A 132,325-nucleotide genomic window follows, 5' to 3' on the forward strand; every position below is an offset into this window, starting at 1 on the left:
GGGGGGGGTTCTACCACCATCCCCACTAAGGCTGGGATTCACTTGACGGCCTATTGTCACACCATCTCGTAAAGTACCTCGGTACTGGCCGAATCCAGACAGGTCGTGACAGTATCTTCTGCCAGCTACCTGCTATTGTACTTTGGAATCACAGACTTGAGGGCGCGAGTAGCACTCGGATGCCCCCCTGCTTTCTTCAGACCTTTGACGTCTTCTGACAAAGGGCCTGGAATAGGTGCTTACAAATCTTGATTAAGGACGAAATTTTCAGGAAATCAGACGTCTTCAGTGCACCTCTGCTTAGTAGAAGCTTGAACATGGCGAAGCAGGGTTTTGCGTGGCATACTGCGTCAAGAAGTGTTTTGCCTGTGCCCGTCTTGGCGTCAATGTCTGCTCCGGCCTTCAGCAATGCCTCAGTGACTTCCAGGGCTCCAATCTGCACAGACATATATAGAGGCGTGCCAATTCTTGACAAAGGTTGATTCAAGTCTGCGCCGTTCAGAACTAGTGTCTCGATCAGAATGCTTAGCGAACTGTCATACTCCGGGCTCGAAACGAATCTGAATGCATATGGGTATGGAGCGAATGTGTATCGAGCCATACAAGCGTGCAAAAACGGGCTTGTCTTGGGAACGTCGACTCCTGTTTCAATGAGTTGTACAGCAATATCATACCAACCAAGCACGCAAGCGCTTTCAAGAAGGGACATCCGGTCCTTCCCAGTCATCTCCTTGTAATCCTCGTGCGACTGAACTCGAACTTTAATATCAGCACCTTTCTTGAGAAGAAACCAGAAGCAAGCCCATTTTCTGCCGAAGAAAGCGTACACCAATGCCGTGTGACCCAATCTGTCTTGCTGGTTGACATCGAATCCAGGGAATTGATTAAGGATGGTCTTCAAAACACTGAGTAGCCCATATTGGGCCGCAAGATGCAAAGGTGGCTTCCCCGTGATCCCTCCATCCGCGGACGGATTGAGCGAAGCGCCTCGGAGTAGAAGCAAGTTTGCTGTAGACTCTCTGCCTAGGTGTAGTGCTGTCTGTAATGGCGAGGTCAAGCAATTGTTTGCCGCCCAGCTGATACTCCATGCTCCATCGTCCGGATGACAGTCGCAGTATGCATTGCAAATAGCGTCAATTTGGGCACCATGCCTTATAAGAAGATCAACAAGGTCGTGCGATCCATTCATAGAAGCAAGGTGTAACGGAGTCCACGTAAAAAGGCCGTAGGGGGCGAATGAAAGTCCGCTTAAGCCGCAGCGCCATACATCCAGGTGGGCCCGTGCAAACCGATCTTCGAGGCTGCTGTCGGGCTGGCTTGGAAATAGCAATTCGTTGCGATACAAATTGGACCAGCTGTGGATCGTGAAATTCGGATGTACTTGCATCGAGAGGACTCTCTGAGCCACAGAGATATTCCCGGACGTAACGGCCCAGCAAAGAAGTCGTTGCAGGTCTTCTCCTCTTAGTTGATCCCATAGTAGCCCTCCGAAAAAAACGTTGAAGCTACGGCAGACAGCTGCCAGCCTTGCCCAGTCACCACACTTGTCAAGACAGTTGGCGATCTCGAGAACCAGTTCGGTGGGTAGGTGCGTGAAATTCGCCATGGTGCTGGTCGGTGGATGTGTTGTTTCGCAAAGTGATGAAATGGGTGACTGTATGGGATGGAACAGGTGACTGAATGGGATGAAATGGGTGATAGAATGGGATGAATCAGGTGACCGAAGTCGCAAAGTTTGCTTGTCAATGAACACCAAGTCCAGGTTGAGCTGTTGGCTTGCCAGAAGTGACAGTCAGGCGGATGTGTGATCAGCCTGGTGGGTGTGAAGAAATGGGAAGAAAGAAGAAAATCAAACTGTCGCCGACCGCAGCGTGATTTCATAGAGTGCGTTCTTCTGAGACGAGGTGAATTTTGTAAGGACCAGAACAATCAAGCGAGTAAGTGCTGCACGTAGTGAATGCAATTTGGCCCATTGTTTTTAGTGAATTCGCAAGCTGAATCTGGTTGTCCAGGGTGAACAGTGGTTTAGTTGGTTGATTTTCTTCGTCGATTGTTCACCCAGTGACGACAAAGCTGATCTTAAACTTGTCGTCATTTTTGTAGAGTGGTATACAATCAACCTCAGAATTTTTAAGTGCAACCCCCCGATTTTGAACGAGGCAATACTGCAGACCTCGCGATGAGTGGCGTCGAGCGTTAGTATTGCACATAACGAAACGACCTTATGCAAGCTTGGTTGACTGACGGACACTGATACTCCCAATAACACGGTGATCTTTTGCCAAGTGTATACTATACGATACTATCTTCATATCTCATTCTTAACATATTGGCAGCGTGTTAAACAAGTGACTTTGATTTAGGGGATTCAGTAGCTTTGAGATACATAATAGCTTAATATAACAGTGTTGTATAGGTATCCAACAAAAGCATTAGAAACTCAACGAGGCGTTCAAAATTAATATGGGAACCCGGTCCCTAACATGCTTACATGTTTTTGTTCTTCGCATCCTAAAGAATCAAATGAAGATACTGCTCCTTCGGGGCTTCTTTAACTGAGCTGCAAATGATGTTCTAGATACTTTCAAGCTGAACATCGACGCACACAACTGAGGATGAAGAGATGGAGCACTTGTTTCAAAACTGAGAAACACGTTACGATCCATTGTTATACAAAAAGTGCCTTGCTAGCAATAATAATAACAGGTTTCCTACGCGGTAGACATGGCTTGCGGTCATATAATGGCCCATCTTTTCCCAAACCATGACAGTCAAACTGGAATGAAAAAGAAACAAACAAACACCTTAGGCAGATTTCACCACATCAAACCGATCCGTAGAGACAGTGTGATTGTCGCTACAAACTGTTCGTTGGTGCAGACGCTTCCCATTGCAAACATGAATTTCTGCCTGCGAAACATGACCTACAATGGCAGCATCACAACCAAGGGTATCCAGCAAAATATCTTGGGAACAAGGCGGTAGGGTATCATAATGTCAAAGGTGGTATTGAGTGCCTATGCCAATATCCGAACACAAAAGTACAAATGCCGCCTACACTAGCTTGCTTGCATTGACCAAACCTTCCGGGGGTGGGGGGAGACCACCCGCTCCTACGAGCATCCCACCCATTGAACACTGAACATTGCCGTGCGAACAATCATCTCCTCAACCAGTGACCGGGATGATCGTGTGCAGCCCCGGACCAAAACGTCCTGGCAGTATATTCCCGCATCAGGACATGAGGATCGCCATCCGTCTAAACACCATTCCTGTTCTAATCCCTTTGCCGCGCTGAAGCCGCTGATGGAGGCTGTGCAAGAAAGAAAAACGAACCCCGATAACCAACTCCGTCCATGACAAAATATAAAAATAGGGGACGACGCTGCTTCTTTTGACCTCGAGACGCCGTGATGATGCATCAATGCTTATGGATGTTCGTGTATTCCCGCACGTTGCGGGTATCATTAGGGGCGTCAGAAAAATTTCGACATGGCAGTGCTCAAGTCGATGAAATCAACGGGCTTGGTGACATAGTCACTGAAACCTGCTTGTACACATTTCTCCTGAACGTCTGACATGACGTTCGCCGATAAGGCTATGATCGGCAGTGGCCGGTAGTGATTCGCTTCCTCCCATTCTCGGATTTCCCGACATGCTTGGTAACCATCCTTGCGAGGCATGTGAAGATCACACTGTCTTTTGATTAGCATTATATGTATCGTCAAGGGCAGTGAATGAAGCTACGTACCAGGATAAGTGAGTAAAAGCCAGGTGGGTGCGAGAAGACCGCCTCAGTGCACTCCACACCGTCTGCGGCGATCTCTGCAACAATGCCGACCTTCTTCAGGTATCTGATCAGGACTTTCTGGTTAACTGGGTTATCCTCAACCAGCAGGACCTTATAGCCCTTATTGCCAATTCGCTTCTCAACATCAATGTAGTTCTGCTTTTGAGACTCTACCATCATTGCAGCGCTGGATCGATTTTGGTCTATACTCAAATCTCCAGACTTCGCAGGATCGAATACAGCAGCAAACCGCGAAGGCTTCACTGGCTTGTAGATGAACGTGACTCTGTTCTCAGAGAGCAGCTTTTGGTGTTCGCTATCTGAGGCGAGCTTGAGGACAGATTGGCGCTGGACTGAGTCGGAAAGAACGAGAACAGAAGTCTTCAGGCCCGAGGATGACATGACTTGGTCGATCATGTCAATGATTTCCTCGGCTGAGCCTAGATTGAGAACGACATGGGTAAAAGTGACGGATTCATCACCCCCTATCAGCTTTTGTGCTTCTTGAACCGTTGCCAGCGCAGTAATCTGATGAGGAACATCCTTGGGCAGTGTTATCTCGATGTGTTTCGTCGTGGCCTCCCTGCTGAAAGTTTGGGGACATATGATGAGGATCGAATACATTGGAGGTCTGAATTGGTGGAGATCTCCAGCAAATTTCGTAGCACCTGGCGTTGGAATGTCCCTTGTTGAAAGGCCCGCAGGCGGCATTTCAAGTCTGATCTGCGAAAGGTCTTGCCCACTTGCCTTTGCAGCTTCGCTGAAGTGGACGAGACCAACGTTTACAGACGAAACCGAAGATCGAGCCGTATTCTGTGACCGAACCGAGCGAACTGATGGATCAGAGCTCGCTGACGAAGTTAGGGTTGGTGATATCACGCCGACGTCTGAAGCGGGGCTGCCACTCTGGTTAGGCAACTCGGAGACCTTTTGCGAAAAGTCCGGACGGAGAGTCGATGTCGAGGTCTCTCCCGAAGATGATGGCCTCAGAGGAGCTGTTGCTGGAGTGCCAGGAATCTTAGGACGATCGTTTGCAGTGGGTAATCCAAATCTGGCGGTGAAAGTAAATGTCGAGCCCTTCCCAGGCACGGCAGTGCCGTCCATCTTCCCACCGTGAAGTTCAACTAGTTGCCTCGATATCACAAGACCCAACCCACTACCGCCGTGTTGTCGAGTACTACTTCCATCAATTTGGCTGAAGGGTTTGAAGATGAGATCCGCCTCCTCCTTCGTAAACCCCCGTCCAGTATCGATAATAGAGAATTCTAGCATAATCCCTGGCTGGTCTTGACCTCTGCTTCGGTCGCCAACAACCTTGCAACGGCTGAATACTTCACCTTGAGCAGTGAACTTAATGGCGTTGCCTATAACATTGAGCAGCACCTGGCGGATGCGGACCTTGTCGCCTTTAACCCAGGAAGGCACATCTTCCTCCACAACATAGTTGAGCTCCAGGCGTTTGGCAATGGCCATTGTCGAGACCAATTCGTTGACATCCTCGATGAGTGATCGTGTATGGAACCATTCAAAATTTAACTTCATCATCCCAGCGTCGACCTTCGAGAGGTCGAGGATGTCATTGATGATCATAAGTAAACTGTTCGCGCTTGTCTGAATGGTATTGGTGTAATCCCTTTGTTCTTCATTGAGAGTTGTGTCCTGCAGAAAGCTGACCATGCCGGATATTCCGATCAGTGGCGTCCGAATCTCGTGCGACATATTACTCAGGAACCTCGACTTGGATTCCATGGCTTCCTTAAGCTTGGTTTCTAGTAATTTGTGGTCGTTGATATCGGTAGCGGATCCAAAGTAGGAACTTTCGCCAGTTCCAAAATTGATGTTGTTGATCTCAACGCATCTGATTAGATGCCAACGATATTCACCGCTTTTGGACCTCAGCCGAAGTTCCGTGGTGTAGGAGAGGCGCCCTGTGCTGTCAGTCGCCACTTTGATGATGCCTTGCTTGGCTAATTCGCCCAGATCTGCAGTGGGTATATCGTAGTTTGAGCTACCGCTTGAACTGGGGTGTCGAGATAGTGGGCCTCTCGGGGTGTTCAGGGATGTGCTGCCGACTTTGGACGAGGTCGTTGTGGAAGCGTTCTTAGAGTCAACATTTGCCGTCGTCGTCTCGGAGGAGTTTCGCGTTGATCTGTCCAATGGTATCCTACACTTCGCCAGATCATCGGGGTGAACAAAGCCCATGAACCCAACGCCGAGAGAGTCTTCGAAACTTTGCCCCGTGTAGGAGAGCCACTGCTCGTTGGCGAATGTTATACCATCTTCTTCAGTAGCAGCGAAAATGATCTGAGGGATAAGGTTGGCCAGTAAGCGGTGCTTCGCCTCGGACGCTTCCACCTCCTCTTGGCGAGCTGCTACCAGCTCGGCAATCTTCTGGTCGTGAATGTCCATATAGGAGCCAATAAACTGGACAATCACGCCCCGCTTGTCCTTCGAAGCGATTGCACGTGCCTGGTGCCAACGGTAGGCGCCATCAAAACGCCGCAATCGGACTGAGTACGCAAACTGTTCACCCGTACGGAGTGAATGCGTCCATTTTTGGATGTAGCTCTCGCGGTCCTCGGGGTGCACACTGCCCCAGGGATCTACAATGAGGTCTGCGACGGTCTGACCCCTGTAGGATAGGTATCTACTGTTAACCCATACTATTTCGCCTGTACTAGGCAGAGCAACGAAAACATGAGCCGGCAGGGAATCTAACATCAGGCCCTTTAGCCTGTCAGACGGAGGCAACATGCTGACTTTGTCGTCACGCCCCGGTAGACCTGATGACTGATTCACATATGTCCCAGAAGGTAGTGACTGAAAGGTAGTTGCAAAATCGGCACCATACGAATGAAGCATGGTATGCTTATGGCCATCATGGTGGGCTGTACTAGGCCTGGTGACCATCTTGCGCGGCTCCTCAGGAGGTCGGTGGGACCTTGCATCAGGTGCTTTGTCTTGCATAATGGCTTCTTTGGCGACGACTCGCTTTCGGGAGGATGAAGTGGGGGGTCTGTCATCATGAGAAGGCTCAGCCTCCCCTGGCGTGAAGCTCAGCGCATCCTCGAAATTCGCCGAGGACACGCCCGTCCTGAAGGCCTGTCCGCTAACGGACCGCCTGTGAGCCCGCTCGATGGTGTTAGCAACTTCCTTTGGGCCCTGGGTCGGTCGATGACCAGGAGTCCGCGGTGCTACGTCTGTAGCTCCACCAAGTGGCTTTGCCGTGGACGCGAAGTAGCCATCGCCACCCATCTGGCCAGGACTTGTGCCCGTCGTACGCCTCTCTACCACTAGGCCAAAGGAACCAGGGTCCCAACCAGCAGCATCGCCAGGCGAACCGGCATTACTCCTCGATGGGCCTGAATAATCGCTAGGGCTCGTGATACTCCCAGAAATCGAGTTATGTGAGGGGTCATTGGATGCTGCGTAATTCAGTTGAGAAAATAATACGGGGTCAGCAAGTGGTCTTCCATCTGGACCCAGAGCGCCGAAACCCGCTGTCGAGGGCCGTTTGCGGTGGAGACCGGCGACCTCAGTTTCCAAGTTGGTGTAATGCCTGCAAAGGGAAAATGACGTCGCCAAGTGAGGAGCCAAATGCTCCAGGGAGTGACGTAAGTTGGAAGGGTACGGTATGATAGGGCTCAAGATCGACAGAATCGCAATCGGACTTTGGTGACTGTCTCTATACGAGTCTGAAGACGAGGGACGCTCAGCTGCGTTGAGTCCTGACTTGGTATCCATACGTCCTCTAGCAGTCCGTTGCTCTAAAGCAGACGAATTCAGCTTGAAAGATGCGGCCGACTTCGATAGTAGAATATGCTTCAAGGGGATGTGCAGTACTGTCCAAGAATTATCCACTCCTATGGTCTCAGGTGGCTGGATATTGGTGTAGTCGTGGGGGCTCGGTCCTGGATTAAAAGAGTCCTCATCGACCATGGCATCTGTGAAAAACGGGTTTTCTGATGGATCTGCCCGGACAGCAGGAGAGGGAGCTGGTGACTGAGACCAGGGAGAGGGCGGGGCTTGTTCGTACTCCTCATATCGCGGTGTCGGAGGACGGGGTTCCTCATCGTCGAGTACAGAAAGGAGGTCTGCTATGTTGGACCTATCCCCGGTGAGGTGCTTCATGCCCCTACCCGAGGGCTTCTGCCCGGTGACATTGCCAAGTAGAGATGAGAGTTTGGCACCTGGTTCTGTTCTCACAGGTTTCTTTGACTTCTTCTTTGACTTCTCTTCAACGCCTTGGTCTAGGTAAGGGTAGTTGCGAGTCAGAGCGATAACCTTACTTCGCTCAATGACACGCTTGACACCATTGTGGTCGATGAGAGGGTCTGCCTCAAGGTCTAACCCTTGCAAGACGGGAAGAACTCGACCCCTAACCTCAGCCCTTGGCGGAAGAGGAGCCTCCCAACTTGGAATTGGCTGTTGCTCTTCCACGGCATCGTGCTTCTCCAGCGCCTGCTTGTTCAGCGCATGACGCGGCGAGCTTGGCAAACGTTTTTCAGTTGCGGGAAAGTAGCTTTTGCTACGCGGCATAGCCGCAGGTCTCTTAGGCGTTGAGTTGGGGCTGTCCTGGAACTGATCCATCCTGTTATCCTTTTTGTCTTCGTAGGATGTGAAAGAATGTCGGTTTGGAATTGCTGGTCGCGGAGGCCGTTCGCTGGGCTGAGAGCCCTCGATGGTAAATGCCATCTCAGACAGTTCGTCGGCGCTGCTTGGAATCACGCTGCTTCTTCCCATGTAACCCATACTGTACTCATCCTCTTCCATCGAGTTGTAGGTTGCCTTCTGACCCCAGGGGACGTTTTCAAGATCCGTAGCGTCTGCCGGTACGGACAGCGTTACTCTTTCGGCCCTGTAGTGTAGTCTCATTATCTGAACCACGGCATTCCACCACGCATCGAGACCTGGCTCTGCGCTCAGCATCAAGGCCAGCTCGTAGAGATTAGGAGTGGGGAAGTCGAGGTTCTCGATCATGGGCGTGGCCCCAGGAGGCTGGAAAGTCATTGTCGAGGCGGGCGTAGAGGGATCCGAGCGCAGCTGATCGTGGAGTACAGTATTGCCAAATTGACCACCCGTTGCGTTCAGAATACCGCTCTGTAGCTGATTGTTGAAAGCCCTCTGGAAGGACATCGGCCCGTAGCTAGGCGTCGCCATGCGTGGAAACGGGTACGAGGGTGTCCTAGCTGCCATACCAGGTGTGAAGGCTGGTGTCGTGCCACCACGAACAGTTCTATTCGATTCGGTCGATGCCGTGAGGAGTTCGGAACTAGATACAGATCCGGAGGTCGGTGACAACGACAGCTCTTCGAGCACCGGGGAGGAATACTTCCTCTCCTGGTCTGATTGTGGACTTCGAACTGCCGCCTCCCGGCGCGCCAGGTCTCGCGCTAGTCGTTCCTTGTACTGCTTGATGACAGATTGAGGATCTATCACGTCGGGCGACCCCTGTGCAATGCTCACGGCCTTCCCCTTCTTCTTGTTGTCGCCCGGAGGCGGATTCGATTCGGCCCTCATGAGCTCCTGAATCCGGGGGGTCCTTTCTACGGGGAACTTGTCAGCGCTTCCTGATGCCCCATCGAAGCCACCCGAGCCTCCTCCCCCGCGGAGCGACAGCGGTTGCTCGTCGTGGTACGGCGTGTCGCCATGGCACGACGATGAAGATGGCCTTGACGGATGCCGCATGCCTTCTAACGAGTCATGGCAGCCGCAGTCGGTGTCTTGTTCGGTGTCAACATGGGCGTGTACGCGCGGGCACGGGTCGGATCGCGCATCGACGCCAGGGTCAGGATTGTCTGGTGCTGTCGGGGTCAATCTTGGAAGATCGGGAGTTGCGGAGGTTTGCTGCGGCATTCCTCATCGATGCATCCCCCCCTAGCAGAACAGGGGACCAAGTCGACGGGTGAGGGTGCAGTGTTTCGGCGTTCGCTTAAGAGGAAGAGGACGGGTTTCGGGGGGTGGGTGTGTTTCCGGCCCTGCGGCTGCGTGGTTGACTGCGAGCTGGACGCGGACTACGCGCACCGGTCGGGATGATGTACCAGTCGGTCGGGGTCCTGGGACCGGAGGACGCTGTTGTTGATGTGGTGCTGCCGTTATTCCCAGCGCTTGGGTCTGGGTCCGAGACTGGGTTGGCTGGAGTTGAGGAAATAAGCTGGTAAGTTACGGCGGATCGAGATTTGGTGGCACAGGCACGGTCTGGGATTAATGACGTAACAGGCGACAGCCCCCCGAAATAGACACGGACACGCCTGCGGCTGTCAGGTCAGGGTCTAGGGGTCGGCGAGCCGGGATGGAATTGAGGCACGAGCAGACGGCGGGCGAGCGACGACAGATGCGAATTCATCAGGTCACGAAGGCAAAACAGAGCATCCCGTGATGTTGGGTTGGAGGACCTAGTCTGCCGAATACCTAGCCTCGTTTCCAGGCTTTGAACATGGCGAGAGGGCCCCCCGATGGCAAGCCAAAACTTGGTGTTGCCATGGTCAGGCGTATCCACCGGCCTCATGCTGGCCTGGCAATCCTGGCACCAGGGCCTCCACTTTCCATCCCCTACGCCCACTATGCCTTGAATGTTGACAGGTATTCATCTACATAACAGTAGTATGGCCCATTTCGGCCGGCTTGATCACGGACAGAGCGGCAGCCAAGGCAGGCCCATTAATAATCGAACCGCGACCCGCACTATGTACAACGCCATCACCATGGCTAGTTGCTACCGACGAGTTGGGTTCTGATGAGGCGGCATGGCGGCATTGCGGCATGGGCGCCTCGCAGGCCCCCCAGGCCTAGGTATACCGCGACGGGGATGTGCCTGTCCCCAGCCTGTGCGGTGAGCTTGTTACCGCGACGATGTGAGAAGGGCCACTCCCATGATTCCGGCCGTCGTCTTTATTCAATGAAGATATCTGGGGCACCCGCTCTTGGGACAACCTAGTGCGCAGAGAGCCTTACCGGCTGTATGGCACGTGTAGGATGCCCTCTTTCCGCAGCTGGCCCATTCGCCGCATCGTCAGCCTCATCAGCGTCCATCGTTTCTGTGTCGCGCGGCTTTTACGTCATCCGTCTCTAGACATGGGACTTTGCCATGATTTCGTACGAGTCAGTGCAATATGCGTCCCATCTGCCCACCTTTCGTGTACTACCCTACTCAGTTGACCTGATTTGCTCGATAATTGAAGGACTGTCCTGCAGTGATATTCAATGCGTGCGCCGCCTCGGTCCTCCACCAGCTTCCCGTTTATGTTTCTTACAGCCCGGCGAGACTGGGCTTTGGCGCGGTCTACCCATCCCACATAAACCAAACCTTGGATCCATCCACACTACTCTTCACCACTACCCACATTTGGCAAAGCCGGAGGATTCTGGATTCGAACATTGCTCGTTTTTACTATGGGCATATCTGGGTTCTTACATTGCATTATCTGCTCATCGTCCCTACGATGCCTATGTCCATGACTTGAAAGCCGCTGCATTACAAAGGCACTTGTAATTACCCTCCTCCTGCCGCATTGCAGAAAGTCTCATCCTCCTCAACCCCCTCGCGGATATAACTTTACGTCACCACGTGGCTGTATGAGTCCAGACGGAATCAAATGGCCTAGTGTCCAGCCACGCTTTCGGTCTGGATCCGGGGACACCGCTCTAACCGCACACGCTTCAGCGAGCTAGAGGGCTCCAGACCATCTCGAGCTCTAGGGACTGACTAGTGGGCGAATCAAGCAGGTTCAAGTTGTCTTCAGCCCATCCAGAGTTTCAATGCCGACTGTTTACAGGAACAAGAATCGACCAAAGGGGAAATAGTCGGGCTTGGGAGCATTGTGAGCTCCAGGCTTGAGCGTGATTCTAGATCTCGAGAGCGGTGACTGGATCCTGCAAGGCATAGGCCCGATCTGGTAGTTTTTTGGCTTTACCCCCCCTCCTCCTTTTGTGCCACTCCATTCAGCCTGCGTTGTTAAGTCCTCATGGCCTCTATGCACTTTGAACCTTCCCGAGCCTGACTTACTGTCTACTAGGAGGCTCACTGTGACTTGATAGAGAGCCTTGAAATACCATACACAACAAGTTCACCAGGTCGGAGAGATCATCACAGCGCGAGGCCTGCTCTCATGCTGGATATGCCATTTTCGAGCCTTTTGTTCTGTCCTGGATCGCCGATTCAATTCCACGCTGAGCACAACAGTTGAAGCTGTGGAGTAGCACTGTTACAAATCTAGACCCAAAGGCGTGGCTTGCCAGTTACTACTTAGTGCCAAATATGCGCCCTTTGTCTCCGCGGAGCTATCAGCTAGGGTGCTTTGATCTCTAATTAAGGATTATTGATCGATGGCGGCTAGATCCCCGTCAGCCCTTGCTGCAATGCGATAGTTGGACCTCGACACGGCGGGAGCTAGATAAGCCAACTCCTTTGGAATAGATCTGTGGTGGGAAATTAGTACAGGAGCTGGGGAACAAGACGACCATCGTCCGGTCCTGGCATTCCTATCTGTAACACACCGGCCCATGATGCCGTGAAGACTGGGGCAAGGCTGCTTGAGCAAGAGACCTCAGCTCATGGCTGACAGGGCACGAGCAGAGAGGTTGCATTGCTGCATCTACTAGTTGAACTTGTTTCGTGTACGAATAATAGGATTGTCCGCGTAAATTTATAAGGGCTTCAAACCTCCTCACACTTAACAGAGCTGGAGGCTTCAGAAATAGCACGGCGCATAGAAGTGGCCAAAAGTCAACAATGTCAAAATATAGAGGCTCCAAGAGGCCTTGCAAGGTTCACGTCGAATCAACACGAAGATTCAATACGTGTTTATAGCGGGATACCGACGATTCTAAATTCTTATAGGAACATGAACAGTGGGGAGATAATGAACGGCACGGTACTGATTGGCTTTTCGGAGCGCTCCGGCTACCGTGGTAAAGATGGGCTAGAGGCTGAAGGTTAGTGCGAGTGGCTTCAGTCGGCGAACGGTGATCGGAGATCCGTCTCCGTCTATGTCACCGCGGCAGAGGATCTCCGCGTCCGTGTTGATTTGCATCGTAATGGCTGAAACTCATGATAACCAGGAAATTTTACCATCATTAGGTCAAGGTCCAGTTAGATCATCTAACCACTACATATTGAACCGAGCAAAAGGCATGTTGCGGTCCACTATTTGCGAGCGAAATCAGACAATTGGACAAGTTCTAGAAAACCATCCACCAGCATGACCACACTCGCTGATAAGTTCTCTACTGAGCCCCTGTCTCATAGCCAGACATTGGCTCCAGTGCTACTAACGGCCCAAGACGTCCGGCTGGCCGCCCGTGCCCAAACGTTCACATCCCCAACCTCGGGCTTGGCGCCGGGCTATCTACAGGCGAATCTGATAATCCTGCCGTCCCGGTACGCCTCCGACTTCCGGCTCCTCTGTGCCCGGAATCCGGTCCCGTGCCCACTCATCGCGGAATCCGCCTCTACGGGCTGCTTTAATGCTGTCAAGTCGTATATTCCTGGCTCGCCTGTGGCTTCGAACCTTGACATTCGGTGCGATGCGCCGCGGTATATGGTCTATCGTGATTCACAGCTCGTCAAGGCCGGGTGTCTGGACATTATAAATGAATGGAGCGACGACCACGTAGCGTTCTTGATTGGATGCTCGTTCGGCTTCGAGTCTGCGCTGGCAGCGGCCGGCCTGCCCCCGCGGCATACGGTCATGGGAAAGAACGTGCCTATGTACCGGACCAATGTGCCCATGTGTCCGGCGGGTGTCTTCAGTGGAAGCACGTACGTTGTGTCGATGCGGCCGTACAAGGCGTGTGATATCGAGAAGGTGAGGCGGATCACGCGAGGATACAATGCCACGCATGGTGAGCCGATCGCTTGGGGCTGGGATGCGGTAGCAAAGCTAGGCATTGGGAGCATCGACCAGGTCCAATGGGGTGATGCTCCCGTTACCTTGGATGGGAGGCCGTTGGGAGAGATGTCAGGTTCGGAGGAGGAATTGCCCGTCTTCTGGGGCTGTGGGGTGACTCCTCAAGAAGCTGTCATGCGAGCGAATCTCGAAGGGATAGTCATGGGTCATGCGCCAGGATACATGCTGGTCATTGATAGTCAAGATGATGATATAGTGAAGGCGACTTACACGTAGGGGAAATTTGGAAGTGTGCCCATTGAATGTATGGCGAACAGTTATTTTCCTTTTCCTTTTCTTGGGCGTTATGTATTCATCAATGTACTCTCACAAACGTGTTACAGGATTTACTTCACGTTGGTCACCTGATCCGCATAGGTCGGAGTCGTATAGAATAGTACCAAGGTGGCAGTTGTGGATATATTAGTCATTATGACGAGGAAACCACAGAAAAATTTAGCATGGATATGAGAATACAACATAGGCTCACATTCGATTCTAGCAAAAACTGTTGTTTCACAAATTGTCATTGAAGCCCCCCGGCTGGGCCAGACATATTGTCCCAAGACATTTGCTCAGGCATGAAGTCAGTATCCAGTAGAAACCCCAAGTCAGCATCGGAAATCTGAAGGTCCATGCTGCCCCCTACCAAGTCCGAACTATTCGCAGCGCCGAAATCAGCCAAGAATCCAAAATCTAGCACAGGATCTCGGCCTTGTTGGTCTTGATGATCCGCAGGTTTCAGCTCCATCGCGCGCATGACGCTCTGGCGAATTTCAATAATACATGGCCATGTATACTTGATCTGGTCCATGGCATCGAGGACAACATCAATAGACTTCAAAGTTGCTGTGTCATCTTTCGGGGCGTTTTCGAGTACTCTCTTCATCAAGATTGTTCCAGCAGTAACTGACAGGGTGTGCACAAAATCTAGAGGAAGCGCCGAGAATTTGTAAAATCTTGCATAGGTCTTCAAGAGGCGCAACATAGCCTGCAAGGACTCGTAGCATATCTCCACATCCTCACTTTGAGCAACCTCTGGCTTGTCAAATAGGTGGCGCGGAGGTCGGTGCAGTACTATCATTGCCGTATGGAAGAGCATACTAATTTCATGTAAGCAAAGGCCGGCAAAATCAGGGACAGAGGAGGCACTCACTGCAAATGGAGTACGAATTGCTGCACCGGACCGCTGCTCCACTGGTTCCAGTAGAGTTTACCTGGTAGTGTTGCCAGCCACTTGTGTAGGGAAACATGAATACGCTGAGCATTGGTGGCTAGCACAGCGCTGTCAGCGTTGTGCCTTCGGTTCTCGAAAAGGTCCGTGATCATTATATGAATGATCTTATAAAGCTCAGTCCGGTAGATGAAGCTGCCAGACAAGGCAATACCATCCTCATATGCGGTGGCAGATACATCCTTGGCAATATAGGTTTCGAGGAGGCCCTGCCAGTCATCTGGATAGGGAATACGGATCGTGTTCCGCACATCTGATTCATGAGGATAGAGCGCCGGTGGGCGGCCAAAATACAAGCTGATCTGCTTATCGGCGTTGAACGCAGCCCAGTACACCCTCCGCAGGATCTCCCGGTCACGGTCGATTTGAGATTCAGAGGAACCTTGCCAGTTGTTTGGATCGAGATGGAGACCCATCTCATGTGCCAATCGAAAAGCCATGCCACAGAATAACCACCCTTTTGATGCTTTACCGTGTCCAATGAATCGATACCCTAAAAGGATCAGAGCTTGGAGAATTGTCAAGTCTGGCTTGTCTAGTGATGCATATATCAAGAACTCAGCCTGGCCGGCGAAGACCTCGGAGACAGACAGCATAGAAGGGTCGGCGGAGGCCAATGCACCCATAGCACAGATGGCGTATAATAGAACATCCGAATAATAACGACCGGCGCCTGTGTCGTAGTCTCGCAAGAAAAACTCTCGGTATACGCACATGCTGTAAGGGTATTGCTCTTTGAAAAAGGTTGCCATCAAGCTCTGACATGTATCATCGTGAGGAGAATACGGGAACTGCCCCCCACCCTCTGAAAGCAACGAAGGGGAGCTATCGCTTTCGCATCTCACGAATGGTGCTTCCACCTCGTTTGGAGTCGAAGAAGACGGTGAATCATCGGCAACGTGTAGTTGGAAAAGACTTGTGCTTCCGAAAAACTGTGAGGCGTTACCAGCTCTCAATTTTCTTAGCTGCCCAGCTCGAGCTCTTGCAAATGCTAACTCAAGGTCAGTAGACATATCCGTTTTGGTTTCTGGGGTGAGTCCATCCTCGGAGCTAGCGGGCTTGCGAGCATAACCTGCGAGCATCTCGTCTCGCTTGGCATTATCTGCGGCGGCCAGTTGTTGGATGAACAGCTCCAACGATGCGACGTTGCGTTCCAGAGCCAGGACGTAGCTCTTCGGGACAGGTCTTCTGGTCTATGAGCTGGAATTCTGTACGGATCGAAGACAACTGACCTTTGCTTCTCCCCTAAGCCTGATATTACGCACGTAGTGCCTGCTTTCTTGCACCCTACACACGGCTGCTGACGGTCACATTTGATCTGAACATTCGGTTAATATCTGTGAATATCACTCAGAGCCATAATAACGCTTGCTTTTCTCCTGCGACATCTCTCGCATCTGAGATGAGTTTCATCAGTTAATATATATACTCTCTGACCTTACTAGTAGAGAGGCACCCACGAAGTAGTTGCGATATCGCCAATCGCGGTGGTCGGAAGGGAAGCCATGAGCAGCGCAATCAGTCTCGAGTCTATCGAAATCGAACTATGTCCCCATAGCTGTCAAGTTCAAGGTCCCAAGTTGGCCAAGGCTGATTCACGTCGTTTAAATGGTTACCACGATGGGGGGAGCCTGATCAGCCGCACGCCCACTATCAGCTTCAGTGCATCGGACTTCGACCCACAACTTTATCGTTGGAGCATGGACAGTATCTAGAGAACATGCACAGTGATAATCACTGTGGCCGTATTTATTCCTCCCTCTGCCGCAACAGTCTCTGGTAAACGAAGCCTTAAGACTATCGCCGAATCCACATATCTATTGACTCGGTGATTTCCACAGATCTGGTATTAGTCTATTGAATTCTGAGATCTTTGGTCCCATCTGTTGTTGATAGAGCCTGCAAGCAATGAGCTCAGGACATCTAAACATGCACACCCCCGATCGAGGCGTTTCATACTAGTCAGTATACATACGTAGGCAATTTCATCAATAGGTCTAACGGCTCATGCCACTTCAAATGACCGCCGCCATTGGTGTATACGTGAGGTAGTTGGAACTGTCAATTGAATGGGCTAAACCGGTTCAAACATGTACAGGGATGCTGGCACTTTTCCCCGCTTGGAGGAGCTTCGTTCAGCTGTTGATCAAGGCCCGGGTAACTAAAGCACCCCGGACTTGCCCCTGTTGCCTAGTGCCCGCGTGCCAGATTCAAGCGGAACCCCGTCATAACGTCCTGTCAACAACACACCATTGACAGAAGACGCATCATCCGGGTCAATTCAACAACATCCAAGCTGTTGACATCCGATCCATCAGTGGTATCTCTTAACAATTAACCAAGGGCTTGTCTTCATCGCTATGGCAGACGGCACTCAGAATCGAGGCGATGAGCGGACGCCGCTCTTAGGCTCTGGCGCCGGCGGTAGAGATCCTGGGACGGAAGACAACACAGGAGGAGAGGCCGAAGACTTTGCCGACCTTAACCGGCAGGTTAAAAGCTGGAAGCGACGCCGATGGATCTCATTCGTCGCTAGCCTTTTCCTAATCGTGGGTTTCGTGGTCATCCTGGTTCTGTCTGGGGGTAAGATCATTCCATTGCCTGATTATCAAAGCCCCTTTGCGAAACTTGATGGGAGCCGTCACTGCATAGGGGGGTGCATTTGGGAACAGCCCCCGGGAAAGAAGTCCATAGACAGGATAAGCCCTGTTGGATTCTTCCCACATCTTACTGTCCGACTCGATACAATTCAAAAGAAGGCACGACCTGGCAACCCGGCATTGCGTCATCTATACTGGCAGTCGATTGAAGTCAATCATTATCGGGAGCTCGATTAATTTGCACTTGCGATGCTGCATTCATCCAGCTCTCCCCGATTGGTCTATGGGAAAGACTGGACCTACCACCACCTTTGCACAGTTATTCTAAAATCAAATTTGCGGAGCCATATGCTTCAACAACATGTTCTCTAGGCTGACATAGCATAGTACTTTCACGCTCGAAAGGCAAACTACACATGGGTTCGTCAGTGTGCCTCACGTCGGCCTGCGTGCATGCAGCATCCGAGATATTGTGTAGGTCACCGACTCCTCCTTTTGGATCAGTGGCTCATCCTCACCAGATGATCTCTCACCTGATTACCAGAGCATCGATCCATGCACGAACTTCGATCAACTTGTCTGCCAAGGCTGGCAAGCCCGTCACGATATTCCAGAAGACCGGAGCTCTTCTTCGACCTTGTCTTTGATGGCTGAGGAAGGTCAAACCACTATTAGGCACATCCTGGAGGGCTCTTATCCTGGCCAATCCAAGGTATGTTGCAAACTCATCGACCTACCACCTTACTTTGTCATCCCATCACATCCAGCGACATGAGTCAGGCGCTATCGCTATCTGCGATGACTATAGTTCTCCCATGATCAGAGGCTAACTTTGAGAAGCACTCCTCATTTTCACCTATGAGACTCGCCTCTGTAGTTGCCTCCACCGACGAAGAGAACTTCAATGTCATGAAGGTTGCTTATAATGCCTGCATAAACGAGACTGCAATCAAGCAGGTCGGGGTTCAACCACTGGTTGATCTAATTCGAGAGGTTGCGGAAGTTTTCCCGGTCGTTGACGGCTCTGACACTGCCAATGAGGTTCTTGGGAAGGATGACTATGCCAGACTTAGTGATACCATCCTTCTCCTGGAGAAATGGGGTGTGAGCACGTTCGAGGAACTGGGAACTGGTGCAGATGACAAAGACCCGGTATATCTCAATGCAATCTCTTACAGCACACCATCTAATGTCTGGCCTAGGAACTCGTCATTATCCAAGCCTCCCCTGGAGGAATTTCTCTTCCGTCGCCAGAGTATTATGATGACAAGGACACCATTCACAAATACGAGGAGACTCTAAGCGCTGTATTCGGTAAACTGCTACCCAATAAGAAGGCTCAGGCCCAGGCGGATAAATTGGCAAAATCAGTTGTCGAGCTTGAGAAGAAGATAGCAGCAGTAACTCCGCCCCCGGAGGATCAGCAAGACGTTACTGTGAGTGAAGCTTGATAATATCCTGACACACAACACTAAACTTACCATTTGAAGAAATACTACAACATCGCGAAGGTATCTGATGCTGGTAAAATTGGGCCAGCCTTGCGATATGACCTGGTTCTTAAGAGTCTTGGTAAGTGATATGAGATTTTTCCATACATTTCGCACCAGAACTATACAAACCTTCTGGAAACTGTCCTAATCCACATTGTACTCCCAAGGGCCAGAAACTAACAACCAAATTTAGTGCCGTCCAGCTATACTACAGATACAATGCTGCTTGCCTTCCCCGAATTCCTGGCAAACGTCTCACAGATATTGACTGAGACTAGCAAATCAACAATCCAAGCTTACCTGATTTGGAATGTCATTACAGCTCATCACAATCACGTCGAAAGCTCGGAAGTCGAACCTGTGTCCCGCTTCTTCAACGTTCTAGCAGGGAAAGAGCCTGATACCAAGTCCGAGCGCTGGAAGACTTGTAGTGGTGTCGTTGGCAACCAAGTCGGCTGGATCCTGAGTCGATTTTTCATCGAAAAGGCTTTTTCAGAGGACGCCAAGAAATTTGGAGACCAAATCATTATGGAAATCAAGCAGCAGTTCATCTCGACGCTCAATGGTCTCAGCTGGATGGACGACAGCGTCAAGACATCTGCGATACGAAAGGTCAACTTGATTGATCAAAAGATTGGTTATCCGACCGAGTCTCCTGATATTATGAGCCCAGAAGCTTTGCGGGACTACTACCAAGGCCTGGTGATATCCGAGTCCTTTTTCAACAACTCGATTTCCAGCAACCTCCTGAGCGTTAATAAAACGTGGTCGGCACTGGGAAAACCGGTTGATCATGGAAAATGGGAAATGCTATCGACCACGGTCAATGCCTACTACTCGGTATGGTTCCTTCCTGCTCTATCCTGTTCCCTTCGGTATCATGAAGCTGCGGGGCTTCACGAAGTGATTCCCTGAGGAGTCTCACGCCATGAAGATGGTATCAAGCCATCACTCACTCCTGGCGAAGACAATTGATAAGAAACTTACTGACTTGTGATATCGTAAGCCTGTCGGCGCCGAGATCGTCTTCCCTGCCGCCATCATGCAATTCCCAGTCTTCCAAGTTGACCTCCCATCGTACATCAGTTACGGAGCCTTTGCTGCTGTCGCAGGGCACGAATTGTCGCATGGTTTCGACTCGTCTGGTCGCTATTATGACGAGCACGGCAAATACACAGACTGGTGGACCAACCACACAGTCGAGGAGTTCACGAAACGAGCCGATTGTTTCGTCGACCAGTATTCAAACTTCACAGTCGACGTGCCTAATGGAAAACCGCTACATGTGAATGGACGACTTACCCTGGGTGAGAATATTGCCGACGCGGGAGGCTTAGCAGCCGCTTTCAGGGCTTGGAAACAACGCCAGCAATCAAGCCCTGACGAGGATCTGCCCGGTCTAGACCACTTCAGTCACGAACAGCTTTTCTTTATTTTCTATGCCAACTGTAAGCCAACTTTATCAACTATCTCCATGACATTATTAATGATTCGCGTTCTCAGGCTGGTGCGGAAAGATTCGGCCCCAACAAGCCGTACAGTACATATACACCGACCCTCATTCACCAACCTTCGCCCGTATCTTGGGCACAACAGCGAACTCCAGGGCCTTCCGGGAGGCATTCTCCTGTCCCGTCAAAGAGCCAACGTGCGAATTGTGGTAAAGAAGGGGTTACTAATGGAAAGGATCCTAGGATTCTGAGACTGGAACTGTCGTCTTTGCCATGCGTATTGATTGGGTACTTTTCTTCAATGTAGGAATCTTAGTAGGGTTGGTTCACAAAATTCGCATATTAAACGATGAAAAAAACAATAAATAGTTTGTGCAACGTCGAATCAACGCAAGTACTGATTGATACTGTGACCAAGTCCACTTTCACACAAAATGCCTTTGTCTATATCAATGAATATTTCTACTTTGCCTCCCACAAGATTGATTCAAGAGACAAACCCCTTCGAGTTGTCTGGTTTCGTGCCTGTGAAACAATTGGCGGTCTGCTGGAGCCCCCAGATGCTTATTTCGACAAGGCATTCCCATTTCAATTTAGTTACCTAACCCTACAAAGACTACAAGAACGGCGGCGTAAGCGGCGGTCCCTGACATGACCTCCTTGGGCTTTTCCAAAAACCACGCCATGACGATACCAAATGCTACGACAAATGCTGTGGTTGACACCAAGCCCGTGTACTGCGTATTATGCAGTACCATCAGCCACATAGGTCCAATCAGGAAGAAGCCGGCCACTGCCGCTATGACAAGTCTTTCCTTGAACCCATTCTTCCAAGATTTTGCAACGTCATCGTTTCGCGTACCCCTGATGGGCTGGCTGCCTTGTTCCCATGGCCCAGCAACAGATATCGGGTTGCCAAACGAGCCTCTCTCGAAATCGCTCAGGACATCGCCCATGAGCGAGTGCATCACAAAAGAGTCAATTTTGCGCTCTCCAGAAACAAGAAAAGGATCTCGCGGAAGTTGGCTGCAGTTGATCATGTAGTCGTAATCCTGGACGGCCTTGACTGCCAAGAATGTCAGAAAGAACTGGACTCGATGTCGGCCTCAGTGCGGTGCTAAAAGACTTACTATAAGCCTCCAGGTCTTCCTCCCAGTCTTTGGGCTCCCCACCCGTTTTCTTCATGTGCGCTACATGCTTCACTAGTTTACACTGGAGCTTTCGTAGACGCATACGCTGGAGCTCCGCAAGATTGATTCTGAAATCTTTGTCCTCGTAAGGTCGCTTCCACTTGTCTTGTGCCTCTTCTGGGCTTCTGATTCTTCGCCGACCTTTCCACCAGTTCAGCAAGCCCAAGGACAGACCGCGGTTCTTCTTTATGCTATCAATAAGGCCGTTTGCGTGATGACTGACTACCCACGCGCCAGGATCATTGGCGGCTCTACTTAGGTCCGTATTGACGACCCTAGTGTTCCAAGTACCTTTGCGTTCTGGCATTGAGTCTTGTCGTTCCGGGATTTGCTTTACAGGCTGCTCAATGAACGATCCTGCGCGCTCTCCGCGTTGCATGGACGATTCGATGCTGGATCGAGTAGCTTGAAGACCCCCGCGGAATTCAATGTCTCCTTTAATAGACGATATACTCTGTGGGCGCCAGGAAGCAGAGTTGTTTCTGTCAGTACTGTTGACTGATGCTGCATACGCTCCGCCTCCGGAAGTTGTGGACTTGCCAGATGAGCGTCTGGAGACACCTGCGCCGAGGCTATCACCAGCCGGTTGGGCAGCCTGACGCTCATCGACTACCAGTGATTCAGTCCCCGGGATTTGGAAGGCATCAGGGAGGAACCCACCATGGTCTATTCGGTCTGTAACCTTGCTATCGGCATTATCCACCGCCCCGTTTCCGATGACATCTCCTGTCTTCTCATGGCGAACATTGTCGCTTTGCTCTCTATCCATCACAAATAGTGAACAAAGATATCACCGTTGGAATCAAGGTTGCGATGTTGCAGCCTTGCTCACCACAGTTTCGGTCTTTCTTACCTGGTGCAATGCAATATAGAAGTTGGTAGTATGGTGTTTCGGTGGGCATGCATGTGTGGTCTCATCAGCTACTGTTAACAGGCAAGCCTTCAAATGACGATCTAACTCACCGAAATTATTCGGACACACTACCGAGAAAGATAGACAAGCAGGCGACGATTTGGCAGGTGTCCGAACAAGGTTGGGGGCCAGATTGAATGAAAGAAATTCTTGCATTAACAACTCTGCCGGGTTGGACGAACGAGCTCAAGCGAGCCAATAGGACCATTTCGAGTGTATGCGCTGTCAGCGGAGCTGAAATAAGAATCGGCAATACCGCACACATGCTCGGTCTTCCCCCTTCAGGTCGTACTAGGCGTCTTCTATATCAAGGGTGGCCACAGCCTGCCGTCTGCTGCACCAAGACCTGCGGTTAGGTCAGAGCTGATGGAATCGAATTGCTACTTAACTCGCTAGAGATCCCACCAGTTGGCACTAAATAGAACTGCCATTGTGGTCAGGACTCGTTCCGTTCCAGGCATTACTGGCATCTAGGCAATCATATCCACTGTGATATATGGGCTGATGCTGTCAGCAACTTCTTAGATGTTCAAAAATTTCTCGTGTCGTTTGGTGCCCCCAAAACCCAAGACGCGGCTGACACTTTAATCATCTTATTCAATCCCGACATTCCCAACAAGCAGCAAGCGAGCAACGGATACACTAGACGAAATAAGGAAGAAAGGAATACTTCAAGTCAGGCAATATGAGCTCCGCTGGAGAAGCATATCTGGAAGTGTCTATCCACTTCGACCCGCGGAGGATCTCCGTAGGATTTCGAACGGAGGGCCAAGCCATTCTCTACTATGGATTGATACAACAACGATCTTTCACAAGAGACATGGCGCTGGACCCTAACGTATCCGGCCGCTGGGTGTCTGTGCGGCTGCCATCCAGGGTGACGGACGTGGTAGCGAGCACAAGCTGCAACGGATTCTACCTGTGCTTCAGCAGCACGGAAACGGCGAGTGGGTGGCACAGGGCGCTGCTGATATGGAAGTTCTCGGCGGGAAGCACGTCCAAGTTGTACGTGGAGAGGGACATGCCGAACCGGCGACTGAATGAGATTTTGGGCATTTCTGAACCTCCGCGAGCTAAGGGCGTGTCAGCTGCACACACTAGTGCAGTACGGAAGCTATAAATGTGGTAGATATCCCCTTGGCGCCCTTTGACAATGGTCTGGCATCGCACTCGAATTGCGTGTTGTATGCTCACACTTTTCATACTCCGTCTCGTGATGATGCTAAGCTGGGAGGCAGAAGCTTTCTTGAAACCGTTACTTGACGTGGTGAGAGTGTGTTATAGATTGATCGTATCTTTCATAACTCGCAGTATTCCAATGTGACTATCAATATATATCAGTGAGTCACTGACAGCTAGCACCTACGTAGAAGCCACCCATGTAAAAAAACTGGGTTTGAGTTTGCTGTTGTTATGCACCGTAAATCATGAAGGACCAGAGAAGATTATGTTTCAACAGGTCCTCAACGAGGCCGTCGGCGTTGGATTACAAACATTACGTAAAAATACTATACGATAGCTATTTCATTTGGTGACCCTCATTCTATCATACGCCGGCGCCGTTCCCCAGGTTGGTCTTTCGAGGTATGCCAGGCCGCTCCGGTGAGACACCAATGAAGCTGCGAAACTAGCATCAGGGCCAGATATCTGGTTTGAAAGTCCAGGGGTCGATTGAGCGCAGAAAAGGGTATATTGCAAGATTTCATTCAAATGCAAGGTGTAAACCACGCCTTCCCCCAACGCAAAACGTTTTGTGGAGAACAAGTGACATAGGAAAGGTGATGGACCGTAGACGCGGCCCTTGCGATGTGATCAGGGTGGAAGGGCCAAGGCTGCGACAGCGGCGGCTCTGTGCCAGCTGCTAGAGCTGACTATGCGGCTTGAACATGGGCTCGAATATTTCTTCTTATTTTGGAGAAAAGCGTACCGAGCTCCCTGCCCTGCATGCCGTGCCAGCGAAGCAAGCCCTTGCTAGGTGGTCCTTGAGCGCTGCGCAAAGGAGTGAAGACGGACCGCCTAGGCTTTCTTCATCTTACTGTGATGTTGCTTGTACTCGGCGCGAACCACCTTCATGAGCAAGTCGTCATCCTTGACCGGGACGAACGAAGTGAGCGCCTTCATTGCATTCTCAAATTCGGAATCAACAATGTGTTCGCTGAGAGCAAGGACAATTGCTGTGCTCGTTGCGTGGAGGATCTCGAGGCCTTTGGACGAGTATGGCTGCGCAGTCGACTTGCCACCGGTGACCTCCTGACTCGGTGGATCAGGGGGCGAGTCACCCAATAACATGAAGATGTCCCACACCCGAAGTTGGGAAGAAAATGGTATCGATAGGTGGAAGACTGTCAAGTACCACCTTGTACCGTAGGCTGTGGGGTCGATGCAAAGCTCTTTAAGACTCTTTGCAACGTCCTTTTCCGCCAGCCAGTACTTCTCAAAATCGCGCAAGGCATCCATTAGCTCTGTAAAGTTGGGCGAATACAGGCGATTCAGGCCCCTCAACTCCCAAAGCCGAACAAGCATGACGAAGCACCTTTCCTCATCGTAGTAGCTAAGGAGTGTAGCCGCTAAGGAGGCCATCCCTTGCACATAGCCAGTCTGGGGGAAGTACAGGGACAAGGCATGCAGCACTCTGAACAAGAGCCGCTGTCCGCCTCGGTATCTTCTCCGAAACATGATGTGTTGGCTGATTGTCCTGGGTACGTCAAGATCAATTTGCACATCATCTGACGATGGCTGCTCTTGCAATCGGTGGAATGCCGCGAATAGCTCGGCTTCAGAGGCGGTAGATTTCTTGCTACTGCGTGCGCTCGAGGCGAGGAAGGAGTACCAAGCTGCAGCGCGCCACCTGTCAGGGATGCCCTTCCATGTCCGCTCGACGAGCTTTGGGTGCTTCGGATCAAACTCAAAGACCATACCCTCTCCGTCCTTGCCATGCTTGATGACTTTCGCCATCCTGCGCCATTTCTCGGTACGTTGCCACTCCTTCTGCTTGTACTCGTCGGCTAGTTGCCCAGCTGTGGTGTCTTCGCCAATACTGACAAAGCCGTGTTGTTCTGCAAGCATCTCCCCGGCCTCGTCCATCCACCTCCTGTCCCTGTTATGGGGGAGGAGATTTGCGGCTTGTCGGAACGCAGAACGAGTCGAGCGCCGCGAGGCCGTAGACATCTTTGAAGTTGTTGTATGTAACGAGCGCGTAGACATTTTCTTACTAGGCCCACGCCTCAGCCCCAGATGCTTGGAATAATGTCCCTCGTCTTTGCGCATTGACAGATTCCGATGCTTGCGCGGCGAGTCTTGGCCGGGACTACCAAGGCCGGGCGGAGGCGCACTCGAGGGTGTCATGGGCCTCCTGGGTGCAATGAATCCGTAACGATCGACGTCCTCTACTTCCACATCCTCCCAGTCCTCGATCCCGCCGGCAAGTTCATACTTGCGTTGTAGTTGTTCACCTTGTGGCGACGCAGTAGGCGCCGATGACTCTGGAATCCCAGATGCTGCTGGTGTAGGGGTTCCAGGACGATCCTCGGGACTTTGATGAGGTTGACCTGGGTCTTGGCTCTGGCTTTTGATTGACCTATAGGAGGCAAGATTGTCAGCATTATCAAGGAAAGCGCGGGTCCGGAAAGTCAAGGAAACCATACGCATGCTCATCCACGTCTGACGGGACCTCGATTGTGGGCTCGAGACGCTCACCGAAGGATGAGAGCCTGGCCCCGTCTTCCCATTTGAGTCCTTCCCCGGGTTCATAGAGCGATCTCACCTTTTGAGATTCCCTTTCCACATCTACTGATATAAGCCGGATGCTGGGAGGGTGTTGCGGCGAATTGGGGCTTGTCGGCGATGAAGTCGCATTGTGTGTGGTCGTGGAGGGTCGTGGAGGCGTCCTCCTGGAGCTGTGAGAAGACCGTGGCTCCTCGGATTCGACGATGATGGAGGGCGCAATCGAGGGTGCGACACCATGGGCCTGAGATCGCGGCATAGGAGATGGCGCCAGGGGGAATGCGCGCGGTTCGCGACGCTCTTGCTCGTGCTCGCCCATTGCGGTAGCCTCTTTCGACGGGCGTTTCCCACCGAGCATGATGCTCCCACGCTTGGAAAAGGAGATGGACTCGACGAACTCGGAGAAGTCGTCGGCTGCGCCAGGCGCAGGTGCAGTCGTCAACGCTGGCGACTCCTCCACAGGAGAAGGGGCACTGAAATCATGATGATGCAGTGGGGCGCCGTTAGGCTCAGCTAGGGGAGGGTAATTAGCCTTAGAGGCGATTGCCGGCGGTGTCTTGGCCCGATTGGGAGACTCGGCAGGGGTCCCATCCCTTGGGTCCTCCACCATGGCCGGGGGCTGGTATCGCTTCTTGAGCCGTCTTGTCGAGGATCTCATCGATGAACTCGCGGCACGGAGGCTGAAGGGGCGTGAAAAGATTGATGACGAGAATGTCTTCTCGGGGAGCTTGTCAGGAAAGGAGGGAGGTGGGGTAGTTGGAGATGTTGGCGACACGGTGTTGACTTCCGACAGGCCGGGCGAGGGCAGAGGAATGCTGGATTGGCTGCTGTTGTCGTTGGTGCCGCCCAGACTGCCCCCCTGTCCGTTCTCCGAGTATATCGAAGTTGGAGACGACGGTCGGATCCTCAACGGCGGGACGACAAACTCTGGGATCACCAATCTTCTGGTGATGGGGAATTTTTCGTACTGAAAGGGATCCTCGTCCTCGCTCTCCTCGTAGAAGGTGCCCGACCTCGAGGATGCAGTTGGTGCGAGGCCAGAGTCGCGTTTAGGGTCGTCCGGTTTGGTGCGTGGTGCCGTTGATTGCAGCACTGTCCGCAATGCAGGGTGCTGCTCTGCAGGTGGAGCAGGACGAGGAGGGGCGATCACTACCGGGGCGGTGGTGGAAGAAGAAATATACGAGACAGGCCGCGTCGATGCGTGGCGGCTCAGGGCGCGCAATGGCGACCGTGGAGGGATGGGAATGGGCGGCTCTGCTTGGGTCGTCTGGTCGTATCGCAGGCCGACCAGGCTAGAGTCGTCTCTGAACGGTATGAGCGTTCCCGGCCGGCTCTTGTAGCGCACACTGGCGTGCCTCTGTGGTAGCATTGTTGGGTATAGCGCCAAGCAACAATGTTTTCTTCTTTTCCTTTTCTCCCTTCCTCTGCTTCTCCTCTTTTGCCGATCGTCGCGATGGAGGGTACTGCTATGCAACGTAATCCCGAGGTGCCTGACCCGGGGTTGTGAAATCGAGCTTTCTCAATGGATTGGCTGGGCTGCCTGTCTCTCTCCGTCTGCAGTCAACCAAATATGTGGTGAGCGGGTGCAGTGTGCCGCTAACACCCCAACCTGAGACTAACGTGTGACGATGAGATACCGCGAATTTCAGGTGACTCAAAGAGGATGCCTGCCTGAAGTCAACGTGAGCCAACCCACAGGCAGACAGGCGGCTGCAAGATTCGTCGGGGTTAAATGTATTCGCACCCCGCGATCGAGGCAATGTGTTGGGTGTAAGTGAGGGGCCGATCCGGGGCGAGATAACTTAGAGTTTTGGCAAGGCCTGTACTGACTCAAAAAGTGGGATAACTATTGACTCGAGCTGCACTTATACAACTGAGCTCTGATTCATGACCCGACAACATTAAGCGGGACAGGACCCGTGTAGCACAGGCTCGCAGGGAAACAGACGAGACCCGGGAATGGGGGAGGCAGTGATATATTTGTCGTGAGGGTGCAACCGGCACGGGCTCGTTTGATCTGTGGAATGCGCCCTGGGTGGGAAAACACATCATGGGGAAGGGTATGCTCCTTCCGGCATACACATGCATACCAACTGGGTTAGCATGGCTCATTGACAGGTGGTGATTCCCGTTTGGGTCTCTATGCGGGAACGCCTGATTTTGCTTTTCTCCCTACTCGACCTGCTCAGAGTTCTAAACAAACCCACATGCCACATCGAACGCCCGACGTCCCCCAGTGGAGTATGCATGTTGACCTCCACAGGCTCTAGCCGGGGGTTGCTGGCTACGTCCATAGTGACACACCATTCCATAGGGCCGCGGCCACATCTGAGAGGAAGCTCCCTCCCGTCAGTGACAGCCATGCCCATGCACATTCACCATTACCCTTCCCAATTGGCGGGGCACGATCTGCACATAGGCCCGTTGCCGTTCTAGGTAGGGTCCTCAGCGGGACGAGGACGGGGATTGGCTCGAACCGGGCCCTCAGCTCTCTGTACCATAGTATGAGTTGTCTTCAATAGCCCCGCGAATAGTTCTCGCCAGGGCGCTGTGTTGTCGCACATGTTCACCGGACGGCGTTCATGACTAGTTACACTTCGACTACAGTCGCAAAGCTCGATCGATAGCCAATCTCTACTTGACTCAGTTCTAACTACGCCTCGCCCGCCCCGGGCTTGACAAGCGCGCGGCCTGCAAACTCTATTTCATTCTCGCCTCTTATGCTTAAGCAAACTGTTGTGACTTTGTTGCCCCACGATGACGCTTGGGATTCCGACTGGATGAACGGGGCAGGACGGGGCAGTTCGCATGCTAGGCGGTCTCCATACTGGCAGGGCTAGTTGTCCGTCACGCTCTTCCTGCATTCAACTACCGGGAGAAACGTCCTGAAATCCCACCAAGCACTATATCCTGACTGTGATGCCGCCGTGGCTGCCCTCCCACCTCCACGCATTTGCGGTCCTAAACCCCTACGCTTCCGTCAGACCATCCCGGTAGTCGTCGTTTCTCCTCTTGAGGGAAGGGAGGTTGTTCAAGGTGTCGATTGGAGGTAAAAACACTTTTGAAGTGGGGCCTATGCAGCGCCCTCTTCCCCATTTCTCTCTTAGATACCCTCCTTTAGAGATGAACCACCGGGATAACCAACTTCGGGACGGAGATGAAGATGTAGGTATCCAGATTTTGTCTAGCATAGGTACATGCGGCGAATAAGAAATAACGCCTCTCATTGTGCGCGCCCACTGTTGTTAACGGACGCCCGGCCACGAGCCAAGACCATGAAACCAAGAGATGGAAACGTCGATTTCTTATTGCGACAAGCTACTAATGCGATCCAGGCCAACCAAGTGCTGGCTTAGTTCGATCCTGCGCGGGGTGGACAGGCAATGGGCACATCACGCGTCGCCGTCTTGCCCACCAGACGGAACATGATGCCCCGGTCGTCCGGGGATAGCATCAATCTCAACCTGGCCCTTTACCCAGCCATCCAGGTAGCTCGTTCGGGCATTAGGAACAGCAGTGATCATGGGAGCAGAACGGCAGTGCCAACGCTGCTATTTTGGGGCACGGGACGGTGCTTGGCAAAATGTTTCGGACCTTTTACAAAACCGCAAGAAAGTCACGTTTTTCTGATAAACCTCACCACCTTGTCAATTCTTATTTGACTTATAGCTGACCGCTTTCTCAAGGCCAGCTTCAATGGGCCCGCGACAGCTATGCAGCACTGAGGTGCTTTATCAGGTAGCCCACGTCGCCCACGTCGCCCGAAATGTCGGTGATATTCATTTTGGTTGGGCTGCTACAATTCCACGTGGTTAGAGTGGAGCATTGGTGATGGGCCGACTAGTGTATTTACAACGCATCAGCATCCAGAGTAGGTGAGCAGTAAATTTATTCATCCCATTGAGCAAGCCCTCACAGGAGGCAGACAAGCCGTAGCTCCAGAATGCAATCTGCCACCCAACGCCTCCCACGTTGATGCCATATACCTAGATATGCCCCTTACACCGACAGCTTCGCCCTTGCAGAATGCAGAATGCACTGTACATATCTACAGCCGAAGGCGGTCTAGTTGCCAATAGCTATCATGAATAGCGTTCTCTACCCTTGCGAACTAATAGTGTCGTGCTGACGTGGTGGCGCGTGTCGATGCCTTCGCAGTTGCAGGTTGGTATTGTTCTTTGGAGTTTATTTCTGTGGTAATGTATGTTTGGCCATTCATACTTCTTCATTCTCCCAGTCTTTTTCGCCAAACATGCGCTTCTCCTGGCCACTTAATTCCAGCTTCTCCAAAAACTCAGGAGGTACGGTCGGGATGTACTTCCTCTCGCGCTCCTTGTTAAGCCCACCAAAACCAGCACCGTAGGTGACCAGCATGTCTGTTACAGACGGCAGAGAAAACGGTAACATGAGGGAGGGATCAAGGTTGAGGCCCTCTGGCATATCATCATCTTCATCGGCATCAGGATTTGGAGTACCTTGTGCACTGCCCAAGCCACCTCCCTCGTGGCCGTTTGTGCTTCTGATTGGTGTAGAAGGACTGCTGCCAGGTAAAGGTGAGGCTGTCCTCCGCCGATCTCGTTTGATAGCTGCCTCCTTTTGGATGGCCTCGAGGTACTTCATTGCACTCTTGGGCAAGCCCTTCTCTCCAACTTCCGGCCGGTAATATTTCGCCGTGTATATGAGTTGCTGTGGGCTCAACCGAGGGAGTTGTTGGAGCGTGCCTACTAACGCCTCCAAGTCATCTGGGTCGAGGGAAGAAAAACACTGAAGCCATTGAAGTAATTGAATGACCGGAGCTAGATGTCGCCGTGCAGCATCGACAGTGGTCTCACCCGAAGCAGTCGTCTCCCCGTGTTCGTAATGCTCCGGCTTCCGATTGTTTGAGCGTGCCCAGTCCTCCAAGACTGAGACGTTCATTCGGATCTGCATAGCTTTGGTTCGCGCAAGATACTTCCTATTGTTCATGATGCGATTGAAGAGCTCTGCACCGAGCCAATACAGTAGCTGCGAGGTAATCTGAGACGTTATGACAGAATGGATATCGTAGAGGTCGAGCACAAATAGGGTCGACGATAAGAGGGACGTAACATTTCGCGGAGCAGGCTTTGCTCGCTGTTTGGGCGAAGGCGGGCGCATTCGCTTTTCGAGCGGCTCGGCCTTCACCTCCTTTTTCCTCTTGAACAGCTTCCACTCGTGCTGGAACGTGACATCTTCGAAGCCGGGAATGGTCTCGTGTTCCAGCATGGCTATGTCTAGGACCTTGTCAAGGCGCCTTTCGGCATCTCTGACAATAAGAATGAATATCTCGTTGACCAGTTCAGCCAGTTGGGCTTGGAACTCGGTTGTAGCCTCAACAAGCCCCGCATCCTTCTTTAAGTAGTGAAGCAGAAGAGTGGCATTTGACATCCAGAATGCAAGGATGGTCATGTCCCACTGATGCTTCTCGACGACATCATTAATTTTGTCTTGAGCACGAATTAGGAGCTCTGCTAGTAGTTCGCGACTTGAATGATAGTGCGCATAGCGTGCGCTCAAGAAGATCATGTTCGCCGGAACGGGTTTCTGAGATGGCGATCTCTGCGGGCTCATGTTTGTAATGATAATGTCCAGTATTCTGTCCAGTTGGTTTTCTTGGAAGACGAACATCTGGTCATGAAGACAGCGACTCCAGTCGAACTCTTGTGCTTCTTCGTCAAACTCATCAACGGCCTGCGAATGTTAGAGATGTGTTCTTCGATGGGCTCGGGTAGCATGGCACTCACTTCTGGTTGATCGTCCATACCCACGTTGCCGAGATCAACCTCGAGATCGCGAGCACTGTCCATCATCATTCGCCGCCGCAGTTCGCTTTCGGCGAGTTCTTCCTCGAACCGGTCCTGCGAGAAGCCTGGCTGGTAGAAATCGTCTGTGACACCTGCAGTACCAATGTTGTAGCCATTGTCGCTTAGGTAGAAGGACATTTCGCTATCCGGTGCGACAAAATCGAATGCTGTTCTGCCAGAAGAGGTTTTCGCCTCGGCCGATGCTCCGCTGTCCAGCAAGATCTTGGCTATTCCCTTGTGGCGGTTGGTCATTGCCCACATCAAGGCACTCCACTGGTTACGATCTTGCTTGTCGACATCCACTCCGGCATCAACCAAGGCTTGCACTACACTCTCATGGCCCTGGATGAGTCAGCGAACGAACACTCCGACATTCCAGCACTGTGTAAGGCGATCGATTCCACATACGAAACAACTTGCGTAGACGAGCGGCGGCGTCCCGTCTTCATCAGGCGCATTTACGTCCACGAAGGCCTTTGCCTTCCCACCAAGGATCTTGTTGACCTGGCCTAGGTCTCCGTTGCTCGCAGCCATGGCCAGGGACTTCTGTAGGATCTTGTTCTTCTCCTCGTCCGACGTCTTCTCGTCTCCGGCAATGGCGTCGGCGTCCACGAGGCCGTCGCCGCCATGATGCTGGGCTTGGGCGGCCAGCATCTCCATCAGTCGGGTATCGCTGTCGGCGATGCCCTTGGTGACATCTTGATCGTAGTTTGGGTCGTCGAGGGTCAGCTCGCTGAACTGCAGGGGCTTTGCCAGCATGGGGCTGGTCAAGAACTGCGATTGTCCTGATAAGGCGTCGGTTAGCAATGCGACTCTCAGGGGTGCAGCTACCAGTCAAGCAGCTAAGCCCACGAACCTTGCCAGCCGTCGTAGAACTCGGTCTCGCGGACCAGCTCGGTGGTAACATGTCTGCGATCGTCTAGCGACTTGGGCAGGTCGGATGGCAGCTCTCTGGGCTTCTTGGGTTGTTCGTCGCCGAACCCCCCACCATCAGGATCCCCGAAATCCATTGTGAGAGCAGGGTGTCGCCCGCATAGGAGGGATATTCATCAGTCGGCCGAGTGGAGCTTTCAGTCCTGCGCCATATTCTCAACTTGTTGGCACAATCAGGTTAATGTTGTAGCTCGAATGTTGGCTCCGTGGCTGCTCGTTTGGTCGGTCGTGGTGGCGGTCGTCGGGCGTTGCGAGCCAAGGACTCATCAGCGTAATCCGTAGTCGACAGATTGATAGTAACTGCAGGAGGGTTACCGGTTACCAGTTGAGCAAGGATTAACTCAGGTAGCCCTGGTAGGCGGGCTGGCGGGCAGTGGCCTCACTATGCCCACTGGTCTGTGCGCCGCTGCGATCATGCTCGTTGGCTGGGTCTGTAGGTTAGTTTGGCATTTGACACATAAATCACCAATGAATGGGTCAGGTCCAAACATAGGGCGTTGTTTATGCGTGAAGATGATGTGTCCACTCCGTTTTGTAGAGTTATGTTCCTGAAGTCTATATTCAAGATCCCTAGGTAGCTACTTTGGCGTCTTCCTGGTCGGCTAGAACAGTTAAGATGCCGAACTTGCCCATGACCACCTCAACTCCTACGGATCTCTTAGCGAGGACCCGGAGGCTTTTCACTCCACCAAGTCCACTGCCGTCTGCTTCTCTGTGTCATGATTGGGTTTGTGGAGCAAGTTCGTAGCTAGCCGTCCTCACACTCCCTGCCTCGCAACTTGATGGCCATCTACAACTTCCTCTTTTGACCATCATAACTCACAAAGCCCTCTTCGCCAGCACGCGCAGGCGCTTCACGCCACCATCAGGAATCTGCATATCAAGAGTCAGTAATCTTCTACTTAGGCCCGCTTACAGGGTACATAGCTCCTGGGACACTCTCTAGAGCCATGTCTCAAGAGCTACATGCTTGCAAGGAAGGATAGAAATGGCTCCTGGCTGTACTTACGATGGTAAGCTTGACGTGGGTGAATGGTCTGTCCTTGACTGAGCAGGCAAATGTATGCTCCTTGTCTGGACCACACTTGCTTGGCTCCACCACTTCAGTCCATCCTGCTGCATCTGCCCCGGGTTCACCGTTACCCTGCCATTCGATGGCATCCAGCTTGGCTTTTTGAGGGAAGTTGCCTCTGAAGTAAGCCGTATCGACAATGAAGCTTTGGATGAGGGCGGGTGCTCCCAGCCGAATGATGGCCCAATCTACATGGCCCTTAGTCCTCGACCGTGCCGTCTCCCAGCCGTCTCCCATGTCTTTGCCGCGTCCAGGAAGAATCAGATTGTCCTTGGTGCCAAAGTGCTGGTCGCTACAGGCCACGGCCACAGCACCGTTCTGAGCTGCGCCCAGGTCGAAAATGGCCTCGACGTCTTCTGGGAAGACAGGAACCGCATGGCCGAACAGTCGGAAGCGAGCAATTCCGCCATCGGGGTACATGTTAAGTCTGACGTGGGTGTACTGCTTTGAAGTCGGCTTCTGCAGCTTCCACCCAAACCTTTGCGATGGACCACATTCTCTAATGTCGAGAAGCGACTCCCACTTTCCTTTGCCGCCCTTCCACGACAGGACCTCATCGTCGTCCTGGCTGAAGCAACCCTCAACTGAAATCGCCGGGGCGTGGTTCCCAGAGAAGAAGGCCGTGTCCACCTCGAAGCCTTCTATGGTTCCCGACGCAACCCCAAGACGAAGGACAACCCAATCGAAAGGCTCCGAATTGTGCCGTCTCGTCTCCCACCCGTCGTACCAAGCTCCTGTGTAAACCATCTTCCCGGGCTGCCGGATAGGGGCAGTTGGGGTGATGAGATTCAGAGCATCTGCGAACCACTCATCCGAAAAACCAAGCACTTTACCGCCCAGCGTCCCAGACACCAGATCTTTGGGTGTTTAATTAGATACTTAAGAATTCAAGGAAGTAGGCGTTGCTGCTGTCCACTCACCAATGCAGCTGGAACGAAACGTCTTGTCGATCTCGTCCGCGGCAACGGATGACGCCTGAACCGGCTCAAGTTTGTACTCAATATCTCCAATCATCTTGACTAACCTCGGAGCTGATAAACAATATAATCAATGGTAAACTATGCCAATGCCGTGTCTTCAGCGGTCTTTCAGCAATACTAGTCACAACACAGCGATGAGAAGGTCGTACGAGATATGGATTTCACTGGACTGAGTGTCTGTTGAAACATACTTTGCCTACTTATTCACCCCGCCATAAATGTCGCGGCGGGGCTCGTGGGCCGTCCGCGAACGGCGCCGACCCAGAATTATTATCGGCCGGAGCCGAGCTACGAAGAGGCTAGCCGAAACCTCTAATGTTCCCGTCAGGCTCTCCTTGCCAAAATGCCAAAGATCTATGTATACATCCGAGGAAGGTGACAGAGTCGTGGGAGGAACCACAGCTGGTACCAGACCAGGGCCTTACTATATCTGTCCGGCTTCAACGAGGGAATGGCCCCGATGGCGAGTATAGCGAGCGAGTCGACTAGTTATATTTTGGTAGGCCGGCTTCCTTTGGATGTGTCTAACGAAAATCGGCGTTACGTGGGTCTCTCCCTTCAATAATATCTCAGTTAGAGTTGTACAGAAACAGCCATCGCACAGGCATTATTAACGCCACCGAATTTTACTCCCTTATCTGCGCATTGAACACCATATGCCGAATCACGTAAGCCACAGTCAAGCAGTGAGAGAGTGAAACGTCCAATTCTGGCAGTACCAATCGCTCGCCTACCACGGGGAAACCAGGTGGTCGGGGTGTCGGGGGCTGATGAATCGCGGCACTCCGATTCGTCAAAGCTCTTGGACTCACCCCCCACCACAGCTTGGATCCTGGACGGGTGCATGACGGAGCGTTCATCATCGATGGCGCCTTCACGGTTGCCTCGAGGTAGGACAGTTCAAGTCATCATGAAACAGTGACGGGAAATTCCTGATCACTTCACCGTGTACCAACTGCCGCACAACATTAGATCCCCAAAGACCCGTCTTATATCCAAGACCGCCTCCACATTCTTTCAACGCAGTCTCCCAGGTCATTGGGAAAGCATCAGGCTTACGATCACTCAAAATGGCGAGCGCAACGGGCATCCCCAACGACCCCGTCGACCGTGAGACTACGGGAACAGACGAACTGGAGCCCCTTCTTGGTCGCCCAGGGGACGCGTCGCAAAAGGACAGAGAACCAATCCTGAAGAATCTAATTCTCGGTAGGAGCCTTTCTTTCTCTCAATATCATCACCCATTTCCTTGACATACAGGCTGACTGCGGCCTCCGTCCTCCGACCGAGAGCCACGGGCCTGAATTCCCCACACACCGAGTCTTCCGTGTCCTTTTCATTCTTTTTGTGTCAGCTTCTCAGCAACCCAAGCGAGTTGCGTGTCCTCTTCACCTCACCCCAAGAAAAGGGCATACCCAGCGCTCGTGAACCATGCCGAAGCTCATCTACTCCTCAGGGACCGGCATCATCGCCGAGGGCGCCGCCCTCCTCCTCGTCGCCTCGACATGGGCCGCCGTGTTCCTCCACCCGCTGATCGTCCCGTTCTCGATCCACCCTCTCGCGCAGTCCCTCGCCGTGCTGGTGCTGGTGCAGTCGATCCTGATCCTGCAGCCGACGCACACGGGCCAGCAGAAGCAGGTCGGCCAGAAGATCCACGCCGGCCTCAACCTCCTCGCCTTCGCCCTCTTCCTCACCGGCTTCGTCAGCATCGAGTACAATAAGTTTGCCAGCGGCGGCGCGCACTTCAAGTCGGTCCACGCGTACCTGGGCGTCATCGTGTCCATATGGCTGCTACTTCAATACCTCATCGGGTTCACCATGTTCGCGACACCGAAGCTATACGGTGGTGAGGCTAAGGCGAAGAAGATCTGGAAGTATCATCGTACCAGCGGCTACGTCCTCTTCCTCTTCCTGCAAGCCACGGTTATCAGTGCGACCAAGACGGACTACAATGTCGGCGTTCTCGGACTGAAGCTGTGGGCCTTCATCCTCATCAGCGTGCTGTTGATTGTTGGTATCTACCCGAGAATCAAGAAGCAGAAGCTGGGTTTGTAAGGGAGGAGGAGAGTTTTGGTCACATGATGAGCAGCCAGAGTCCGGCTGTAGACTTCGCTTTGTGGCATTGCATACACCAGCTGAAGATGGACAAAGCAAGGAGCACTCAGTGGCATTTCTACTGCGAGAATACTAGGTCTAGTATTACGGCTTATGCGATTGAGTAAGAATAACTGACCTCAAGATCGTCTCAGGAAAGATACCGGGTGGCACACGAAAGTAACGTAGCTTGATCGTGGTATGCATGTTGTCTGTCTGTCTCTACTGGATGGGAAAAATTAGAGTCAAGATTTACTACGTATGCAATTTCTCATAATCCTCTGTCAAAATGACCTCTCTCTATTACATAGCACGCCTTTCCCATCTTACGCCCTTAGCAACCATCGTTTCCTTATCACAAAAAGACTGCCTGAATCACGAACATTTCATGGTGCACTTTCAATGTGCTTTTACCTAAAATTCATTCCCCGATGAAGCAGAAATTGCACACAGAACAGACGAAAATAAACAAAAAACGGCAAATGTACTGCACAGTCATTGAACTGCCAGGGGTAACTCATAGTTTGACAATACCATTGGTGCTAGAAGCCAATATGCCAGTCGTGAGCCCGCACGCAGTTCTGTATATATGTCAACTAGCCACACGGCTCATCGAGGCCGGCGCAAACCCACATTCTAGGGATGGTGTCTTATGGGAAGGAATCGCTTCTCTCTTTCTGGTCTATCCAAAAGACTGGACAGATCTCCTCGATTTAATTCGGAGCAAGTAATGGATAACTGCCAAATCCTACATGGAGTGGGTACGGAATGTAGACGTTAGTCACGGCACTGCACCTACCATCGACGAATGGGTGTTGAACAGTATTGGCAGCCGAGTCGTCCACAGAGATGACTTGAACAGAATCCTACATGCTCGTTTTGGAGATCGGGGATTTCGGATTATCGTAGACTTTGATTGTTATACAGTGGAAATACCTATGTTGATGGTCGATATGGAAGAGCTATCAGCCATCACGACGGCGGGGGTCTGTTAAAGATGACAACCATGGAGACCGATCTTCTATATAGAATCTCCTCGCCTACAATATCAAAGAGATGCTGCTTACACCGTAAATGTTAATTGTTATCACGAAGAAACTGTTCGTAGGCCGTCCCAGTTGCGCTAGTAGCTTCCCGCCGGGTTTGCGCGCTTTGGAAAGCTACAATCGCGCTGTCCTCAGGACTCCATGAAACTTGAAAAGAGAAATATACATATCGTGGTAAATACCAAGTTAAGTCGTTCAAATCCCACGAAATTCGCAAGTGACGGCACCCAGGCAGATTACCGGACGTGTCGAGGATGGTGTTGCTATCCACTAGAGAATCTTCAAGTTCACGCTGGGGAAACCTCCTCTTGGGCAAATAGGCGCTTGACTAAGCGAGGAAGATGCCGGAGTCAGAGTCAGAGTCAGAGTGTTTTATCCATATTGTCAGTATCTCCGCCGTATTTTACCGCTTGTTCTCTCATGATCTTGGCCATGACAGCATGCTGGAAGAGGTCTGTCCGTGTCGGCGAGCACGAGCAGGTTGCATAACATTATTCCTGCTAACTTATGCAGTCCAGCCCAGCCAAAGCAGGTGGTACTCAATTATGCACAGTTATCGCCTATGCATAAACTGGTGTGCTCAGCCCGGCGCCACAGATCCACCCAGGATTCAGCGTGACCAAGGCCTGCCAGGCAGCCACATCCTATCCGTCCAATTCGGACACGTTGGTTGCGTCTGGCCATAACAAAAGCCGGTTTGTCGCGGTCTTGGCAATCGCGATCGTGGCACAATCCATCCGCTCCTGTGGCTGCGCTGGACTGCCCACTCGCTTAACAATTTTACGATGCCGACTGGAGCTGCAGCCTAGCAGCCTATTCCTTGGGGGGGCGCTAAACCAAAGCAGCCCAGGAGACTCGATCGAGTGTGTGCCGGAACCTGGCAAGTCTGACAGCAGAGGTAACGTGATCTGGCGCTCAAGTCGCGGCCGGCGCCCCACAAAGGCCGCACAAAGGGCGTGGCTGCTCTTTTTAACAGGGTGTTTGCCCCCCCGCCGCCCCCGTCCTTGTCGCGTCTCAGCCTACTCAACCTACCCTCAAACCCTCTCCCACCGCCTCCGTGTCTTGACCTGTCCTGCCTGTTCTTCTTTTGCCGCCCCGTCGTCCTGCGTCTCAGCATCGTCGCGAAAATATATCATTTTCACCACGCGCCGTCTTGCGACTCGGAGAACACCCGACTTTGTCGAGGATCCGGCATCGAGAGTCATTCTATCGCATGCGGGCTGGTGACGTCGAGCACCCCTGGCATTGCTACGCTACGTACCTGCACCCAAACTCAACCTTGCGCTATTGACCCGGGCGCGTCACCGCATTCCCCAATGCCCGATCCCAGGGCGCTCTTTTACCAGTGAGTCGCTTTGCTTTTTCTGCGCGACACCTCGTCTTCTCCAGTTTTATTGCGTCTGCTTCCCAACACCCTTGCTGACCCTCTTGTCTTTCACAGTCGCAAGCAACACGCGCGCGCCCATGACTACCTGGTCCAGCACAACGCTGCCATGTCCACCGCCACAATGACCCTAACGGCGTCCGACGAGGATGGGAAGAAGAAGCACACCAAGAAGCCCTTGCAGCGCAGAGACTGCATCGTGCCCGAGCGAGGCTCGTTATGGGATACTATGCGCGACCACCAAGGCACTTCGCTGTTTGTCTTGCCCATCTGCTGGACCGACCTGCACACGCGACTGCTGGGATGCCGCTTCGTCCCGCGCCCAACCCCCGCTACTTCGACACAACCTCCAACATCGTCGCCCAGGAGATCGCCGCCGCGCGCTTCTTCGACAGTTGTAGGCATCGGACGGGACCTCGAGACGCTGCTGGCAGACCAGACCCCGCGTAACGTCGTGACCAAGACCCGGGCGCTGCGGAATATCGTCTCAACACTGTTCCCCACACACATGTGCAAGCCCAAGTCCAACGCCGAGTTGAGCATCAGGTTTGGAAGTCGCGTATACGCAAAGGCGACACGCGCTCAGGTAATATGGAAGCACCCCGATGCTTCCATGTCCTTTGACTCTGCAACCACCTGGACCTCGAGCCGAACACCAAGCCAGCTCCTGGAATCCATGAACGTAAGAGTCGCGAGCGACGCGCCCGTGCTGGCCTATGTCAGCCGCAGCAATCTCAACCACATCAGACACAACTGCTTCAGGGTAGTCCCAGGTCCCCGAATGAGCTACAACGGCCCTGTCCATCGTCTACAGACTCTGCGATCCAAGAATCTGATCCCGAGCAATCTCGACGAAGATCCTCACTTTGTCGCCACCATCATCGCCCTCGCGCAGCAGATGGTTTACGCTGATGGCCTCAAGGGCAAGACCATTGCCCCCCGAGATGTGACCGTCCGCCTCTTCACGACATCGGAAGACGACAAGTCTTTCATCATCTATACTGCAACTGTCCCAGCTGCGTTTCTCATGATGTTCCACGAGCCGGAGAAGGCACCAAAGGGTGATCCCGCACTCAATATTGAGTATACCCACGTCCCAGTTTGGCCGGTTCTGGGTCTCAAGGAACGACTCGGAGAGGTGCTCGGCAAGGAGGTCGTGGGCGACTTTGACCCGCTCAACATTGAGACTTTCCCGGATGAGGAAGAGGAAATCATGAGCGTGGCCGCCATCACGTCGCCAAAGCGCCGGCGAGAGGTTCTCTCAGAGGTTCTTAACGTGAGCTTCTCCGAGGACCGGGAGCCAAATACCTCGGACGGGATCAACATCATGGGCAAGAGAAGATGTCTTGAAGAAGGTAGGGTTGGAGTCGTCCGGTAGCAACGAGATTGAGGGTTGAGCGGGTTACTGAAGCGGTGATAGGTGTGGCGGTAGTGGAAGTGCACTCCAACGCTGGGCAGTGCCCAGAGACGTTGCAACAAAGAGGCTCGGCCAAATGGCGTCAGTTTGCGACAAGAGCCTCGATCGAGGACGATCAGGAAAACCGAGGCAACGAAAACTAATATGGTTGGGTCTGGTATTTGCAAGTTCTGAGCAGCATGGGATTCGAAGCTGGTGTTCAAAGAACGGGTCGACAGCAATCCTCTTTTTTCGGGGGGCCACGGTCATGGCTTGGCATGGAATGATGGTTTGAAGAAATGGTTTTACAATTCGGCGGCAGGCGTTGATGCATGATACTGCATACGGAGTACGCAAAGACGGTTGCTTCATTGGCATAAAGGACGGACGATGCTTTGATGATAAAGAATGATTTTGCTTGGGATGGGACAAGAAACTTCTTGATACGATGACGATGACGCAACGAGCGGGTTTCCCCCGTCTCTAGAGGCCACAGATACCCCTGAGTTCTGCCAATTGGCTATATTGGCGACGATTACTTCTTTCCGGCCCGCAGGAGCCGAATAAACATGTTGTCTGGCATAAATATATAAATGTTTCATTCGCAGCCACACTTTGAAGGTCAATTGTGATGACTTGAGATTTTGCAGTGTATTAGATTCTGTTCAAAGTCGAATAAAGGTCTGACGTCCGAACTACATGGATCTTGTATTCCCTATTTCCAGCACTGCAGCGAGATTGTGTCCTCAAAAAGTGCAATTAATAATTAGCTTCACAGCTCTTACACTCTGGATAGGTAACGTGGCAATGCTATTCACAGAACTATCTAAACGACTATGAAACCAAGGCAAATTGAGGGATATCACTCTGAACGCCCGTTTGCCCTTCGTCGTGATTGAAACAACAGCGGAAAGGCAAAGCCCTTGAACGCCAGTGGATGCAGGCTAACACAGGGCCTCTTTCTGAAGAGAAGTATAGAAAAAGAAAAGAAGAAAGAAAAACATGGCGGTGAGAGTACACGTAATACAGACAAAAGAAAAGTGCAGGACTATGAGTCTACCCTCCTGAGCATCCTGCCTATCATGGGGTTGCTGTCATGTCGTCTTTCTATAGATGGGGTTGGTGGGCTCGCCAGTCAAGCCATCAAGCCCCTTTCAGTTCTCGCGCTTCTTGCCGTTGACCTGGGCGACGTTCTTGTCGACGCCGTGGCCCAGCTCGCCGGCGAGGCGGCCGAACTGCCACTCGGGCAGCGTGATGCCCGTCTGCTCGTTGATGGTCGTCATGAGCGGCGGCAGCATCTGGTAGACGTTGCGCATGGTGGCCGCGCTGTCCTGGCTACCGCCCTCGCCGCCGGCGCCGGCCGCGCCCGTGTTCCAGACGCTGATCTTGGGGTTCAGGCCGCGGATGGCCTCGGCGTTGGCCTTGGCCAGCTCGACGTACGTGCCGCGCTCGATCATCATGTACTGCAGCAGGCCGGCGGGCCCGCCGAACGCCTGGCCCAGCCGGCCGTACGCCTCGGCCATGGCCGCCATACCCTCGGCCTCCTTGAGCTTCTCCTGCAGCCGCGCCTCGGCGTTCTTGATGGCCGCCTGGCTGTACGCCTCGGCGTCGACCTTGGTCTTGTAGGCCGCCGCGTCGGTGCTCTTGGTCGTCTTCTCGTAGTTGGCCGTCGCGTCGGCCGTGATCTCGTACGCCTTGGCGTCGGCGGCCTGCTGCTGCGACTCGCGCTTGATCTGGGCCTTGACGAGGTCCGTGGCGCGCAGGCGCTCGAGCTCGGCGGCGGCGCGCTTCACCTCGACCGCCTTCTTGAGGTCCTCGTCCTGGGCCTGGGTGGAGCGCGCGGCCTCGATGCGCGCCAGCTCCACGTCACGGTTCAAGGCCGTCTCCTGGGTCTTGAGTGCGGCTTCTGCGCGGGCGCGCTCGGCGTCGCGCTCCGTCTTCTTGACGGCTGTGTCGGCGTTGATCTTGGCGATCTCCTGCTCTTGTTTACCGTGGCGCTCCGCCTCTCCGACGGTACCCTTGAGCCGGGCGTCGGCGACATCGATACGAGCCTGGTTGGTGGCGCCTTCGTGGGCCTTCTGAGAGAGCGACTGGAAGTATACCGAGCCCTCAGCATCCTTGAGTTCCTTGACGTTGGCATTGTAGATCTTGAGTCCGAATTGGTCAAGCTCGCCCTGGATATTTCGGAAGATGCGGCGCTTGAACTCTTCTCTCTCGGTGAAGATCTCCTCCATGGTCATGCTGGAGACCAGCACTCGCGTTTCACCTTCGATGATACCCTTGACAATCTGTTCGAGGCCATGCTTGGAGATCTTGGAGTTGTCATTCTCGGCGAGCAGCATGGCAAACTTCATCAAGGCGTCGCCGCGGTCCTCGTCATTGACGTGGTCCGCCTGGCTGCTAGAACCAGCATGTGCAGCTTGTTTAGCCCCCTTTGCATTGGCGCCGCGGGCGTTGACATCTGGACCAATAGTGAAGACGACGGGCAGAAGGAACTGGAGCTTCTCCTTTGTCATGGCCTGCAGGTTCATAGCATAGTCATGGGGTTGTACACTGGGATCTATTCAGCACTGCATCTCGTTATGGGGAAGTACTTAGGGCCTCGACTCACCTAAAGCGGCTACATCTCTGGAATGGCCATACCCAGGCTGTCTTTGTGATATGGACATTTTTTATGCCCATACCAGTGATGGCCAGGTACTCATCGGGGGCAGCGATTCTGTACGACATTTTGACGGTGTTGAGTAGCTTTCAGTTCCAAGTGAGGGTTCTGGCGGTGATGTCGATGAAGCTCTGACGTCTGGACAGCAGGGGTTTGATTATGACAAAGGAGGAGGATGTTGGGTGAGACAAGGGGAGTGGCGTTTATATAGATGTATATGTCAAACAACGTTTGACACACCTCGCTTGTATCGCCGCAAGGTCTGTTGTCTACCGCAGCCTGGAAGTCTTTGCAACAGAAATTGGGTGGTCCTGATGGGGTATGAGCGAGTTTGTGAAGAGAATGGCTTCCGGAGGGGCCGTCGAAGTATGCCCAAGCTTATGGTCGATGGCTTGTCAATACAAGCAAGGCTGAGAATATCTGCAGGCTGTTCCTCTTGAAGTAGGAGTCGAGGTGGATTGGCAAATAGAATAATTCAAGACCTACAAGCAGGGCAAGGCCGAACTTCCTGCCGGTCTTATCTTTTTTTGCGTCCTGAGGATCGGTGCCCAATGCGGCACCGGCGACCCCTCGCGCTGTGTGCAACATTCCTCGCGTAGCGAATCATGCTGGCGGTGTAGGCTTCCCCCTCAGCCTTGCTGCTGCTATGCCGATGAAGCTCTGGCAAACGGAACTGTATGTGTGCCTTGTGTGGCTTGGAGGCATCACGAGACAGCCTAAGCAACTGCGGCGGACTTTAGGCCCTGCAGAAGCGCATCCCTGTAACCCACCTTACCCACTCAGTTGACTTCTAGCGTGCTTCGATGGCTTCCAAGCGACGATAATCCAGGGTACTAACTATGTAAGTTAGTGAGTGGGCACCAATTAGCTCAGGGCATCTGGACACCCTCTGTCCGGGGACGAGCATGGCATGAATTAACTGCTGCGGAACCAGCTTTGGATGCATTCGTCCATAAACTGATAGCTTATACGCCGTCAGTGATGCAGAAGCTTGAGCGAATTCCATGCAAGCATGTACATTTCTTGATTGTTTTCCCTCCACGTGTCTGTCGTGAAGGAAGCTGCTTGGATAAGTCATCCGACCCACCTGGACTAGCTGGTATACAACACCGAGCTGCTGCCAGTCTAGCAGCTCACGCCAACTCCTTGACTCTAATCAAAGCTCAGGTAATAAAGTGTCGACCGTTTTCAGTCACCGACGCATCAATAGAAGTGCAAATGTGAGGAGTCGACTTGGCAGACACTCTTGCTTTGCTCGGACCCGCCCCTGCACCTGCAGAGCTTTGCCACTGCACCCTCAGTGGCCTGATTCGAGCATCGTCTCAGACGCGCATCCTTCTCAGGGCTCAGGAGTGCGCTTCAAACCCCGTGATCGGGCCCTCCCATGCCGAAAAGTGGTCAGAACCAGATCTCTGGCGCAATTTGCAGTCAAGCATAAGCATCCGCGCCGAGGTTTTGCAGCCCTACGCCTGCCTAGTTAGGATTCTCAAGAGTCATATCGGTCCCAGCTCCCCACCTGGCAGACCTCAGCCGCAGACTACCAAGCTCTTGACAGCTTGGCCTCCTGTGCCGTGCAAGCCGTGATCGTCTCGTCTACCGTGGACGACCTTCGGCGGACACATTCCTGGGCCCATCGCCGCGCTCCGAGCGGTTCCACCGTCGGTGTCGGCTTACGGCACGGTCAAACGCTAGCGGCCATATGAGCAGGTACACAGCCATCGCACCGACCACCACAACGTGCACTTTCGCATCCCCTTCAAGCCTTGGAGTCAAGCCACTCGCTGCTTATTCCTTGCCACATCTGGAGTTTAAGCACGGCTAATTTGCACCAAGGCGACTATTACCTACTAGGTGGCGTGGGCTGAATGAAAGGCAGATTTTCCAGGGGACGACATCATCTGACTTACACGGGATTCATGGTCGACAGGGTTGGCGTCTTGTTCTAGTTGACAGCGTCAGGATAGACTCGAGTAGAGGAGTGTGGAAAACGTGTTTTGGGAGAACCTTATCTTCAAGAACTTCTGTTTGTGATCGACTTCATTCTCGGGGACACTCCCCGCCATCGCCAGCTTAGCTGCGCTCTGGAAGACATAACAAACCCTCAAGTTTGAAGAGACGACCGCCAAAGAACGCTATTCCGCAGGAAATCCACTTGATAACAACCCAGGAATATTACGGGTTCGTTCACATTGATATTGGCTCCGAAGGGCCTTGATTGATAGCGTACGCCATGGATACCAAGAACGGTTTGGAAATACCAGACGATGCGGCACCACCTCCATACTCGATGAACCCACCCCCGCGGCAAAGTTCATCCTCGCCCTTGCAATTCAACCCTCAGTCTCTCACTTCTCACCTGCACTCACACCTTTTGTCTATCCCTGACCGCATAAGGCAAACTCAACAAGCACACAATGCCCAGCAAATCGAGACCGACATATGGATCCTGGACCACTTATCCCCTGTTATCGAGTCGTTCTTAGCAGATTTGGGCGCACGACGGACGGCTCCACCTTTAGCAACACTTACCCTTATTCCAAACGGTGCGGTGCCTCCAGATGCTGTGCTCAGTGGGATTGATGACATGCTCCGACGGAACGAGATCGGGCGAGTATTCAGGGTCGATTTTCGACACATTGGAGGCGAGAAAGACTCTGGAAATAAATATGGAGACAGCAAATCTTCCAGCAGAACGGAATCGAATGTGAACCAAGAGTTTACTGACTGGGGCCGGTGGGAGGAGCCTGGCTCATCATCATCCGCGAACTTGGAACTTCTTTGGTGGAACGACGAAGACCAAGCCCGAAGATTAGCATCCTTTCTTCAGCCACAGACCAGGCCCAAGATCAAGCCCAATACCATAAGCCAGAGTGCAGTTCAGACTGTAGTTGAGCAGCGCATACCATCGGAGAAAAAGAAGAAAGGTTGGGGTTGGGGAAGGCGACGGAGTGACCAGATTCCGGCATCTGAGGCACAGACAACGATCTCCCTGCCGTCGGTATCATCATCTGAGCCGAGGGACGGGAGAGGGACTGTTGCTGGAGGTGACGTGGCAGGAGTCCCAGAAGACCAACAATTAGACAACGGAAAGCGGGCGGAGATGAGTGTTACAGCAGAAGAGGTGGCATTCCGTCGCGAGAACGACTTTGGCATCTGGGAGAGTATGAGTGGCTGGGCTGTTGTAGTTGCTATTAAAGTCTACTCATAGTGCAAGAGACTACATCTGATCTTGATTCATCTAATCGAATTTACTTAGGTCATATCAAGAGGTCCTGTAACAAGGGAGTTTGCTCAAGTAATCATTATTTCTACTGTATAGCGAGCGACTGTTATCTAATTTTTCCTATGAGTTTCAAATTTACCAGCCCACCACATCCAAGGCTAGGACCTATGTACTAAATATACCAGGGTAGGCGGCAGTTTACTCGTATATACGTGATCTCTCCTCTGGTTATTTATGTCAATCAATAGTCGTTTGGGAGCCAACGAGAAGAAGGACAAAACCGAGGCGATGTCCCACAAACATGGGTATTAACCACACCCAAATTGTCTCACTCCAGAAGAAAATAACCAAAACAAAAGAAAGCCGGTCAGATGCCTCAGTATACCCTATAGTTATTTATTTCCCACGTCGACAGTTTCGGGCTGGGATAGAAACGCATTATCCCGACTCGCTCGAACTTTGAAGAATCATCCTCTCGAGCCTTGAGTATCAAACACCATACACAAGTGTCATACAGAGGCCGGTAACCCCGATCTTCGTAAGCCAACTGAATCAATGTGAGCTTCGGCTGGTTCAGCTGACACCCGTGGTGGCAATCTAGATCAGCCTTAGCAGACATATCATCTGATGTGAACAATGTCCAATATTGGGAGATAGTATTGGATATGTCGAAGCAAATCGATCCGATTTTGCATTGGCAAATCTCTGCACATCTGCCTGATATATCCATGAAGCACCCATTTTTGACACGCCCGTAGACATCATCGGTGAGGAGGTCGAGGTGGACCTTAAGTATCTGGAGTTCAGGTATCGGCATAAGCTTTTCAAAAGCCTCATCGGGATACAAACGTAGGTCCAGCGATGTGTTGGTCTGCGACTTTAAAGACGCCCAACTCCATGTTGGGGCCACGTAAACTTTCGGTCGACACAAACCCGGGCCGTGTATTTTCCAGAGCAGATGCAAGCATGAGCGGTCGAGCCAAAGCCCAGCCGAATATGATTGTCCTTCAACACCTTTGAATTCTCGTGCCAATGCGGATAATGCGGGCAATCGATCTTTGTCGTATGTGATAGATCGCCGAGCCAAGTTACGAATGATTATGTGCCACTTCAGGTTGAGATTCAGTTCGCAGACTGTGGATGGATCGGTATATGATCGGAACTCTTCGGAGTCTTGACGTGGCTCATCACTTTGACACTCTGCCGCGAAAATAGTGCGGCATCGCCACATCATCTGGTGGGACAAGCATCTCAAGATTCTCCGGGGCAATAAGGTCTCTTGCATAGCCCACGCGCGATGAAAAAGATGAGATTCAGCATCCTTCTCATTATCCCAGGTTCCGTAAAGGTAGACACGGCCGTGGGCCTGGCCACCCGTAGCTGTTGCCTTGAAATACCACGGTGGCGGCCTAACTGCTTCACGGGTCGGCTGTGAACTAGCAAATATACCCGCATGGCTATCGATAGCAGAGTCGGCCGAGATAGTGAGTGTTGAGTTCTTGTATACGTGATGCATGGTAGCTGACTCCGATAACCAGTCAGCTTCAGAGTCTTGAATTATGCAGAGTGAATCAATCCACAGATATGGCACATTCAGCTTTCTTGCAATTATGACCGCATCTCGAAAGCTTGGTGGCAGGTCTGCCAGGGCTAATGACGTCTTATGCTTTTCCAAATTTTGTGAGGTTGTCCTCAATGGGAGGGCGCCAGTACCCCAGCAATGACTCAATGCAATCCATCGTCCTCTGCGTCCTTGTGTTTCCACAAGGCGAACGTATCTTGACTGCGAGCCGACATCTAACACTCGCGTAGGAAGCTTGAAATCTTGCCCGCGCGTGCATAAAGGGTGACCTGACATGCATTGTTCCATCCAGGTGCGAATCCGGGGGAATGGTGCGTCAATGGCGAGATCTTGTGAAGGAACTCGCAGCACGAAGTAAGGCGAAATGGGATCATCTTCAGTCATTAGATCTGGTCGTTTAGGTTAGATATAGCACGCACCTTCAGTAGTCCCAACACTGAAACAGCAAAGGAACTCTTCCAGGGAGGCTGTGCGAGCATACCACCAGACCATTCCAAATCTTGCAAAATGGAAATACACTGACGAGTAGCTTTCCTTAAACTGTTCATAATCTCTTTGAAGCCTGTGTCTGGCAATCACAGAGCATGATGTCCATACAGTTTGGCACAGCGGACAACCCTGTTGGACCGAGTCTAGGAAACTCGAGAAAGAACCATGGTGTACAACATGGTACCCCACGAGGCTGGCAATGAGATCCAAGTCGAGCACAATTCGACTACATGGCTGACACAGTTCCACAACTTTGGAAGGAGGCAGCACCCCGAGGTATACCAGTATCGACTTCTGAATCACCGAATCCAGTCATTCATGGTCACAGCCTGACGGGTGAAGGTTGTAGGTCATAGTTCTGCGATGAAGCAGGGTTGGGACATATCATCCGGGCGGTTACATAGAAAAACAGGTGGCTCAAGGCTGGAGAAGGTATGCACCCCATCGGGCCAATTATCTGCATTCTGGTGGCAGCAACAGCCTCCACAATTAGGTTCAAGCACACCTCCGTGTCTAGCTGACTGTTGTCGTCAAAGCTATGGTATACCTATTGCTTCCAGGACCAACATAGGCCGCTCGGTGTTTCTTCAAGATGAGGCATTCAATCAGACTTGACAATCTTTGATAATCGAACTCGTGGTTAAAAAAATATGTTATCTAGCGTACTTCAGGCAGACATTCGATTATCTCCCAGGTATTTTCATATCCACTGCGCCAAGGTCATTTTACAATCCCGCAAGTTGCTTGAATATACCCATGTGGTCTGACTTGACTTGTAGCGGCAGGCGTAATTAGCACGCCGCCCAGGTTCAGTGTGGACACTGCATGTTTACTCATCAGATATATGCAGGGCGAGCATCTGTTATGTCTTGACAATTCAGCTTGTTTTGATTCACTCATCTTGTTTGCAAGTCTCACAACACGCACGCGGCTGGCCATGCATTTGCGGGGGCATAGAGGGGCCAATGCTTGGCTATACAAATCGGGACTCACCTTGCTTATTTATACTTGGGGGAAAGCCGCGGTGTTATATTTTTTTTTTTAACCTGCGTCGACCAATGTCTCAGCCCGCGGCACTGAGGACCAAGCCTTCGTCGCCAAGGCCAGCCCGTGAGCGCAACGGCCGCGTCAATTTGGTCTCTTTCTGCGTGTCTCAGGGAGAGAAAGACCGCATTGCCCGGCAGCCAACAATCAACAAAAACAAACAAGCGCATCATCATATTTCGGCAGCATCAGCAGATGCATGTCTGCCGGCAGAGTGAACATCGTGTCCTAGACCTGCGCCCAGACAGTTTGAGGAGATTCGGGCGAGACGCCGTATCCGTCATCGCAACCGGAAGCGAGCGACAAACAAACAAACAAAATAGCAGAGGTACTCCCTGCGCATTATTACTGGTCTTATGGAAGCGTGGCTCGTTGATTATGGGATGGTCTCTCGGGGACGGGGCGACAGGCGGGTAAGGGGGGCGTTGAGAATAAGGGACCCGCTCCCTTTTTTGCCATGCTTTGTGCGCCTCAGCTGAGACGACAGCTGCAAGATCTGACACCCCGATTTGGGTCTCAGCCGCTTCGTTGGAAATTACCTTATCCCCATATTTTAAGCATGGGGCCACTGATACTTGGTGTGCCACGAAAAGTGCCCAGGTGGAATGAGGTTCCCGTTTTGGGCAACTCGGAGGCAACGCCACTGACTCACATGATGCAGGGCACGCTTGATATAAGTATGCGGGCATGAGAATGCAACTTGATCTATTGGATATCTAGGCCTGAGGCTGGCCGCCTCCCCCAAGAAAGCAGTGTCTTCACGCCAGATGCGCCATCGTGTGCTAGTGTCGAAATGTATGCCGAAATGAAAGCATGCAGGTCGCAATCGCTGTAAACATGTAAATTGGCAAGCTTTGCTTTGCCTCTGACCGTACCCTTGCGCCTTAGTGGAAACAAAAACTGGCAAATCTAACTGGATTATTTCGCGCTTGCTGACTATCCCAATACTCCTGAAACCCCGGGGCAATGCCAATGGATATCGCAAGAAGGGGCGATGATGCTGAACGTGACCCACGGGTAGCTGTCACTCATGACAAACCGTGTGTGATTGGGGTATTGTAGTATTGGCGATTGGTGTGGGAAAAAAAGTAGCCATGCCATCATTTGGGTCAACCATCCCGACTATTAAGTGGTTCCAGCTGTCTCTGTATCTCCTGGATGTTGTTGAGATGAGCGGAGGGTATTATGTAGATTGTGTCGGCCCGGTGATTGGCGGCGTTGATGCTTATACGGAATCGATGTTCATCTCCGTGTCGAGGTATTCTGCGTGGTACACGAGTCCCGACCAGACTCTCCAGTGGAGTATACCAAGGTGTGTCAGCCTCGAAGCCATGTCCTCGATTCCGCCCTCCTCCCGTGCCTCTCGTAAAGAGTTGTCTAGAGTATCACGCTCTGAGCTTCGTTCCCGGGGTCCGTCCCACGTGCGGCCAGGTCCATGAATACGACCACCGGTGGCCACCGAGAAGAGGTTAACACCAGTGAGAGACTTGAACTCCTTCACGCGTAGCTGTAACTCCGCTACCAACCGGCTGTGAAAGTGCTGCTCGACATCCTGGAACAGTGGCGAGTCGGGCTCATTGAGATGCTGGTCCAGCTCGTCTTCGAATTGCAAAAGAGCCTCCTGTGGTGCGTCTGTAAATCTGAAGATCTGCAGGGCTAAGGAGTCCTTCATTGCCTTCCACTTGTGACTGGGTCTGGGGGCGGAGGTGGACGTGTTGAGTAGAGCCACGAGAGAATTGTACAAGTTCCGAGACTTCGTTCTGGCGTCGACTTGATTCGACGTAGGGGCAGGTGGGAGAATCAGCGATGATCGCGGGGAGGAATTGGCCGATCCAGCTGACGAGAAGACAAGACTTGCCGGCCTTGAACGGGTGTTGTTGAAGTTGAAATCGGACTCATCGTCAGAACCCGCAGAAAGGAAACCGGACGCATCGGAGAGGGGAGTGGCGAGGAAAGGTGTCGGGATGGCTGAATTGTACTGCCTGTACTCCTTCTCCATTTTTTCGTGTACCCGCATGCAGATCTCAAGGTTAATGGCGTCCAACATGTCGGAGCGAAGTTTGAAGAGGCGCTCCTCATCGAAAAGGAATGTGTTCGGAAAGGGGTCCGGGTTGGACGGAAGAATCAGCCTCGATAGAGCCTCGAAGAACACAGCCATTTCGCCAAAGGCAGACCTAGAAGCTTGGTTTGGCTGACATTCGTGGGAAGCTAGGTGATACCACTCTCGTGCTGAATGCGGCTCCAGCTTTCCGCTTAGAATCTTCTTGTTGAAGAACTTCTGCTCAAAATGAACTGTGTCCTCAATCAAGATGGGGCGGAGGCATCTGATCTGATGGTTGGCCACGTCCAACTTCATCGCTTCCAGAACGCTCAGGAGGCTTCGCATGCCCTGAACCAACTCTTCCATATTGTTCGTTCGGTTGCCGTTTGTGAGTTGGTTGTACATCTCATCCACCCACTCGTCTCGCATGGGAGCACAATGCGACTTGAGAACACCAGACAACCATGAAGCAAGCTTCTCCAAATCCGCAACGCCTCGGTTGAACTGCTGCATGATCAGATCCACATTCAATCCTTCGTCAAGATAGACACGGTCTCTAGCCGGAACAAGAGTCTGGATGATCTCCTTCACTGATCTAAGCAACAGTGGTAAACACCACTCTTGGTTGTGGAACCGCTCCTGGAACTCAATCGGGTTGGTGATGAACTGTTGCAACTGATCACGTAACGTCGTCCAGAATTGGTTTGCCTTGTCTTGCTTCCTCCTGCCCTTCTCGCCATCCATGTTAGGTCTGAAATGCAACTCCGGATCGAAGTTGATGTCGTGTCGCAACTTAGGGTTGTGGATAATCTTATTCACGTCCAGCTCGCCCAATGTCGACTTTGTAACGGGTGGTTCCAAAGGCCGAGGGGCGTGTGTCTGTGGTACTGCCTTATGGGACGAGTTTCTCCGGAATGCCTTTCGACTCTGCCTCCTTTCCGGCAATGGCCATGTTTCGGACGCATTCGAGCCTGTCGACGGGTTGCGAGATAGCCCGGCATTCTGTGCGTTTGGTGTGAATAGATGACCACGGGGGGAATCGTTCTGCAATAGGGTTGCCTGTTCCTCTGCTTCGGGGCCCGGAGTTTCTGCCTGAGTGCTCTGTTGCTGCATCTGATCTTCGCGTGTGTTCGAGGTTGGTTCCGATAACCTTCTATCTCTGCCGTGGCTTTCGATGCCACCAGCCCCTTGATCGCTCATCTTTCGTGATATTTTCCAAGTTCTTGTCCTATGTCCAAGGCGTCGAATCTCGTAGGCCAATACTCAATAATAGCTTACGTCTGGTGCAACACCGCCAACGTCTCCCAAATAAACAGGGCCTCTGTGAATAGGCGGTCTGTGGATGCGGTGACCAAAAGGAGTGTGGCTTACTGCCGACGAAGGATCAGTCCAAGGTTCTATATGACAGACAAGTTGCAAACAAGCACCAGCTCTCTAGTCAAGTTACATGGGGTTGGTCTCGTGAGTGGTCTGGAGACGGAAGCTTGCAGCGTGTACATACATGCAACCCGTTGTGATTCGAAGCAAAGTCGACGGGCCCCAAGTTTGTACTTCTGCAGGATGGGAAAAGAGCCGGGGATGCTGGGGGCTTACACATACATGGGAATACGTCTTGTCAGTCAGTCAGTCAGTCTGTCTGTCTGGGTTGGGCAGGGACGGACTGGACTGCAGGTCAAACCTAGCCAACTGGCAGCTGGTCGGTGCAGCAACGTCGTGGATGTTTGCAGGAATGCCTGGTTGGCTGAAGGAGCGTCTAGACAAGGAGGTGCCTGAGCCCAAAGGAGTGTGCGTATGAAAGCGAACAAAGGAAACCACCGCAGACGACCCAAGCAGAGTATCGCAGACGAACACAGGAAAATAGTCCACTGCAGCTTATGTTCGTATCAATTGGCGAAAGGAAGGAAAGGGAAGAAAGAGCGGATGCAGCCACGGGAATCGGTTTCTCTAAAAGTAATCAAACCGCAGAGCCAATTTAGAACAATAATACCCACGGCTGTTTAAGGGGGTGTGAGTGGACATGGTCTGGGTGGGAAATGAGAAAATATGAAGCATTGAGACTTCAATGCGCCGCCTTTGCGCCCACACCACCACCGGGGCACCTCGTGGTGTGCTATGGCCACAGCATTTGCAGCGCCAGGCACGCACGTCCTGTAGTTGCTTGATCCCTGGCTCGCCCGCCCGGGAGACGGGCCCTTCGGCGCCCCCTTCCGCACCCCAAGTGGCCCATTTTGCTCTGTGCCCAGGTGCTGCCGATCGCCACAGGGCATGGGCCGCTGCTACTTGGGAAAGGGATCCCCCAATCCCTAGTGGCGGCCCGTGGAGGGCAATCAGGAGTCAAGGAGGCGGTTGCTGAAGAGCTAGCACGACTCTTTCCGCCTCCATTTACCTTCCTGGGGCGCTGGCTTTCGAGGCGACATGCACGGGGGAGGGCGAGATTTCGAGATCAGCAGCGAGTGCAGACAAGAATGGAACGGTGCCTCCCCCGAACCCTGTCCCATGTGCCTCTAGTCATGTTGGGGGTAACCATGGCAAAGTGGCTGCAGAAGTACGTACATAGTAACAAGACCTTTTAGGGCCATTTGGCTTCTCCAGAGGCCAACCTTCAATACGAACTGGAGAAAAAAAAGACTACTGTGCCCATTCCCTCGGGATTCAAGTCGCGCTCCCATAAAGCATAGCGCCTCTCGGCCTGGCGCTGATGATGTTATCCAGGCTTTAATTAGTATCGGGGGTCGTGGCGTTTAGGCCTGCGTTCGACCCAAGCCAGAAGCAAAGAAAGAACAGAGTGGGATGGTCCTTCGAGGCGTTGGCGGCCTATCCCTGGACTGATTCGGTGCACGCAAGTCCCTGAATCCTGTTGACGGGGCTTACAGTACTATGTACGGTACTATGGGGGCAAGCCGAAGAGCTACTGCTGGGCTAGGATCTATTCCCTGTAGGTTCCATCGAGTCGGTGCAATGCATGGGTGTTGTGGGCTGGTGCATGTCCAGCTTCCGCCAGGGGTCTGGGCCAATTGTCCGCAAACAGAACGTTCAGACCCTGCATGCTGGCGGCGTCAGCTTCCCACGCCTTCCAGCCTCACGAGAGGTCTACAGGCGCCGTGTGCTGGCTGGCCGGGGGCACTTTAGGCCATCAGACTCGCGCAGACGCAGCCGTGGATGCTAGACTCTAAACGCCGAATGACTGTAATAGGAGGTAGCGCGAATCCAGCCACGTCCTGGAGCTGGTATTCTTGAGACCCGAGTATGTACTATTCACCACCGCAGCAAGTCCGTTGCCAAACTAGCCTGTGCTATGTATGAATCTGCAGTATTGTCTTGTCGGCGTGCGGTTGCAGGACTTTTTGGAGGGGCGTTTCCATCCCCGACCTTTGCACACCACTGCAGCTAGGTCTAAGTACCGCAACATCTAGATTGCCTGCCACGCAATGCTTTCATTGGAGTGGGCTGGTTGTCAGACCGCACCGGCATTTCCAAGCTGTTGCTGAGTATGTATGCTCATTCACGAAGTGCTAAATGCAATGTAACCGTGCATGTCTCGTCCAGACTGCCTCACAGTAAACGAAGCAACCACCTTACCTGATGCCACACGTTCTCCTCCATGGCTGTAATGGAGAGGCCAGAGCAGGCATGCTGGAATGGTGTCGGGGTGAAACGGGCTCCATAGGTTTCCGGAAACGGGGTATTGGGGAGCGATCGGGAGCCGGTGCCCGGGCTTGTCCAATTTCGGGGAAGGCCAAGGTCCAAGGATTGCAACGAGTCGCCCTGCAGTGAATTATCAGCCTGGCCGTGAGACTGGTAGGACTGCTAAGTTACGGTGCCTCTACCATAGTCGTAGTCACGCACCTAGCGAAGGCAAGCCTGTGGCAACCTAAGTTAATAGTCTGGATGGCCGGAGGTTCTGTGCGCCGAAAGACTAGAACGCATCACATGAGTCAGGTACCATTCGGAGCAGTGCAACGCGCGACGGCCTCTCCTGCAAGGCGATATTTCACTGCGAAATTGGGATAGCCACCGCCATGCACCGGTGCGTCATATGACTTTCCTGCGCATGACAATTGTCGAGGAATACTAGCTTGTTGGAAGCGAGGGCAATGGAATTGCACCTACGATCACTTGTAAGTGTCGCCCGGCCATCAAGTTCAACAGCGCCTACAGGACCTCTCGCGCTCTCCCCCAAATGTCGGGTACCCAGACTAACCAGTGCGGCCCGTGGGTGGGTTAGACTTCACTAGAGCGATGTCGAAGTTCCAACTTTAGAATTCACGTCGCCTCTGATGCCGGCAGCAAACGTGGTGACTAGGGTGCCCCCTAGCTAGTCAGCACGAGGCTGTACATACCAAGTTGCGTAGGGACTGGCGTGGCGTGTTCTGATTCAAGGCTGTCCCGGGAATCCGCCATGCGGTGAAGCGAGGCGACCCGGACACCTCACTCAAAACTGGACCCGAATCTTGCCACGGAGTATACGTGCGCAAATGAACTGGGCAGCCCCCTGTGGTGGATACATGGAGAGCATTCGGACGCTGGTGCCACGTCTTTCGATGGTCGTATCGACCGACGGATCATTCGTTCACGAGGTCGCCGACGACTAGGTCTGGTTGAAGCGCCGGTTCTTTGGGCTCTTGGATGAGCCGCCGTGCCACGCTCGGCAGCATCCTCGACCATCGACACTACATAGTAGGTATCCGCCTGGCAGGCCCTTGATCCTGTTTGCTGCCACAGTGCCGCAAAGCGGGAGTGAAAGCGACGTAGTACGGCTTATCTAGGTCGCAGCTAATCGTCACCCGGCTATTTGCATCTCGATATCAAGGAGAGAGATGGGGTCCGCATGAGGGCCAGGATCTAAACCGCCAAGAAGCTAGAATCTCCATGGATTCTTCCTTCATCTATCGAGGACCCGTCCAGCCATCTTGTCGCGGCCGGGCATTACCTTCCGAATTCTACAACATGGAGATCATCACACGCCTTGTATCGTGACAAATTCGGAAGCTGGGAGTTTCGACCACATACTACACCCGGCGCGTTGAAGTTGATACAACCTCGATAGCAGGTCTTTGCGAGGTTGTCTCGTGCCAGTCGACACAGCTTCCCGAATCTGCTGCAGGCCGCCTTGAATGGAGGCACAAGTATAAAACTATTGACGACATACTGCCTTGCGACACCTATCCAATCTGCAAGTATCGGGCATCAGGTTATTTCGCTGTGTCGCTATCCTCCCGAACCTTGAGGCGACTCCCCCCAGGCTACGATGGGTAGGAATATGCAAATTGTTGCCGTTGGGTCAGTCCGCATCAATCACATTTTCCTCTTGCCCAGGGCATAGGTGACAGTGACCCGGCCGTTACGCGTTGCATTTCAGATATGATTGAGCAGCACTGCAAATCATCCACATACAGCATCCGCTGCAACACGCGCCGGCGCCTCTAATCAAAGATCGGATGGAGGCCCATCGCCGAAATCTTGGGCACTCGCACCTTAAAGCTGCCCGGGCTGGTTTACCAACGGTTTCACCCAGGCGCCATCGCATTCTTGGGCGGGACTATGCACAGTGTTTGAAACTCCAAACTGCCCCAGCTCATGCTTGACTTCACCAACCTTGCAAGGCGAGTGCATCCTGTGCATGAACCAAATCTCCTGCGTTCAAGGTTAGGAAACGCCCGGTTGGCCAGGGCCGTGCGATCGGGCAATTTCCGGAAACGGTCTCCAGTCCTTCTATGGAGAATATGGAGAACCATGGAATGCGCAGAGAAGGAATCGAAACCACGCCTTGACGCCCCGGCGCGGTGTCACCGCCCCCTGTACCATAGTATCGTGACTGTCCCCCCTCCTTCCGTTGTGACCAAGGAATGGACCTAACTTAGGTGTGTCATTTCGCAACCAGACGCCCACAGTAGTAGCACTACCGAGATATGCAGCTACCAGGGTCTCTCCCAACTAGCGCTTAAAGTACCTCTCGTCCGTGACATGATATCGTCAACACTTGACATTGCCAAGTAACGGCATCAATGTGGTGGTCAGGGTCTTACCCTCTGCCGTCAACGGCCGAGGCAGAGCATATCGTCAGCTCACCGAGCTGACCACAAGCCATGCACTCTTGCCGCATGTAATCATTTAACTGCCGGTCCTTTTCGTAAAAATCCTGGTGCGATGTCAGCTGTGCAGTAGGGGCACGACGGAGTCTTGTGCAATTGAACTAAGAGCATCGGTCATTCCGCTAGGACTATATCTTGCAGAGTTAATCAACCGCCGACAACTGGCTTACACGGGGTGTCATTGTGACTCTTGCAAATGCATGCCCTTACGACCTTCACACCCGCCTCCTTAAGTTGCTATACTAATCATCAGCAGCCAACATCTGACGATGCAGGAATGAATAAGCACATTGCGGTTTTAATGAATCGGTAGCCGGAAGACCAATAGCGCCCGTCAGTGGATTGCACCCAACATCACTGCTGACTTGAGAAAACTGCGTATAAACCGATGATTGCTGAATTCACTGAGCTAGTCTGCCATGTTCCTCTGCCTAATGCCATCAGCCTCGTGCCTTGCTTGGCTCGAATGGAATGTGGCAGCATTGCTCTGCCCGTGACATGTACATTCAGCCTCATTGCCTTGAAACCAACGGCATGCAATGCTCGGCCCGAAAAGGTACTGCCGGCCTTGACACATGCAGCACCAGCACTGACAGCGGAATTGACAAACACGCTTCCGTCCCGTCCCGTGACGTGAGAGACAAGATGAGCTCGCCTCGGCTGCATCACCAAAACTCGGGGCACGCGAGCTTTGCAAACAACAATTGGGCGGAATTCGGTGATCGAGAGACCAGGCAAATCCCCTGGGCCGTCGGACTGCCCTGCTGGCACGACCTATGACTTGCGCGGCGATATCACAAACTAGGGTGCGTCTCGCTGAAGGCAAGCGGTTGTTGCTTCAATATGGCACCGTTTCATCCACGGTTTTTTTTCCCCCCGGTGCAGCCATAGCTTTGATGCTCATCAGTCGGCGTGCCCTCGAGTCGTTGACGCCAAAACACACCCCAAGAACGCCGTGCTCCATTGTAGAGGATAGGAAAACGCTGAAAATCTGTGGATGCCTGATCGTCTGTCGTAGCCTCCTAGCTCTAGCTGCCAATCAACATGGACACCTGTCGGGATATTAGATACATGATCGAGTGCACCAGAACTAGACGGGGGTTGTTCGGCGTACCGCCATGAAGACACAGCATAAACTTATATAGGGACTCAGCCGCTCCCCTACCCGTGCCGCCTTCCAGAAGATGCCGATGAACCTATTGAACCGTAAGTCAGCTGCGCTGCGAGCGCCTCAGCAGGCGTAGGCGGGTCATGGCACCAACCCTTGCTTGTGGTTGTTCATGAAGGTCGGGGCTATCGCGTGCACGTAGGTGCTTGTGCAGATGGTCAAGAGGATGACGAGGAGGAGGGACTGGAAGTTGAAGAGGGCCGTCTGTTGTCTGGGGTTAGCTCTGCCCGCCTGGACCCGGAGGACGAGGGCGCATCCAATCGTACCATCTTGGTGATATTCCGCAGGCGATGCGATCCGGGTGTAGGTGAGGCCTGCGCGAGCTGTGTCGGCGTCTGCTCTTGGGCGAGTCTCGTGGGGGTAGAGGTTGGTGTCAAGCTCCTGATGTGGAAAGCTGGCGGCCGTTCGGTCGCGATATGCTGTCGTCTGTCCGTAGCCAGGGCTATCTGTAGGGTAAAGGCCAGCTGGCAGAGGCTGGGTTGCAGCTAGGCGGCAGTGACACTGGACTGAGCCTATTCAGCTGAGTGGCCCACTAAACGCGCGGGGCCACGAGCAGTCAACGCGCCGTCGCGCCTATGAAGTGCGCTGGACACACTGGACTGCACCTGAGCTCCCCCAAAGTTGACCTCCAGGCTCAGGTGGTTGCGGCCAAAGCTATTAATAACTTGACATCCTGAACTTGCGCAGCCTTTCGCACATCCAGCTTTCATTCAGCCTTGCGCTTCGATCGACGTTGACCGAGGCTCTCGATCTGATCCTTTCCCACCTCGCACTGTTCTACGACGACAGCTTTGCGCTCCGCGACCTACTGATAGGAGTCGCGACCGAGTCCAGCTTCTCAGTATCTCAGTATCTCAGTTCCGCCGCCATCGACTTTGATCTCTGCATCCACCTCGTTCTCGCAGCCCAGCTTGTCTTTATCATCATGGAGCCTCGTGCGCGCGCCGGCAAGAATGTGGGCAAGGAAACCTTCCAGACGAAAGATCGTATGCTGCTCCCGCCTTGCCGTCTGGCCTGATGACTCGATTGCGCCTGCTAACTTGCACGTCCCAGTTGCCGCCCTTATGTATGCCTACGGCGATGTCCCCAACCCCCTTCCAGAGTCTGTCCGCGTTATGGACGACATCCTCACACAGTTCCTCGAGGGCATCTGCTTCGAGGCCACACGCCACGCCACTGTCGCCGGCCGCCAGAAGCTCAAGTTCGAGGACTTTGAGTTCTCTCTACGTCGCCAGCCCGAATATCTTGGTAAGATCAAGACCATGATCGACAAGCGCAAGGAGATCACTAGGATGCGCAAGGCCTTCCAGCCCGACGATGATGCCGTGGTCAACAGCCATGGCGCAGAAGACGACGGCGGCCCCGGTGGTCCCGGTGGGAAGAAGCGGCCGGCCCCAACTACGGAGCACGAGGAACTACTTGACGATGACGACGATGACCCTGATATTGTCGAGGCCATCCGGAATCAGAACAAGAAGAGGAAGGTCGAACGCTAGAGCCCTCCCTCCTCCACTACTTCATATTCTATTCCCGCAGAGCCTCGGCTGCACCAGCCCACCGTCACTCCCGTACCGCAGAAGCCTACGATTGTTGGACAACAGAAAGGTGCTTTCGCGTGTGACTGGTGTGGACGACACCTCACCCGCAGAGATGGCCTCAAAAGGCACCAATCTAGCTGTCGTATGAGACAGTAATATCCTGTGAGCTCTACGATGGGACCTTTTATAGCCACGAGGCAGCAGTCCCCAGTTCGCAGCAGGACAGACACATTCCGAACCGCAACCAGACAGGCAGTTTTCAACAGCTCAACTGATTCATCATGCTAGCAGAAAGCATGTGCTACTGCAGAAACACCGGCACTGATCGTCGGCGTTGGGTGCGGGGTTTCTGGTCGGGTGTCTCAGGAACTCAAATCATCGTGAGAGTGCATTCCGAGTATGACTTCAAGCCATCCGGATACGTATATGCATAAGGCCTCAGAGATGGAATGGCTGCTCAAGGTCGGTCGTAAGAGGCTGGCTAATACGCGCCCCACGGGGCAGCTTCTACCATTCTTTGAAGTCGTGCGAAGCGCAGCTCTACTGCGCCAACGCAGTCGTGCACTTATACAGTACTCCTCCATAGTGAATGGATGTCTTCAGGTCTCTATTGTACAAGACTAGTGAAGTGACCCCAGCTCTCCCCGGATATAGGGGGAAATAGGGCTGGATTGTATGGGGCACGCGGGGTAGATCCCCGATTCGCTGCCTTTATACGCCGCGATATCGGTGCATCCAACAACTACATGCACGGACTAGGCCTGGACCAGGTCCGCGGCCTATCAGGAACGTGTCTGTTGTCAATTGCCTCCAAACGACTCACTTGGTCCGGCTGTGGTGACTACCAGTAACCCCCCAGCAGCGCCTGCATCGGCCTCGAAGCACCAACAGACCTATCACAGTTTTGTCTGGAATGCAGCATCTCCACGATGGGCCCCAAGGGTGGTCTCGATGAGGCGCTCCTAGGAGGAAGTTCGCCGAGTTGTTAGCCCTCTCCTTCCGGCTTCCATGGAACTCAAGGTTTGGCTCTCTTTCTTTCCACCTAACCTCTTATCACCTACCACGTCTACCATCAGTATCATCGTCTTGGTCTGATAACTCCATTCTTGTCTCTCATACTTCTGGGGGAGCTTCCAGACTGTTGGGTTTCGAGGAGTACTGCTGTTATAGTCATCTTAGACAAAGAGAACCCTTCCCAAGCTGTCCCAACAGTTGACCCTGATTTTTGGATCTGTGTGCATTTGTTCGTGATGATCCATAGTCACCATGTCGGATCTTGATGCATCTCAGGCTCCCCAACCCAAAAGAAGTCGATCTGTGTCTGAACATGCTGTGTTGAATACATACCCTCAAGTCCTCGATAGCACAGACAAAGGTGCGAAGGCAGGCTCGGCTGAGCCTGGCCTGCTAGATCCCTCTACCATCAGACGGTTCTCGATGAGCCCCTTCTCCGAAGATGGACGGCTTGCATCATCCACTTCACTCAGGGGCTCATACCTAGCGCCGCCACGGTCCTCAGCTCTACGAGAGGGCTTCAGCGTCAAGCCGTTCTGCCAGTCGATGTGGCAGAGGAACGGGGGCCCCATCCTCATCATTCTGGCCCAGTTCTTCGGCGCCCTTATGAACCTTTCGGCCCGGTTCCTCGAGGTTGAGGACGGCTTACATCCGATGCAGATCCTCGGCGCACGCATGACGGCCACGATCATGTGCTGTTTCGCGTATATGTGGTTCAGGGATGTTCCATCGGCGCCGTGGGGGCCTCCTGAGATTCGATGGTTGCTCATGCTTCGGGCCATGGCCGGATTTGTCGGTCTCTATGGCATGTGGTCCTCCATCGTCTACCTGCCTCTCGCCGAGGCCACAGTCATCTCGTTCCTGGCTCCCAACGTCGCCGGCTACTTGTGCCGTATCCTGTTGAAGGAGCCGTTCACTCGCAAGGAACAAATTGCGAGTTACATCGCCCTCGGTGGCGTTATACTGATCACACGGCCTGTCTCCCTCTTCACATCTGCACCCGATGCCCCCAGCACAGGGATCGAGACGGCGGCGAACGGCACCGCGAGCACCACGGCCGGGACCGGCATGGACTACGTGCCGACGACGGCGCAGCGCCTCAGCGGCATCGGCATGGGGCTGCTCGGCGTGGTGGGCGCGGCCATCACCATCACGGTGCTGCGGACGATCGGGCCGCGCGCGCACCCGCTCATCAGCGTCAACTACTTCAGCACCTTCTGCAGCGGCGTGTCGCTGCTGGCCATGGCGCTGGGCCCGCCGCTCGACTACGACCAGCCGCGCCTGCAGTTCGCGCTGCCCGCGTCGCCACGCCAGTGCCTCCTGCTCGCCGCCGTCGGCGTCTGCGGCTTCGCCACTCAGTTCCTGCTGACCGCGGGCCTCGCCCGCGAGCGCAGCAACCGCGCCACCGGCATGATCTACACGGCCGTCCTCTTCGCCGCGGCCTTTGACCGCCTCGTCTTCGGCCAGTCCATGGGCTGGCTCAGCGTCGCCGGCTGCGGCCTCGTGGTCGGCAGTGCGCTCTGGGTCGCCCTTGTCAAGGGGACTCCCGCCGAGGAGGAGGCCAGGAAGAGCGGCGGCGCTGCTGGTGTCGCGGATCTTGAAGCCAGGGGGGCTGCAGGGGTTGTGGGTAATGCTGGGGGTGAGGATATACCCATGTTGGCGGACGTAGATGGCAGTACAGATGGAGAGTCGCAGGGAGATGATGTGCTTGAGATGGATGGGATAGACTCGTGGAGGGATTAAAGTAGTCATATATAGGGATAGATTGCATGTGAGGTCCATTCAACTGTCAAAAAAGCACGTTGTGGATTCTCATAGATGCTAAATATATACCAAGATCATTTATGCCATTGCGATACTAGATTCAAGCTGCCCCCTCATTGGGGATAGTGGGTTGCCACATAACAATATATATCCAGCTTGATGCTATACGCTGGCAGGGAAGTTGGACGATCTACGCACAAGTAATCTCGTAATTGTGGTGATGATGGCACCCGAGCAGACGCTATTGGCAAGCTTGAATGTTGGATGTACTGGTCGTTGCTAATTTTCTATTTGACCTCGAGCACGAAAGCATAAACCGACGATAAAGGAGACTTGCACCATGTAGTCCCACGGATTGCTCGCTCGTTGGATTCCACCGCTAAACCTCGATCAGACTATACATTAATGTGCCTAGAATGCTTGCAACACAAAAGGGACTCTCAAGAAACATTACAAGAGAGTCTGTGGGTTGCTCTCCAACCTCGGGCAGAAGAAGTCTGTGCCCAGCCACAAAGACAAGCTAGAGGAAGACTCAGACGAGGCGCGAAGTTTCCAAGGAAATGTCTTGGATCGGCTCTTGGACAGTCCATAGTCGCAAGCCAACGTAGCCTACGTACGACGTCCGCTTTGGAAGCACAATCAATATGTTGGCTGGCTTGTTGTGGCTTTGAAAGATTGGATGCCAACAGCACAGCATAACTTGGAGCAGGGCTGCGTGTTACTTAGTTCCACTTGGTAGGGAAGTGGGGGCAATCAGCCTCCAGCCTCCAGCCTCCAGCCTGCAGGTTAAACTTGCACTTTACGCGTCGACGCGTCCGGATTTGGCGAGCGCGTCGCCCAGTGAACCGCTCCGTCCCACTTGGCTTGGACCGCGGAGCACAACTTTAGCCTTCCCCAGATGTCAAGGCCGCACTCCGATCGATCTCTAAGACCTGCCCGCCAACAGCAGCTGCGACGAAGTCGAATACCTGTGCCAACGAGTCCGTGTCGCAAGATGAAGGCTTTGCGTAACTGATGCCGAATCCGGGACGAAACTGGGTTGGAGCCGCTGGAATGGAGAGAGTACGGCACCCACGAATGCACCTGGGCGAGGAACCAGTCTACTGCGCCGCCTACGACGACAACGAAGAAGTCCTTTACCTGGGCGCCGACCAAGAGCTCGATCAGGCAGCAAGAGTTGCCAAGCGTCTGCGCTATGAAGAACAAGGCCTGCGATACCTAAGGGGCCAACCCCTAAGGCTGCTCTCAGCCTCGCTGCAGGGGCCCTTCGACAGAGCCTCAGGCTGGCATAACCCTTGGCTGCCGAAGGCACCAAAGGCAACAGACACCGCTGCGGCTCTTCCGCTACCATTCACCAAGACTATACCCCCGATCGACCCGATAATGCGGCAAGAGCTGGCAGAGCCTGTGGCGCAGGAACATGATACCCCAGCAACTAGGGATTCTCTGCGGTGTCATCTTCCCAGCCCAGACAGCCAGCGCGAGCTCGAACTTGCAGTCGGCAATCCATTGGACGTAGAGAAACGATCACGCATACGAGAATGGGCCACCAATGTGGCGCCTGGCTTCCAACGGGATGCGTTCTGGGTTCCTGAGGATCGGGGGACTGACCCGTCTGAAGAAGACTTGCCAGCAAAGAGGCCGGCCGGGGAGCAATGGCTGAGAAGAAAGCTGAACAAGCGAAGGAAGACCGACATGGCGGCGTCGTTCCCATCGGGCTCAACTCCGACACCAGCTCCCATGTTCAGACAGGTGACGAAGCCTGTATCGGTCCATGCGAGAGACAAGCTACGTGCCAGCTCAGCAGGCATCCACCGCAGCTTTGCCGATACCACACCGTCTTCGGATTCTGATCGCAGAGCCACTGGTCTGCTGGAAAAGCGAACTTCGAGTGCTAGGATCGGAGAAAACATGCCATCACAAACTGGGACTTTATCCAAGGGTAAGGTCGCTGTCAAAGCGAGCGCCTTTGGCCGAAGCACCGGCAAGAAACACGTTGCGGCTCCTGCTTCCTTGGCCTCCACTGAAGATTCCGAGCAACAAGGTGCTACTCCAGGTCAGGCAAACTCACAGTCTGCCCCTGTTGCGGTCCCGCTGGCATTGGACAGGAACGTTGAGAAGGCGCCCACTATAGCGGAAGTTTCAAAGGAACAAAGGCCTGCAAGATTAGATATTGCAAGGGTCCAGGTGTCAGAGCAAGAACTTGCTACGAGTTTCGAGAGCCAAGTAGACCAAAGCTTCCACTATAAGACTCGCCCGGCTAGGCTTGGAAACTCAACATCAAAAGCGCCGAGTGACGACAAGACCACCAACACTTCGCAGCTTACCCAGACCGCTACTCCCGAATCAGAAGACCATTGTGCTATGGTTGCAGCGCAACTCGGTCAGACGGCCGATGCAGTTCAAGACGACACTGACATCGTGGATTATTATGTCGATGATGCACCAGCAAATCTGCCATCGAATCAATGTGCACATGGCTGTGAGGAGGACCAATCTGTCTCAACACGTAGCGATGAGGTTGAGCAAGATAAGGATGAGGAGGTGCGGCATGAAAGGGACGCTGGAGGAGAACAAGCCAAGCCACAAGAAACTGCCCAACGCCATGAACCTGACAATCATGTTACGACGGAAGCATCACCCCCAGCTACGGCCGATCAACTGATGATTTCTTTCCCAGAGGATATGACTTTGGTGGAGAAGAGCATGCAAGCGAACCGTCTGGACGCAAATGCAGGCATCAATGGAAATCCAGTCAAGGATGCCTGCGATCTCCAAGACCAAGGTGAGGTATCGGATCGTCCCCTGATCCAGGATCAGGCTTTCCAAGGGACAGTGTTCGACGAAGGCCCCACCTTGGTTGAGAACTCTATGGACATGGACGCAAGCACGCTGTCGCGAATGGACCAAGTACCTGCGAGGCTGGAGACCCTCAAGTTCCCCTCCCAACCGCCTGAAAGATTCGAGGCCGTTAAATATCCTGTTTTCTTATCAGATGGGCACGAAGCCAACATTATCCCAACAGAAGTCGAAAGAGAAGATCTAGCCGAACCCAGCTCGTCTGGTGCTTCACTCGCTGAGATTGCTGAGCAGGCTTTTTCTCTTGCCGTGTCAAACAGCCAATCTACATCTGCTGAGCCGGACGAGGCACAACACCAAGATGCCCAGGCAGACCAGGAAGATGAGACGGCCGCCCGCACTGATATTACCAACGTGGATCATCTTTCAGACACAGAGAAACCAGCAGTCAGGAAACCACTGTTGCTGGTGCGCAAATCAAAACCTACAATCATTGTTGAAGAGCTTTCTGAGGAGGAGTCCGAGGAGAAGCCTCAGACAACTACTATTCAAGCTGAACGAGCTCCTAGTAATGACGAGTCTGGAAGTAGGGTTTACAATTCTCTCGAGCCGCAAAGTCCTTGGGCTCCGGATCATCCACCTCGTTGCAATTATCGTGCTACTGAAGGAATTAAAGTCGAACACGTTGAGGAAGAGACATGGTCGCCATGCCCACGCCCAATCAGTGTTGCAGACTCGCCAGGTCTGGGAGTGGAACAACCGGAGCTTCGTTCCTCACAACAGAGTCCTTGGACGAACGATATCTCTGAACCCATGGAGAACGTTGCGGAACTCTCGAGAGCCCTGCAATCTATAGAGGCTCCTTCAACTATCCAACAATTGTCGTATCGACGGTCTAGCTCACGTGGCGATGCGAATGAGCAGCGAGAGCCATCCACTCCGTCGCAGCCTGAAGCTCGAGCGCCTACTCCTGATGCTGACTTGTCCATCAAATCTTTTGCAAAGTTTAACACACCGTCGCCAAAGCGCAAGCATCGCATTACAAAGCATTCTCGTTACTCAAGCGGCCGGCTGCCCAGTACACAGTCATTGGCGGATGCAACAAATATCAATCCGTGGAGTAGTGTACGATCTAGTATACGCTCTAGTGCGCGGTCGAGCCGCAGGAGCCTCCGAGTCTCCTTTGCTCCGCTTCCAGGTGAAGAAACTGAAGAAGTCGCGGAGGGTATCCAACCTATCGACAGTCTTGCTGCAACGGCCAGGGTAGCCTCACCGCCTCCACCGCCGTCTGCCTTGGCCGGGGATGAAGATGTCGATGACCATTTCCAGAGTCACTTCAATACGATGAAACGTCGTTTGAGCGAAGCACCTAAGCTTCGTCTTCAGCCTCGCTTGCTGCCAAGCGAGTCGCAGCAGAAGCCTATGAGCCCTGGAGTCGGTTTGATGGCGGAAGCTTTCAGAGAAGCAGACCTACGCCAGGCTTTGAGAAGCTCCCCTGAGATTGCAGTCGACGACGACATGGAGGACGTGGAAAACGAGGTCGACTTGGCTGCCCAGTCGCCGTGGAGGGGCGAGAGTCAAGGAATCGACGATGTTGCGGCCGTGCTGCAGAACCTGGATGATTTTCTTAACCCACGCTGGGATGTCGAGACGGAGGTGGAAAAGGTACGGGCGGCTGATGGCATAGAGAATCAGCCGCACCAGCGTAGCTCAGGGCTATTTGGAGGTAGCGTCTGGGATATATTTTGAAGTGGAGGTGTTAAGACGGTTGGCTCGAGCTGTTGTTTTTTGGGGGCGTAAGGGGACGTCATTTTGATACCCAGTCTTCGGTTCACATGCATATGGCAAGGAGTTTTCAGAACGGTGTATGGGAAATGCAGGTCGGACTTCTGAGGAAAGAGCAGGCACCAGTAGTTCGAGTACCGTCAGTATGATATACAAGCTATTCCACAGTAACGGGAGTATGATTATAATCGACAATCATTATTAGTGTCTTCGGCAACGGTCCAACTGACTACTTGAATCAATTTGTTCCTATTAGCATAGGCCTTCTAATTTTGAAGTACGTTGGATTTTGGGGGCCCAGGGTTTGTATTGCCATTGAACAATGTATTGTCCTGAACTACGACATTGGGTGTGTTGATTCGTGGCGCGTTCTCCCCCGACCCACGATGCCATTTTTTGGCAATGAGGTCGTCTACGCATTCATGGCCACAATGCCATTGTTGTATTTCTGCCGCACAAAGAGGCTTTTGTCAATAACTTCATGTGGAACCGGTGACAAGGAGAGACGAACCCAGAGTATACTAAGTCACCGCACGGAGGCGGGCAGAACAGAGAGAGTGTATCCCCAACAAGAACGAGGCGTACCTAACACTGTCTTGGTGGTGACATACCGTGCATATATGAAGCTCCTTGCGAGCGCTTGCGTATAAATATGTGACCATGGCCTCCCCTGGACTGAGTTGAGAAAGCTGTCTTTCCATTCGCAAGCTGACAGTTACAGAAACACAATGTCTTCAACCACCAACGCCGACGCTACCACGAAGAAGACTTTCCCGAAGGAAGTCGTCACCGAGACCGAGGACTTCATACAAGACATTTTGGAAATACTGGACGAGGTCGCTGTACCCGTCGAATCCCAGTTCGAAGCCTACCGAGCCATAGGGCACATTGTCTTCGTATTTGCCAAGAAAGCAACGGCTCTCGTGGGAGTAGATACCACCGACTGGTTTGACGAAAATGGAGTTGCTCAATCTCGGGCCTACCGCGACTCATTCGAGAAGAACGGTGTCTCAGAGGACGCCATGGATGATGTGTGCCACTTCGAGACAAGCTTTCGCGAGTTGTGGGAGGAGGTAAGTGCTGAGACTCAGGATGCTCTGTTCGATCTGTGGCATGAGTTCTGGTATAAACTGCGCGAGATTGACACCGAGGCCATGGCCAGAGGTTAGCCCTTGAACGAGGAAATACCCAGACGCCGCAATCGTGGACCAATCCGCAGGCGTGGTCGTTGTGTGGAGCTCTTTGATCATACAGATGGTTCTCCCTTATGTAAGTGATACCTTTTGGTAGAGCGGGCATGGATGGCTGTACCAGCTATATGTAGATAAGGAGACGAACTAGTTGCGTGGTATATACCCTTTGGTGGGTGCCGCGGATAGCTGGATCCTGCATATTTAATACATCACACACCGCACCCCATAAGAATCGCATTGATAAGCGCTAGAATATATGTGCATGACTTTCAAAAATGAAAAACGATAGGCTGATCAATGCAGCAAATCGCGTATCATTGAACTCTATAGTAATCAAACTCCAAAAGTCATGCAAGACGCATATCCGAGCAGCTTCACTAAGAGTGCGCAAGCGACCACCTCTAACAGCTCCAGCCTTTCGTATATGCGAAGATTTAAGTTTACCATTAGCAGCTGGGCTGTCCCAGGGAGTTGTTGTTATCGGTATTGACGTCAAGGGTGATATCGCTGTGGCCACCCTTGGCATCGTTGAGCTTGCCCGAGAAAACGCCGTCCTTGAGGTCGGGGAGGGCTGCACCCCAGTCGTTGTTGAGCATCTTGTCACGGATCTCGGTCGAGGGAAATCCCAGGTAGCTCACGAGATCACCGAACTATAATCACGGTCATGGTCAGTTATACAATAGCCCTTCCCGTTGGCATTCAACCATGCTAAACATGGTTGAAGAAAAAGGGGACGCTGGCGCGACTTACAAACCAAGCCCCGTTGTGGTTCTCGACCTTGTCGTCGGCCTCGTTCGCAAACCGAAAGTCGTGCGTCAACCCGCCGTCCTGGTGGTAGACCATCTTTGGGTGCGTGTCCTGGAAACGGACGTCCTTGCCTGCCTTGACTTCCCAACCCTTGTGCTGGGAGGCGGCAACATACGCCGGCATGCTCTCGCCGTCCTTGACCCAGACAACGATGTGTTCCCAGTCGTTCTTGTGGCCCACGCCGCACGAGCCGTCTACTGACTGGTCCTTCTCAAAGTAGTAGCCTGCAAGAGAATCAGGGGTCAGCATGTCTTGTCAAAGGCATATGCCACTTGAGACAATGTAGGAAATAAACCAAGAGAAGCTGAACTTTGGGGGTCGCATACCATACAAATAAGCGCACCAGCCGTTGTTACACCGCGCGCGTGAGTACACGTTATTGTTGTCCAGGTCCGACTTGTCGCGGCAGTGGCCGTTCTTGGCGCCGCCGCACTTGAGCCCGCCGTTGAGGTTGCCGTTGGCGTCGATGGCCGGGGTGTTGTAGCATCCGTCTTTGTCAAAGTCCATGGCTGTACGCATGTTAATGAACAGTTCCACTGGAACCAGTTTGGGCTCGCGTACCAGGTTGCCACTTCTTGTCCGCGTCCGGAGCGCAGGCTCGGATCTTCGACGGAGGGTCACGCTTGAAGATTTCGGCGATGGCATCTGGCATGGCGACTGCGTTGGCCGCCGGCACAAGAGCGGCTGCCAAGAGAAGCAGCTTCTTGGGTGATATGACTTGGAGGGAAGACATCGTGAAAGACTATGGTAAAAAGATGGCTCCTTTCGTCTTGTCGAGGGAGGATTTATCTAGATAGGGGTTTCTGCTATGCTGTAGTTGAATTGGAATGGTCGAGTTTCGAAAGCCCAAAGCGAAGCTAACTTGCCACTTTATATTATTGTCCTCTCATCATGAAAGCTATGCAAAATATAGGAATTGCTTTAAATAGAATGTAGCACATAGCCAGATGAGTGACACTCACCAAGATGTGATTACACTGCTGAAAGTTGACCCCAAGGCTTTCCTGCTTGGTGGGATCATCCGTGTGCACTACTCATCTAACTGCGTCATAGGAGGCTCCTGCCATATTGTCCATCGCTGGCGGAGATTCACGATACCATCTCAGGATTTTTCTCTTCATCTAGACGTCATCCTGCTAACCCGGCTCTTGCGCCATTGCTATTGTAGAGCTCACCGAGCAGATGAAGCGTAAAATAAACTTAATCCTACGCAGATCTCCCCAGGTAACTATTTGGTCAGGCCCAACAGCTTGGCGCATCAGCTTGTCTCGTTTCCTCTTTCCGGAAGTATCTCGCGACTAGAAGCCAATCATCGGGCCACGAGGGTGTTCATATTGCTCGTATTAGCGTACTGCAAGAGAGTGCATTAATTAATTTCTTCCCTTGTCATTTCATATATAGAAAGCGTTGTGAAGGTTGCCGTACCAGGAATCCCGGATGGGGCCGACGTGCATTGCGGCGCAGCCATTCCTTCGCAGATCTGCGTATGCAGTCGATAGAACACTTGGCGATCTCGCCTCTTGGCCGCCAAACTTCATGCAGCGACAGAGTCGCCATTCACGAAGACGTATTAGAAAACCGGACACAGCGGAATCGACTAGCGGCCACACCACACACTGCAACCTACATTTCGCTGTGTCCGGTTTTTTAATACGTCTGCCTGCATCCTGGGTTCAAGCTTTTTTGATCCTTCTGAAGTACCCTGTAAAGAAATGCTTGATCGAACGATATGGCTCACAAAAAGGGAGTGGTCTCAGTTTTACACAGCTGCCAAGCCCGTACCTGGGGCCCAGCGTGGCTAGCTGACTATAAGGCAGCCAATGAGCGCTGCAGCATCGCGCACCAGACGAAGATCATTCCTACACAGTAGTCAAATGTCTTAGAGATATTACTGATCACTCCGACGCCGATCAGAGTAGCACCTTGTTCGTCTGTTTTCCCATTGTACATTCCCCTCTAATCTCCCGTAGCCTCTCCATCTGCTGCGGTGAGCTCTATTGAGCACAGGATTGAGCAACCGCATCACGGATTAGATCACAGCCTTGAGCGAAGACCATGATTCTAAAGAAGGCGACATGCATGAAGCTACGCGTTGTAGGATTTCGGTCCATTGCGAAATTACCAGCCAGTAGCAGCTATTGGCTGTTCGTCGAGCGAGGCTGGAACAGCCTGCATGCAATTACAGCCCCTGGTATCCTCACCGGATCATTGTGTTGTCATGGCGCTGTTCGGTACAGCGGGCCTGTAGACTCAGTTCCCAGCAAGGCTTCAAGCCCGGAGAAACCAGACGTGACCTAAACCTTGAGTCAGTTTTGATCCTTCCGATCTAGCCGTATAACGTACCATGGAATCAAACTGGCCCCAACTCGTGATATCTGCCAACGAGCTGCTGGGGCTCGCGTTCCAGTTGATAAAGTCTCCTGGGATTGCCAAGTCCGGATATTGCACAGCGGGTTCTGCCATCTCTCCACCTATGGCGACAGTTGGTAGTGGTTGAGACGTTACAGGAGGTGAGTGTTCTCTCATTGACTGAGGATCGAAGACCACAGGGACTTCAAGACCGGTGGTCTGTCTCCAGGCCTCTCTTCTCAGCTCCTCCAGCACGAGACAGTATCTTTGTGTAAGCGAGCCTTTGGCTGCAACGCTTAAGATCTGGGTCTGGCAAGTGTCTGCAGCCTCTAGATATTTTTGGTACACATCCGGAGGTGAAGACTTCTGTTGAATGACATACACGTAAAGGACTACCACTGCTGAAAAGCTGAAATAGATTGTAAACTGTGAAGTTTCAAGTCAGCATCTGCCATGGCGGAAACGGTCCCTCTACTGCTTACCCAGAAGGCACGAGATACCTGGTCGGCCTGGAACAAATTGTCGAACGACTCGACCATATTCAATGCGGCATTGAGGCAGTCTTGGACACAGGTATCTATCTCCGCCTTATGTAAATTTTCTGTTGGCAAAGTTCCAGAATGCTGTAACCGTGCAAAGTTGCTCAGAAGAAAGGGTCGATTAGTCAAAATCATGGCATGCCAGTATGCATGATTCAAAACGTTTCTCTGGCGTTGGTAAATGGGCAGGAGCAAAGACGCATTAATGCCTTTAGCATCTAGGAAATGAGACAGCTCATCTCGCCAGTGTTTCAACGAATTGGTATGCTGAGCAGTCAGTGTAATCCGGGTCGAAACCGAGAGCGGACGTATCGAGTAGAGGTCTCGAAGAATCATGCTGACAATCCGAGAAATCCTGCATCCGTCAGTTCCTCTGCATACACTGATAATGGGAATGCAACGAACTTCACATGAGCCACGCAGGCCATCATTAGAGATTGTGTCCTGTTGGCACGGTGAGCCAGGTTGTTTTCTCCGACCAGGTCCGAATCTTCGATGACAGATGGGAGCTCCTGGTCTATATCATCGTCGTGCAATGTTCTAGGTCTGCCGAGGACTGCACTGAGGTAGTTGTCTAAAGAATATGCACACCAGAATGTTCGACGACGGCACTCAATCTCCACGCGGTTGTGTTCGCTTGTAGGATGTGCTCGACGATTACGATTCAAGCCGATGGCAAGAGCCAGGTGGGCAGTAGTGCCAAAGAGACTCCAGCAATGATTGATCCGCGACTGCATTAGGAGATAGAAACATTGTGCAAGACGGACTTGAACACTGGTCAGCCGGACTGACCCACGTTCCTTGGACAGCTGTTGCTCTGCCGCATTGAAAAACTGGGCACTTTCGGATGTTGCCCTCTCTTGCTCCTCCGCTGCAGAAGTCTGAGCCCCGAAGAAGGAGCTTGAATGATCATATGTGTACGCTGTCGGGTTGGACTCTGGCATATACTCTCGAACCTGGGCAAAAACCATGAAGAGTGCAGCTTTTCGGACTGGAGCGTCTTCCTTGTGGCTCATGCTACCCTTGGTGGCAAAGAACTCATCCAGCCAGCATTGCAAAGTCGGCCGATGGAGGAATCTATGGGTTGCTACGGCAAAGTCAAAGTATCGGTCTAGTAGCCTCTGAGCTTCATCGCGTGAGAGCAACACGCAGAAGGCAGGGTCAGACTCTGGCAATGGAGCGTCCCCAAAGGTGAAAATGGACGAGGCTTGGGAGAATGAGACTGCCTGGTGGAAACGCTTTTGGACCCGAAGCAGGAATGACACTCCCGAGGCTGGGCCAACATAATGCCCTTGGAGGTCTGTCTGACCAGGCTCTGGAGAAACTCGCAGCGATGGCGCAATTGGAGGGTTCTCGATGGATGCCGGATCAAGACTCGAGCTCAGGTGACGGCCTTGATGTTCCTGAGACCCATGGGACAAGCCGTCAGCACCGAGTGTCGTTGGAACCCCCTTATCCACGCGGGCAGCGCTTACCGGCTGATCAATATGTGATGTATTTGTTCGACCAAGTGTGTTCGCCGTACAAGTGCTGTCCGTGGTGGATGGGCCGGTTGCAACTGGGTACGGTGGCCGGCCCCTTGTGTATGATGCATCATATGTGCAGCGGGTTGCAGCCTCAGTACAATGCTCGCAAGGGTGTGTTCCGTTGCATCTGACTTTGCGCCTATGCTGGTGTGTTAGCCTCACACTACCATGCGAGGCTCAGCAAGCCTCAATTTGTTTGACAAGATATCCCCGGGTCGGTGCTCACCTCTTGCAACGGTCACATGCTCGAGTGACACGGCAACGCTCACTACCTCGTCTTCTCTTGCGGATTGGTCCAGTCGTGGGTTGGAACCCAGGGGTTCCGGAGGGCTTTTCCGAACCGGCCATACTGAGCCAACGAGAAGACGTTTCGTTCTCAACGCCGACTCCGTTCAACTGTATTGCCGTCACCCTCCCCTTGATCAGACATCCGCAATTCCGAGAGAATGGATCGTCGACTTCCTCGATGGCCAGGTAGATAGCGTCCAAGGAGAGTTGTCGGAAAACACGTTCCCATTGCGAGTCAAGCACTCAAAGGCTAAGGGATCCCATCATAGTGGAGAACTGGCGGATGTTTATCCGCCACCATTGACTAGTATAAACGCGGGGAAGTGGAGAATCCCAGTGCAACCGACTGGGCATGCCCAGACGCTAACTACTGTACGCATAACATGTAATATTTCTACGACGAGAAAGAAGCATCGCGTTATGAGAACCCACGATAACACCTGAGTGCAACTAGTCAACAGCTGAATGAATATACCTCAAGCCAACCATTGAGTCTTCCACCATGCTACCATTTTTTGTACTAGGTCGCTTTGAATCAGATCGAAGCCGGCCTTGACAGTCTCGCTTGCTCTTTCCGTCAGGTGCGTTTCGAATACAAGGCCCTCGCGCCCAGGGTTGTCGTTATCGTATTTGCCGGTGAAGAAGTCGAGCAGCTTGATGGTGGGATTCTTCACGGGGTCTGGATCTGACTTGCGGAGACGATCAATCCACTCGCGCTTTGATACGATCTCGAAATCGATCCCAGCGGATCTCAGTGCTGGGAGAAGCTCTCGAGTCCAGTGGAAAAGTCTCCTGTTCTGCACCTGATATACCGTCGAAAAATCTGAGTTGTGTGCCCGGGCATCCCTGTTGTCGTTGAGGACGCCCGATAATTCAAGGCAGGCCTTTGCCATCTCATCTACAGGCATCCAGGATGGTGTCTGATGTTCTTTCGTCAGTGACGACCTAATTTATATATCAGCGAGCTGTTGGTTACTTACCTCTTCCAGAGCTGGCAACGCTTTGAGAATCTGTGCACTACGAATCATGAGAGGTATGGCCTCAGTGAGGTTCCAAATGCCATTGTCGGTATCGCCAATTATCTGACCCAAGCGAAGTACTTTTGCTGTCATCCCCGTCTTCTCAACTGCTGCCTTGACGATGTGTTCTGTCACATACTTCGACCTCGCATAGCCCATGGGTTGTGCGTGAGTGGGATTGGCGACGTAGGTCTCTTTTACGCGAGCTGGGATGGGCGTGCCTCCGGCAGCCGATATAGACGAACAGAAATAGAACCGTGCAGGAGTAGTTGTGCCTGTGCCGAGACACAAGTTCAGTAGGTTATATGTTCCTCGAATATGGTGTGATTCAAAACTGCGAACACCCATGTTGAAGTTCACTGCCCAAGCTGAGTGTATGACACAAGTAAGCGTTCTCCGTAGCTCGTCTAGGTCTCGGGTTGATAGCCCTAATGTCGCTTGGCTCAGGTCAGAAGGAAGGCAGATAACCTTGGATAACTCTGCAGCTGATAGTCTTGGAAGGCATTTCGCCTCCAGAGTGGATAGCACCCGCTTCATTGCCTCTTCGGGTGATGAAGCCCTCACCAGACAGTAGATTCTCTGGACTGTCGGAAGGCGCACAGCTTGGCTAAGCATATGTGCTCCCAAAGATCCCGTCGTGCCGGTGATGATCTACCATGGTTCGATTAGTTATGCTCGTGGTATGAATGGCTGGCCGAGACTTACAAGCGATTCCTGAGAAATCACATGCTTCCCTGGGACTCTCTCAGAGAAGTCTGAGTATTTCTCGATCAAATTTGCCATGAGATCCTCTTCAGTCTCTTCCAAAACACCGGTATTTGTTCTCAATGAGTAGAGATGTGCCGCCAAAAGATTGACAGAGGGGTATTCAAATACCACATTCTGACCAAGAACATGTCCATCAAGATTGATCTCTCTCATGATCTGGGCTCGAGCCGTGATAGCTTGCAAACTATCCACGCCAGTCTCAAAGAAATCAGTCGACGAAGAGAGACCCCCTCCGCCCAGTCTATCGGAGAAGAGTTTCAAGAGATACTCCTCAAGCTCGTCTATCCCAAGCACAAGCTCTCCTTGGCCCTCGCCCTTGAACGGGGACTCAAAAAGCTCGTATACTTGATCAATAATGTGAGCAAAATCTCGATAGAAGCGAGCCCGGATTACTGTGCCTTTATCTGTACGAGGATACGGTGTCCCAATGTCGGCAATATAGACCATTTCTGGCGTGATTCGTCCGAATGCTTCAGCTCTGGCGTTGGCGGCATTTATGTCCGATGTGAGTCTTTCAAGAAGCTCTGTCTTGTTAATACCCCTAGCCTTTTGACTTGGAATGATAATCAGTCCAGGGACTGCTTTCCCCACGCCGAAAACCACGGCCTCCTGGACTAGCTCATTCTGTCGGATGTAGTGTTCATACGGAATTGGCAGTACTTTCTCGCCGTTGACAAGGGTAACGCGGTCGTCTAGACGCGAGATGTACTTCCAAGCATCTGGAATTGTTGGATGAGGGACAAAGATGTCCCTTGTATGATATGAATTCGGCGGGTCGTTCGAATTAGACAAGACTTTCGACGGTAACCCGTCCAAAACCACGCATTCAAAAGTGCCATCTCCAATGGGGAACATTCGAACGTGATCCTTGGCGGAAGCCAGGGGTCGCATGTAATTCCAGGCTTTATCAGCCTCATCTCGGAAGGATGTCATCAGCTGTCCCATTTCTGTCCTAAGGAAATGTGTCAATAGCATTTCAAGACAGAAGTAGCACGTCGACTTACGCTCCATAGTGACCCACCAGGTACACCCCGTTAGCTACGAGCTGGTCACCCAGGTCATCAGGACAGCTGCTGCCACCGAACAACACCAATTTGCATCTCTTTAGGGTGTTGATGCCTTCTTGTGATTCTGCGAGCAATTTCAGAGCGTAAGGAACACAGTGAAGGCTCTCTGGTTGCACGGCGCCCATGGCCTTGACAAGATTGGTGCTGGACAATGGAAGACTGGAGTTGTATAGCGCAACCTGCCTTCCAGAGTACATGGCGCGAAGTAGAGTTGCAATACCGTGGTTGTGGAACAATGGTAGAGTTAGAAAGGCCCGATATGGAATTCCACTTGAATAGTTTGCAATGCAAGCCTGGTGGGTTTGAAAGATAGGTTTGGGTAAGCCGGTCGACCCGGAAGAATGCACGATGAAGGAAACTTGGCGCGAAATATTAGAGGGTCGCGGCGCAGGAAAACGGGGAGTCAAAGGGTCCACGACTCGGAAGGCCGCTTCTTCAATGATGTTGTAGCAGTCCAGAGGATAGATTTCCTTGATTGTGTGCACAGTCGGCGCTTGACTCCGACTTAACACAATTTTGGTGCATTTCGTCTCTTTCAACAGATTGACATAGGCCTCTGGTGCCAATCGGGTCGATAGGTATAGTACAGCAAACCCCATTCTGGACAGGGCGAGCATTGAGACGGCATAATCCAAATTTGAAGGTGCCAATAACGCTACAACCTCAGCTTCTGCCGAGGTCTTGGGCTTCTTCCCGTCAGTGCTTGCATAGAAAGCCTTCTCTGTTCAACTTACCTCAGGTTTCAGATTGGCTGCGGCGTAGTTCCAGGCTGCCTTGTCAACGAAGCTGTCGAGCTCCGCGTAAGTATAAAAGACGTAGTCATCTTTCCCAAGGGGACTGGCTGGGTATCCAACGAAGGGTAGATTGCCATATTTCCTCACGGAATCTACAACCAGGTCGTTAACACTTTGAACTTGAAGGGTCGTAGAGCTCAGGAGCCCGGTGTGGTGTAGTTGTTCTGACGCTCCTAACGGCGGTGGTACAGCTGAATGTGTCGCTACTGCCATCTTAGTGGACTTATCTTCACCTTGGACAATGAATCGCGAGAGGGACCAGTGGGATTGGAAAGAATGAATTGAAGTATTATAATTGATTAATCTGATCTTCGTGGTTGAAGACTTTGTGTTTGCGGCACATTCGTGATATCCGTGCAGATGGCTGCCACTTCCGAACCATTCCTCACAAAGCATACCGGAGTGACAGTGTGGGTCATTTGCTTCCGGCACCGTCCTCTTTACATGCACAGGTTGTGGAGCTCCAGTCAATTCAAATGCGAGTAAGGACAGAGGCCATCAATCAGAGTGCGTTTCGGAAAAGTTCACTGAGATTCGGAAATGTCTCTGGGGCTCCACTTCGGACTTTCCTCCGGTTACTGCAGCCTTTGTTGTGATCCTCGCTATTAATGTTTTTCTCTTAGAATAGCAACATTCTGGCAAAACTATCACATTGCCTCATGAGCTCTTGTATTGTTCAGTTATCGGGATCGAGTTTCGAATTTGCCTTCTCCCTCGGCCAAGATGCCTTTGCAAAGCTCATTCAAACTGAACAGCGGTTATTCGATACCTGCTGTTGGTTTAGGTACATGGGTATGGTTGCTCCTCCTGAAATCCGAACGAACCGAAGTCAACTAACTAGGAACTAAATTCAAGCAATCCAAGCCCAATGAAGTCAAGAATGCGGTGGCAACAGCCTTGGCCGCCGGCTATCGCCACATCGATGCAGCCGCATGCTATGACAATGAGGAAGAAGTCGGAGCAGGCATGAAAGAGTCTGGCGTCAGTCGCAGTGATATATTTGTGAGTGGGACGTTGATAGTTCAAGTTGATGGAAAACTGATGAGAATCAGGTCACTGGAAAGTTGTGGAACACACACCACAAACCTGAGGATGTGGAAAGACATATCGACACCACACTCAGAGACCTGCAGACAGATTACCTCGATCTGTACTTGGTGAGACAAGTCGTATGGCCATATCCCTTGACTTAGAGCTCATGATCCATTGCTATAGATACACTTTCCTGTATCGTTTCAACGTACAAATGATACTGAGCGCTTCCCCGTGAACCCAGCCACGGAGGAGATTCATGTGATCGATGTGCCAATCATTGAGACATGGAAGGCAATGGAGGCTCTTGTTAAAAAAGGCAAAGTTCGGTCAATCGGGGTATCAAACTTCACGAGGCAAAAGATAGAGGACCTGTGGGAGAAAGCGGAGATCAAACCATCTGTCAACCAAATCGAAGCGCACCCCTATCTTCAACAACCTGAGCTCCTGAAATGGTGCAAGGAAAAGGTGCGTCCCATTGCTTATCTACGATTACTAGGATTGACTTTCTCTAGGGGATTGTAGTTGAGGCGTATAGTCCTCTGGCTAACAATATATATAACCTACCGCGGTATGGCCATCCACTTCTCCTATTGTCTTTGACTTGATTGACTTATAGGCTTGCAGTGCCGATGATGATGCTGCCATCAAAGAGATTGCGGCGTCCTTAGGAAAGCCGGTTGTCACAGTGCTGTTGAGCTGGGCCGTCCAGCGAGGTACCGTCGTGCTCACCAAATCCGTGACACCTGCAAGAATCAAGGCCAATTTCGAGGGTAAGAAACAGGAGAGCCGGCCAACTGTTGTTGCCAACGCTGTGCTAACCTACGGGAAACAGTTTTTGAGCTTCCACAGGAGGCTTTTCAGAAAATCAACGCCCTTGATAGGGCCCATCGATATAACTTCCCAATTCGGCTTGGGGTCGACATCTTTGGCGAGTCAAGCCCAGAGGCCCTGCGAAAAGGTGTTGAAGATTGGAAGGCGGCACAACGGAAACTGAAGAGCGGAGCGAAATAGAACCACTTTACGAGTCTCATTATGGCTGTGCAGATTCGATCTAAGGGTTGACAACACTAGACACAGGTCTATAGAATCAAATGTTTTTTCTTACTCCCTCGATGACGGGTTCTGTCTTTCAGACATCTTTTGCGTCGTAAAGAGATAGACCGAGACGTGAAAATACTCTCTTCGGAAAAGGCATGTTAGACCCCGCATCGAAATTACCTATTCTGGGAAGTGGAGATCTGTCGGAAAAGCGCATCTACCCCACGCTTCCTCCCCCACACACGCCTTTTCCGCGACTATACCGGGCTGTACTAACTCGGGACGAAGTGTGCGGAGCAGCTACATCGGAATAATGAGCCGGAGCAATATAGCCCGAGCTTGGGTGAACACGAGGATACGGCGAGAAGAGTATCACGACATTCTGCATAGCCTCTCATCCACACTGGTAGCTCCGCCGGTCTCAGGTGCTTTCTTGTTTTCTTAGCCGTCAAGCACGTTCCGTTGCCACTGTAAGAAGTCTGTGGACTGATCACTGTTTTACTACCCTTTAAACAACGCCAAGATGGGGAAGATCGCTTCCATGGAGTACTTCCGCCTGCCGCCGCGGTGGCTGTTCGTCAAGATTACCGACGCGGACGGCAACGTGGGCTGGGGGGAAGCGTCTCTGGAGGGACACTCGCAGGCTGTGGAGGGATGCCTGGATGCATGGTTTGAGAGATATAATGGCTTTGAAGCAGAGTATGTGTGTGCCGATCTCATCCACTTGAACCTCACAAGGCAGTCAGAAATCCCGTCAGACCCTTGATCATGAAAAAATGCAGAGCGGAAGTTTCTAACTTGCGTGGTCCTCAGTGACATTGAACATATCTGGCAAATGTCTTGGCGTACATCCTTCTATAGAGGGGGCCCAGTCTTCATGAGCGCTCTATCGGGTATAGATATTGCTCTGTGGGATCTTAAAGGTAACACTCTACACACCCCCACAGTGTCATTTTGACTTACATGAGAGGAATAGCGAGAAAATTGGGCCTTCCTATCTATCAACTACTTGGGGGTAAGCTACGGGACAAGATCAAGGTATATGCCTGGATTGGAGGTGACCGACCCGGTGATGTTGAGCTTCAGGCGTAGGTACTATCGAAGTCTAGATCAGCTTTGTTTGCTTACTCGACGCGTACACAGAAAAGCACGGCAAGCACAGGGTTTCCGGGCAGTCAAGATGAACGGGACTGAGGACCTCGGATGGATGGACTCGCCAGCGGCGCTCGATGACTGCGTGGAGCGGCTCAAGGCGGTCAAGGCGCTCGGCATGGACGCGGGCATCGACTTCCACGGGCGGGTGCACAAGCCGATGGCCAAGCAGCTGGCGCGGCTGCTGGAGCCGCACCGGCCCATGTTCCTGGAGGAGCCGCTGCTGTCGGAGCACATCGAGGGCATCGCGGACCTGGCCAAGCTGGTCAGCGCCCCGATCGCGCTGGGCGAGCGGCTGTACAGCCGGTGGGACGTCAAGCCCTTCCTCGAGCGCGGCTGCGTCGACATCCTGCAGCCCGACATCTGCCACGTCGGCGGCATCTCCGAGATGCGGCGCATCGCCGCCATGGCCGAGGCCTACGACGTCGCCCTGGCGCCGCACTGCCCGCTCGGCCCCATCGCTCTGGCTGCCAACGTCCAGGTCGACCTGAGCTCCCCCAACTTCGTGATACAGGAGATGAGCCTGGGCATACACTACAACAGCACGGGACAGGATCTAACGAGCTACCACAAGAACCCCGAGGTGTGGAAAGTGACGGACGGCTACATCGACATTCTGCAGGGCCCGGGTCTTGGGATCGAGATTGACGAGGATGAGGTCAGAAGGCTGTCAAAAGACGCCAAGGCTTGGGTGAGCCCTGGGTTTATCGGCCCGGGCGGTGAGATCCGGGAATGGTAGAGCGAGTGTGCGGGCGCGAGGCGGACTGTCCGTCAATGAGAACTGCTTCTGCTTGGAAATGGACATTTTGTATTCTAACTCCACGGTGTTCGTGATTGGGTCATCTGGTCGTCTACTTGATATCGGAGATTGCGCATCCCCAGTCGGCCATTATCAAGTTGCGAGGTCAGCCCAGTGAACTGGCCCGAAACTCTCCGGCATGCCTCGGCATTCGGTGGAGCAGTCTCCTTATACCCGAACGTAGGGCATACCCACTGCAAGCAGCTTCCTCCCAGACTTGAGCTCAACCATCTTTTTGCTTCTTTCTTTTATCCGTGTGCAGTACTCTGTCCATTAGATGTGTTTAATTCTCAAATCCACATTGGAGCGATTCTACTGCTCTCGCTCAGCATCATCATAATTACTATCAGTTGCTACGGTAAATCAAGACATGAGGTGCACATCTGGTACAGCAATTGTAACCGTAAGGTGGTAAGAAAATCTCAAATCTAATCCATCCTCTGGGATTCGGGGATGATATCCTGCGCAATGACTTGAAAACCAAAATCAAGACTTATTGTGCTGGATATGATCCTCATTTGTCCATCACGGATTTCTGCTACCCTTTGTCGCTGTGGCACTATCTAGTTGGCCATTTTCTTGAACCTAGATGGGATAAGCAACTGCTGTTGTCAGAGACAGGAGGGTTTACTTACTTCTGGACCACTCTCTCAATACCATCGCAACCCATCTCAAGGACTTCCATTCTAGGACCGTACGAGAATCGGACAACTATACATCAGTTAGATTAAGCCGTGGTCTGAACTCCCACGAAGACTTACAATGATGGCAAGGGCTGTCGAACAGGTCCCTACGCCTTGAGGGGTTAAGATCAAAGAAGATACCAGGAACAACAATGACCTTCTCCTCAAGACAAGCCTGGAAAAAGTTGAGACCGTCTGAGATGGGGCCAGGCAGGCCCTCGAGGTTCAGCCAGAGGTAGAAAGTGCTGTCCGGCACATACTTGATGACAAATCCCATGTCGCGGAGGCGCTTGACGACGTAGTCTCGCTTGTCCTACACATGCATTATTAGTAAGGGTTTCGAGGAAGCCAAGGCCCACGGGTACTTACACGGAAGTGTCGCTGGAGCGCAACCATCTCCTTCTGGACAAGACCAGGTTCGAGCATAGGGACTGCAGCTTCTTGGAAAGGAGCGTTGGCACCACCGTCAAGGTAAGAACCGCAGGAGCCGATGCTAACATGATGTCAGCGGGTGTTCCTCTTCCAATCTCGACATCTGCTAGTGTTTCCGGGGAACTTACGCCTTGATGAATTCCTTGGGTCCCAAGATCCATGCGATTCGCCAACCAGGTAGGCGGAATCGCTTCGTCAGACCGTCAATGATGAGGACATCATCCTCGTCAACATCCTCCACGTTCTCGGCAGCGGAGATGGTGGTGCCGTCGCAGTCGCTGGTGTAGTTGTAACCCGAGTAGAACTCATCGCTGACGAGCGTAGCTCTGCCTCTGCAAATGTCTTGGATCTCAGCCAACTCTGGGTTGGCCACCACACGACCAGTGGGGTTTCTGGGGTTCGAGGTAATGATGACGGAGGTACCACGGGCAATCTCGGTGGCGATCTTGTCTGGGTGGATGTGGTAGCCGTCCTCCTCGCTCAATGGGGTGGGAATGGCAGCAAAGTTCTTGAAGAGCGACAACATCTCGTTGTATGCCGTGTAGTCGGGGATGAAGAAGCCGACGTAGGCATTGTTCAGGACAGCCGCGATACGGATCAGACCAGCACGACCACCAGGCACGATAGCGACGTTCTCCCACGAGTAGAGGGAATCCTTGCCCTTGCGGTGCATCTCGTTGTACATGTGGGCTACGGCCTCGCGCAGAGGCTTGATACCGGCCGTCGGGCCATACTCTCTCGCGGCAGTCGAGACGTCGATGGTGCTGGGTCGCTGGAAACAGCCCTCAATGTCGTCCTCGACCTCGGGGGCCCCCTGGCCCAGGTTGGCCCACTTCTCAGGCTCTTCAAGGAAGCCATACTCGCTGGCTCTCTCGGTGCACCAGACGACACCGGTGGAGGCTCTCGTCGCATCGAGACCGGCGTGGGGCAAGTGCCCTTCGTGGGCAGCGCGGAATTGGCGATGGATCTTGGAAGACGTCTCTGGAGAGGTCGCTGTTAGTGCGAGGTATGTCTCATGTATGCCAAGGCCTGGGGTGGATGCTTGTCGGACTTGGAGCCGCACACTTGAACGGCCACTGCCAAGAACGGCCACCACGAGCAAGCGGTGCCAGCTACCCAAGCGATGAGATTTGGCAGGAGGCAACACGGGTTGTATGCTCGTGCAGAGGATTGATCACAGGGACTGGTGGGAAGTGCAAGGGGCCTTTACCTTGGGCGCTAGGCTCGCCAACGCTGAACCGCCGCGACGGACGCGGAACGCCCGTGTTGCGGTTCATGGAAAACTTTCTGCTGTTGAACATCTTGAAGGTTCGGTGGCGGCGTCTGGCTGCCCAAAGATGCACAGAGCTGTGGTCTGAGGTAGGTGGGTTGGTATTGGGCGAAGAGAGGTCTTTATTTCGCAGACCTGGCTGGCTTTTGAAGAGCTCGATACGCGCTCAAGGCCGCTCGGAAATCACGCAGACGATGCAGCGATATTGAGGGAATCAGCGCTTGGCCTCGAAATGCCTCGATCAGCTTGGAGCAGGGCTGCAAAAAAAGAAAAGAGATGTTGTCAGTTTCTTCCTGAATCGTCACCGATTCTTTTTCGATGCGAAGTGGGGGTGGGGGGAACTGGGTCTGCTGGGCTGTCTGGGCTGTCCAGTCTGTCTGGCCGCAAGTTTGTCAGGCGTCTTTGTGCTTTGTGGGACAGGCGGAAGCCAAAACAGAGGCAGTGCGTTTCGTGATCCACGGCTGTTCGCTGTTCTCGCCCCGTTGGTTGAGGAACACCGCCATTTCGCCCGGAGGCGGAGCCTGCAGCAGGGCCAGTCGTCGTATGCCGTTGCTGAACATTGGCTTGATCCATTCGGATCCTAAAACAGGGAATCCGTACTGGCCCGCGCTGTTACGAGGTTACGAGCAACCCTGCAGTCGTAGCACCCGCAGGCGGCGTGATGGGAATTACGTTTGCGCATACAGTAGAGTAGCTATAAGCAATCTAGACAGAACAGGACTATATTGTCAAGTATTTGCCGTTCCTGTAGGACCAGCTCGTCAAAGTAAATTCCGCCTCTCTTTCTCGCCTGCTTACTCTCTCCTGTCTGCGACATCGCCGTCACAAATGCGCTACAGTAGTTGCTCAATGCCAAGAGAAGGAGGGGTTCGTCGCTGCCCCACGATCAGGCCCCTGCACGCCTAACCCAAACAGACCTAGATCGCCTGAGAGCTCTTAACGCGTCTTCTCGGTCCATTAACGCGTCGGCAGGGAGCATTCCTAATTCTCGTCATCGATAGAGCCAGCTTTGCCGCCCAAACGAGTATCGCGACCTGCACCACACATCCTCGGACTCGAGCATCTCTGAGACATCAGGCGGCCCTTGACGAAGTCACCATGGCCCTCATTGTGGATAAGCACCGGCCGCGATCGCTGGATGCCCTGACATATCACCCTGAGCTCTCTGAGCGCCTCCGGTCCCTGGTATGATAGCCCACCCCGATGCCAGAGGATGCGTAACTGACATTGACTCTCAACAGGCGCAAAGCGGCGACTTCCCACATCTCCTGGTCTACGGGCCCTCCGGCGCTGGCAAGAAAACCCGCATAGTAGCCACCCTCAAAGAGCTGTACGGCCCCGGCGTCGAGAAGATCAAGATCGACGCGCGAGTCTTCCAGACCAGCAGTAACCGCAAACTCGAGTTCAACATCGTGGCCTCCGTGTACCACCTCGAGATAACACCGAGTGATGTGGGCAACTACGACCGCGTGGTCGTGCAGGACCTGCTGAAGGAGGTCGCCCAGACGCAGCAGGTCGATCAGAGCGCCAGGCAGCGCTTCAAGGTTGTCGTCATCAACGAGGCAGACCATCTGACCCGCGATGCGCAGGCCGCGCTGAGACGAACCATGGAAAAGTACAGTCCCAACCTGCGACTGATCCTGCTGGCCAACAGCACCGCGAACATCATTGCACCCATCCGCAGTCGAACTCTACTGGTGCGCGTCGCCGCTCCCACGATTGACGAGATCAGTACAGTCTTGGCAGTCTCGGCGAAGAAGGAGGGTTGGCCCGTGGTGAAGGGACTACACAAGCGTATCGCCGAGGAGAGTGGAAGAAACCTGCGTAAAGCATTGTTGATGTACGAGGCTGTACACGCTCAAAAGTAAGCCATCCATTTGTCGTCTCCTGTCTAGATGTTCACAAGCTGACTTTCAACAGCGAGAAGGTTACAGACGACACACCCATACCGCCGCCCGACTGGGAAGCCCTCATCAGCCAGATAGCCAAGGAGATCATGGAGGAGCACTCGCCGGCTCGTATCCTACAGGTGCGGGCAAAGCTATACGACCTGCTCACGCATTGCATACCGCCGACCACCATCCTCAAGACGCTCACATTTAAGCTCATCGCCCTCATCGACGACGACCTAAAATGGGAAGTGATCAAGTGGTCGGCCTTCTACGAGCATCGCATCAAGATGGGCACCAAGGTCATTTTCCACCTCGAGGCCTTCGTGGCCAAGTTCATGAGGATATTCGAGATGTACCTTATGCAGATGGAGCTGTAAACAATACCGGCAATGTATTTCGGATGGCGTGAGTGGCGTTTGGGCTGGCAAGGGGCATGTGGAATATCTTCTTGGGATTAGCTGGTACATGTAAATGCACACCCAGGGAAAAAATTGGCGAATATGCCTAATAGACACCAGAATTGATGAGAGCGGTTGCAAACAGTAATGCCTTTCCTATACTTTTATAGGCTGTTGCATATGATATGGGCGTCTGGTGCCATCTAGAACGTCTAGTTTTGCGCTGTACTGATGGACGCTTAGCCCCGGCTTTGATACAAACCCTTCAGCCATCAGTTTACCGACTCGAAGCAAGCAAGCGCACACGTTGTTGGTGCTCGAAATTTGATCTTGCGGTGCCGCCCCGAAACTTCTGGCCGGCCGGTCGTATCTTTCCGGACGGCTATGTGCTATTCATTCCCGGACTGAAGGTCAAACCGCCGACACAGTACATTGGATAGCAACGACTTCCGAACTTCGGGCGAGCGATGGTAGCTGGACCCAGAATTCCCCGGGCAGGGGACCACCGAGGCACCAACATACCTGGGTACGCAGTCGTATGATCAATCCCTGATAGATTTAATCTCGAAGATGCGCACATGCGTCGTGGAGCCCCTTGCTTTCCTGTGCGAACCTAGCCACTACCAAGACCGGCATTCATAAGTCCACCTCGATATTTGTTGGAAAGAGACCGCTCAAACCCCCACGCAACAGTGCCCACGCGTTCCAAGGTTATCTCGGAGGCTTGTTGCTTTAGCGGCATTTCAGAATCGTGTCAGTGATAGAATGAACTCCAGGCCTCCTAACTAAACAAGGCTGAAGGGAGAAACTCTATCCTGGCCATAACCGAGGCCAACCCGGCCGTGCGGGAGTGGGCGAGAGGCTAGAACATTGACACCTTCTACTGCAAGCGGGATGTGCTTAACCGCAGGACTGGGTACGACAGGCAAACCCAATGAGGGTGCCGCAAGGGACACTGCGTTAGTCGAGTGGTCTTCCCTGTCCACAGCCACAAAGTAATTCTGAAGATGGCACGTTGCTTGCCCTCATTTTATGAGAGCACCAGCATATGTTAATGGCTTCTTTCGACAAAATCGCAGCGCATTAGGCCGAAAAGTACCACGCTCACTGGTTGACCCACCCATGTCCATTGCCAAGTCAGCCACTGAAGAGACGAAGTGCTTCCCCGCGTTCTGGGGCACAAACCCCTCGCTCAGTGCCGTAAGCCAAGTCGAGGAGGGATGGTCTGATGATTCCAATAATTCTGCAAATCTCTGGGACTAGAGGACACAATGACGTGACCCGCCCGGCAATGCAATGCCATTGCTTGGCCCTCTTGTAGATCCATATCTTGCTCCTTGGTCAGCGCCTGGACTCGACGAGAGACCTGTACCCCCAGAAAACTCTCCCGGGCGTCTGGAGCAGATGAGCTCAGGCCACACGACCCCGAGGCTTGGGAAAGTCTTGGGTCTTTGGGGTGCGGGGAAGACAACCCAGACGTGCCATGCGGTTCTGATTTGGAGCAGTCCCGCCATCCACGAATGGATAACTTGAGGGACAGGGGTAGTATGCAGGCAGGCCGGACAGGCTTAGTGACCGTTCCTATCAGCCGCCCGACCGGTGCTCCAGTCCCTTGTGGTCTGCGTGAAATGCCTGTGCCGTTCCCACGTCTGCCCCAGATGACACATAATATGGGTGCTACCTTTCGACAAATGCGCGATCGCATCTGGAAAGGGGGCCTCAGACCGAGAGGCCGCTGCACCGAGTTGGCCAGCGTCGCCTTCGTCGCCTTGGCGCATGGAATGGCAAACTGGTTCTCGGCTTGGGAATACATTCGGGCCGGGGAGACGACATCAATTACCAGATGCTGGGGAAGCACTCATGCAGATAGATTGTTCGTCCAGCGTGTTCCAATATCGCCCAATTTGGTCACCGGTCCAGGCTGGACCGTGTTTCCGCCTCGTCGCATGCAGGAGTGGTTCGGTTGCTACGGTAGGTTCAATGGGAAGGTTTGCATGTTGGGTCGACCATGACACAGCAGCACTGGCACGCGGTGCCTGCATATGACCGAGATGTGAACGGTAACCGCCCAGTGATCTCGGGCCTTTGCAGGAGCGAAGCTGCAGTGGTAGACGGGGAGATGGTGAGACAGCCCTGGCGTGTAGGCTCTACCGAGAGGGCGCTCCGCCGGATATCGCACACAATGATGAATCCAGCGGGCTCTTTGATGGCATTCGGAAGCATGGTGATTGGGAAACGGCGCGTTGGTCACGGTCGAGCGGAAGCGAATGCCCCACTGGCCGACCCTGGGCGTGCTGGGCAGGAGCACCCCGGGCGCTGCGAGGCCCGCTAGCGTAGATGCAGGGCCCCCAGAGGGCACCACCAGCCAGCGGGCACCCGGCGGGGACAGCTTCACCCCAACCCGCCGTCACTGCAGCTACTATTTTGCCGCAATACAAAAAGTGCTGGGCTCCAGTCTCCCGGTACCTGGCGCGAGTGACTTATTTTCACTTTGTTTCTTCTTTCTTTCTCCCTGCCTCTCCCCCCCTCGCCCTAACGCAAGCTCACTCTTGCCAACACACCTGCATCGGCGACGCTCTCTGCTCGAGCTTCGACTTTGCTCACGACTGCACCTCCCGTCCCGCTTTGGCGACCCTCGCGATCTCACCTCGTGAGCACGATAGCTACCCCGCATAGACCCGAGCAAACCCCCAGCAACATGGCTGACGGCAAGGCCCCCGTGGTCGCGGAGGCCCATGAGGTCGACACCTTCCGTAAGAAACCCAATTGACTGATTCCGACGCCCGTATTGCGATCGAGGCGCCATGGCTAACAGCGTTGTCTACAGATCCCCCGCAGAAGATGCTGGACAGTGAGTTGGGAACATGAGATTACATGGGCAGGAGTGGGGCTAACGGTTGCAACAGAGCACCCTAGCAAGCCTCACATCTCGGGTGAGTTGATTCGATTCGATTCCACGTCATGTGTTTCCTAGGTTTGGGACGGTAGTTTGCTGACTCTCCGCTAGGCATGGACGAGTACCAGCAGCTGTACAAGGAGTCCATCACAGAGCCCGACAAGTTCTGGGGCCGAATGGCCAGAGACCTCTTGACCTGGCAACGGGACTTCCAGACGGTACACACTGGCTCCCTCGCCGAGGGCGACAATGCCTGGTTTCTTGAGGGTCAGCTCAACGCGTCCTTCAACTGTGTTGACCGCCACGCCATCAAGGACCCCAACAAGGTTGCCATCATCTACGAGGCCGACGAGCCCGAGGATGGCCGCAACCTGACCTACGGCGAGCTTCTGCGCGAGGTGAGCAGAACGGCTTGGACCCTGAAGCAGATGGGTGTCCAGAAGGGCGACACCGTAGCCATCTATCTTCCTATGATCCCCGAGGCCATCATTGCCCTGCTAGCAGTAGTCCGTATCGGTGCGGTCCACTCAGTTGTCTTTGCCGGCTTCTCGGCAGATTCGCTCCGTGACCGAATCATCGATGCCCGATCCAAGGTTGTCATCACGACGGACGAGGGCAAGCGCGGAGGCAAGTTGATCGGCACCAAGAAGATTGTCGACGAGGCTCTTAAGCAGTGCCCCGACGTCTCGCATTGTCTGGTCTACAAGCGCACAGGTAGTGAATGTCCTTGGACCGAAGGCCGAGACTACTGGTGGCACGAGGAGGTCGAGAAGTGGCCGTCTTACATCGCCCCCGAGCCCATGAACTCCGAGGACCCCCTCTTCCTCCTCTACACCTCTGGCTCAACTGGCAAGCCCAAAGGTGTTCTACACACGACGGCTGGCTATCTTCTCGGTGCTGCCATGACTGGCAAATATGTCTTCGACATCCACGACACCGACCGGTACTTCTGTGGTGGCGATGTTGGCTGGATCACAGGACACACTTACGTCGTCTACGCACCGCTCCTCCTCGGTGTCTCGACTGTAGTCTTCGAGGGTACACCGGCGTATCCCAACTTTTCCCGTTACTGGGAGATCATCGAGAAGCACAAGATCACGCAGTTCTACGTGGCCCCCACAGCCCTGAGATTGCTGAAGCGGGCCGGCGATGACTTTGTCAAGGCGAAGATGCCTGACTTGAGAGTCTTGGGCTCTGTGGGTGAGCCTATCGCCGCTGAAGTTTGGAAGTGGTACTTCGAGGTTGTTGGCAGAGAGGAGGCACACATTGTCGACGTGAGTCGACCCGCGACGTTCTGGTACAAGGGTATGACTAACGGAAACAGACATACTGGCAAACCGAGACGGGTTCCAACGTGATCACACCTCTCGCTGGTGTGACTCCCACCAAACCCGGTAGCGCATCTCTACCGTTCTTCGGTATCGAGCCTGCCATCATCGACCCTGTCTCTGGCGACGAGATCCACGGCAACGATGTTGAGGGAGTACTGGCCTTCAAGCAAGCGTGGCCGAGCATGGCACGAACCGTCTACGGCGCGCACAAGAGATACATGGATACTTACCTGAATGTCTACAAGGGCTACTACGTAAGTTCAAGCATTCTTTTTCCCGCAGTCTGACGACATACTTATCGCATTGGTGCAGTTTACTGGAGATGGAGCCGGTCGCGACCACGAAGGCTTCTACTGGATTCGGGGACGTGTGGACGACGTGGTGAACGTCAGCGGTCACCGTCTGTCCACCGCTGAGATCGAAGCTGCCTTGATTGAGCACCACTCGATCGCCGAGGCGGCAGTCGTCGGTGTGGCTGACGAACTCACTGGCCAGGCTGTCAATGCTTTTGTTGCGATCAAGGACGGCACCGAGGCGACAGATGCCCTGCGTAAGGAGTTCGTCCTCCAGGTGCGCAAGAGTATTGGTCCCTTTGCCGCTCCCAAGGCCGTCTTCATCGTTCCCGATCTGCCCAAGACCCGAAGCGGCAAGATCATGCGTCGGATCTTGAGAAAGATCTTGGCTGGAGAGACTGACTCACTTGGCGATACATCGACGGTACGTGTTCCTGATACCCCCACGCTCTCAGTTGTAGGTTACTGACACAACCCAGCTCTCGGACCCCAATGTGGTCGATAAAATTATCGCGACTGTTGGGGAGTCGCGCAAGAAGTAGACGAGGGGCGAGCATGTGTTTTCGGGCGGAGGGAGCTTCTGATACCACAGTGACGATGGCTTTGATTGCGAGATGCTGAGCAGATGCCGGTCAAGGGAATGATATGACGTGTGTTAATAGGTTCTAGGTAGTTTCCGGAGGCTTGCTAATCAACACTCGGTCCTGACAATAATACCTTACTGAGCACCATCATCACATGTGCACAGACAACAGGCCACCATGATTGCCCACAACGCTAGAGAATTAAGAGTTGAGGATTGTTGGCCAAGGGTGTTCTGTGTTGTTAAGGTCGTCATTTCATCAAGACTCCTGTTATGACGCAAACCTTGTGTCGCCGCAGGATTCAGGCTTGATGTTGAGAACACAACGTCCCAACTTGGAGCTTTCGCTCTCGGATTTAAGCGACGGGTTGGTACCGAATCCCCGATTCTCCCAGGGCGGGTAGGCGGAAAGATTGGTCCGCAGTTGCTGCTGGTACGAGCACGACGTTTGCGCCGTTCTCTTGGGAAGGGCGCTTTTCACCAATCGCGGGCCACTTCATGACCGGAGACGATGCAGTAAAAGTGTCTGCGCCACGATCAGATCCGGCTTGACTGCTCAAGTGCTCTGTTAGAGCAGATGGACGCGTAATGGATGTTGAGTTGTGTGCGATCTAACAGCTTGGCAATGGGGGGTTTTGCAGCATCTTTCAGCTGGGATGGACACCAGAGTATTCCGTAGAGGCCGATGACGCACCAACTAGTTATCGTGAATGACATGATTTGTTTCTTTTGCCCGATAGAGTATTTGCTCACTAATGACTACCCCGCCCTAGATTGACCTTAGAGTATATCCCTGATTGTACTGTAGTTGGCAAGGGAAAGGGGGGGGGGGGTCAGGAGGCTTACTATGCTAGGTGTCCATTGGAGTCGTGCCGTCGCACTACAGATGTACAGTGCCATCGTACAGCCTCTGACAGCAGCATCCACTGTTGTGGAACGGGGCACTGCGCCTCCCAGACAGGCTCCACATCCTTGTTTTAAGCTTCTCCAGACGGCGAGTTACAGTTAGAGAGTGGGAGACCGTCCCATCTCGACGCCTGCGTTTCACGGGGTCTTGTCAGTCTGATTTGGAGCGCCTGGAAGTGATCGAAGTTTCGTGAAGCCTTATATCGTTGGGACTTTTCCGACACACGCCGACGATCCCTCTATAAACATCGGCAGACGGCTGTCTGGCCGGCCTCAGGTTCCGGGTTCGCGCTAAGCCATTGACTGCCGGGGCGCTCTCTGGCTTCTGAAACGGCGCGGCAACCCAGGGCCACCACCTAAAAAAAGCCGACGAGACTTGGATCGCTCGGGGGTTAATCGTCCCATCGCTCAGCGCCCAGCACAGGGTTTCCGCAGCCGGGATTCGACCCTCGCCCAAAGCGCCAGGGCCGCCTGCTGACGGGCCAGGGCCAGAGTAGCACAGTAAGCTGGGCCGGGGAGGCAGGGTTCCCCTACCAAGCGCTTCCAAGCGCTACCAAGCCCACCCTCCGACTTGCGCCGTAACACACACTGGACAGCAGCCTGGCAGATAGGTACCCTAGGTACCCGCAATCCGCACTCCCAGGGAGGCCAAGGGCGCCCCGCCACCCCTGGCTGGTGGAGAACACCTTATTCGGCCAACGACAGCCGGCCGCCGTCTCTAAGACCAAGGTTGGCGCTCCCTCTTCCTGCACCGCGCCCCCCCGGCCCAGCCGTTCGTATGCACACACAGCGCGCGCTCTCTCTGCCTCCCTCGTCCTGGTTCCGAAACACAGCGATAAACCTCTCCCCTCGGCGGCTCTGGTCTTTTTTGTCTTCCTCGTGCATTGCTAAGCTTTCGTGCCAGAAATCCCAACGGCCCATTCTACCGTGCTTTCGCGGTTTGACAGCCCGTACGACAGCCGCTGACGCCACATCCGCAGCTGCAGAGACCACCTGGGCGAAAAAGAGAGAGACCAGCCAGCAGCGATCGGATAGCGGCATTGATTCTCAGAACAGACTCAGCCAAGATAACATTGCCAAGCCGCCTCGAGTCCTGTGGGAACCACCCGGCCTCGTCACCCTCTTCCAGGCTCTCTCAGAGGCCTGTTGCATTTGCCCTTCTTCAAACCCGATCCTGCCGTTTCCGTTTCTGTCAGATCTTCCTGTTCATGTATCCGTGACTGCTTCTGCCGAGCGACATTTTTTCTGTTTTCCTTGATTCGACGACTTCGGCTTGCTGCGCATTTCGATCTCAACCGTCAATCGTCTCTCGGTCCTGCTACGACTTGGATGGTGGTGTAGATCCGAGGAACCCGTCCCTGTGTTTGGGGCTTACCTTTCTTCTAAGATGCGCGGCATTCTTAGGACCATCGCGGCCGTTGTTCTGACGCTCTCGCATTCCTCAGAAGCGCACTCGACCAAGAGAAATGCTCTGAATTACATCAGCCGCCTCGACGACCCTGTCCTGCGGACACCGTCACATCGTGTCCATGCTCACTCGTCCTTCGACCTGACCTTCCTGCTGCACGACGGGAGCGAACAGTTCCGCCTGACACTAGAACCTAATCTTGATGTAATCGCAGACGACGCGACTATTCAATACTTGAACCCGGATGGTACGGTGCGGCATGAGGAGCCAATCTCGCGGTCGGAACACCGGGTGTTCAAGGGCGACGCATTCGTCCAGCATGTAGGCCACGGCGAATGGATCAAGGCCGGCTGGGCGAGGATATCAATGCTCCGTGACGGGAGCAGGCCGGTATTCGAGGGCGCATTCCGGATAGACGGAACCGACCACCACATACAAACGATCACCAACTATCGCAGGACGCAGCACCACGATGATCCCGTGCTTGAGTTTGCCGAGGATGAGTACATGGTCGTCTGGAGGGACTCTGATGTATCATCCGATTCTAGCGCGCCCGGTGAACTGAAGCGGAGTTTGGGCGGTTCGACATGCCAGTCCGACCAGCTGGATTTCAATAACGAACTTGATCATCCTGTCCTGAGCCATCTGGATCTTCGAGACATGACCCGGAATGAAGGAGGCGCACTCTTTGGCCGGGACGGCGACACTGGTAATACTGGCGGTAATGGTGCCGGAGTCAACCTCGCTGGTACTATTGGTTCAACAGAAGGTTGTCCGACCTCACGCAAAGTTGCACTGGTCGGCATTGCCACTGACTGCACGTACACGGCGGAATTCAACTCAAGCGAGGCCGCCCGGGCCAATATCATCCAGATGGTCAACGCCGCTTCTCAGGTGTATGAGAGCGCGTTCAACATCTCGTTGGGCATTCACAACCTGATCGTCTCCGACCGTTCGTGCCCGGGGACAACACAGGAGACCACCCCATGGAACGTGGCCTGCAGCAACAGCGTAAGCATCACTGACCGTCTCAACCTGTTCTCGGCATGGCGAGGGCAGAACAACGATTCCAACGCATACTGGACTCTGCTCAGCACTTGTAACACGGATGCGGCCGTGGGTCTGGCCTGGCTGGGGCAGCTCTGCGTCCAGGGCTCTACAGGTGGCGGCGGGAACGAAACGACCGCCGGTGCGAACGTGGTTGTGCGGACTTCGACGGAATGGCAAGTCTTTGCCCACGAGAGCGGCCACACATTCGGCGCTGTCCACGATTGCATCTCGTCTACCTGCTCGGACGGGTCCGTCACCATGCAGAAGTGTTGCCCCCTGACCTCCTCCAGCTGCGACGCCAAGGGACAGTTCATGATGAATCCTTCCACGGGCAGCAGCATCACGCAGTTCTCTGCCTGCAGTATCGGCAATATATGTTCTGCATTGGGCCGCAATAGTGTGAAGTCACAATGCCTAACCAACAACAAGGACGTCGTCACGATCACCGGTAGCCAGTGCGGCAACGGTATCGTCGAGCAGGGAGAAGACTGTGACTGCGGTGGAGAGGAAAGTTGTGGCAGCAACAGCTGTTGCGATGCTAAAACCTGCAAGTTCAAGTCGGGTGCCGTCTGCGACCCCTCAAACGAAGACTGCTGTACACAACAGTGTCAGTTCAAGTCCTCGGGCTCGGTATGCAGGACAAGCACCGGGGCTTGTGATCCTCAAGAAGTGTGCACCGGAAACTCGCCAACATGCCCGGTCGACAAGGTCGCTGACGATGGCACATCTTGTGGTGCGAGCGGTGCCGGTCTGACCTGTGCCTCTGGCCAATGTACATCGCGGGATCTGCAGTGCAAGACCGTTGTTGGCGCAGTCACTACCGATAACAACACCAGCGCCTGCAACTCGCAGGGCTGTCTGCTCTCGTGTGCCTCCTCGCGCCTTGGCCCCAATACCTGCTACAACATGAACCAATACTTCCTGGACGGCACCCCCTGCCAGGGCGGAGGCCAGTGCAAAAACGGCCAATGTGAGGGAGCAAGCTTTGGCAACGAGGTCGCCTCTTTCTTCAGCGACAACAAGAACATCATTACCCCCGTCGCCGCGTCGGTCGGCGGCCTCATCGTGATCGCCATCTTCGCGTGCTGCCTCTCGGCATGCCGCCGGAGGAGAAGGGTTAAGAAGCTCAAGTCCGTGCAGCCCAACGCGAGCTGGCAGGGCGGCTCGGCCTGGACAGCGGCGAACTTGGCGCGCCCGGCGCCTGCGGCCAGCAGGTCGCGAGGCGAGAGAGGCTCCAGTAGAGGCCCCCCGCCGGCCTACCCGCCGTACCCGTACCCAGGACAGGAGCAGTGGAACCGCGTGCCGACGGCGCGTTACGCGTAATGCGGAAGAGATTGTCTGTTTTTCGATGTTTGTCAGAAGCTGGGCTGGATACTGGTATTCTTGATGAGACGGAGCAAAAAGTTCGGGCTTGGCACGAGGCCAACGAAATCCGGGTGCGGGCCGTGTCTTCGAGCAAACTACCGGGATGGGCAAGCATTGTCTTATGTAACGTGGCACGGTGTTGATCTCTACAATTCATCATCGGTGGGAGTTTGTGGCGTTCTGGTTGCTGGCGATGGAATCCAAAGGATGCCAGTCAACCGGTCTGGGATTTTTTTGTCCACGGTTTGTTTCTTTGGACTTTTGTGCCCGAGGGCATTCTTGCATACTGTTTTTGTATATAGCCTCACTCACTAGCGGGCAACGTGACGGTGACAGGCGGGGTTCCAGCATTGGATGGGCAGCTATAGAGCATTGGGATCCTGGACGACGGTGGGTATAGGCGTCGTCGGCAGGACAGGGTAACGATACCTCGAGCCAGCGTAAATATACAGCGGGTTCATCATGACCACTCCCTCACCCACCAGACCAGTTGAATGATGTTTATGTGATGTGAAACACGCACTCGGCTCGATTTGCTGGGCATTTGAAATCTCGCACTGGGCAGCATCGAGCAACGCTATCTAGGTGTCCCCCCGACTTCATGGCCCTCATTAAGTATGCTTTGGCCAATTCCAACCATGCCTGTACTCTGGAATGGACGCGGCCATCCCTCACAAACCCAAATGAGACCTCGTCGAACCATGAAGGCCATAAACCCGCCACCCAATGTCCCTCTCATAACAGATGATGGACGCTCAGAAACTCAAATTAGCCGCCGTTGTTTAGGGGGGTATCGCTTGCTTGGACCGGACAATTCCCTTCCACCTTTTCGTTTTGTTTCCCCTTCCCTATTTGTCCTGTCGTCCTTCATCGGAAACTTGCAACAGAAGTGGCCACGCGCACCAGAAAACCACCAACTCCAGATCATCATGAAAAAGTCCGCTAACAATAAGGACCAAAAACAAGAGCCGATCAAGGCAGATCGACCTCCAGTGAAAAGCCAGCCGTATTTCTTTTTTCCCCTGGGGAGGCTGCCCTCCTACTCTTACTCACATATACCTCCGTGCCATGCACTAGATTGGTAAACCGATCCTTGATCGGTTCCGTCTGTCACCCTTGCCCGAAAAGGGGACCACACAAGCGCAGCCGCAGCTATAGCAGCACCTCGCCGCCGGCTTACCTGACGGCCCTCGGCATCTTGACCTCCCAGGTCTCAGCGAGAGCTCCGGTGGTCACTGCCACCGGTGCGCTTGGTCGGCGTACTGCGGCTGCTGCTGCTGCCGCCGCTGCGGTGGTGCGAGGACGAGGACTTCTTGGACGTCTTCTTGGAGGACGAGGCGCCCTGCGCGGAGCCGTCGGCCGCCACGCCGCAGAGCATGCGCGTGTAGCGGAGGCGCGTTGCCGGCACGGACTGCACCCGAGGTCAGTAGTAGGCCGAGCCGTTGCCGTCGAGCAAGGGGTGTCATGTGGTATCCTTCTCGTCGAGGGACGTAGGGGCGTCAGACGGGAGGAGAGGGGGAGACGGTCCAACGAATAGCGCCAAGAACGGACGATATAGAGATGTCTCTTCTGTGCTAGACGAGAATTGTGGTCTCGAGACGGTTTGGGGCAGTGAACATGGGGGTTCAAGCTGAAAATAACAAGGCCATGAGAGCAAGATATCGAATTTTGCCATGCTCACCTCGTTGTCACGCTGCGCGTACGTCATCAGAAGCTCCGGGGTGTCGAGCACCTGCACGGCCTTCCGCCTCTGGTCCACGACGGCAAAGGGCTCATCTCGCCTGTGCGGGTAACTCGGACGTCAGCCAAAATGTCCCCTTGCTCACTCCAGGGCTCCTGCTTTCTCAGGCCGTGATGGGAGCCGGTCCACAGAGAGCATGGGTGTCCGGAAGGGGTGGGGGGTTTTCCCTCCCTTGACAGGACCCGCGCCGTGCGGTGGGATACAAGCGGGGGCAAGCGACCAGACGGAAGGGTGAGGTGAGCTGGGCTGATGGAACTTACCGGTGTCGTCCTCCGCCCCAGTAGTTGGCGTCCTCCGAGTCCTCCGACTCGTGGTACGGGTCCTTGCCCCGCGCCTGCCGGTCCCGCATCTCGGCCGTGAAGACGGGGGCGCCGTCGGCGGCGTGCTGCTGGTGTTGCTGCTGGCCGTAGGGCCGGCCCCGGGTTCCTGGCAGGGAGGGAGAGCTCATGCTGGTCTGGTAACCGCGGAAGTCCCCCTGCTCGTAGTGGAACGATGCCATCTCTTCTCAGGGCCGGGGGTGGGCGGGTTGGGCGGGTTTAAGTAGTCAATCGACGTCGCCCCGTTTGCGTTTCCCGCCAGGAGGGAATAGAAGCAGCTTTCCGGGCTGCTGGGTCGGTGGCCTGCTTTTGCCTGCCTGCTTGCCTGCCTGCTCGCTTGCTCGCTTGCTTCAGAAGTGGGCTCTGGGATGCATGGGAGGGCATTACCACCTTGCGTCGTCTACCCCAAGCACTGACAGTTGTCCCCCCGGGCTGGTCCAAGGGTTCGCGCTCTCGCTCTCTCTCGCTCTCTGCTTGGTATTAGTTTAGACGACCGACCGAAGGGGGTGACGGCGCTGCGCGCGGAGCGGCCAATTGTGGGGAGTGGTTCCACAGCGGAATTTAGTGGACGGGAGTCTGACCAACGCCCTAACTACGTTGCGACTCTCGCGCGTAAGCGCCATGTATAATCCAAGTATAAACGGCCGCGAAAAGAGCCTCCCTTGCCGGGGGGCCGAAGCACCACCGCTGGGGCTGGGGGAAGGGAGCTTGGCCAAAAAGAAAAATAGAATGAAGGCGTTGCAGTGCTATCCTGCAACGGGCTACCTGCCCTTCACCTTGACGTGTAACTCGTACCCCGGGCGTGAGTTGTACGATCCGTACCAGTCCTGGCCCCGTTCCTGTGGTACTGAGTAAATAGAGCATCGCCCGTGCTTATTTGTGAGTGAAAGCAGCCTGCCGGCGGTGTCGTCGGGGGGGATATTCGCGCATGCGAGCATGTGCATTCAGGACGGGACTAATGTAAGCACAGCGCCACCAGCCAACGGTCTCGGTTTGGCGATCTCTTAATTTTCTCGACAGGAACCCTGGACCGGGGCAGTTTGTTATTCCTGTTTTCCCTCTTCTCGGTCAGTGGCAGGTGAAGATAGTCGAGGGTTCGCAGTCCCCCGGGTCCCTTGACCCCTTTCGGCATATTGATAGTGTACTATTGCTCACCGTGCAGGCGCACTAGCACGGATGCATACGCACCTACGCGGGTTCGCCTGGGCCTCGACAGCCAATTCGCAGGAGCTGGGGACAAAGGAGGTCCACGGATTGGCGACATGGCGCCTCATGTCTTCATGGTTTTTGGCTCGCCAGCACATACTCTCACCTCGATACCGAGCAAGCCACAGGCACCCACAAACGGCGGTGGAGGAGGCTCCGCTGTGCTGACTCTTCTCACCATCACCGGTGTTGTCTTTCGGCTCGGGTCAGCACACGTGTACGGCGGTTACGAGACGACAGGCCGATGCAGGCGACCCAGAATGCCTCGTGTAGATCCCATGCGATGGCCAAGGTGTGCCACGCGCGGCCTACCGGGAGGATATGATACGTCGGTCCAGCAAGAAGGTGCTTAGATAGGCACTCCGCGGCTCCAAGGCTCTTGCTGCAATGCCCATGGGTGAGAACCGGCCTGTATGTTTTTTTGCTTCGGGAAACATGTCCACATTCGTCGTCTCCTCGTATTTCTCGGGAGCATCAATAGCCACGGACGGATCTGCTGCCAATGCCGTCAACGAGAGAGGTGCTTGCCGCCTTGGCCATGCATGATGTAGCGATGCGGGCCTTCCTGCCAGCTCCAGAAACGTGCCGCCGCAAGATCATCTTGCGTAATATCACGCACCTTGCCGCGGCACATGGTAGACTCCATCGGAGAAGCAGCCCTGCTACGTTGGGGAGGGGAGTATGTTGCCCATACGAGATTCTAGAACGGGGTGATCGGCACTATAGTGTGATCCGGCATGTTCCCCGACGCAAGAGACAGCGCTTGTCAAGCTACACATATAGTAGTGCCTTTTTCTTCTCTGTCTGCAGGATCCGCACACGCAACGGCTTTTTTGAACCCTTCCCTTTATCCTGCACGACGCATGGGCTTGGCTCCCTGGCCAACCGAGCCATGTGGGCTCTGCGCCATACTCACTTGAGCCTGGTGTTCGAATGCTATACCTCCGCCTCCCCGTCTATCACACGTCATTAACAATCACACCAGTGCAATGGCTTATGCTGACCCCTGTGCAACGGCCTTGGAGTCTCCCACATGACTGATATCAACCCAGGAAAAGAGGAGCCGAGTATACGATATAGACCCACTTTCTACGGAAGGACACGCGATGGCGCCGGCATATCGATATCGAGACCGCAATGCCTTGGCTATGCCCACGAAAAAGGCTCACAGGAGCAGAAGCTGCCGTACCTCTGTGCTGAAAATAGTCAGTGCCTGCACATGCGGTCCATCTGCCGGGCTCGGCTCCTATTCGACGCAAGATAGCCCTAACCTGCCGATCGCCTTACACAAACACCACTGGCGGCTCCGGCTTATGCACAATCTGAGCTGACTTTCCCATCGACTATCTGCCAATCCGCCCTCGAGCTGGCTTTGTCGTGGTGTTTAGGGTTCACCAATCGTATCTCAGGGTTCGGCACGTTCTGTTGCAGCTCTCCCGGCGCTCTGCAATTATACATCTGCTTAGCGAACGATGCATCATCAGCTGCAGTGGTTCGGCTTGTCGGTATATGCAAGGCTCACCATGGTGCGCTCAGCCGCCGCGCGCGGTCGCCAACAGGGTAGGCCCTTTGCCCTGCTCATTCGCTAGGCACTGGCAGATAACAGATGCACTTTCAAAGGCAGAAAGAGACCTCGGGGCTATGCGATGGGTGCTAAAGTCTGATGCACAGTGTGATGGGGGCTTATCGATCGTTGGAGGACACCCCCATCATTGTCTTTTTTCCACTTGCCCGTTTCCTCTGACGAATACGCGTATAGAAGATCACCGAAGCGACGTTTCCAGGGATCGATCCATTATGAACTTTGTTAGATTGAGTAGTAATCACGAATTGCTTCTCAATACCGGGCCACAAAGCCCTCGGTCTGGGTCATATGACTGGCCCTCCATCTCCAGGAGTCCCGGGGGTTCTGCGAAGGGAAACCATTCCGGGTTCTGTCACGTTTTGACAGGCTCTGACAGGGGTTGACACATTGCTTTTTCCGCAAGCGAACCTGCGTCCTCGAAACTCTAAACATATGGATAGGCATGCACGTAGATCGCCATCGCCCTCTCCAGATCGTGCGTCCTGTTTCTTTGTTGGTTTGCCTTCTCGTTTGCCCAGTTGCGCGAAGAACCGGCAATTCCTCTCCATGGCCAGAGGCTGCCAACCTTGAGCGAGCGACCGTTCTCTGAAGCCATCGAGATCCATACGTCGCCACTTACAGTTTCAAGCTGGGCATAGATGGCGGACTGCTCCGAAATAGACATTTCCTTGGTATGTGGGAGTTTCTCCTGAGGTTGCCGCTCTCAAAGTCAACGTCTCTCGCCCTATAGGGGTTTTATATTTGGCCCAACTGCACTTTGATGATGGATCATTTCGAATGAGACTATGTTCTGATTTGGCTTACTATCGTTAGTGGTTGACACGTGCCCCGTGAAGGCAGTTGCGTGTAAATCATGTGCAAACGACAACAGCCGTGTGCCTACTCTCCATGTGTAAAACGCCGAGGTTGATAATTGGAACGTTCATAATGTGGAGTTGACCTGTAGGATTGAAGTTCAAATTTGCAATCGCTGGGGTTGTGGCATCAAATTTTTAGTTGCATTGTTTGCTCTATGTAAGATGCCAATCCTTGGAGGCATAGTCAAATGCCCCCTACTCAGAGCCGAAGAACCACGAAATGGACCGCCAGAACCCATTCATCCTTCCTGCAAAAAGCCATTACATTGCCTGATTCACAATCTGAGTAGCGAAACCCTAATACGTGTCGGTGGACCCAAACGACTGAAATGCGCGAGAAACCGGTTCCGCATCCAGCAACCTCCTTCTCTTAGTATGCTCACTCCCACGGAGCGGGTTGACAAGTGGTCTGCGTATCCATTTTTACTAAGGGATTGATGTTAGCGTGCGCCGTCAAAGTTCACAACATATTCTGAATACGTACCATGATACCATCGTCCATAGGTGCGTCGCCATTCGTGGCAGCTGCAGGAGCTCCGCCGTTGGCGTTCTCGCCCTGGTTGCTGGCAACAAAGTAGTCTGCCATCTCACTGTCCAACTCCTCGGCTGTCTTCTTGGCAGGTCGAGCGCTGCGGCCACCACGGCCTCGCTTAGCACCACGACCCCGGCTAGCACCAGCAGCACCAGCATCCTTGGCAGCAGCCTCCTTCTTCTTGTTGGGAGCAGCCGACTTGGGTTGAGACTTTGGCTGTGTGACGCGCTCGGTCAAAGTCTTGGGCGGTGGCGCAATCTCAGCAGCCTTGTCGCCGCTGACAATGATCTCGATGCGGATGGGCTTGCCATCAACGTGGAGGCCATTCAGCTTGTTGTAGGCAGTGGAGGCGCCATCCCGCTTGGCGAAGATGATGGTAGCAATGCCACGGCTCACGCCTCCGGGGCCGTAAGACAATTCGGCCTTCTTGATGGATCCAACTGAGGAGACAAAGTATTCCTATTGACAAGAATTTGGAGGTTAGTGATCGGAAATTTCTGATAATTGTTTCATCGGCATCGCAGTACGTCGAACTTCCGGCATCGGGCCACGGAACCAGCAGGGAATGTACCACCCTCAAATTGCAGAACCAAATTTCAGCGTCAACGAGCACGCAGTGAGCGTTAGTAAGGCCATACGCATTCCAGATGAGATGGCAACAGAGTGCAAACCAAGTCGCAATCCATAGAACATGGAGAAGTTGCAAAGATGGCCGCCTCGTCCCGTCGCCCCCAAAACTAGCATTGCACCCCCAATCGCAACCACCAGCTAGACCCGTTCTCGCAAGCCGTCCAGGATCCGGGATTTTGTCCGCTCCATAGTCATCGAACTCCAGACATAAGCCAACCTGGACACACATGCCCTAAGAGAGTGGCAGGAAGATGAAGTTTCCAACATCAACCAGCCTCTCGGCATCAAGACTATCACCGACCCACAGTCTTGACCCGATCCCCTATGTGCTGGTATCTCTGACTATGTGTATGGATTTTTGCATGCACCCATAGGCCGAAGCAGTGTAGCACCAACACTGAGTCAGCCGAGTGACTGCGATATATCTCGTACTGGTGGCCTGGTATGCTGTTCATGCTCACTGCAGTGCTCGCCGGAGAATTGAGTGCCTCGCGTCAAGGACTTCACTATAGTCCAGGGAGTGAGGGAGCATCAAGCTCTGGCGACAAGATTTGCATGTCTTCAGCGCCATAGTCGACTTATCCACACGTTGCGTCTCGTTTACAAAGGGTTGCCAAGCCCTGCAGAGAATATGATGCAATCATTGTGCGATACGATAAGGACCTGCTCAACTTCCGACAGTCGCATTCCAGCGGACTGGGTTACGGAAGGAGACTGGGCAACACGACAGCTTCGTCTAAGCCACATGGAGCGCCCGTGTCTGCACACAAGGCGGTTCGTTCGGTTCAAAGGTTCGCGCACGCGAATGAAGGAAGAGGTCGATGAAATTCCACCGGCATGACAAAGCCTCAATGGAAACATACCTTGATCTGAGCCTCCGTCACATCCTTGGGCTGGGGCGGGGTTAGCCTGGTCATTCGGGACGAGGTTCGGATTAGAGAATGCTCACAAGGTTGCTGACAACGACTTTGCTGTCGCCGGGGCCTCCGGAAGCCTTGGCAGGAGCCTGCTTGGTGGCGGTCTGGGGCTTCTTGGAGTTCTTCTGCACGCCGCCCACGGGTGCAGTGGTGGTGGGACGGCCGGAGGAGCGGCGCGTAGCGCGGCCACGGCGGCCGCCAGCCTTGCGCTGGGAGGAGACGATCTCGTCCAAAGACTGGTCGAGCTTGCCGGACATGTTCGCGGTAGATTTGTTCGGTGTGGTAGTGTACTTATCGATTGGGATGAAGGTGTGTTGAAGCAGCAAGCTGACGAACGGCTGGCTGGAGTTGCGCGTACGTTATTAGGTAAGAGGTGGCGTTGGCCTTCGCGATATTGATGGGATGCGAAGAGAGGTGCAGGCAAGCGATGAGGATGCAATGAATCCTCGTGCTGGAGTCGTCGCGTGGGAGGGATCTCTGACTGAGGCGGCGAAGATGGCTATTATGAGCGTTCGCTCGATGAAGATGGTATGGGTGGAAACGTCAGTTCGAGTCGCGGGGGCGCGTCAGAACTGAGTGGATACGGCTGCGCAAGTTGGATGCTGCCGGGAGAAGTGAAACTGGAAGAAAACTGTCTGGCGGCAGTCCGGAGAAGTTGAGCGAAGCCGAAGAAATTGACAGTGAGTTGGTCGGTGGTGAAGATGGGGAGTTTGGGTTGGGCTGAGCGACGTTGGGGGAGAAGGGAAAGGGAGAAGTCAGAAGTGAGAGGTGAGAAGGAGTCGCGAAAAGCTGGAGGGCAGCAGGCAGGAGCTGGGCAGGCAACCCAAGGCAAGCGAGAGACAGAGCGAGAGAGAGAGAGGCGCAGGACTGGCAGGACCGGCAGGGGGCAAGGGGCTGGCCACTGGGAAGAGACCAGAAAACGGGGACGGCGAGACAACAATCCCAGCCAACCAGCCCCCGAGCTTCGCACCCAAGCTCATTTAGGCCAGGCCCACAGGCGCGCTGGGGCGCTGTACGGCTGGCGAGGCACTGAAACCACAGTGCCCTCCAGCGCTTCCGGCCCAATGGGCGAGCACCAACGCCTATCGATAAGCCCGTCAGTGGCACAGCCACTCCGCACCTGGCTGAAGCTCACCATCGAGGAGCTGGCAGCTGCTACCGACGGGAGAGACCTGCTCCGTTAGCTGCCTTCATCTGTGTACAATGGGACACCTCCAGGCGAGGATAATGTATGAACAATGGAGACGAATGCACGTGAAGAACGACTAGTTGTCAAGAATGAAGCCTGTAAATAATTTCCAATTGACGCACGGCCGCGCATATTCACATTGCCATGACGGGGCCGAACCTCGGTAGGTAGGTAGTACGTGGACAGAACAGTGTGCTTGGTTATCTTGCCCGCCCATCGACGTTGACTCAAGATTCGCAGTGTCGCCATCAGCGATACATTTCCCCCATGATCCTTTGTGCTGTACGCAGGAGGGTAGAGAGCAGGTCATCAATCCAGTTCCTCATCATTCTTTCGCTCCTCAGACGGCCGGCACATGCCATCTCCTCGATTGCCCAGTGCCCGCAACGGCACAGCGTTGTCCGAACACCTGAACTTGGGTATCACGACCCCCTTGTGCCTCCTATGAATACATGTCGCATCCTCAAGTAGCCCGACTCAACCCTCCCATCACTTCGCTACGCTTGACGACTTTCCGACCGCAGGGGCTTGTTGCACGGGTTTGGCCTGGGCTGCCTTCTTGGCGAGAGCGCTGTCGGCCGAGTTGACCTCGAAGAAGTGGTAGACAACAATGAGGACCATGGCGACCGAGCCGAGGAAGATGGCCAGCCGGTAGAGATCGTCGTCGGAGATCATGGCGACTGGTGTGGTGCGGACGGCAACTCGATGGCTCTCGTTTATCGTTCCCAACGGGTCGCTAGAACTGAAGGGAACGGCGTCAATTGGGTGCCTGGATCATGTAGCAACGGCGAGAGCGACATGCACATACCTTGAAAGCGACGGTGCGACCAAATGTCAGTGTCGAGGTGGGCTTGGGGGAGAGCTGGGGCGGATTGCGCGTCTGGAGATGTGTTGCCGTGTTAAGGCCAGCTGGAGCTTGGATCGATGGATAATACCCCCGACCCTTGACGCCGGTCTGTTAGGCACGGTAGCGGTGCCGTCCACGGGTGCTACTCTCGACTTGGGCCAGATGGCGGTACGTACCTTTTCGGGGGACCAGTCCACGGGTGATTCTGCCCCCTTGGCCCCAGGCGACCGGGAGGCAGGCGCGACGCCGATTGATGCCAGCTGGGATCATGTGACGTAGTTTTGCACTGGGGGATTGACGTTTTGTCCGCCAGAAAAAGCCCCGCCGCCCACTAACAGCCCACCACTAGAACACTATTCTGACTGGAAGCAATTGCAACTTTGCCTCGCCGAACGACGAGCGCCTCCAGCCGAGCAGAGAAATTCACAGACAGACGCACTCGAGTCGCCCGCCTCTCTCAACCCCCCCGGTAGAAGCGGGCTTGCCATCACGCACGTTTGCCCCCGTCAGACATTCGGGGCCGCGAACCCAACCCGTCGGAATCTGAAATCTCTTAGCACCCGCCACCATGCCGCCCAAGAAGGATGACAAGGGCAAGAAGGGCCAGGCCGGCCCGTCCAAGGCCGTCGTCGACAAGACCTTTGGTATGAAGAACAAGAAGGGCGGCGCCGCACAGAAACACATCAAGCAGATCCAGTCCTCCATGAGCAACAGCGCCGAGGCCCAGAAGAAGGCCGCCCAGCAAGAGGCCAAGGCCCGCGAGAAGAAGGCACAGGAGGACGCCAGGGCCGAGGCAGCCCTGCTGCTCAACAAGCCTGCCCAGATTCAGAAGGTCCCCTTCGGTGTCGACCCCAAGACCGTCGTCTGCATATTCTACAAGAAGGGAGACTGCGAGAAGGGCAAGAAGTGCAAGTTCTCCCACGATCTGTCTCTCGAGCGCAAGACGGCCAAGATCGACCTGTACGCCGACAACCGTGCCGAGGAGGAGGAGAAGAAGAAGGCAGAGACCTCGGCCGACTGGGACGAGGAGAAGCTGCGGAAGGTCGTCCTGTCCAAGAAGGGCAACCAGCAGACCACCACCGACAAGGTCTGCAAGTTCTTCATCGAAGCCATCGAAGACGGCAAATACGGGTGGTTCTGGATATGTCCCAACGGCGGCGACAAGTGCAAGTACAAGCATGCTCTACCACCAGGGTAAGCCCTCTTCATCCCTTCCTCACTTTGTCCCACTGTACTAACACTTGACTTCCCCCCAGCTTCATCCTCAAGACCAAGGAGCAACGCGCTGCCGAGAAGGCCTTGATGGACAAGTCTCCACTCAAGACGCTGACCCTCGAAGAGTTCCTGGAATCTGAGAGGCACAAGCTCACTGGCACCCTTACTCCCGTGACGCCCGAGAGCTTCGCCAAGTGGAAGCAAGACCGTCTGAGCAAGAAGGCCGCCGAAGAGCAAGCCAGGAAGGCCAAGGAGGCCACCGGCCGAGCCCTGTTCGAGAGTGGCGACTGGCGGTTCCAAGAAGAGGCCGGTTCCGACGACGAAGGAGACGACGAGGACGATATCTGGAACCTGCAGAAGATGCGCAAGGAGACCGAAGCCCTCCGCCAGAAGAAGGAGGAGGAGCGCCTGCTTGCCGAGGCGGGCTACACGACCCCGGCGGGGGCTGTCGCGGCCGAGTCCATCACCAACCCGTCGGAAGTGGGCGACGCTGCATGATTTGGTTCTCTGGAGAAGGGTTTCACACGAAGCATGGCGCTTAAAAGTTACGGCAGAAGACGAGATGGATCAGGGGCAAGCCGAGAGAGAGAGACTACATCAGCGGGTTGCGCCAGACCAGTCGTTTGATGCAAATGTCGTTGAGCATGTGTGCCTGCCTGTCGCCCCTCCGAAGTGAGCCGGGCAGCATGATGGGGAGGTAGCAGCAGCAGTACTACATCAGGCCGTGAGGCCTTGTCCCTAAGCTAGTATGGATCTACACGAATCTAACGGGTTCAGTGACCCCTATTCCGGGGTTACTCTAGACATATCATCACACTTTTCATGCCACCCGCTCATCCCCGTCGTGTCAAACCGAGTTCCTGTGATATTGCCACTTCAGTGTAGGGATTACACATCTGCTAGGAGTTGCAATGTCGTGCTCACGCTTCCATTTCACCAATAATGGCTGTTGCTCTTTTCGGAGGTTGCTGATAGGGCTATATTCCACCAGACAGACTACAGGTTCAACTGTAGTCCATGTGTATGCAAATTTGCCAGAGTGCTGTCGCTTTTGCATCGAAGGAGCCAGAAGGAGTAGCAAATCCACAAGAACTTTGCATACTCACAAACAGCTACACCTATATCGGGAAGTATACAGAACATCGCATAGCAGCTCTTGGGCGTTACACTGCAAATAAGCCAGAAAGTAGAAGTCACCAAGTACAAGTCAGCCGTGGAGTGGCGGCCTGGTGCACAGCGAGCGTCACAGCGGAATGAAGATATCAAGTGCGTAGCATCGTCGGATCTGGGAGCCTCCGCCTGTACGCCAAGGGCCATGTCATTCACGTAGCTCAGTCGAAATTATGAAGATGTTGCCCATGTGAGCAGCAGGAACGAGTAATTGGGGCTTGACATAGAAGGCTCGGCACTTTAGTCCACACCCGAAGCGGGACAAAATGTAGTTTGAGAAGTGGCTTCAAGGCGTCACGGATATAGTTATCTATATGCGATTTAGCCACCTAAGAGACCGCCATGCAAGGGAAGTCACTTGGCGAGAGTAAATACACGATGCCAGTGCTGTCTGTTCATGTCAAAATGTAGTCTGCTTCGATTGTCCTATGTAATCCAGCCTTGGAAGAAAAAACAATGGGCCTAGGTTTCCTGTTTCGACACCATATACCCCGCCCCATCGTGAACAGTATAATTTTGTTCTGTATCTGTAAACCATCAATCGCTCTCCAATATGCACCTGTATTGTACATGACCCAAGCTGTTCCATCTAAGAACATCTGTGGGCTTCCGAGTAACACTAACCGGCCGATCATTCATCATACCATACCAGTCATTGTCCTTCCCCTCGCATATTGACAATCAATCCGACCAAGCTCTACATCCGGGTGTATGAATAATAATTTGTAGCGGTTGCGAACAACGACCTTTAGGACTGGACGTCAAATGATGTGAAACTCAGAACCTCACCCACCAGGTGAGAACAGAGTTATCAATGGCAGACCCTATACTGCCAAAAGCGTGGACTGCCGTGCGAATTGCACCCAACGCCGGGTCCGGCTGCGCTGACGCAATTGTACAGTTTCGATGAAGAGTGTACCAGCTAGAGCAGGTACACACGCCATAATCCTTCGTTCTTTCGGTTGCTTTGACTCTTCCAGGAGTATTTTTTTCCCACCACATATAAAACTATGCAAGCGGATCACCGAAAGTTGATAATCGCCAGCTAGATTGAAGTCAGCATAGTTGATGGGGCGCTTGGCTGCATGAGCGATCGGGTACTTACTCGGCTATTCACACCGAAAGCAAGCCTTTGTCCTGTTGCATCCCAACAAAGGCAATGCTCCTCCTCCATTTCCGTTTCCGCATTGTCGCGCGGGCTAAGCCAACCGGGGTGTGGAGATCTATTCCAGCTCGCCCGGGGAATACTGTGGTCACCAACTTTCCATATTAGGATTCTTTCGTGCGTCGCGCCAGCGATGAAGGCGCCATCGGGGGTAAAGGACAGGGCGACGATAGGTTCGTCCATTGTCATGGAGCACTTGGGTTTGTTATCGGTTGACCGCGCATTCCAGATGAAAATAGCGCCGTCTTCTCCACCGGATGCGATCAGTCGTTCCTCTTCAGCCGCTGGTTGCTGCGGCAGCGGCTGCCATGCCAGCGCGGTGACTGCCCCATCGTGTGCTTTAATATCGCGCCGTTTGCCCGACGCATCCCAAATCTGTAGGTATGCCAGTCAGTATGGGATGGATTAGTCAATGAAAGTAAGAACGACTCACATCAACGAAGCCTCTTTCGCTGCACGTAGCGAGCAACGTGGACATGGAGTCAAACTGGACCTGGGAGAGGCTGTCGCCTTCTCGAGTCTCAAACTTCCGAGGCGATTCAACGATTCCATTTGTTTCACATTTCAACAGAGTCAGGACCTGACCTCCGCAGAGGATTATCTCACTTTCACTCAGCCAGGCAGCGTCGAGATCCGTGTGATCCGGCAACACGTGGGAAATCGAGTTCGAGGTCAGGGCATGATACACGGTCACGAGAATGCCGTCGTTCTCCGGTGCGATGCACAAGATGGCGGCGTTATTAGGGCTCCATCGCAGCTTGATGATGGGGGCTTCGGGCACCTCGAACTGTCCAACGGGGGCTCCGTCGGCGCTCCAGAGGCTGATCCTGCCCTTGGTGTCAGAGTCGGTAGCCACTGCAAGGGTCGTGCCGTCTGCATTCCAGGCCATAGCAGTCACGTTGGACTTGGGGTTGATGTCATCCCCTACCACGCTGTGGAACGGTGGGATGGTGCCGTTCACGTGATTCGACGCAGGGTCCAGCGTCGGGTCGGCGGTCGTCGCACGCGAGATGGTCCAGATGCGGGCTAGCGCGTCGGTTCCACCAGCCGCCAAGATCGTTGCATCTCGGGGGTTCCATTGGCAATGTAGCAGGACGGGCGCGTTCTCGCCCTGGTTCCTGGAGGCCGTCGACGGCGACGAGAGGGCTGACGACTCTTCGGCGCCCAGAGGGATGAAGATGGTCTGGGTGGTGAGTTCCTGGACCTTGTCGACCTGTGTGCCCTGGTCGGGGCCGTCAGTTCGCGGGATGGGGGTTGGCGCTTGTTCGCCCTCCAGGGGGGACGGGTAAGCGTGGTTGTCGCTGCCGCCATGCTGGCCGTCCAATTCCATGGGGTCTGTGGCTGCATCCACACCATTTTCGTAGCCGTTGCTCAGGCGAGGCCGCTTGGCTGGGGAACCGCCATTAAGCTGCGGCTGCTGTGGCCGGTCAAGCTGGCGCTTTCGGGAATTTTCGAGGTCCTCGATTGTTTCGACCTCGCCTTCGGCATCCTCCTCAGGGTCGTGTTCCTTCTCCTCCGGCGGCTGCGGTTGCTGCTGCTGCTGCTGCTGCTGTTCATGTTGCAATGGCCGCGCCTGCAACGGGCCAAACACCCCTAGCTGCATCGCCTCGGCCAGTGCCGCTGCATTTTCCTGAGGCACCTGCACGGCTTCTGTCAGTGCCTCGCCGCCGCTGCTGGGCTGGATCTGGATCTGGATCCGCGCAATCCTGTGGAAACATGTCTGCTGCCTCCATTCGCATTGCGCGCGAACGGACTCCGCTTCCATGTCTCGCTACAGTAGATGCATCGCCCCGAGGGGGGTTTTTGAACACACTTACCTGCTGTGCATACTCTCTCTCCAGTGAATTGTAGATCAGGCCTTTATTCAAAACATTGACCAGCGCATGGCTCTGGACATGGCGCGCAAAGTCCAGCTGCCGATGCGGCTGCTCCTTGTGCCACTCCTTTTGAAATTTGACTGCCGTCTCTCGATAATCTGCACGCTCAGGTCAGTTTCGTCACGCATTTCCACACCACAACAACAGATGTGCTCTAGAGCGCCGGCTGCTGATGTTGCGCCGCACACTGCCGGGACTGGATTCTGCTCATGCTGGTGACTGTCACGTACTTCCTTCTATGAGATACCTGGCACCGACTGTTAATGGCTACGTCTCGCGATGCATGGGGGCATGGAAGGCGTGGTTGGTGTCGGGATGGCGAGGCGAGGTGCCCCGGGTCGGTGAAAACGTACCTCCAAATTAGAAAATTGACTCTGTCCGAGTCTAGGTGCTCCTTCATCGTGGGCTCGCACTTCGGGCCGCTGCTCAGGCTGGCAAAATCGAATCCGGACCTTCTCCGTGCTGGCTCAGTAGCGCGCGAGAGCGACTCGGGGATAATCAGGCGGGCGTGAACGTTGAAATCTGAAGATGTTGAAAACGGGAAGAATACATGAATGAGGGAGGGAAGTCTAAGGCCGTGGAGGTCGATCAAGGTGCTTGGCTCTGGTGGCCCCAAAACGGGCCTAGTGCGTGCAATCCCATTAAAAACGGTACAAGCCTACTGCAGACACTGGAGGTACCCGCTTCAGCAGCATTGCAGACAATTCGATGTGACTGGGGTCCGGACGAGGCGACAGCGCCGCCGCTCGCCCACGTCCTGGCTCCTGGCTAGCGACGAAGCTTCTCCGGCGCCGCGGTTGGATCGACCTAGAGAAAATCTAGATAATGCCTACCAGATGGAGGGGTGAACCGCTGTGTCCTCAACGGCCATCAGCACGCAAGGAGCAGACCGCCATGTCCAGTGTGTATTGGGCGCGAGCACGGCTTCTCCCAATCGAACCGCAGCCGTTATCAGCTTGATCTTCTCGTTATGCGTCCATCCAGTGGAGGTTTGGGCCCTGGGGACCAACTGACACAATGATCCTTCCCTAGGGTCCATTTGAAGAACGCTGCAGGCGGGTACCTCCAATCCACCACGGGCAAAGTACCTGTCATCATCGACCCAAAGCTTGTGCCCACCTAGCATGATTTGCATCGTCACCTCACCTTGCTGCATGCCCTCCACGCAGATACTGTGGGAATTATGAGGGCCGGATATCGACATGAAGCGACACTCTACATCTGCATGCATTCTTTCCCTTTCATGATGGCTGAAGACAGTCCTCGCGTGGGAGTCATTTCCTGGCTGAGGACTTATCGGTCGACTTGGGAGAAGACTGCACCCATGACCGTTTCAGCACCACAATTCTCACCTCGGTGCGCCGGCAGCGATGCCTACTTTGGTTCGGTCCTGCTTCATGGGTCCTGCTCGTGCTGGCTTTTACCGCTCACACTACAGGCAATTGGACCAAGTCTCAAAAGATTGGCGGCTGTTATGTATGTACTGTAGGCTTGCTTCTCAGTCCTTTTTGGCCCTGTGTTCTTTTCCGTGTGGAGGGGGTGCTCCAACGCCAACATGCCGTTGCTTCTAGGATTAATCCGTCCGTGCGGGTTGTTTGATTTTGCTGGAACAGAGCAGTGGGAACGGATCTTTGAGCAAGAGTTCGACTTGGACGACTGTCTAGGGTACCTAGCCTTGGCTGTCTCCACCAAATCCGTCTGGGGTCCATCGGGCCCTACTAGTTAGGTTTTAACTCGTGCGGCGTGCCTCTTCGGCAAAGAGATTGGATCAAGCATAAGGTACTTGGTAAGCTGGGCTGAAGCGACGGGATCCAGGATCTCCTTCACGCGCGCCTGTATAGCAGGCCTGCCATCACTGTATGGCGTGCCCCAGCAGTTCGCTTCGCCCTATGCAGAGGAGCTGTTTTGAATATTCGCTGGAAACAACTTCGTTGCATTGGATGGCCGGCCAGGGTTGGGTTCCAGAAGGTAGCGCCCCCTCGGCCAACGATAAATGAAGGGCCTTGCCAGGCACCAAGTGCGGGACTACCTCCGTGAAGGGCAGAAACATTCCAGGTCCATGATCGGCAGAGCGAATCGCAGCAGGTGATCGCTGTACATCCGGCTGTGTTCTAAATGCGGTTTAGCGCATGACCCTTGATCATGCTTCACGCATGATGTGGTTTCTTAGCGAGCAGTTTGCTTCCTTCGAGTTGATGCTCGTGGCGATGTGATAAAGGACGATGAGAAATCTGAGGAAGATGAGCGCAGAATCAGATGCTCTTCGCGAAAATGTGCGTAGTGGAAGCCAGGGAATTCGGGGACAAGCGACAATGTCGTCGACTCATGCCAAGAACCATCCAGATGAGAGGGTTGGTACCTAGGCAACCGGTGGAAGGATGATGCTGGAGGTCCGTACAGAGCCCGCTACTATGTAGGTATGATACAGTTTGTTCCTCCCACAAGTGCACGTGACGAGTCCCGGAGATTTGAATGAGTGCGCTGTAAGCTATTGGTAGCGCTCTTCGATGTCTGGAAATCACAATGATCTTGGGCTGGGGTTTGTACAGTACTCGTCACGTTCAAGTCGGACCGGGGCAAGCCCCAGCGTCCCGGGCTGCCTTGTTCCAGAGCGCAAAGTGGCTCGTGTGGCTGGTGTCTGTCCAACAGCCACACCGGTTCGGATCATTTCCGTTCTCAGGCGCGCGACCCCCCCAGAACCGTGTCCGGTTACGATGCTTCAGGGAGCCCAAGATAAATAATTCCGACCACTTTGTGAGCAGAGCTCAACGTCGTGAGCCAGCGCAGTCACCATGCCCGCCCGAATAAATATACCCCCGGTCACCCGAGTGCTCTTGATTGCACTCCTCTTGCAATCCGTCCTGAGCGCAGCGGTGCGCTATCGACAATGGTCGGCCAACTCGGAGATCGTGGTCGAGTGGCTTACACTGGTCCCCCAACTGTCGCTCTTCTATCCCTGGACCTTTGTCACAACTACTCTGGTAGAGAACAATATATTCACCCTCGGAATTGCTGGCTTGACCATCTTCCAAGGTGGTCGCTACCTTGAGCGGGCCTGGTCCTCAAGGGAGTTCGCCAAGTTCCTTCTGGTGACATTGCTTGTCCCCAACATTCTCTCCTTCCTGGTACTGGTCATGATGTTTACTCTCACGCGCAACGAGAGATGGACGTAGGTTCCCTCTTGGCACACTCTAACTCTTTCCCTTGGCTGCTCCCAGGACTGACACCCCTTGCCTTCTTGCAGCCTCACCACCGTTTCGGGCACGATCCCGCTCCAGATCTCGTTCCTCGTGGCCTTCAGTCAACTTGTCCCCGCCCATACCGTCACGCTGTTCCGCGGTATTGTGTCACTCCGTGTACCTCGAATCCCTCTGATACACCTGGGGGTAGTGACTGTGCTCTCCTTGACCCCGATTCTCTCGGTTGCTCATGTCCTTTTGGCCACTTTCGGACTTCTGACTAGCTGGACATACCTGCGATTCTACAAGACCGTCTTTCCCGATCTTGACTCGTCTCAGCCAACTTCGATGCGAGGGGATGCCAGCGAAACGTTTGCGTTCGCCGAGTTCTTTCCCGGCCCCGTCAAGCCGGCTGTTGCAGCGTTGTCGGACCAGGTTTTCAACGTTTTGGTAGCCATGAAGGTCTGCACTCCATTCTCGGCAGCAGAGGTTTCTGCAGCACACGGCGGTGGCTTCATACAGAGAGGCGCCCCTGGTGGCGTAAGGGCCGAGGCAGAGAGAAGACGGGCACTTGCCCTCAAGGCCCTAGACCAGAGGCTGCATGCCGCAACGGGGACCACCGGCCCTCGAAGTCAGTCCCAACCTCCAAGCCATACGAGCGGTCCAACCGTGTCGACACAGCCGCAGCCTACGCAGACTGCCATGACTTCACAACCGGCAGCTCTGTTGGGAGAGACGAATTACGTGCCTGACCAGGATCACATGGAGAAGCACAGCTCTTGAGTATTTCTTATCTCAAGCATGGGGTCTGGCGTCTGACGGTGTCTTGTGTTTGTATACTATGGTCAGCATTTCAGCATGGAGTAGGCTTAGAGGAGTCGGTCGCTTACCGTCAACGAGCGAACAACAAAATCGCCGCAGGTGATGCACGGTTTCCTCTATAATGAGATTCTGGGTTATGAGAACTGTCTTACGCATCTGTAATTACACTCGCGACTGGAGGGGATATAGTTCTTGTAGAGCTACACGAACCAGGTTTTCTATATTTCGGAATGACAGTCTGGTCTGCAGCAAACATACAGAGCGCATTACGTCGAGATAGCATGTATGGACATTCTTGGACCAGAACTTCAGCGACAACGTGCGAACGTGGCTTCTGTGAGCAATTCCAAAGCAGCCCAGAATGATATAGTCCACTGTACTGTATTTACCTAGCCTATGTATAGGTGGTTCGGGTTGTCGGAGTATTGTAGCATTTCCGGTAAATTGGTCTCTTCTTGGTCTATTGATACTACATGGCACTTAGAAGCTTTCCAAGTTCAGTGCTTAGAGCATATTGTTGACGTCCAAGTCGAGAACTCCTTGCATGCATCGATCACCTCCAGTACAGTCTTTCGAGCAGTGCAACGCGGGTGTGATGCTAGATATCTACAATCACGGTGGAATGTAATCCAGGGAGGACTAGCTAGACACTGTATATGTTCAGTTATGCGTTTAAGCGCGGAAACCCCCGCAGTCGTCTCGTCACCTAAACCTCACGATATACGGAACCACATGATTACGTTGAGGGCAAGACCGTGCGCATCTCACCTCAATAAGAAGTGACTTAAGAAAAATATTATTCCAACGCCCCCTTAAGCCACCATCTGTTCTCATATTGGGAGGCGCAGATAGGGCTCTCGGGAATGCTCGGGCCAACGGACCCAGCGCAGTCTAGAAAATAAGGGTGTCTCAAAGCAAGAGATGTCGTCTTTATCCTGTGCTTGCCTGTGGCATGCGCTGGGAAACCGTCCTCAAACCGGGCCAGGGGTGCCTCTTAATATCAACTCCGTCGCACCGCAGCAGAGCACGGCAGGATCGGCTGCGTACATAATGCAGACACACAAGTACAGTACTGCTCGAGGGGAGTTGCACTCGCACGGGCAGCCCACCTGTCATCCTCACCCAGCGCATCGCGTTGCGGCAGAACGTTGGCTAGGGCCGCGGAGAGGTGTGTGGAGCGCAGCTTCGCATGTCCAGTGTCGCCAGCGCGGGCGGGCGTGTAGTGTGTGGTGTGTGTGTGTGGTGTGTCTCGGCCGCCCAGACCTGCCGGAAGTTGACAAGTGCGTGGGTGGGTTGGACGGCGGACAAACCAGGCGATTGATTGAATCCCCAAGGATCTCGGGAGCGACCTTGGGCGTGTTTTAGGTGGCCACGCCTGCTTTCCACTCAATCGATCCGATCTACCCAACCCCTGCGCGCCGGCCCTTTTGTCGCTCAACATGTTCCTCTCCATCTTTCCCCATCCCACAGAATCTGGCTGCCATGCAGGCTTGCCTAAATTAAGCTGGCTCGTTTCACGCTCCGGTCCTCGTCCGTTTAGCGAACCAAGTGCCGCAGCCTACTTCTCCAAAGCCACCCACTCACCGCAGCCACGGTGATGGTGATGCTCATCTACCAGTTACCATGTTTCGACCCGGAGCATACCGCGATGAAGGACCCCGTCACTCAAGCCTTTTAGGTGGTTGCCTATCTTATGGAATAAGCCGCTCTGGTGGGAAACGGACCACCGCGGATCCTTGTCCACCCCCTTACGCAGTTGCAGCTGTTGTGGTGAAAGCTGCGGGGATCAAACGAGAAGGCCATCTCGTGAGTTGCAAGGCTTTCGTGCCAAGACGTTCGGTAGAAGGACTGATTCGTGAACGGCCCTGGCGCGAGTAGGAGCCAACTCATCTGACGCAGAGGCTAAGGCGAGTCTCATGGTGGAAAGGTGCAGTGGTGGGTGACTATCTGCTTTCGTGGCTTGCCCGAAAGAAAACGCCGCCGCCGCCGCCGCCGCCGCCATCGCCTGGGGCGCGCCTCTTCGGCTTGTCTTGTCTCGCAACGCACTGACGATGATGGAGGCGGTTGCAGGGGTGCCACACATGGTGGACTGGACCTAGCCCTGCCGCTCGCCCAGCATGCAGGATGAGGGTGGCGGGCAGTTGGTGTGTGTGTGGAGCTGCCGAAGCACCTCTTCCACTTGTGGCACGTCAACGTACCGACTTTCTAGCTTGGCGAATGACGGCGATGCATCAACGGTCTGCATATGCGTGAGATGCAGCACAGAACACATACAAAATCTGGGTGGGAGCCAAGCAGCCACTAACCAAAGGGGACGCGGTAAGCCCCAGACTCTCCTTCCTCGCTGGCCACGAACCCTCGCATGCATGTGTATCCGGTTAGGTTCGTGTTCGCCGCCCCCTTGATTCTGCGGCCATAATTGCTCCTAAACGTTAAGGTTCCTGGTAATTCGCAGACGGGATTGCTTCCGTCGGGTTCAAACCCTTCTCCTCGACCCCAGCCAGTCAGCCTAGGTGCTGTGCCTCTCCAAACCTGCCTAACGGTTCCAATCGACACTATATCTACGTCGTAGCCGGAAACATGATGCACAACCGCAATCATATGCCAGTCGATCATGCTTTTGATGACCCCTGACACGAATCTCCAACTATGCCGCCATCACCCAAATGACCAAACAATATAACATAGATTGATAGGGCCGTAATCTGATGGTTGCTTGCACTGACTTTCTCGGGATCGCCCTTTGTACAAAGACCCCGTTTTCAATTCGTGGGAATTTCAGACTCGTGGCTGAGGCCGTTGAGCTGCCAAATCCCTAGCATGACGAGTCATTACTACACTCAGACGCCCCAGCACTCGTTGGATTGCCATTTTGACAGCCTGGCATATGGAGACCCTAGATCCAACACCTTCGAGTCTACCATCCTTACAGGCGCAAAGCTGCGATTCAGCCATAATTTGCGTTTTCGAAGGCTCTACCATAGTACTGTCAAATGCCAAAGTCTCGACGGGATCTAACTACTTAGCACGTGGCGATGATTGGGGGCACTTTGTTCCTCAATGAGCATAGTCCGGTACTCGTTTTACCGACGCCAAACTCTCACTAGGTTAAGCAACACATGCTTCCCCGCCAGAGATCAAAAAGGAGTATGATGAAGATCCAGCTTTATGCCAAGGAGACAGGAAACGTTGTCTTCCTGAATTAAGCGCCGGGAATGCCCGACAGATTCAGAGTATTGATTGCCTACGTGTAGGTATATGCACACAAGTACAGCCGGCACCTGAGGATACACGGGTAAGGTAGGATCGAAACACTGGGCTGATCTCAGGGCCGGGAGCTAGGTACTCTGATACCGATCAATACTGCAGCAGCATCCCAGCGGTTGGTTGTGTGATGTTCCTCGCAAGCGACGGGATGATCTACAGGAAGTGCTGCACAGAAACCCGGCAATGGCGGCTCGTCTGATACGATAGGCCCACAGACTCTACTGGTGAACTGCACCTGAACACAAGCTGGCGCGAAGCACCGGATCTACCTCGAAGCATAACACACCTCAAACTCTAGCAAGATGGGCACCGGTGATGTTTGCGATAAGAGTCCGAAGACGAATCTAGAATCTTAATGACCCTTGGTCCTGATGCCAGCGCGTCACTGTGAGTCCCTTGCCGCCGGCAGGAGCTGACACTTGTCACCGAACTCGGGTTCTGATGCAGTGAGCAGCATGGCACATGGTGTGCCTACGGGTCAGCCTGTTCAGCCAGGATGCACGATGCAAATCCTGTCAGCACGAGGGCCAAAACCAGCGGCGCAAAAATAGACTGACTGCCGTTCCTGAAGATTCTTCTGCAGGAACGATGAAGCTTGGGAAACGTTTAACTCTGGTCACTGTGGTTAGACAGCCGCAGTTTGTACCGGATCGATCTCATGGGCTCCAGGACGGGGCGGTTAAGTCCAAGTCTGCATCTGCATCTGCGTCCGACGAGAGTCGATCGGGGAAGGCTGGGGGCCAGAGGGGTGCAGAGTGTAGCTGCTTTTAGCAGGAGGTGGTGTGTGCACTCGGGCGCATCTGATGAATTTGGTGAGGATAAATACTCCGACCAAGATAAGCGTCCCTCAATTTAAATTGGATGGTGATGGACAGGGAGACGAAGAAGGCTGACGGCCCACGGGAGGGCCAGCTAAAGGTTAGGCCCAGGTGCGTGTCATCGGCGAGGTACCTTTGTACCCCCCTAGTGGTAATAAACGAGCGGGCTGGATCCGTCGCCACAAAAAAACCGGAGAAGGACCAAATTTGGAGGTGTCTCGGGAACATGGCGGCTGCAGAAGGGCAAGTCGACCAAAGTACCGGGCGCGTATTCTTCTCCAGGGACTCGTGCGTCCCCCCCCGTGCAGGTGCAGGGTCAAGGCAGGGTATCGACCACGGGCCACGTCCGCATCCACCCCATGATCCAAGCCCGCGGTCATTTCCGCCTTTGGGTAACGCAGTAACGTCACGAAAGTCCAAAAAGCAACACACAGACTTCTTAGTCAGAAACGGGATGCTTTCTGATCTGGCTTTGGGGTGCATGGGGATCGAAACCTACAATCAGCCTGTCGCCATCGGATTCAAGCGAGAGCCACGAGGGACCAAAAAGAAAACGAGCTACCTAGGCACTTATAGTGCTCGCGATAACAGTCAGGATTCGGGTAGACACTCCTGTCGCGCTTTGGTGGTGAGAAAGGGAAAGCATTACGGTAGTAGCACATCAAGGACCTACATAAGTAGCAGTAAACCGGTCAGTCTTTGCCCCCAAGTCAATTGCTCAACGTGGCTACGAACAGAAAGAAGTGTGTGTCCAGTAAACAGATGGGGGAATATTGAGTCATTAGGGCCAGCTTCGTGTGCTTTCGTCCGCTGCGCTACAGAGCCTCGAAGCATCAGAGATCGCGGCATGCCGTAGTTGGCAATCATTTGGCTAGAATAAGCCGACGAGGAATAACTACCTATGTGGACGCAGTCTAGGAGCATTGGAATAACGCTCAGTGGGTTGACAAACTGGTCTGTCTGACTCCCATGGCCGTGGCTGGGTCTGGTCATTACTTACGTGGTAATTCTTTACCGCTAATCTGTCCAGCCCAGAGCCCAAGCCCAAGCCCGTACATGCGGTACGGTACATCCACCCGACTGCTCGCGCTGCCATGAGCCTGTGACGAAGGAGGTCCCCACCTGCTTGCTGCACCCTGGCTAAATCTGCCATCTTAAGTGAAGCCGCAGGTACATGTGGATTGCCTTGGCCTGGGTGGATTGGAGCCGGCCCCACACAGCCGCCCCAGCGTGCCCCAGCTGGCTGAAGAGTACCTGGGGGCTACCAGCCGGCTACGCGCCCAAACTTCGACGGCTTGTTCTGGTCCAGGGGACGCACTTGCGCATGGGCTCCACATTAAATTACGCCAAATCCCAGCTTAGGTTGTTCCTCTCTCGTGGGTAAGGGTAGTTTGGCGAGAGGAGAATTATTCTGCGTCCCCTTCCCGAATTCCCTCGCCAGAGCAGTTCGTCCCTCCTCCCCATCACCCTCTCCTCCTTACCACCTATCGCCCGTCACCGCAGTCCGGCGCCGGGGAACAGTCAGCGACCTCAGTCGTCTCGTAGCACTGCACGAGACTCGCCCTCGCATCTCTCCTCCCGCCAGCCACCGAGCTATATCCCGTATTGGGCCCGGCAGGACCTCGTTCCCCCAAGTGCGGGTGCGACAGCAGCGTCATCTTTCGGACCGCGACCGTTGGGAGCTGTTGCATCTTGCGAGTTTAAACTTCGCAACGCCAACACTCCACCATCAACCCCCGGGCTCGACGCTCGGCACAACGGCGTATAATCGGGACTCTATCCTCATCCTCATTGTTTATTATTTGACTTCTTGGGCCTTTTTTTGCACTATCAACCCTCTCCACCCTAGTACCGACGTAGCAGCCTCGCTCCAGCCTTGCGCCAAGCTCGTCCCTCCAGTCTGTAGGCGTGCACTGCTTGTTCGAACCGGCCAGTAGACAGAAGAGGCGACCATGGCCAACCACCACCCGTCGCCCCAGATGCCGATGCAGATGCATCACGGCCCGCAGGGGCCCCCGCCCCCGGGGCCTGTCCACTATCCCACGGCGCCTTCGCGCCAGATCAACACTGTCAATGAACTGCTGTGGATGCAAATAGGTAGGCCGGCATATTGATTCTCGCACCCGTTAGAATTGCGACTAAATTCCATTGTAGGAAGCTTCTCGGAGCTTTTGGGTAGCCTCGACGATGCTATGAACGCATACGACCATGCGCTTCGAGCGAACCCGCAGTCCATCCCTGCGATGAACGCGATCAGTCTCATCCTTCGAACTCGTGAGGAGTTTCACAAGGCAGTGGAATACCTCCAAGCCATCCTCAAGATAGACGAACGGAACGGCGAAGTCTGGGGCAGTCTTGGTATGTGCTCCATGCCTTCTATACCCGTGACACCGCTAACCATGAAACCTAGGCCATTGCTATCTGATGATGGATGACCTGCAACAGGCTTACGCCGCTTATCAATCAGCTCTGGTCAACCTGCCAAACCCCAAGGTCAGTGACAGAATAGCAATTGTATATCCAGACATGGCAAGCTGACAGTCGCATAGGAACCTAAGCTTTGGTACGGCATTGGTATACTGTATGACCGCTACGGTTCATTGGAACATGCCGAGGAGGCGTTTTCTCAGGTCATGCAAATGCAGCCCGACTTTGAGAAGGCCAACGAAATCTACTTCCGCTTGGGTATAATATACAAACAGCAGGCGAAGTATGGTCAGAGCTTAGAAGTGAGTTCCTGCCAAGTCCTCGTCTCCAACCTCAAGCTGACGCACTATAGTGCTTTAACTATATTGTGACGTCTCCTCCTCCGCCCTTGACCGAGGAAGACATTTGGTTCCAGATCGGACACGTCCACGAGCAACAGAAAGACGTAAGTGCTAGGTTATGAACTCTGACGAATAGTCGACTAAAATGAACCCAACAGTACGATAGCGCCAAGACGGCCTATAGCAGAGTTCTTGATAGAGACCCGAACCACGCCAAGGTTCTGCAGCAACTGGGATGGCTCCACCATCAGCAGAGCAGCAGCTTCCAAAGTCAGGAACGGGCTATCGAATACTTGGAGAAGTCCGTCTCTGCTGGTGAGTTCCAATCCCGCGTATTCAACCAATTGAACAAAGACTAATGTGATCCGTAGACAACAACGATGCACAGAGCTGGTATCTCTTGGGCCGGTGCTACATGTCGCAACAGAAGTACCCGAAGGCATATGAAGCATATCAGCAAGCAGTTTACCGTGATGGTCGCAACCCGACCTTTTGGTGCTCGATTGGTGTGCTCTACTACCAGATCAACCAATACCGCGACGCGCTTGATGCATACTCTCGTGCAATTCGCCTCAACCCTTACATCTCCGAGGTTTGGTATGATCTCGGTACACTGTACGAGAGCTGCAATAACCAGATTTCGGATGCTCTTGATGCCTACCAGCGAGCGGCTGAACTCGACCCCAACAATCCACACATCAAGGCGAGACTGCAGCTTCTCCGCCAAGGCCAGTCGAGTGGTCAGATAGTCCAAGGTCCTGCCCCGGTACCCACCGACGTTCACCCGCAGTCTTACGGAGCTCAAGGACCTCAGGCACCCCAGTGGACGGGAGCTTCGTCTGCACCCCAGCAACAACAGCCCGGCCGACCTCCTGTCGGGCCTGGCGGGGCAAACGGATGGGGCCGACTATCCGAAGTCAACCCCCCTCAGCCTCCCAACCCGTACGACCAGAGAGAGCCTTTCCGGGGTCAGGCACCGCCTATGCCGCGCCAGCCCAGTCCCCGCCAGGAACCGCCAATGAGACCATATGGTGAAGCCAGCCGTCAAGGACCGCCTCCGGGTCCTGGTCCGATCCGTCGCGGTCCCTCGCCTGGTCCTCCGCAACACTACGGTGGCCCTCCGCCCCAGGGCCAGTCTCAACCGCCGCCGCCGTCTTCAGGACCACCGGCGCGGGTCAGCAACCCGAACTACACCCCAGCTCCCCTGGCAGGTATGCAATCTCAACCAAATGGCCCACCTAGCGGACCGCCCAACGGCGCACCTCCACCGCACTTGATGCCATACCGGGCAGGATCTCCCCGCTCGGAGTCTCGCCCTCCCATGCGTGACAGCCGCATGCCTTCTCCCAAGTCAGCGTACCCCCAACACCAACCCCCGCCGTACGGCCACCACCAGGAGCCAGCTGGCCCCAGCAACTTGGAGAACGGCCCACCAAAGCCGATGATGGGACCTGATGGTCCTATTCATCGTATTGATGAGCGCCCTGCTTCCGTTGGCCCCAAGAGGATGAGGGAGTGGGAAGATGAACCGTCGATCAAAAAGCCTGCTTCTGAGGAGAACCGGGCGCTCATCCACGACATGCGTCACCGACGCCCGTCAACCCCACTGAGAGGCCCTGAGCCGTACCGCCGGAATTCTCCGGAGGCTCACCGTTTCGAGGAGCAGCGGCGGCTGGATGAACAGCGTCGTGCGGAAGATCAGCGCAGAGCTGAGGACATGAGACGTGCAGATGACCAGCGCCACGGAACGGAACCCTACCACCCGTCCGAGGCTGCTCACCACCAGCCTGCGCATAACATGCCGGCCCACTTGCCTCCTATGCAGCAAGGACCCTCTCCGATGCAAGGAATCGTCCATGAGGGGCCTCCACAGGGACCCGGCCCAGCCCCACTGAAGGATTACCCACCACAGGACGAGCGCCCAAGGACTGAACACCCTTCGGCTCCTACTCCTGCACCTCCTGCTGCGGCCGCTGCACCTCCTCCGCCGCCAACCAGCGAACCTGAGCGTGCCGCCAGGAAGATGGATGTCGACGAAGACTATGACGACAGCGGTGAGGAAGACAAGAAGGTCAACGTTGGCGGTCCCAACTCTGGCCCGACATCTGCGTCGGGAGAGATGAAGACGTCGACTCCTACCAGTGCCGGCATGAATGGGATCATGGGGCCTGCGCCCAAGACCGAGGGCGCAGCCTAAGGCGACAAAAGACTAGGATTTCGGAAGCACTGAAGAAAAAAAAACAATTGTCTTGGTGGTTGTTGTTCTGTTCAGGCTTTGGTGTGCGCTGATTGCAGTTGACTACATACCCCTTCTCCTCTGTCGATGATTCTGTTCTCAAAGTGTATATCCCTGTTGTTGTTGATGAGACATGGTTGCTGAGGCTTCTATCGTGTGCAAACATGGTTGGCAACTCTACGAAGGTTTCGTCTGTCGCTACGTAATTAGGATAGTATGTTTTAAAAAGAAAGAGCACATTTTGACAAGCAGTCACTGTTTCTTGCAGACATGCACAATTGTTTTGTCATCTGCCTGTGGTTCAAAATGTTCAGCACGAAGGCAGGTCAGGTGGCGGCTCCTGCATTGGGAGGTAGAAATCGACTAACAAGCAACATCACGGAGAGGAATGGCCTGATCAGAACATCCCATTGTTGGTCAGCCAGCTCCATAATGATCGGCCGTAGCTGCGGAGCATGTACTACCTACCTACCTTACGTAGCTGTGTAGTCTTCCCAGAGTCTCAGGAAAAACTAGCGAGACGGTCACGTCACTGGCCACAAACACCACCCCGACTTTGCCAGGTTGACATCTCTCTCTCTCTCTCTCTCTCGGCCACAATGGACGGATATGTCCTTGCAAGTTACTAGGTCACGTGCAAGACCCTGCGGATCACCAGTGACTGCCCAGGTGGGCAATTTTCGTTGGAGCCGACTGGACGGATTTGGGTCAAAAGTGGCCCAAGCTTCCAGGGTTCCTCTCCTCACCGCACCCGCCCAGCTTCCTGCCACCACTGGCCGAGCGCTTCGGCTAATCTCAGGCCATTGGTCCCGCAGTTTTAGCCCGCACCAAAAAATTACAGCCCTCACCACCTGGGAAATTTCAGACCCGGTCCAGTTGACTACTTTCGCGATCTTCCTTTTCACCATTCCTCTCGACCCGATTGACACTATTCCTTAACGCCAGGAACAAATCAATCGAAGATGTCTCACCGAAAGTTCGAGGCTCCCCGTCACGGCTCTCTGGCTTTCCTGCCCAGAAAGCGTGCCGCCCGTCACAGAGGCAAGGTCAAGTCGTAAGTTTGGTTCCGACATCGAGATGGTGATTTTTTTCTGGCGTCCTCGTCGAGCTCGGGTCGCGAAGGAGAGAAGGGGGTCGTTCAGAGCTCGGGGGTTGAGCCTGCATCGCAGCATGGCGCCTCTCTCCGGCCTCGTCATGCCGCTTCTCTCCTCTCGGCCTCCTGCGCCGTTGGGTGTTCCAGTGCAAACATGATCGCTAACCGCTTGCCTTCGCCAGCTTCCCCAAGGATGACCCCAAGAAGCCCGTCCACCTGACGGCCGCCATGGGCTACAAGGCCGGTATGACGACCATCGTCCGCGACCTCGACCGCCCCGGTGCCAAGGCACACAAGAAGGAGGTCGTTGAGGCCGTGTCCATCATTGACACCCCCCCTGTACGAACAACGCAGCCCGCTTGGCTATGTGCCTATGGCTAACATCTTGATTTACAGATGATCGTTGTTGGTCTTGTGGGCTACATCGAGACCCCCCGCGGTCTGCGTTCGCTCACCACCATCTGGGCCGAGCACTTGAGCGACGAAGTCAAGCGCCGCTTCTACAAGAACTGGTACAAGTCCAAGAAGAAGGCCTTCACCAAGTACGCCAAGAAGCACTCCGAGACCAAGGGCTCCTCCATCACCCGCGAGCTCGAGCGCATGAAGAAGTACTGCACCGTCGTCCGTGTCCTCGCCCACACCCAGATCCGCAAGACCCCTCTCAAGCAGAAGAAGGCCCACCTTATGGAGATCCAGGTCAACGGTGGCTCCGTTGCCGACAAGGTCGAGTTCGGCCACGGCCTCTTCGAGAAGCCCGTCGAGATCGACTCCATCTTCGAGCAGGATGAGATGATCGACGTCATTGCCGTCACCAAGGGTCACGGTTTCAACGGTGTCACTGCCCGTTGGGGTACCAAGAAGCTCCCGCGTAAGACCCACAAGGGTCTCCGTAAGGTTGCTTGTATCGGTGCCTGGCACCCGTCCCACGTCCAGTGGACTGTTGCCCGTGCCGGTCAGATGGGTTACCACCACCGTACCTCGGTCAACCACAAGGTTTACCGTATCGGCAAGGCCGACAACGAGAGCAACGGTGCCACCGACCAGGATGTTACCAAGAAGACCATCACTCCGTGAGTAGCCCATTCGATCTCTGAACCTCTTGAGGTCGTGAACCCCGCTAACCAGTTTTCCCCTTGTAGTCTGGGTGGTTTCGTCAGATATGGTGAGGTCAACAACGACTTCGTCATGGTCAAGGGTTCCATCCCCGGTGTCAAGAAGCGAGTCATGACCCTCCGCAAGTCCATGTTCACCCACACCTCGAGAAAGGCTCTGGAGAAGGTCGAGCTCAAGTGGATCGACACCTCGTCCGAGTTCGGACACGGTGCTTTCCAGACCCCGGCGGAGAAGAAGCAATACCAGGGTACTCTCAAGAAGGATCTCGTCCAGGCCTCGTAAAGGGTGTCTGTGTTTCCTTGATTCTGTCACTTGCATCGGAGTTCCTGGGGTTCAATCATGGCTACTGTCAAGGGCGTGGTGGTCTGAAAATTGGTATTTGAGGTATCTAACGCAGCTAATGAGAAAAGTTGCATGATGAACAAAGAACCTAGAGATTCCCCCAGACATGTACACTTGGTGCGAAAATTGATCATGATTGTAACGTGAACTTGTATACCCACTGTGCCCACCATGTAGTCGTAAAAAAAAAAGCTCTCCACTAGTGTCTCTGTGTGTCGGGCGTTTATCGATTGCCCTCAGCTGTAAGAAGAAACAAGCTTGGGCGGCCGGGCATGCAGGTTGCGTCATCTGGATAGTCCACCCACTATCGTCGTCCAAGACCCAACACCAGCTCCATGTCCAAGTCAACCCTTCGGCCTGGTTTACATAGACTGCTTCCTTTACCCCAGCCAGTGCTCGCTTTCGCACGCAATTCACTCTTACCAGCGACCACCTGTCTCCAAAGTTGGAGCCTAACATCCCGAGAGCTTTCCACGAATTCGGTACCGGTGCTTTCTGGAAATCGAGTCTCGGCACTCCTTTCGAGTTGCGGACGAAGCTTCACAACAACTCGAACACTTAAGATGGCTTCTGATGAGGACTACATGGCCTTCTTGGACAAGGCCAACAAAGATCCAAGCGAGGGTTATGCCAAGTCCGCCAGCAAGCAGGACTTCAAGGCCACGGACGCCGGAGTCCAGGTGCCCGCCGTGCTGAAGAGCGCCGTCAAGGATGCCTTCTACACCAGTGACGCGGACGAGCCGTTTGTTCCCGTGTGCCTGAACTGGGACGAGGGCGGCAAGGGTTTGCCGGACGAGGGTAGGTTCAACACACCAGTTCCACCGTCATCGTGGCCGTTGATGGCGCTTTCTTTTCCGCACTCCTGTGTCCCGAAAACATGCTAACGTATCACTTCTCTTCGCGCTACAGAGGAGTTCGCCTCTCTGATCTCCCACCCTTCCCCATCGAGCGCCCAGGTCGAGATCCAAGATCCCGCCGACTGGGACGCGCAGGGCCAGTACAGCGACCTCATCGACGCGGTGCGCAAGGCGGGCAAGGGCAACGACGTGCGAGTCTACAGGATAACAAGAGACGGGACGAGGGTCGAGTACTGGGTCGTCACTACCGAGGGCAAGGGCAAGGGGGCAAAGCTCGTCGGTGTCAAGGCCCTGGCTGTGGAGAGCTAAGTGGAGGATGCTATTGTCTATGCGGCACGACGTCTGTAGTTTGCTGGACGGTACGAAAAGAACACGGATGCCTGCGCTATGCGGCAGACGTCTGATCATGAATCATGACGGCGTAAGATATGTTTTTATCTTTTCCCCGACAATACAATCTGTTTGGGCAATATGGATTCGGCGTTGCAGCAGGGAGGCTTGCAGTACATGTCGCCGGATATATTACTCGACTGATGCAAATTCCTGAACACTGAAAGTATCTTACTGATCCACTGTATGATTATAGCATATACCTAGGTATACGTGTATATGACCGTATACCGGTATCGTAGGTCAGAATTCATGACAAGCCAAAGGATCCGTAGGTCGGTTAAGAGCGGCAGCGTTAGTACCTGCTGTACCTAAGCCCAATATGTCCCCAGGGGTCCGTGAATGTGAATTGGATCTGATCTCAGTAAGCCAACTTTGGAAATGCATGCAGGGTTTTGTCTCCCATGGCCCTGGGTCAGCACATCCAGAGCACTCGAGCACAGAATTCGAGCGTGAGTCATTCAAGCTGGACAAGAGAACAGGCGGAAAAATTTCCACTCTTGTTACAGTGTAAATTGACATCAATCAAGAGACCTGTGGACTTGAAGTACTCTAGAGAGCTGCTTGAGCGTCGTTCGGTTGTGATCCCGAAGTTGGTGCTTACCTTAGCTGCCAGATTCTATCTGACTGTGCTGTGCCCCGCCGCGGCGCCGATGACAGGAAGCCCAAAAAAGTCTCCGTGGGCGTATTTTTGGACTGACCACGAATTCTGGGTGACTCAAGCGAACTCCGTGCTCATTTCTCACCGCATAGGGATGCAGAGGAGCTGATTGTCTCCTAATTTTTTGCACATCGTATCCCCCTGTGCCAGAGACACCCATCCACCATGGAACACGCCGTAAGGAGCTCCAATGGGCCTGCGAAACTCAGTCCTCCCGCGAAGCAGTCACCGACTAACATCCCACTTTCCGTAACACAGGACGTCGTCCCCTCCCTTGCGACCATCCAGGACCTCCTCTCCCAACCGCAACAGAGCGCCAAGAAGGCCAACCTCGTCCCCGTCTATGGCCAGATCTCCGCCGACCTGATCACCCCGTCGGCCGCCTACCTCAAGGTCTCGTCGCACTCCAAATCCGACTTCTCCTGCCTCTTCGAGAGCGCCGCCACCGAGCGAGTCGGCCGGTACAGCTTCGTCGCCTCGGGGCCCCGCAAGATCATAAAGACTGGAGAGGGCCATGGCGAGTCGGTCGACCCGCTTCCCGGTCTGGAGAAGGAGCTCGCGCAGTACACCGTGCTCGAGGTGCCCGGCCTGAAGCTGCCTCCTCTCAGCGGTGGTGCCGTCGGCTATGTGGGCTACGACTGCGTGCGCTACTTCGAGCCCAAGACGGCGAGGCCGATGAAGGATGTCTTGAAGATCCCAGAGTCGCTCTTCATGCTGTTCGACACCATAGTGGCGTTTGATAGGTTCTACGGCGTCATCAAGGTCGTCACATACATCCCCGTCGCCGATAGCTTGGACGCCTTGCCTGCGGAGTACGAAAAGGCCACACAAAGGATTGCAGAGCTGATCGACGTGCTCAACTCGCCCGAGATACCAATTCCCGTCCAGGGCCCCATAAAGCTAGGTAATGAGGCGACGTCGAACATTGGGCGCGAGGGCTACGAGAACCATGTCACGACGCTCAAGAAGCACATTGTGAAGGGCGACATCATCCAAGCCGTGCCGTCACAGCGGTTCGCAAGGCCGACGAGCCTGCACCCTTTCAACATCTACCGTCACCTACGCACGGTCAACCCTTCCCCATACCTGTTCTACATTGATTGCAAAGACTTCCAGATCATTGGGGCATCGCCGGAGCTGCTCGTCAAGGAGGAGGAGGGTCGCATTATCACCCACCCTATCGCCGGTACGGTCAAGCGTGGCAAGACGCCCGAGGAGGATGAGAAGCTGGCGACCGAACTGCGCAACTCACTGAAGGACCGGGCCGAGCACGTTATGCTGGTCGACCTGGCACGGAACGATGTGAACCGAGTGTGCGACCCCCTGACCACTAGGGTAGACCGACTCATGGTCGTCGAGAAGTTCAGTCACGTGCAACACCTGGTCTCACAGGTGTCTGGTGTGCTGCGGCCAGGCCAGACCAGGTTCGATGCTTTCAGATCCATCTTCCCTGCCGGCACAGTCTCCGGCGCGCCCAAGGTGAAGGCGATGGAGCTGATTGCCGAGCTCGAGAAGGAGAAGCGAGGTATCTACGCCGGTGCGGTTGGTTACTTTGGCTACGGCTCAGTGGACGTCGAGGGCAAGGAGGCAGAAGGCGCCATGGACACCTGCATTGCTCTTAGGACAATGCTGTACAAGGACGAGGTGGCTTACCTCCAAGCCGGTAAGTGCTCGCTTTTCTGGCAGGTGTCTTCCATTTGCAGATTACTAACGCAGTATAATATTAGGAGGCGGCATTGTGTTCGACTCGGATGAGTACGATGAGTGGATGGAGACTATCAACAAGCTTGGCGCCAACACCACGACGCTCAAGTCGGCGGAGCTGTTATACGCCAAGCGCCAGAAGTAGGGGTGTGGGGGTATCATACAGCATAGAGTACAGTTAGGACAGCCGGAGTTTTAGACGATGCTACGACGCGCCATGGAGTACGAGTCTTTCGGTTCAGATTCATAGGGAAGGAAGCAGATAAAATGCAGTAGCAAGGCGTTCTGTGATTTATTCTATCATATCGTCGCAAGTACTCTCAACGACCTATTTCATCTCCTGCTTCTCCTCGTCCCACCAGTGGCCGGACAAGTCGCCAGCCGGCGAGACCTTCTCCATACCATTCAGCTTCCTGTAAGTCAGCTCATCAACGTTGATGCCGTATATCGTACGGGCCTGGTCCTGGAAATTAGCGCTCGGGCGTTCTTGTAGGTAGATCAACGCCATGAAGTCGTCATCTTTTCTGCTCCCAACCTCGCTCACGGAAGTGGCTCTCAAGTCTCAACTGCATCGCCGTTTTCATTGGGAAATATTGTGCATCCTCAGACCCCTACACGTCTCGCCGCGTCCTTCACTACAGCACACCACAGCACATCTCATCACACGACATGACTCAAAACAGAGCCCTTCAGGAGGAGTTCAGGGGGTCAGAAAAGGGGAAAAAAAAGGGGGGAAA

The 132,325-nt window shown here is 53.9% G+C and overlaps 36 protein-coding genes across 36 annotated transcripts; 20 read left to right on the forward strand and 16 right to left on the reverse strand.

Moving 5' to 3' along the window:
• Positions 1–196: 196 nt before the first annotated feature.
• Positions 197–1,606, reverse strand: JN550_012674 (uncharacterized protein; the record flags this gene model as incomplete). The annotated part of the gene is made up of 1 exon (XM_049311176.1): positions 197–1,606. One exon carries the CDS (start codon positions 1,604–1,606, stop codon positions 197–199), a length of 1,410 nt encoding a protein of 469 aa, XP_049165322.1.
• A 1,870-nt stretch (positions 1,607–3,476) lies between these two features.
• On the reverse strand, positions 3,477–9,646 carry JN550_012675 (uncharacterized protein; the record flags this gene model as incomplete). The annotated part of the gene is made up of 2 exons (XM_049311177.1): positions 3,477–3,695; positions 3,752–9,646. The coding sequence occupies 2 exons, from the start codon at positions 9,644–9,646 to the stop codon at positions 3,477–3,479; spliced, it is 6,114 nt and encodes a 2,037-aa protein (XP_049165323.1).
• A 3,344-nt stretch (positions 9,647–12,990) lies between these two features.
• JN550_012676 (uncharacterized protein) lies at positions 12,991–13,914 on the forward strand (the record flags this gene model as incomplete). The annotated part of the gene is made up of 1 exon (XM_049311178.1): positions 12,991–13,914. One exon carries the CDS (start codon positions 12,991–12,993, stop codon positions 13,912–13,914), a length of 924 nt encoding a protein of 307 aa, XP_049165324.1.
• A 3,357-nt stretch (positions 13,915–17,271) lies between these two features.
• JN550_012677 (uncharacterized protein) lies at positions 17,272–20,668 on the forward strand (the record flags this gene model as incomplete). The annotated part of the gene is made up of 9 exons (XM_049311179.1): positions 17,272–17,460; positions 17,899–17,931; positions 17,990–18,223; positions 18,352–18,663; positions 18,714–18,947; positions 19,002–19,083; positions 19,198–19,844; positions 20,011–20,452; positions 20,508–20,668. The coding sequence occupies 9 exons, from the start codon at positions 17,272–17,274 to the stop codon at positions 20,666–20,668; spliced, it is 2,334 nt and encodes a 777-aa protein (XP_049165325.1).
• Positions 20,669–21,048: 380 nt separating this feature from the next.
• Positions 21,049–22,414, reverse strand: JN550_012678 (uncharacterized protein; the record flags this gene model as incomplete). Its single annotated transcript, XM_049311180.1, has 2 exons — positions 21,049–21,521; positions 21,586–22,414. The coding sequence occupies 2 exons, from the start codon at positions 22,412–22,414 to the stop codon at positions 21,049–21,051; spliced, it is 1,302 nt and encodes a 433-aa protein (XP_049165326.1).
• Positions 22,415–24,574: 2,160 nt separating this feature from the next.
• On the reverse strand, positions 24,575–27,650 carry JN550_012679 (uncharacterized protein; the record flags this gene model as incomplete). The annotated part of the gene is made up of 2 exons (XM_049311181.1): positions 24,575–26,135; positions 26,203–27,650. 2 exons carry the CDS (start codon positions 27,648–27,650, stop codon positions 24,575–24,577), a joined length of 3,009 nt encoding a protein of 1,002 aa, XP_049165327.1.
• Positions 27,651–30,496: 2,846 nt separating this feature from the next.
• Positions 30,497–33,113, reverse strand: JN550_012680 (uncharacterized protein; the record flags this gene model as incomplete). Its single annotated transcript, XM_049311182.1, has 4 exons — positions 30,497–31,990; positions 32,044–32,445; positions 32,512–32,888; positions 32,960–33,113. 4 exons carry the CDS (start codon positions 33,111–33,113, stop codon positions 30,497–30,499), a joined length of 2,427 nt encoding a protein of 808 aa, XP_049165328.1.
• Positions 33,114–33,606: 493 nt separating this feature from the next.
• Positions 33,607–35,122, reverse strand: JN550_012681 (uncharacterized protein; the record flags this gene model as incomplete). Its single annotated transcript, XM_049311183.1, has 4 exons — positions 33,607–33,748; positions 33,860–33,909; positions 34,046–34,965; positions 35,029–35,122. 4 exons carry the CDS (start codon positions 35,120–35,122, stop codon positions 33,607–33,609), a joined length of 1,206 nt encoding a protein of 401 aa, XP_049165329.1.
• Positions 35,123–36,158: 1,036 nt separating this feature from the next.
• Positions 36,159–37,143, forward strand: JN550_012682 (uncharacterized protein; the record flags this gene model as incomplete). Its single annotated transcript, XM_049311185.1, has 2 exons — positions 36,159–36,297; positions 36,545–37,143. The coding sequence occupies 2 exons, from the start codon at positions 36,159–36,161 to the stop codon at positions 37,141–37,143; spliced, it is 738 nt and encodes a 245-aa protein (XP_049165330.1).
• Positions 37,144–39,544: 2,401 nt separating this feature from the next.
• JN550_012683 (uncharacterized protein) lies at positions 39,545–41,172 on the forward strand (the record flags this gene model as incomplete). Its single annotated transcript, XM_049311186.1, has 3 exons — positions 39,545–39,573; positions 39,670–40,967; positions 41,033–41,172. The coding sequence occupies 3 exons, from the start codon at positions 39,545–39,547 to the stop codon at positions 41,170–41,172; spliced, it is 1,467 nt and encodes a 488-aa protein (XP_049165331.1).
• A 990-nt stretch (positions 41,173–42,162) lies between these two features.
• JN550_012684 (uncharacterized protein) lies at positions 42,163–43,738 on the reverse strand (the record flags this gene model as incomplete). The annotated part of the gene is made up of 2 exons (XM_049311187.1): positions 42,163–43,561; positions 43,620–43,738. The coding sequence occupies 2 exons, from the start codon at positions 43,736–43,738 to the stop codon at positions 42,163–42,165; spliced, it is 1,518 nt and encodes a 505-aa protein (XP_049165332.1).
• Positions 43,739–45,900: 2,162 nt separating this feature from the next.
• JN550_012685 (uncharacterized protein) lies at positions 45,901–46,878 on the forward strand (the record flags this gene model as incomplete). Its single annotated transcript, XM_049311188.1, has 1 exon — positions 45,901–46,878. One exon carries the CDS (start codon positions 45,901–45,903, stop codon positions 46,876–46,878), a length of 978 nt encoding a protein of 325 aa, XP_049165333.1.
• Positions 46,879–51,233: 4,355 nt separating this feature from the next.
• JN550_012686 (uncharacterized protein) lies at positions 51,234–53,249 on the reverse strand (the record flags this gene model as incomplete). The annotated part of the gene is made up of 1 exon (XM_049311189.1): positions 51,234–53,249. One exon carries the CDS (start codon positions 53,247–53,249, stop codon positions 51,234–51,236), a length of 2,016 nt encoding a protein of 671 aa, XP_049165334.1.
• A 6,076-nt stretch (positions 53,250–59,325) lies between these two features.
• Positions 59,326–60,805, forward strand: JN550_012687 (uncharacterized protein; the record flags this gene model as incomplete). Its single annotated transcript, XM_049311190.1, has 4 exons — positions 59,326–59,347; positions 59,452–59,737; positions 59,997–60,295; positions 60,363–60,805. The coding sequence occupies 4 exons, from the start codon at positions 59,326–59,328 to the stop codon at positions 60,803–60,805; spliced, it is 1,050 nt and encodes a 349-aa protein (XP_049165335.1).
• Positions 60,806–62,113: 1,308 nt separating this feature from the next.
• Positions 62,114–63,604, forward strand: JN550_012688 (uncharacterized protein; the record flags this gene model as incomplete). Its single annotated transcript, XM_049311191.1, has 1 exon — positions 62,114–63,604. One exon carries the CDS (start codon positions 62,114–62,116, stop codon positions 63,602–63,604), a length of 1,491 nt encoding a protein of 496 aa, XP_049165336.1.
• A 1,035-nt stretch (positions 63,605–64,639) lies between these two features.
• JN550_012689 (uncharacterized protein) lies at positions 64,640–68,173 on the forward strand (the record flags this gene model as incomplete). Its single annotated transcript, XM_049311192.1, has 1 exon — positions 64,640–68,173. One exon carries the CDS (start codon positions 64,640–64,642, stop codon positions 68,171–68,173), a length of 3,534 nt encoding a protein of 1,177 aa, XP_049165337.1.
• A 764-nt stretch (positions 68,174–68,937) lies between these two features.
• JN550_012690 (uncharacterized protein) lies at positions 68,938–69,378 on the forward strand (the record flags this gene model as incomplete). The annotated part of the gene is made up of 1 exon (XM_049311193.1): positions 68,938–69,378. One exon carries the CDS (start codon positions 68,938–68,940, stop codon positions 69,376–69,378), a length of 441 nt encoding a protein of 146 aa, XP_049165338.1.
• A 470-nt stretch (positions 69,379–69,848) lies between these two features.
• JN550_012691 (uncharacterized protein) lies at positions 69,849–70,942 on the reverse strand (the record flags this gene model as incomplete). Its single annotated transcript, XM_049311194.1, has 4 exons — positions 69,849–70,052; positions 70,153–70,433; positions 70,536–70,718; positions 70,771–70,942. 4 exons carry the CDS (start codon positions 70,940–70,942, stop codon positions 69,849–69,851), a joined length of 840 nt encoding a protein of 279 aa, XP_049165339.1.
• Positions 70,943–72,425: 1,483 nt separating this feature from the next.
• JN550_012692 (uncharacterized protein) lies at positions 72,426–74,971 on the reverse strand (the record flags this gene model as incomplete). The annotated part of the gene is made up of 5 exons (XM_049311196.1): positions 72,426–72,503; positions 72,553–72,984; positions 73,041–73,452; positions 73,503–74,762; positions 74,850–74,971. 5 exons carry the CDS (start codon positions 74,969–74,971, stop codon positions 72,426–72,428), a joined length of 2,304 nt encoding a protein of 767 aa, XP_049165340.1.
• Positions 74,972–75,387: 416 nt separating this feature from the next.
• On the reverse strand, positions 75,388–78,772 carry JN550_012693 (uncharacterized protein; the record flags this gene model as incomplete). Its single annotated transcript, XM_049311197.1, has 5 exons — positions 75,388–75,831; positions 75,892–76,581; positions 76,636–77,650; positions 77,703–78,445; positions 78,500–78,772. The coding sequence occupies 5 exons, from the start codon at positions 78,770–78,772 to the stop codon at positions 75,388–75,390; spliced, it is 3,165 nt and encodes a 1,054-aa protein (XP_049165341.1).
• A 510-nt stretch (positions 78,773–79,282) lies between these two features.
• Positions 79,283–80,605, forward strand: JN550_012694 (uncharacterized protein; the record flags this gene model as incomplete). Its single annotated transcript, XM_049311198.1, has 6 exons — positions 79,283–79,343; positions 79,401–79,561; positions 79,612–79,716; positions 79,775–80,059; positions 80,211–80,364; positions 80,427–80,605. 6 exons carry the CDS (start codon positions 79,283–79,285, stop codon positions 80,603–80,605), a joined length of 945 nt encoding a protein of 314 aa, XP_049165342.1.
• A 550-nt stretch (positions 80,606–81,155) lies between these two features.
• JN550_012695 (uncharacterized protein) lies at positions 81,156–82,523 on the forward strand (the record flags this gene model as incomplete). The annotated part of the gene is made up of 4 exons (XM_049311199.1): positions 81,156–81,331; positions 81,494–81,555; positions 81,609–81,720; positions 81,776–82,523. The coding sequence occupies 4 exons, from the start codon at positions 81,156–81,158 to the stop codon at positions 82,521–82,523; spliced, it is 1,098 nt and encodes a 365-aa protein (XP_049165343.1).
• Positions 82,524–83,146: 623 nt separating this feature from the next.
• On the reverse strand, positions 83,147–84,999 carry JN550_012696 (uncharacterized protein; the record flags this gene model as incomplete). The annotated part of the gene is made up of 6 exons (XM_049311200.1): positions 83,147–83,168; positions 83,219–83,294; positions 83,345–83,579; positions 83,636–83,759; positions 83,827–84,679; positions 84,909–84,999. The coding sequence occupies 6 exons, from the start codon at positions 84,997–84,999 to the stop codon at positions 83,147–83,149; spliced, it is 1,401 nt and encodes a 466-aa protein (XP_049165344.1).
• Positions 85,000–86,066: 1,067 nt separating this feature from the next.
• Positions 86,067–87,237, forward strand: JN550_012697 (uncharacterized protein; the record flags this gene model as incomplete). Its single annotated transcript, XM_049311201.1, has 3 exons — positions 86,067–86,153; positions 86,210–86,832; positions 86,889–87,237. The coding sequence occupies 3 exons, from the start codon at positions 86,067–86,069 to the stop codon at positions 87,235–87,237; spliced, it is 1,059 nt and encodes a 352-aa protein (XP_049165345.1).
• Positions 87,238–89,956: 2,719 nt separating this feature from the next.
• On the forward strand, positions 89,957–92,320 carry JN550_012698 (uncharacterized protein; the record flags this gene model as incomplete). The annotated part of the gene is made up of 7 exons (XM_049311202.1): positions 89,957–90,011; positions 90,086–90,109; positions 90,165–90,191; positions 90,266–91,428; positions 91,479–91,739; positions 91,798–92,202; positions 92,258–92,320. The coding sequence occupies 7 exons, from the start codon at positions 89,957–89,959 to the stop codon at positions 92,318–92,320; spliced, it is 1,998 nt and encodes a 665-aa protein (XP_049165346.1).
• A 2,334-nt stretch (positions 92,321–94,654) lies between these two features.
• JN550_012699 (uncharacterized protein) lies at positions 94,655–97,048 on the forward strand (the record flags this gene model as incomplete). Its single annotated transcript, XM_049311203.1, has 1 exon — positions 94,655–97,048. The coding sequence occupies one exon, from the start codon at positions 94,655–94,657 to the stop codon at positions 97,046–97,048; it is 2,394 nt and encodes a 797-aa protein (XP_049165347.1).
• Positions 97,049–98,303: 1,255 nt separating this feature from the next.
• On the reverse strand, positions 98,304–99,330 carry JN550_012700 (uncharacterized protein; the record flags this gene model as incomplete). Its single annotated transcript, XM_049311204.1, has 3 exons — positions 98,304–98,501; positions 98,772–98,871; positions 99,092–99,330. The coding sequence occupies 3 exons, from the start codon at positions 99,328–99,330 to the stop codon at positions 98,304–98,306; spliced, it is 537 nt and encodes a 178-aa protein (XP_049165348.1).
• Positions 99,331–103,219: 3,889 nt separating this feature from the next.
• JN550_012701 (uncharacterized protein) lies at positions 103,220–105,132 on the reverse strand (the record flags this gene model as incomplete). Its single annotated transcript, XM_049311205.1, has 4 exons — positions 103,220–103,222; positions 103,281–103,787; positions 104,822–104,851; positions 104,908–105,132. The coding sequence occupies 4 exons, from the start codon at positions 105,130–105,132 to the stop codon at positions 103,220–103,222; spliced, it is 765 nt and encodes a 254-aa protein (XP_049165349.1).
• Positions 105,133–106,373: 1,241 nt separating this feature from the next.
• JN550_012702 (uncharacterized protein) lies at positions 106,374–106,739 on the reverse strand (the record flags this gene model as incomplete). The annotated part of the gene is made up of 2 exons (XM_049311207.1): positions 106,374–106,506; positions 106,558–106,739. The coding sequence occupies 2 exons, from the start codon at positions 106,737–106,739 to the stop codon at positions 106,374–106,376; spliced, it is 315 nt and encodes a 104-aa protein (XP_049165350.1).
• Positions 106,740–107,479: 740 nt separating this feature from the next.
• On the forward strand, positions 107,480–108,624 carry JN550_012703 (uncharacterized protein; the record flags this gene model as incomplete). The annotated part of the gene is made up of 2 exons (XM_049311208.1): positions 107,480–108,105; positions 108,168–108,624. The coding sequence occupies 2 exons, from the start codon at positions 107,480–107,482 to the stop codon at positions 108,622–108,624; spliced, it is 1,083 nt and encodes a 360-aa protein (XP_049165351.1).
• A 1,693-nt stretch (positions 108,625–110,317) lies between these two features.
• Positions 110,318–113,464, reverse strand: JN550_012704 (uncharacterized protein; the record flags this gene model as incomplete). Its single annotated transcript, XM_049311209.1, has 7 exons — positions 110,318–110,341; positions 110,402–110,836; positions 110,895–112,151; positions 112,279–112,436; positions 112,569–112,585; positions 112,692–112,961; positions 113,172–113,464. The coding sequence occupies 7 exons, from the start codon at positions 113,462–113,464 to the stop codon at positions 110,318–110,320; spliced, it is 2,454 nt and encodes an 817-aa protein (XP_049165352.1).
• Positions 113,465–115,130: 1,666 nt separating this feature from the next.
• On the forward strand, positions 115,131–116,300 carry JN550_012705 (uncharacterized protein; the record flags this gene model as incomplete). Its single annotated transcript, XM_049311210.1, has 2 exons — positions 115,131–115,507; positions 115,583–116,300. 2 exons carry the CDS (start codon positions 115,131–115,133, stop codon positions 116,298–116,300), a joined length of 1,095 nt encoding a protein of 364 aa, XP_049165353.1.
• A 6,076-nt stretch (positions 116,301–122,376) lies between these two features.
• JN550_012706 (uncharacterized protein) lies at positions 122,377–125,389 on the forward strand (the record flags this gene model as incomplete). Its single annotated transcript, XM_049311211.1, has 7 exons — positions 122,377–122,521; positions 122,579–122,782; positions 122,835–122,917; positions 122,974–123,153; positions 123,204–123,296; positions 123,351–123,507; positions 123,564–125,389. The coding sequence occupies 7 exons, from the start codon at positions 122,377–122,379 to the stop codon at positions 125,387–125,389; spliced, it is 2,688 nt and encodes an 895-aa protein (XP_049165354.1).
• Positions 125,390–126,390: 1,001 nt separating this feature from the next.
• Positions 126,391–127,916, forward strand: JN550_012707 (uncharacterized protein; the record flags this gene model as incomplete). Its single annotated transcript, XM_049311212.1, has 4 exons — positions 126,391–126,482; positions 126,704–126,860; positions 126,918–127,591; positions 127,661–127,916. The coding sequence occupies 4 exons, from the start codon at positions 126,391–126,393 to the stop codon at positions 127,914–127,916; spliced, it is 1,179 nt and encodes a 392-aa protein (XP_049165355.1).
• A 623-nt stretch (positions 127,917–128,539) lies between these two features.
• On the forward strand, positions 128,540–129,142 carry JN550_012708 (uncharacterized protein; the record flags this gene model as incomplete). The annotated part of the gene is made up of 2 exons (XM_049311213.1): positions 128,540–128,774; positions 128,886–129,142. 2 exons carry the CDS (start codon positions 128,540–128,542, stop codon positions 129,140–129,142), a joined length of 492 nt encoding a protein of 163 aa, XP_049165356.1.
• A 907-nt stretch (positions 129,143–130,049) lies between these two features.
• Positions 130,050–131,733, forward strand: JN550_012709 (uncharacterized protein; the record flags this gene model as incomplete). Its single annotated transcript, XM_049311214.1, has 2 exons — positions 130,050–131,547; positions 131,612–131,733. 2 exons carry the CDS (start codon positions 130,050–130,052, stop codon positions 131,731–131,733), a joined length of 1,620 nt encoding a protein of 539 aa, XP_049165357.1.
• Between the last annotated feature and the right edge of the window lie 592 nt (positions 131,734–132,325).

This window comes from Neoarthrinium moseri, assembly GCF_022829205.1.
Source record: "Neoarthrinium moseri strain CBS 164.80 chromosome Unknown scaffold92_Wmoseri_CBS_16480, whole genome shotgun sequence".
Classification (NCBI taxonomy): domain Eukaryota; kingdom Fungi; phylum Ascomycota; class Sordariomycetes; order Amphisphaeriales; family Apiosporaceae; genus Neoarthrinium; species Neoarthrinium moseri.